Source organism: Lactuca serriola, chromosome 9 (genome assembly GCF_051521515.1).
Source record: "Lactuca serriola cultivar US96UC23 chromosome 9, Lser_US96UC23_V15, whole genome shotgun sequence".
Classification (NCBI taxonomy): domain Eukaryota; kingdom Viridiplantae; phylum Streptophyta; class Magnoliopsida; order Asterales; family Asteraceae; genus Lactuca; species Lactuca serriola.
Window position 1 is genome coordinate 103965804 of NC_136416.1, and position 134204 is coordinate 104100007.

Genomic DNA, 134204 nt, shown 5'->3' on the forward strand with positions numbered 1-134204 from the left:
GATGAATGAGAACTTTCGAGCATTGGAAAATTAAGACTAACTACTTGTTCACATGGATGTGTGAGTCAAGATAAGGACTAAGGGATCAAGTACATTTTCTTATGCACTTGTCAAAGTCCACCACAAAAGATGGATAAGACTATTCATCATGATTTACTAAGTTTTAGTAAATATGATTATACTTACAAGCTTAAGTATAATTCTGAAACATTGGAAGATTTTCAATGTATGACAGAACGAATAAGAAGAATCAAATTAGGCAGAAGGATAAAAGTTTCTCAAATATGAAAAGATGGGAGAGTACTTTAGTATCATGTTTTAAGATCATCTTAACGATTTTGAGACCTTATCACAATTCATCCTCTAAGTACATTCTGATAGTTAAGAAGAGGAGTTATGAATTGTTGAAGTGGTTAAATCAAGAAGATGATTCACACTTCATTCCAAAACAATTCATAAAGTTATACTCTAAGATTGTAACTTGAGTGACATGTCTTAAAGAAGGTTTAAAAACACTTGTCAAATGTAAGAGTAAAAGTTTTCTACTCTTGTACATTTGAAATTGGTAAGTTGTGATGTTTTGGATAAAACAAAGACCAACTAAGGCTAATTGTGTTAAGTGTTTGTCTTGATTAGAATCCACACACTATCTCTTGAATATTTGGCAAGAAAGTCTTATAGGTCAAGGAGACAGTGGGAGTCTAAAAGATCCTAAAAGGTTCAAGAAGTAATCAAGAACAAAAACCTCTATTTCATCACTAGCACAGAACTTGAGGTTTATAACCTATCATGTTGACATATTCTATGCCCATTCCAGTTAAAGTTGGCTTTGCATATGAGTTCTTAGAGTTCTCAATTGGTTGCAAAACAACTTTGAAGCAATGGAAGGCCCTTGAGCTGCCAGGTGGCAAGAAATTAAGATTGAGTTCAATCCATATGAGTTTGGATTTGTCATTATCCTTGTCCTGTGATTATGGTTTTGACAAATTCACATGGATAGGAACACTTACACCATAAAATCTAAGCGACATAAGGTTTCTCTTCGATTCATGAAAATGATGGTAAGGAAACTCTTTCACTAAGTAGATTTTAAGTAGATAGCAATTGTGATATTTGCAGTTCTCAAAGTCGTTAGTGGAGCGTGCGTGGTTAACCGGCACACTAACATTGACTTATGAGAAATGGCAAAAGGTCTAAACAATTTAGACTATGATTACGGCATCCCTTTTCATATTTCTGAAATTGTTTAGACACACTTGTGAGCTATCTAAGAGAGGTGTATGATTTTGATAAAGTCTTATCAAGGCAATCTAGTATCAGAAATCTGAACTTTGGTAAGAAAGTCAATAAAGTATTAATTTCTAGAAGTCCAGTTGATTTCTGGGTACATGTCAAAGCTAGTGGGAGCATAAGTGTTATGCTATTAATCATCATGTTAGTGGGAGCATGATAATTATGATAAAGGTTGCAAGTTAGCAATGTTAATTATAGAAAACAAAAAGGTTTCAATTGGGAAAAAGTTGTTTTGCTATAATTAAGGGAGAGGAAATTATACTTCATCTCAAATCTAAAAGCTTAGATTGAGGTTTTAATCGTATTTAGTCAAGAATATATATATATATATATATATATATATATATATATATATATATATGAATTTCATGTTGGAATGGCTCAACATAAGGAAATTCTATATATGGGTTCATTATTTGCGTTCTAAAATTCGATTATGATTACGGCATCCCTTTTCATAATCTGAATTATGAGAACTTGGCAAATAAAAATGGAAATATTATAGCAAAAGACTGGTTTAGTCTTTATGTGAGACATCATGGATCGTGTCCTATATGCTTCAGATATAGGATCGATTACATGTGCTATATTCATTCTTTCTAAACTTTTCCAAATTCCTGGGGCATTAAGAAGGGAAAAAGGTGTAGAAATTGATATGACTAAAATGATTAAGCAATTGTCGAGGAAAATCTAAGGTTTACCAAAGATTGGTTGCTCAAGGACAATTGGAAGTATAGTGATAATTCTGGAAGGACCATATTGACATAATCTATAAGGAGGCAACTCTTGTTCAGAAGTGATAGTCAAAATGGAATCTGGAGATGTTTCAAAGTTAGAAATTATTTATCTGTGTAAGATTAGATAACTTAATGCAAGAAGGATGTTTCCAAGGAGTTGATCTCCTTTGGAATAATCTGTAATAATTTTTTCCAAGTCTTTGTGAATTTGTGCATAATCATTACAAGAGGATCAATGCATATAAGTTTAGAATCTAACAGATTTCAGTAAATGGCATGAATTTGGAATTCTTGCATTTGCAGTAAGGATTTGGGACTGTGAAAGATGATCATTGGAGTTATGTTCAATTGATCTATTTCACAAAGTAAAGATCATAGACAAACATAATGTGCATACTTGGTGAGTGGCATGACTAGTGTTTAGAAAACATAGTGTACATGCTTGGAGCATGGGACAACTATTGTTTTAAATTCAAGAATAAAGTTGATAGCTGAAACAGTATACAATGAATAATGTGTAATCATATGGTGATAAATAAAAGGTGTTTTATATATATTCATAAGTTCTGAGACCATATTGGATTCAATTATTCTTGTGTTTCATTTTGCATGTTTTGACTTCCAGAATAAACTAGGTTATTCTTCCGGAATGACTAAGTTATTCAAACCATCCACAGTCGGTCATATGTTGGAAGTAGATATGAATTAAGACTGTCATGCGTTAGCTTGTAGAGGTCTAAGATGTTGGACAAAGGGCTACAACACTCATGAGTGCTCATAAGTTCTGAGTATTGGATTCAACCCGCGCTCATTGGAATCACTTCATGGATTTTATCACGAGTGATCATGAGACGATAATATCTTATATTCTTCAAACCTAGAGATATAAGTTGTTACTATGAGTTGGTTGTACATTGATTGCCCGAAAACGCATTCGGTAACTCAGTGTTATAAAACGTGCCTTTGTGTATGATTCAACAAGTAGTAGAACAAGCCATATGAGTCGAAGTTTATCCATTCCTTTTACCTTCAAGATAAAAGTGATATATGTGGGCCCCTCGATGACTTAATGATGACACATGTGAGTGCTTGGCCAAGCCAGGACTGATTTGATTTGTTCAATCAGTTAGTCGTCATGAATCGGAAATCGGGAAACAACAAATGGAAAGAGAGAATGATTATAATCCATGTCTCAGTCCATATGATATCTAGAATGGAGGAATATATGATCCCTTATCTAATGGACAAGTTCGTTGACAAGATCAGAGTTCGACAGCGGCTTTAATAGCTACGATTGCCAGTTAGGTTTTGAAGTCATACTCAATAATAGGTTTAGACTTATCCAAGTGGGAGAATGTTGGATTAATGTCTAAGTCCATAACTATATTTGGTATGTACTTGACCCGACCCGGCATGGTCCATTTGGGTTGCACTTCACCGACATAATTTATATGGATAGTCTTTTGAGAATAGTATATTTATGATTTATATTAATATATTATAAGTTCTAATATATTAATATGGAATCATATTATTTAATTAGTATTGATCAAGACTTAATTTAGAATTAATTAAGTGATCAAAATGAACTAATTAAATATGGACTCTTATATATATGGAATGGGCCAAGTTCATTTAGGTTGGGCTAAGCTTTCATGGATAGTCCATGGAGTGTTTAACCCATGGATCATATGAAATGAAAGGTCATGGGTTTAACCCTAGTTTCCATACTATATAAAGATGTCCATGGTTGGTGAAATTGGCACTAGTGTGGTGCACTAAGAAGGGCTAGCCGATTTCACTAGAGAGAACCAAGTATCAATATTCTTTAAAGTCTTCCAAGGTGTTTTTGGTGATTTGTGATTCCACTTGAGGCTTCCACACTATTGGGGCTAAGCTCTTAAAGCTTGAAGACATCAAGCTACATCAAAAGGTATGTCATCTAACTAGAACTTTGTAGTATAAGAACTTCATAATATTCTAGTTAGGATTAAAGCCTTGGAAAGTTCTTATTTGCATGTATAATAGAGAAAACATAGATCCAAGGTTTATAGGGTTGCATGTACACCATAGGAGTGTTAGAATGCTCAAAACCCAACAGTGGTATCAGAGCCTAGGCTTGTTTTCTTGTTATACTTGCAAAAGTAGCTGAAAAAACGAGTTTTGATGCTGTCTGCCCAGCAGACTCGCCGAGTCCATGAATCGACTCGCGGAGTCCAAGGAAAAATGCATCCAACTCGTCGAGTTGGTTCGTGCACTTGACGAGTTGGACCCCCAGTACCATGACAATAGTTAGTATCTCCATTAGTGAAAGTGTAACCATTACAATGTTAAACAATGAAATGAGTATTGGATCCTGAAGGTGCACACAACTTTATGAACGATATTAATAGCTATAAGTTGGTGAATGTATATATAATAATGTATAATAGAGGTGTGAAGAAAGAATTGGAAAAAACAATGTTCGGTGTCCAAAAATACGAAAATAAGAAAAATATGTAGGTAATTACCTACGTTTTTTCATTTTTTGGTTGTTTCCTGCTTCCCTCTATCTCGTTTCCTTGATTCACTTTCTCTCTTCTTCATTTTGCAGTCGATGAAGCTTACTTCTCTGGAAATTCCTTCTTTCCGCCGCCGCTGACAATGGTGTAAGTAGAGTTCACCCTTTATAGCTCCGGTCATCTTTCGTCGCCATCACCATATCCCTCTATCGCCATCACCGATTCATCGTCGCTATCATCTGCTTTCCATCGCCATCGTCATCACTGTTTCAAGTAAGTTTTTTTGGTTTAATTCCACATAGTTTTCGGTTTGGGATAGGATTCATTTTGACTTAGGCTTTGTTTTGATTTAGGGTTTATTTTAATTTTGGGTTCGATTTGATAATATAAATCAGCGTATCATCGATTTTCGGTTTTTTAAACTTTCTTCTTGATTATTGGTTGTAGAATGTGATTATGTTTGAGCAGGAGCTAAGCAATTGGTACAATAGAGTGAGGCTAGGATGTGATGAGGGTTTAAGTGTAACACCGTAAATTTTCAAACAAAAATTTTCATTTAAAAACCCAATTATCTCATTTCAAAACCACAAATTCCACAAACATCAAGTTATCAAATCACATGTTCCAAAACTGTTTATAACACGAATCCAGGATCCTCCAAAAACATATATCCAACTCAAGTGTGTGTACAATCAAGCCGGTGCCTTCCCATGATCCTGAGAGGTACTTGAAACACATAACACATAACACGGTAAGCACGAAGCTTAGTGATTTCCTCAAAATACGGCACACATAACATTAGCCACTCGAGGCTAACTCAATATGAACCTCCGATCAATGTGTCTCATAGGAGACTCTCCGGTCCCACAACTCAGTTGGACCCTCCGTTCCTAACTCAACAAGCTCATAATAACAATACTCAGCATAAATCACAAAGACATAATTTAGGATATATCAAAATACTCAATATAAGACATAAGACCCTCCGGTCAGACATAGATACCACTCATGGTAAGTATACTGAGAAGACTCACCTCGTAATCAAGTAAGTAATAATCTCACACAGGAATCTCAAACTAGCCTCCTCCTAACACATAAGATAATAATCTCTAATCAACACTTAAATCACGACTCGGAATAAACTAGGTAAATCTCTCTCTCTCTCTCTCTCTCTCAAACTCATGGAGTGGGTAAAAGACCATTTTACCCCTCCATGGTCCCCATACTCCCTGTCTTCACTAAACCCTAAAGTCAAAAAAAGTCAACACTCGAGTCAATTGTCTATATTGACCCGACTCGCTGAGTGCATCTATGTTACTCGTTGAGTCCCCCTTCTTCCTTCAGAACCTCGCGAAAACCCAACTCAACTCATCGAGTTGTCCTGTCAACTCGTCGAGTTACCCATGTCCAGACTCATCGGGGAAAACCCTAGCCGACTCGTCGAGTCATCTCGCTGACTCGGTGAGTCCCTTCAGTCTGAATTCTCATTCAGACGTTTCAAGGCAGATCTACTACTCCGCACTCTAGATCTAGGCTCCCAAGGCTCGAATGTCACATAAAGCTTCGATCATTAAGTTCATGCATGGCATATTTTGCTCCAAAATGCCAATGCAACTCTAACAAGGGTGTTTAAGTACAAATAATCTTATATGGCTGAATAAAGTTGGGACCTTTGGACTCGATGGACCTCACAAGGTCTAGATGTGAAGTCTAGACCTCCTGATAGACTCAATGCACTCAATTTCCTAATAAAAGGTGGTAAAAGCCCTAATCTTCCATAATCACGAGATCTAACCCATAAGATGAGAAAGGTGTAGGCTTTTTACCTTCCACAGAAGCTCTTAGTTGATATAACACTAGATCCAACAGTTCCTCCTGGTTCCTTGCTGGATAATCTCCTCTTCTCCTCAAAAGATTCACTAGAATACTCAAAGATTAGCTCTATAACTCTCTTAGCTCACTACACACGAGTAGGGTTTCACTCAGGGGTGTTGGGCAGTTGGTGAGGCGGAAATGAGGACATAAGTTCTCTTAAATAGGCCCCAGCCCTGGGTATTTAGGGTTTCACCTCACATCGCCTACTCGGCGAGTCAGCTCTCTAACTCGTCGATTCGGTCATTAAACCCACGTGACCAAATCAGACTCTACTCGACGAGTTAGGCTCATAACTCGTTGAATCACTCATGAAACCTTACATAATAAATAATTAAAAGAAATACCCGGGAGTCGGGATGTTACAATTCTCCTCCACTAGAATCAGACTTCGCCCTCGAAGTCAGGCTCTGGAAACAACTCTGGATATTGCTCGTGCATCTCGGACTCCGGCTCCAAAGAACACTCGGATCCCCTTCGATGCTGCCACTAGACCTGAACCAGGGGCACCTCTTTGTTTCTCAAAACCTTCACCTTCCAATCCAAAATCGCAATCGGTCTCTCGATATAATTTATGCTGGCATCCACCTGAATGTCCTCTAAGGGTACCAGTGCCATCTCATCGGCTACACACTTCCTCAACTGAGACATGTGGAAGGTGCTATGAATCTGGCTCAACTCTGTTGGTAGCTCTAACCGATAGGTCACTCTACCTACTATGGCAATCACTCTAACAGGACTAATGTATCGGGGCCCCAACTTGCCCCGTTTCCTGAATCGGATCACCCCTTTCCATGGGGATACCTTCAGGAGGACAAAATCTCCAACCTGGATCTCTAGCTCGGATAGTCGCCAATCCGCGTAACTCTTTGGCGACTCTGGGCTGTCAGTAACCTCTGTCTGACCTGCTGAATCTTCTCGGTCATCTTTAGCACTATCTCAGTGCCACCCATCACTCGCTGTCCTACCTCTCCCCAGCAAATGGGAGTCTGACACCTCCTCCCATATAGAAGCTCAAAGGGAGGCATACCAATACTCGAATGATGGTTGTTGTTGTAAGAAAACTCAACCAAGGGCAAATAAGTTTCCCAACTTCCCTTGAAGTCCATAACACATGCACGTAGCATGTCCTCAAGCTTTTGTATTGTCCGCTCGCTCTGCCCATCTGTCTGCGGATGGTACGCAGTACTGAAATGCAATCGGGTACCCAATTCCTCATGAAATTTCTTCCAGAACCTGGAAGTAAAGCGCACGTCTCGGTTTGACACTATCGAGGTTGGAACTCCATGCCGAGCTACCACCTCTCTCACATAAATCTCGGTCAGTCTCTTTGCGGAAGAGCTCTCACTGATAGCGAGGAAGTGAGCACTCTTCGTCCGTCGGTCCACAATCACCCAAATCACGTCAACTCCACGCGCAGTTCTCGGCAACTTGGTGATAAAGTCCATAGAAATTTGTTCCCACTTCCACTAAGGATCTCTAAAGGCTGCAAAGGACCATGTGGACGTTGGTGCTCTGCCTTAACCCGGCAATAGGTCAAGCACCTCTCTACAACCCATTCCACGTCCCTTTTCATACAGGGCCACCAATAATCTCTCTTTAGGTCCAAATACATCTTAGTGGCCCCTGGGTGGATCGAGAATCTCGATTTATGTGCTTCTTCCAACAATACACGTCGAGACCCACCTGTATAGGGAACCCAAATCCGCCCATGGAAATTCATAAGCCCACGACTTTCCATCACAAACTCAGAAACTTGCCTAATCACACGCTCTCTCTTGCGGTTCTCCGGTATCATAGCCTCCACCTGAGACTCTCGGATGGCATCTAAGACTGGAGTCATCACTGTCATCCTCATACACACATCTCGGATCAGAGCGCTCTCGGCTCTGCGACTCAAGGCATCGCCTACCACATTAGCCTTTCTTGGGTGATATAAGATCTAACAGTCATAGTCCTTTACTACATCCAACCATCTCCTCTATCTCATATTCAGTTTGGGCTGATCCATCAGGTACTTCAGGCTCTTATGGTCCATGTATATGGTACACCGGACACCATAAAGATAGTAGCACCAAATCTTGAAGGTAAACACCACCGCCCCAACTCCAAATCATGGGTGGGATACCTCGTTTCGTGAGGCTTCAGCAGCCTCGACGCATATGCTATCACGTGACTCCTCTACATCAACACTACACCCATCCCTGAAATAGACGCATCGCAATAGACCACGTAGTCCTCCACTCCCTTCGAAAGGGGTAACACCTGAGCTTCGCACAACCTCTGGTGAAGAGTCTCAAATGATGCATGTTGATCGGGTCCCCAAACAAAAGTAACACCCTTCTGAGTCAATATGGTGAGAGGGACTGCAATCTTGGAGAAATCCTAGATAAATCTCCGACAGTAACTAGCCAATCCCAGAAAGCTCCTGATCTTGGATGGGATCTCGGCACCTCCCATTGGATAATTGCCTTAATCTTGGCCAGATCGACCAATATCCTATTCTGATTAATGAGGTGTCCCTAGAACTGGACCTCTCGTAACCAGAAATCACACTTGGAGAATTTGGCATAAGCTTATCCGACCTCAAAACCCCAAGAACCTCTCGCAGATGCTCCTCATGTTGGTCTTTGGACCTCGAATAGACCAAGATTTCGTCGATTAACATGATCACTGACCGATCCAACATCGACCTACACACTCAGTTTATGAGATCCATGAATGTTGTCGGTGCATTGATGAGCCCGAAAGGCATCACCACAAACTCGTAATGCCCATAACGAGTTCTAAGGGTCGTCATCTGAATATCCTCCTTGCATACTCTTATCTAATGATATCCAGATCTCAAATCAATCTTGGAAAACCAAGATGCCCCCTTTAACTGATCGAATAAGTAATCGATCCTCGGAAGTGGATAACGGTTCTTGACCGTTAGCTTGTTCAACTCCTGGAAATCTATACACATCCGATGTGAACCATCCTTTTTCTTGACAAAAATGATCGGCGCTCCTCACGACAAGCTACTCGGTCTGATAAATCCCTTCCCTAGCAGCTCCTAGAGCTATAAGGATAACTCCTGCATCTCTGGTGGTGCAAGGCGATAAGGTTCCTTGGCAATATGCGTCGCGCCCAGAAGTAAATCAATCCGGAACTCCACCCGCCTCTCGGGAGATACACCTAGTTACTCCTTGGTGAATACATCTGGGAACTCGCACACTATCGGGACCTCGGAGATAGAACCCAGCCTCATTGAAACAGCTCGCGCATCCATCACGTACGCCAAGAAGCCCATACAACCCTGCTGTAAACTCTGCCTCGCCTTGGCAGCAGAGCAGAAGGATGACTCAGATCTGGTATCCTTGCCATACACTGTAAGCACTCCCCCACTGGGGTCTCGTATAGTCACCAACTAACGCTCGCAGACGATCACTGCTCCAAAACGACTCAATCAATCCATGCCCACGATGACACAGACATCACATATCACAATCGGTACCAGATCAATCGGAAACTCGAGACCAAAAATCTCCAGCACACATCCTCGAAATAGATCAGTAGCAAAAACCGCATGCTCGTTAGCTATAGAAACCCTCAGAGGTCGACTCAACGCCGCACGTCAAATACTGATGTGACGACTAACAACTAAAGACACAAAGGATCGACTCGCACCCGAGTCAAATAACACCAAAGCAGGTACAGAACTCACAAGAAATGTACCTAAATACAGCACAGAATAAGCACAATAAATCTCAAAATAAATAAATAAGGAAATACGTACTAGCCACGACATCAGGTGTTGCGCGGACCTCCTCTGCTGTCAGCTGAAAAGCTCTCTCACGAGCCCTCGGGACTTCGGCCTTCACCAGCATACTATCAATAGCACGTAAAGCAGCATGTGCAGATCCATGTGCTGATACCTAAAGAAGCTGTGGGCACTCAGCCTTTCGATGGTCGGTCTGGTTGTAGTGGAAGCAAACTGCAATCCCCTTGGTGCAATCCTTCGCCATATGCCCCTTTTTGCCACATTTGTTGCAAATCCCCGCTCGGCATGAACCCTTGTGACTCTTGTCGCACTTTACACAAGTGCGGGCCTTCTGGCCCCCAGTCCTCATATCAGTGGGCTTAGCCCGCTTTGCTGCTGGTTACAACTGCGCCGGCCTCCGGTCTCTCCCCTGAGACTCCTCCTCCTCCCTGGCCGGAGTCTCCAGCTCCATCTCCCTCCTCCTGGCATTTAACTGAAGCTTGGCAAATGTCCGATAAGATGATTTTTCCATGAACTCTCGAATATCCCTCCTCATAATTCTCAAATACCGGCTCATGCGTGCCTGCTCAGTCAATACATGCTCAGGGTAGAAGAATGCCCTATCGTGAAACATTCGTGTAATCTCAGTCATCGTCTATGTCTTCTGCTTGAGAGACAGAAACTCATGGGCCAACCGTTCCCTCTCCACCGTGGGAACATTCTCATCTCAGAACATCAAAGTAAACCTCTCCCAAGTCACTATAGTATGCTCTGCAGGAGTAAAACTGGCTGTCACAAACTTCCACCAGTCCTTCGCTCCCAAGTGAACTTGGTTCATTGAGAACCGAACCCTCAAATGCTCTGGGTAAGAGCATGTGTAAAAACATCCCTCAATATCATAGATCCACCTTATAGCAGCAATCGGATCCTGTGTCCCATAAACTCTGTTGGCTTCATGTTGTTGAACTCCCAATACAGCAACGAGTCACCTCCCTGTCGTCTGGCAGCAGCGACAGTTGCGGTGGCTGTAGCAGTAGCCGCCTCAATAACATCAGCATATCGCTCATCAAATGTCTCGATTAGGGTGGTCTTAATAGACCAAAACATCTCAGGAATCGCCTCTTGAATGGTTGCGGCCACCTCATCATGAATCATCTTACGAATCTCATCATCGCTAGTCCCACTGCTCTCGGGGTTGTGGCGTGTACCCACCATGATTTCTCTGAAACACAACACAAAAATCATCAGAGACTCGCTCGATCATACTCACACTCGACCACTCATCCTTAATTGTTCCTTAGCATCCTAAGGATTCTTACTTGGGTTACATACCGATCTGGTGCTTTTAGTAGTACGGGCCCAATACTATCTTCCAAACCTAACCTGTAGCCACCCCAAGTCCTCTTCCTAGGATTCTAATTAATAAGTACTCTATCTCTCACAAATATCAGACTACTCTCTCAGTAGGCTACTCGTATGATCATCTAAGTATCTCTTCTAGATTAACCCTCAACTCAGAATTCAGCACATACTCAGGGCAACTAACAGACAACACTGATCAATAACATCTCCTAGGCTAAGGCATCACAAATCAGGCAACTCTAGCCCTAGAATATGAAAAACCTATACTATTCTCTAGCATGCATTTCTAATATCTCATAAATATCTCATAACACAAATAAATAAGGGTATTTTAGGGAATCACCGTTTGGGCTCTACCTGATTGTACACACTACTCCAACTCGTTTTCTCTTAAAATCTTTTTAGAAAAATCATTTCTTTTGAAAAAAAGTTCTAAAATCCTCAGTTTGAGTCCAAACACACCTAGAGGTGCATCTGAATCCCTCAAACCAAGGCTTTGATACCAACTTGTAACACCATAAATTTTCAAACAAAAATTTTCATTTAAAAACCCAATTATCTCATTTCAAAACCACAAATTCCACAAACATCAAGTTATCAAAACAAATGTTCCAAAACTATTTATAACATGAATCTAGGATCCTCCAAAAACAGATCTCCAACTCAAGTGTGTGTACAATCAAGTCGGTGCCTTCCCGCGATCCTGAGAGGTACCTGAAACACATAACACATAACACAGTAAGCACGAAGCTTAGTAAGTTCCCCAAAATACCACACACATCACATTAGCCACTCGAGGCTAACTCAATACGACCCTTCGGTCAATGTGTCTCAGAGGATACCCTCCAGTCCCACAACTCGAGTGCACCTTCCGGCCCTAACTCAACAAGCTCATAATAATAATACTCAACATAAATCACAAAGACATAATGCAGGATATATCAAAATACTCAATATAAGACACAAGACCCTCCAGTCACACATAGATACCACTCATGGTAAGTAAACTGAGAAGACCCACCTCGTAATCAAGTAAGTAATAATCTCGCACACGAATCTCGAAGTAGCCTCCTCCTAACACATAAGATAATAATCTCTAATCAACACTTAAATCACGACTCGAAATAAACTAGGTAAATCTCTATCTCAAACTCATGGAGTGGGTAAAAGACCATTTTACCCCTCCACGGTCCCCATACTCACTTTCTTGACCAAACCCTAAACTCAACAATAGTCAACACACGAGGCAACTGTCTATGCTGACCCGACTCGCCGAGTACATCTATGTGACTCGTCGAGTCCCCTTTGTTCCTTCAAAACCTCGCGAAAACCCAGCTCAACTCGTCGAGTTGTCACGTCAACTCGTCTAGTTACCCATGTCCAGACTCATCGGGGAAAACCGTAGCTGACTCGTCGAGTCAGCTCGTTGACTTGGCGAGTCCCTTCAGTCTGAATTCTCATTTAGACGTTTCAAGGCAGATCTACTACTCCGCACTCTAGATCTAGGCTCCCAAGGCTCGAATGTCACGTAAAGCTTCGATCATTAAGTTCATGCATGGCATATTTTGCTCCAAAATGCCAATGCAACTCTAACAAGGGTGTTTAAGTACAAATACTCTTATATGGCTGAATAAAGCTGGGACCATTGGACTCTATGGACCTCACAAGCTCCAGATGTGAAGTCTAGACCTTCCGATAGACTCAATGCACTCAATGTCCGAATAAAAAGTGGTAAAAGCTCTAATCTTCCATAATCACAAGATCTAACCCATAAGATGAGAAAGGTGTAGGGTTTTTACCTTCCACAGAAGCTCTTGGTTGATATAGCACTAGATCCAACAGTTCCTCCTGGTTCCATGCTGGATAATCTCCTCTTCTCCTCAAAAGATTCACTAGAATACTCAAAGATTAGCTCTATAACTCTCTTAGCTCACTACACACGTTTAGTGTTTCACTCAGGGGTGTTGGGCAGCTGGTGAGGTGGAAATGAGGACATAAGTTCTCTTAAGTAGGCCCCAACCCCGGGGATTTAGGGTTTCACCTCACAGCGCCTACTCGGCGAGTCAGCTCTCTAACTCATCTAGTCGGTCATTAAACCAACGTGACCAAATCAGACTCTACTTGACGAGTTAGGATCATAACTCGTCGAGTCACTCATAAAACCCCAAATAATAAACAAATAAAAGAAATACCTAGGAGTTGGGATGTTAAGAGATCGAAAAATTGATGAACATCAATTGTTTTCAAACATACGTTATAATCAGTGTAAGAGTTCTATTTCTAAACAAACGATTGAAACCTTAATTCGGAAAAGTAGTTTCACACATCTGTGAAATTTTTAAAAGAAGCTTATTGTATGTACTTTGATTTAGTTCACTAGGCTGTAAGGTTAGCCTAATCTTCTTCATTAATTAATTACTCTCTTTTAATATTTTAATACATAATTTTTTTGTTTTAATTGTTGTCATTGGTTTGCTTCACAATGTTGACAATACAACTCGCCCCTCTTATGAATTGGCAATGACATGTACCATATGATGATGACCTCATCATGCATATCATTCACATGTTATAGAAAATAAAAATAATAATAGTTATAAAAAAAACCATCATCCACCAATAATAACATAAATTTTTTGTTAGTATGAATATAATGCGATATCAATTTTACAATAAAACGAGCGTAAAAGTTTTGCCTTTTTTTGGACATGCTTTCTTTGGGTGTTTCTAGAATATTTCAACAATAAAACCTTTTTTTGATATAATAAATGTAGTACGGTTAATTAATTAATTAATGTGGGATTTATATGTAAATTTATTCAAAAGTAAATCAAATACATCATCATGGATTAAACTGATAATAAACAAAAGTATGTTGTTATTATGGTTAAAAGTTAGGTAGTTTGTTAATAATATTGATTAAATCGATAATAAACAAAAGTACAATGCTATTATGGTTTAAAAGTTAGGTAGTTCGTTGAAAATATTTATTAAATTGATAATAAAAAATACATTGCTATTATGGTTTAAAAGTTAAATTGATATCACACAAAACTACAATTCAATTATGGATATAAAGTTAAGTGTATTGTTATAATTATAAAAAAAATGCATTGTTATAATAAACTAAATTACATTGCTATTATTGGTTAAGTATTGAATTGTGTTACCATTTTGTAGGTTGATAGGTTGCGTGCGCAAGTTTCTACCATGGAACAACAACAAGTGGAAATGTTTATGAGGATGATGAATATGTCTGGAAATCAACCCCGTGGTCCCCAATAATCCACCTAATGACAATTGATAAGTATTTTGATACAACTTGATTGTTTGTTTGTTTTGTTAGTGCTTAGTTTGTATGGTATTTGGAACAATGGAATGTGTCAAAGTTGCTACTCAGGACATTTTTTGGTGTATTTTGTATGGTATTTGCAACAATTGGAATTGAATATCATATTTGACGAAAAAAATGGAAACTTTTAATTTTTTTTTTTTGATAAAATGAAATCAGTGACGGAAAAACGATGAAAATTCTTCGCTAAATAGGTCCGTAGGTATTCTGTAGGAAAAATGTCAATTTTACTCAAACTTGAATTATGTCGTTAATTCGTAGGAAATCCATAGCTAAATAGTTATGTAGCTGTTATGTAGGAAAAACGTCAATTTTGGTCAAACTCAACTCACGCTGGTAATCTGTAAAACGCATAGGTAATCTATAAAAATTCTGTAGCCATGTCTTTCCATGGCTATTCTGTAGGAAAATAGTCAATTTTAGTCAAACTTCTCACCCGTCGGCAATCCTTAGGCATTCCGTAGAAATTATTTTCCATACCTAATCATTAGGTATTATACCTACGGAAAAGGTTGTAGCTAGTCTGTAGTGAATCCGTAGGTATAAATTTCCCACGGGAGTTTATGTTACAAACCATTTTCCGTAGCAAATTCGTAGGTGTCGTCATATACCAATAAAATACCTACGGATTGTGTCGTAGGTATTGCCCCATTTTTCAAGTAGTGAAATAAGTATACTTGCTCTAGAAAAAACAAGCAAGGGCAAAATAGTCTTTTATGATATTATTCATGTCGTAGTTAAGTGTTCCTTAGGATTGAATAGAGGGAAAGGAAGTCAGTTAGAGCATGGAGAAATATGTAATGTCTCTTCAAAGAGCTCCTCCTCTCGAATGTGGAAATCATTCAATCAAGTTCTAATCCAACCATTTTAACCCGTACTTCTTTTTTGTTTAATTTTTTCTTGTTGGTATCAGATTTTAATAGCAATGACCTTATTATTAGATATAGAAAATTAGAATGAACTTGATATAAAAAAAATTATATAGCAATAAACTTACTAGTTACAAAGAATAGAAAAAAAATTCAAATAACAGGCCTAAATATCAATGATCATATTGTCCATAACAATAAATTCAAATAGAATGCATAAATAGAAATGAACTTATTATCAAACAATGCCCATGTCTAATGTTAATGACAATGAACTTGATATCAATTACAAAAATATCAATGAACTTACTATAAAAAAATACCAATGAGCTTATTATCAAACAATCTACGTACGAAGTTAATAGCAATAAACTTCTTATCGGTTACAAAAAATATAAATAAATAAATAAATAGCAAAAACTTACCAATATAATTTCTTTCCATCCTTTTAGTCAATTAGTTTCTTCGGTGGTTCTGGTTCATGACTGACATCTATAAACATTTCGAGTTGTAACATGATTAGGGTAGATTCCACTTGTTTTAGCCAAAAATGGAAATTGAAAGACATGAGATCGGTCGGGAAGTGGGTAGCAGCAATTAGTTGAATGGTTGGAGTTTGAGTAACCATTGTTGAGTGTTTGAAGAGTGATTTTTAAAGCTTATTGTGAGTGGGAGGGATCGAGAAATGCTCAGAGGAGCCTTTATTGCTCTGAAACCATATAAAGGTATTCAAGAAGGTAATATGATTGTATTGTCCAATGAAACTTTAGAGGCTTTTATATATGTATTACAGATGATTAAGGAGCTATTACAAGAAAGTATTGGGAGTAATTTAACAGCTATTGACTATACAAATATAGACCACATTTTGTGACCTTGGATACATTTATAATAAGGTCTTTTGGTAAAAATTGAAGTAGCTTTTATGATATTACGTTATCTATATTCATATATTATGCTTTGCACTATCTTAACACTCACATGGTATACATGATAATGGAAAATCCAAGAAAATAGTTTTTAATCTGATAAAATCCATTTGGGTGTATGGCAAGCATACATTGGGTTGTATATATACAATTCTCAATGGATTGGACTTATTTAGTTATTTTTTAGTTCGGGATCATGATCTCTTATATATATATATATATATATATATATATATATATATATATATATATATATATATATAAACTGGCTATATTAAACTATTTGAAGGAGAGAATTTCTTTTAGGTTACATTCTTAATAAACATCTTGAAATAAATGCTATGTTTTAAATTTACTTGTAATTAAAAGAAAATTTATGAAATGTGAAACTGGCTCCTAAAACCGTTTTAGTTGTATTAAATGTATCACCTTGTTTAACTATTCACTGAACCTATATAGATAGATACCCATCTCCTGGAGTGATACACACAAATTCAATACAATCTATCTCTTTTACTTGAAAAAAAAATGGTTCAACCAAGAAGTCCATGCCAAATTCTCTTGATCACTATTCTCTGTACCGGTTAGTTTTTACATATGGATTCCTTGCCAAATAAATCCTTAGGTGTTTTTTCTTATTTTAATGGTTCACATTCCATCTATAAGTTTCTAAATCCTTTCTTATTGTTTTTTATGTGCATAATTTCATGCAAAAGTTTCCCTGTCCTCATGGCTCCCCAGTAAACTAACATTATTACTTCATTTCCAGTTTTTAATTACACTATTTTATTAAATTTATTATGTATATCAACATATCAATATAGTCCATATATGCATGACTATAGTAATTTGAAAGTATTTCTTTGGCCCTGGTTGCAGCACTGTGTTGGAGACCAATGATAAGCTCTACATTGGAGATCGCTAATGGGCCAATAGCTGTAGATATTAGCGAAATCACCGATCCAAAGGATTAATACTGTTGTAAAAGTTTTAAAAGCCCGCATTGTAATCCAGAAGTTTGTAACAATGATTGTACAAATAAAGGGTGGGTGGGTGGGATTTGCAAAATAGAGGGCACCTTAAAATGTCATTGTAGATGCTAAAGAATATTGGGATTTTCTTTTGATCAGATGTTGCATGCTGAAATAAATAATATAAGAGATCTTTTATTTATTTATTTCCTATTTATAGAGTAAAATTAAGGAGTAATTTAACGACTTTAAGTTACAATAATGTGTTATGGGTGTCTATTATGCTCTATCATCATCTGATTGAGTATGGTTTGTGCTAGCTTTAGCATCACATTTGTCACATTTCGTCGAAACTATAAGAGAAATTAACATTAATTATAGAAAATGTAAGCCAATTCCAAAGGTTAGGAAAAGAAAAAGGGAAACATCAACATATAAACAATATAAATTAAAACTTATAATCAAGGATGCCAAATATGTGGTCATAAAATAATGAAAACTTTAGATCAAATGAAAGTTGTATATTTTTTGATGTTTTACTATTCTACTCATTTGCTAAAAGCAAAATAGATCGAAAAAGAACTAGTAGCTCTAATCAAATAACACAAAACAAAGTGGAATAACTTTCCAATTTTATTGAGAAAATATAACTTAAAACTCAATATTGTTGTCTGCATAGTCCATGTCTCGGTATATATATATATATATATATATATATATATATATATATATCATACATACTTATAAAGCTAGCATTTTTTCTAGAATATCATGCATTTGAAACCCCTGTTTTTTAACTTTCTCAAACCACATTCATTTGAAACCCCTTTTTTTAACTAATGCAACTCAAAAGTTTTCTTAATTATGATTTAACACTCAAAAGTTTTATAACTTATATTATGTTTAATTAGCATTTAGTGAAAAGTTTACTACAAAAAGGTCAATCTTTTGTGTCTTATGTGTTATATAAAATCTTACATGTAAGAAGGATGTCATAACATCAATGTTTTGCTTGGAATATCTTTCAACCAAATCAAATGAAGCTTTTCTATTCTTTCTTTATATTCAGTTTCTCATTTAATCGTTATATGTGATTTGTATGTATTACTCAATCTTGAATGTGACTCTCCAAACATCAATGTTTTGCTTGGAATATCTTTTTGATTCTTCTTTTTCAAGAAAAATATTTTGATTGCAGGTTAGTGAAGAATTGTCATCAAGTTTCTATGGTTGAATGGTGTTAAATGAAGAAAGAAGATTCAGAAAACGGATATAGGTTTTTTCTCTTTTGAGCAAAGTTGATGAGTATTAGTTTTTTCTTTTGATTTAAATGTATGTTTATGTAACATCTTTATTTATATATTCAACCACCTACTGCTCTTATTTATTTGATGTAGTTTTTCTATTCTAATTATGTTTATTTTCTATTATTTTTTTGTTGGGTTATCCTATACAACATATTTAAAAGATAACATAATTTTTAACATTTGATATGTAATTTCCGATTTTGATTTCTGATATCTTTTTATCTATTAGAAATTAATTGTCATCGTACAATGAGTGAGATGGCAAACGGGCAACAAGTTGTGCCGCTAAGCCTTTTTGAATGGTAAAGCTAATTCTTTTAAAGACTACATCCGAAGATCTAGGGGATATAACATTACTATGCATGATTCGTTATACTCTTTTAAGAAGCTCTACCGCATCCGGTGCGAGGAAACCAAACGTATCAAATGCAAATGGTATGAACATGTGTTGATTTTCCAGGCACGATCTCTCATGTTTGGTGATAATAATAATAATTTATCCATATCACTACGACAAGAATTACATATGACATTTACGAAAATATATATATCATATGTGATTTGTTTAACATGTATATGCACCTATGTATGTTATAAATTTATAATTAAATATCTTTATGTTTAATAATTGAAGGGATTAAAATGATGCATCAAAACCAATTATTTAGACGAATATAATAATAATAATAATAATAATAATAATAATAATAATAATAATAATAATAATAATAAATACACATTTCCAAATGCAGCATTCATTTGAAACTCACACTACAACTCAAAAGTTTTCTAATTTATGTATATTTATTAGTTACAACTCAAGAGTTTTTAACTTGTTATTATTAATTAGTAATCACTAATAACTTTTTATTTTCCTTTCTTTTATAAGGTTGTAAAGTTTTGCTCATTAAAAACATTAATGTATTTGAAGAGATTTGTGATTTAAATATGAAGATTTAATATAAATGTTATAATAGATGTTTTAGTGTTTTTATGTTATTAAAAGTTATAGTGTTTATTTTTCATATTTTTTATTATTCGTTGTATATATATCTATTTTTATGTTTTTAAAAGTTGCAGTTCATATTTTTGTTCATACATTTTGTTACCCTTTATATTATCATTCATTTTATATATAATTTACACAATTTTAAACAGTTTATAAAATTATCAAATAGTTGTATATATCACAATGACTTAAAAATTAAACTATAATGTTTAATAAAACTAATATGATAACTATATGTTTGCTTTACTACTAACATTTTGTTTCAAAGTAGAAATATTAAATAATAATTTGGTAAAAGTTATTATTTTAACTATATAATTATATTCTCGCGCAATGCGCGGGGATTCGCCTAGTATGTGTGTGTGTGTGTGTGTGTGTATATATATATATATATATATATATTCCTAGACTACCAAGTTGTAGAATAATATTAGGAACCTTAAACCAACTTGCTTAAGCCCCAGGTTTACTTGGACTCCAAGTCCTACTTGACTTAGGATTCCAACAATTACCCCCGAATCTCTAAGTCCTTCTAGAGACTTCTTTAATCCCGATCAAGCTCTACATTTCCTTGAACTTGGTTCGAGCTGGCAATTTTGTAAGAATATTCGCTCTTTGTTCTTCACTGGGAATGTATTCCACCTCCACTTGGTTGTTTTCAACACAATTACGAATGAAGTGAAACATCATGTGAATGTGTTTACTCCTTCCATGAAAGACGAGATTCTTCGTTAGTTTGATAGAGGACTTGTTATCAACTCTAAGAACCATTTTCTCTTGCGCTTTATTCATGATTTCTACGAGCAAATTATGAAGCCATATTGCTTGACATGCGGTCACCGTGGCTGCCATGAACTCCGCCTTGCAAGATGATAAAGCAACGATATCTTTCTTTTGCGAATACCATGATATCAGAAATGACCCATAGTAGAAAATGTGACCGGTTGTGCTTCTTCCTTCATCTGGGTCAACATTATGACCACCATCACTATAACCAATAAGTCGTTACTTGACTCTGTGTCCCGTTGTTCCCCGTAAGTACCTTAGGATATGTTTGATTCCACCGCCATATGATTCTCTTGGACTTTTCATGTATCGGCTAAGAAGTCCAACCACATATGCCATATTGGGTCTTGTTTGTAATAGACATCTAAGGCATCCCACCACCTTTCGATATTTTGTTGGGTCGATTTCGGGTTCATCTTCGACCTTTAACAATTTATTTCCTGGTTCGATTGGAATGTGGGTCGGATTGCAATCATGTAAACCAACTTCTTTTAGAATGCGTTGAGCATATACTTCTTGGTTTATAGTAATCCCCAATTCCTCTTGCTTAACTTTAATGCCAAGGTAATAAGTCAATCTTCCAAGATCCGACATCTCAAAGTTCTTGGACATCTCTAATTTGAACCTCTTGATGATGCTCAAATTTGTACCTCTGACAAATAATTCATCAACATAAATTGCTAAAATTAGCAAGTTAGATCCTTCACTTTTCCGGTACACCGATGGTTCTTTCATGCACTTTTTAAATTTCATACTCTTCAAAATCCCATCAAGCTTTATGTTCCATGCTCGAGGTGCTTGTCTTACACCATAAAGTGCTTTCGTAAGGCGATATACTTTAGGCTCGTTGCCTTTCTTTATATAACATTCCGGTTGCGATACGTAAACAATTTATTTCGGTTCTCCATATAAGAATGTCATTTTAACATCTAAGCGGTGAAGCTCCCACCCATGAATAGCGGCTAAGGTTATAAGAAAATGAATGGTTTCAATTCGAGCTACCGGAGCAAATACTTCTTGAAAATCAATACCAGGTTTTTGTACGTAACCTTTAGCAACCAACCTTGCCTTGTATTTATTAATGGTGTCGTCTGCATTTTTCTTCAATTTGAACACCCACTTGAGTCCAACTGGCTTCACCCCCATAGGCTTGTTCACGAGAGTCCAAGTATTATTCTTGTTTATCGAATTAATTTCCGCATCCATGGCTTTGACCCATTCTGGTTCTTTCTTCGCTTCTTCAACCGATATCGGCTCGTCAGTGATTGTTAGAAGTTCTTCGAGATTATAAAGATCAACCTCATAATCTTGAAATCGTCTTGGAGGTACTCTTGTTCTCGAGGGCCTTTGGTTTGCAGCTTCTTGTTGAACATTATTATTAACCAGACTTGGTTGTTCATTATCTTGTACTTCCGCTTCGTATCTAATCTCATGATCCAATTCAATCGGTTCCATTGGGTCATTGTTTACATCATTTCCTTGGTTGTTGTTCGACTCGTCTTCTGGGTAGTCTCATGGTATTATGAATGAGCCCGGTTCTTCATTGTTGGTTCCTGCTTCTTTAATCCAATCCCACCGTTCGGTTTCATAAAAATAATGTCTCGAATCAAGATTATTTTTTGTGTTATCGGGTTAAATAACCGATAATCTTTCGTACCCAGTTCGGAACCAACATGCACTAGTGGTCTTGATCTTGCATCCAACTTTTTAGATTAACCGGTTCAACTTTTGCATGTGCTATACACCTAAATATACGAACATTTTCTAAATTCGGTTTTCTTTTTTACAACTTTTTGTAAGGAGTTGTATCACTAGTGTAAACACGATTGATTAGATTTGTAGAGTGATTTACCGCTTCTCCCTGTAAGTAGTTTGGAACATGCATTGCCTTCATTATACTTCATGTCATGTCCATAAGTGTTCGGTTTCTTCGTTCCACAATTCTGTTTTGTTGTGGAGAGTATGGGGCGGTAAGGTGGCGTTTGACTCTGTTTTGATCACAAAAAGAATTAAACTCGAGAGAAGTAAACTCACCTCCTCAATCACTTCTAAAAACTTTCAAAGGCTTTCTAATTTCATTCTCACTAAAGCTTTGAATTTTTTGAAGTGTATAAACGCCTCACTCTTTTCTTCATGAGATAAATCCACATAAATCGTGAAAAATCATCAATTAGTGTGAAAACATATCGATTTTGACCCTTGGTTGCCGGCGTGATCGGACCGCATAAATCACCATGAACTAATTCCAATGATTGTTTAGCTTTGTATGTTGTCATAGTCGAGAATGACTTTCTTGTTTGCTTTCCCACCAAGCAAGATTCATACAATTGATTCTCATGATCTAATTGGGGTAATCCTTTAACTATACCCTTCTTTGACATCTTTTTCATTGACTCAAAATTGATGTGCCCAATTTTTGCATGTCATCGCCACGTGTCTTCACTTAGTCTCGAATGAAGACAAATAGGAACTCCAATTTGTAATTTCATTTTATAAAGGCGTTTTGGAGTTCTTTGTACTTTCATTAATAAGCAATTATCGGCATCATGTATGGTCAAGTAGTTGTATTTCATTCGAATATCACACCCGACTTCGGTTGTTTGTCCGAGATTAATAATATTGTTCTTGAGATTCGGTATGTAGTAAATATTCGTCATAAGCCTTTGTTAACCCCTCTTGCCTTATATAAGTATAGCATCTTTTCCCTTTGTTTTTACACACGAATTATCTCCGAATTTAACCCTCCCGGTTATGCCTTCATCAAGTTCGGAGAAAAATGGCCGGTTTCCCGTCATGTGATTACTCGCCTCATTATCCAAATACCACACATCATTATCTTGTGAGTCGTATCGAGACGGTATCACTTTTTCTTTGTTTAAAAATACGATCTTGTGTAAATATAATGTCTCTTCGGTATCATCATATTCGGCAAAATTACTTTCTTGTAATTTTTTTAATACGGTCCAGACATTGAGACGTGAAGTGGCCCGGTTTATCACACTGATAAATAATTTTGGACCGGTCCTTCTTGTTTTTATTTTTATTTGGGTCATAATTGTTATTGGGCTGGTTATGGGACCGATTAGATTTGTTATTGGGTTTTTGTCCTTAGGCTGATTTGTTTTTGGTCAACCCGTGTGACCCATTCGCTTGATTTAACCCGGATGACCCATTCGATCCTCTCCACTTTCCCTTTGTTCCTGATGGCTTACCCCCACCAGACGATGAACCACCTCCTCCAGACGTCGATTTCACAAATAGCACCTTCGATTGATCATTCCCATCGACATCCTCTTCCCTTATTCTTTCCTCGTAAGCCTTTAATCGACCGACTACATCTTCGAATCCTATAGATTTCAAGTTAAGTACCTGTTCCAAAGAGGAGAATATGTGTATGAACTTCGATCGAGGCAAGGTTTTGAGAAACTTCTTTACTAAATTTGTTTCGTCAATGACCTCTCCTAAAGCGGTTGATTTTGAAGTAATCCCTGACAACTTTCCAGCATATGCATCAATTGAATCCGACTCTGACATCTTAAGTCGATCGAATTCAGCGATTAAGGTTTGCAACCTTGCTTCCTTGACCCGTCCAGCTCCAACGTGACGAGCTTTAATCGCATCCCAGAGTTCCTTTGAGGATTCAACATCTCCAATTTGAATGATTAGAGATTCTGGAATTTCCTGATATGTCAAACTAATTGCAAGGTAATCTTTTTCCTTATTGAAAACCCAAATGATCTTCGTGCTCTTAAGTTTGTTAAAGTTCAAGACAATGGAGTTCAATGTGATGTTCTTGATGTTCTTGAAGTTCATGATAAGAAGATTCAAGTTGATTCTCATGAAGATGAAAAAGTTTTTTGCTCAATTAGATTTCAAACCGATGATATTTCGTGTTCTTGTGATTCGTTTGAAGGAATGATTCCTTATCGGAAGCCGGTGGTCCAAGAAATTCACAAGTATCAAACTCCAAAAGATTTGATTCAAACTCACAAAATTGAAGTTGTGGAAAGTGAGTTTGTTCATGAAATCAAGTCTTTAAAATGCAAAAAGATGAGAAAGAAAAAGAAGAAGATTAAAAGGAAGAACAGGCGGGTTTATTCACAAAATTGTCAACTGTTGTTGTGAATCCGAAATCCATGAAGCAAATTTGGGTTCCAAAGCAACAATCTCCAAATGTTGCATTGAATTTGAAGTCAAAACCCAAAAGTGTTGGTGGTTCTTTTTAGACCTGGCAATTTCAGACACGAAGACACGAATCTGTGAGAGACACGATACGACACAAATACACGACACAAATATATCTTAAAAATTGAGATAAATCTTATTTCTCATCATGTAATCGTATCGTGTCAAATTTGTGGCTGACACGGTTTCATGACACGAATACACGAATTGTCAGGTCTAGTTCTTTTGAAAATATTCTTGGATCGTTGAAGAACACGAAGAATGAGTTGTACATCAAGCATAATGGGTGGTAAAATGTTCAAATTGTAGATTTTTTCTCGTCCAACAAAAGAACCAAGATCTTCTAAATTTTATTCGTTCGTTGAAAATGGAACTCAATTCGTCAAAAAAGTATCTCAAATTCTCAAATGGATTCCAAAACGTTCATGAATTCGATCCGTGCGTTTACGTTTTTCAATTTTGATCGTTTTGTTTCGTTGGATCTATTTTGTTCCAAACCCTATTGTCCAACATAATTTTTTTTCGATCAAGCCCAAAACTGAATCAAAATTCATTGTGATCCATTTTTTCTAAGCCCACAGATTTGATTTTGTTACTGTTCATGAATCTGAAGCCACCCAATTTCAAATGTTAAGTTCATGTCCAATTTATTTTGAGCCCAATCATCTATTCGAAACTGTTCATGGACCTGATTCATTATATTGTTTGTTCTCGTTGTTCGAAGTCTCGCTTTTTCCATTCTTCTTCAAAATTGTAGATGTGTCATTCTCATATCTTAAAATTGAAATTCAACCTGAATTTCGATTGATTTTTTGAAGACGAACGTGTTTGATTGTTTACTTGGAAATCGAACGTGTGATTGTTTGAAATCGAATGCATGAATTGAAGGAATCAGAATAGAATATTGATTGTAAAGAATATCGATCGATGTGAACTAATTTCGAAATCAAATTTGAGATTTTGTAGTCAAGAATTTTAGTGTATGATATCATAATCGAGTTCGATTGTTTGTAGTTATGTGATTTTGTTTTGGAAAGTCAATTGACGACGAATCGTTTTGGGTTTGGGGGGTCGATAGTCAAAGTCTGAGTCAATTGAAGTCATAATAGAGTTCGATTATTGAAGAATTGCTTGAAATCAAAATTTGATTGAAGATGTGTAGCATCAATTTCGACTGATGTTTGTTTGAGTTGAAAGTAATATTAAAGTCAAAGAATCAGATTTCGAAAGCAGATGACGACTGATGTTTGTCTTGGAGTTGAACGTCCTTACCTGGAGTCAAAATCGTGTTCCAATGGTCAATGAGGTCTGTTAATGTAAGATTTAGGTGCTATTTGTTTTTTTGAAGTCAAAATGTCTGCAGTCTGTGGACCACATCTGCAAGCCTCTGCGGCAGAAGAGGTGGACAAAATGTCTGCAGTCTGCAATAAGAAGACTGTTTGTTTTTAACGTTTGCGGGATGTTAAAATAAATTGATTTTTTAAACTTAATTTCATGTCATAAACATTAAAAATACATTTTTAACAAAAAAAAAAAAGAAAAAAAAACTGCACGGTGGCCCATTTTTTTTTTGGTTTAGGTTAAAATGAGGTCTGGAGACCTTTGAAGACAGTGGCCCATGTCTGCGCCAGGAAGACCTCGCGCAGACGTTTTCTGATCTGCGCACTTCCAAAAAACAAACAGCCCCTTAGACGCGATCGATGTTAAGAAATCATCAATGTTGGTATGTTGATTCTACAGTCGAATGGGCTTGATTTTTGAAAAGCGGAAGCTTGGAATCGATAGTCGAAGACTGAGTCGATTTTGATTTCGAATGGGTGATATTCGAGTACTGATTTTGGGTTCGCATATTGTGAATTTGATTTTGGTTGTTGATTTTGGGTCATTGATAATCGAATTGTAAGGATTTGTTGATGAATGGTTGAACTGTTGTTGTTGATGAATTTTGAATGTAAAACGAAGGCTGAGCGGTCAAAATCAAAAGCTTTTGTTGGGTCGTTTGATGAACAGATAGTCAATGCATTTGATTTCGATAGTTAGGGAACACACTCAAATGTTCATTCATTGCTTGAAGATGTATTCGACAGTCGAAGTTATGATTTTGATGTCGATGATTTTCGGAACCCTTGTAATAGGGAAGTGACGATTAAGAGATTGAATGGTGTTGTGGATTTCGTTACCTGGTTAACGAATTGGAGAAGAAACCATCCAAGTTTTGAAATTGGTCCTTAAACTTTAGAAAATTTGACAGTTTACACCCACATTCGACATAAGGATCTAATTTCGACAGTTTGAAGACAAGAGGCAGAATTTCGAAAGTAGTCCCTGAAGTTTCGAAAGTTTGGTAGCTTATACCCAACTTCGTAAATGGGGTTATAAAGCTGAGAATTGAAGAATGTTCATTTCTAATCCCTGCAGTTTTTGCGAATTTACACTTTCTACCCAGTTTCTCAAATGGGGGAGAATCGCATATTTGGTTGTTTTTGGCACAACGGGTCCCTGTAGAATTCAGAAAGTGACATTTTTTACCCGGATTTTGGAAAATCAAGCAAATTTGACCCAAAAAGTCAAAAAAAATTTCACAAATTGGAAATTTTTTGTGTTTTTTTTGTGATTGTTTTTCCGTGCAAGATTTTTGTTGATTCATTTTTGGTACACGCTAAAGGGGAGTATTGTAATGTTCATTCCTCGGGCGCTTCTCACCCTTAATGGGTTTTATAATCATTTTTTTATTATAAAAAGGGGGAGAATGATGGGTATTCGAAGCGAGTTTTCCGGGTATTCATTTGCGGATTTGAAGACCTGTGTTACTTCGAGGGGGGTTGTTCTTGATCGTGCTAGCTCATTAGAGATTGAACCCGGGACATCCAATCCTAACTTTGAGGGGGATAATGTTAGTTGCAAATTCACGCTTGGATGTATTTCTGCTTTACCCTTATTGATGTGTAAGTGAGTTGTCTTTCCTATAAATAGGAAGTGAGTGACACTCACATTTAGCAATGATCATTTTTGGAGTGTTAGAGTAAAGAGAAAATTTTTTACAAACCCATTTGTATATTCTTTCTAGATTTAGTATAAGCTTACAAAGAATTATTTACTCCTTGTGTTCTTGAGTTTGTATGATGATTCACTAGATCTTTTCTTATTCTGCACGTGCCATCATAATCAACACCACTACAATTGGTATCAGAGCGGGTCTTCGAAGATCAACACGATTTTTTGAAGAACGGTTCTCAATTTGGCTAAATTCGTCACAACTGGAGCATTTATGGTGAGTCTCTCTTTATGATCTCTCTTAATATTAATGATCCATGCGTTGCGTTCTTGATTTTAGAACATTTTCATTCATTGGATCAAGTTTTTTTACCCCAATTGTTATGATCCAATACATTTCTTTCAATTGATCGTGTCCAAAACCTAAAATTGTAATCATTTACTTTCATTAGATTGAATTCAAAAAGCCCAATCAAAAGTTTTAATCCATTTCATTCATTCAAATCCAAATGTATCGATTTGGTTACTGTTCATTGATTCGTGCCCAACTAATCACATTAAATTTGTTACTATTCATGATCCATTTTAGCGAGCCCAATGGTTTGTACAATCCATTGATTTCCAGCCGACACTTAATCCTTGATTAGATATCATTCCCCATACATATTTCAACCTGTACAAGATGTTCGCATCATTTTTTTATGATTTTTGTATTTCATCTCGTCGATTCTAACAATCGATTCTTATTGATTGATAATTTGAAACTGTGAATCGATTTCATATGATTGGTCTAAGATGAAATCGGTTTTATTCATGTCAAGACTTAGTAATCAGAAATTGATTCTTTGATCTTGTAAATCATGGTCAAGAACACTTGAAGGTGATGAAGAATAGTTGAAAAACACTTTTTGATCTGAAAATTGACATTAGATTCATCAATTTTATGTTTATTGATGTTAGACTTCGAAAAGTCAATTTCAGAAAAAGTCAAACTCGACTTCTATTGGTTGATTCGTTGAATTGGAAGTTGAAATTGTTTGATACAAGTTGAACATGGGATATGAATGTCGAAATCATGATTGATTTGGGGTTCAATTTTGAAAAGTGTTTGGAATTGAATTTTGATGTCGAACGGTCCAAGGCTTGAGAATGATGGGTTGAAATTTGTGGTCAACAGGAAGTTTTTGAGTAATTGATGTTGAAATCATTTTTGATTTGTATTGCTCAGCTTGATGTTGAACGAATCATGGCCAGTTCGTTGTTGAAAAAGTGAATTCACTTTTGGGGTCATAGTTGTCTTTTTGTTTGGTGGTCAAAACTGAGATCGATGACCTGATAACGAATGGAAATCAAAGGGGATAGCAAAGTTTTGGACTTGGAATGTTGGATTGGGAGGGTATCAATAACGAATGTTTGGAGTCGATTGCTCGGTTTACTTGGTTTCACAGTCGAACTTGATAATTTTGGGAATAAACTGAGAATAACGAAATCAGATATTCGTTTCTTGGATTTCGAAGATTCTATGAGTTGAGGGTTGGTGTTGGTTTGTTAACGAAATAGATTCAAAAGTATCAAAAATTTCGATGGTTGAGTGGAGTTGAGAATTGATGTCGCGAAGGTCGAGTATTGGCAAGCCGTCGACTGTTGAAAATTTGGGTTGGGGAAATAATGAATCGAAGGATTTGGTGATACCGAGACTAACGAAAGTTTGTAATTTTCGACATTTCAAGCAAAAAGTTTCGTTAAAATGGTGTTGTGGATTTCGTGATTGAAACTAACGAATGGGAAGGAAGAAAAACTATGTTGTCTCCGTAACGAATTGGGGAAGAAAGCATAAAAGTTTAGAAAATGGCCCTTGAAGTTTCGAATGTTTGTCAATATTTAATGCGTTTCGAAATCAGGAGGTAATTTCGAATGTTGGGGCAATTTTTCAAAAGTTTGATGAAATAAAGCAGAAATTTCGAATTTGGTCCCTATTGTTTCAAAAGTTTGACAGATTACACCCACTTTCGAAAGTTAAGATAATTTTCGACATTTTGGGAGAAAAGGCTGAAATTTTGAAAGCAGTCCCTGAAGTTTCAAAATTTTGGCAGACTACACCCAAATTCGAAAATGGGCTGATTTTTTTTTTTTTTTGAGAAATTGAAGATTATGCATTTCAAGCCCCTGCAGTTAACGCGAATTGACGCTTTCTACCGAGTTTCACAAATGGGGGAGAGTTTCGCATTTTTGGCTGTTTTGGGCGCACCGGGTCACTGCAGAATTTTGAAATTGACAATTTCTACCCATTTTTGAGAAATTTTGTCAAAGGCAGTCCGTGAATGAAGCTAAAAATTGAAGATTTTTTGGATTTTCCGGATTAAAATACAAAGTTTATGCTACATGTTAAGGGGGCGTTTTGGCAAGAAAAATTCCGAATAGAGCACGTTCTCTTTCCTTTTTTTGTTTTATAATCAAATTTCAATTATAAAAATGGGGAGAAATTTATATGGAAATTCAAAAGTTGAATTTTTCATATTACGTGGACTTGAAGACCGAAGTGACCTCGAGTTTTTGAAGTTTATGAAATGATTTGATTAGGGATTCAGAAATGATTTCAGTTGATGATGGGTTTGGAATTATTGAATGCATCTCTTAAACACCGACATCACCGTGTTCATCGTGTCTTCTTTAATTTCGCATGCCAAACCAATGCTCATAATTCACATCACATACGGTGTAACGCCTGTGTTTCTGGGCTCATCATTAATGTTGATATAATAGTCTAGGTTAACCTTTGTAAACCGTTTTGAAATAATAGAAGTGCATTATTTGAGTATTATGTGTTTTGTGCTTAATTGCGTGTCTTAATTTAATTAAGAATAAAAATAAGCATCAAAATTAAATGTTAGATAAAGCCAATATCTATGGATAATGTTGTAGTAGTTGAAATGAGGTTTCCAAATATATAAATAATGCCGAAATCCGAGTTATAAAGAAGAAGTTATGATCTGTCGAAGTATCGTGACAGAACCGGCACGACGATGAATGACGTAAAAAGTGAATTTACGTTAGAGCGATATTTAGCCCTAGTGATCTAAACGAATTTTTTAGAGTTCGTTAAACCGAGAGTGTGCATAAAAAGAACGCCCAAATCTGACTTCTTATGAGGAAGTTATGATTTTGCGAAGTTTCGACTTAGCGGTGTGCAGCCCGAATACTCGAATATGATATCGAGTGATTGTTAACCGAAACAATCTAAATGAGAATCGAAGATCTCATCAATAGTATTCCAACGCCAAAAAGACAGACGAAAACGGAGTTTAGATGAAGGAGTTATGAATTTCAAACAGAGTTTTCCTGTCCCGGCCTACTAAAAATAATATATAAGTAATATATTTATAATATATTAAAAATAAAGTCAAAATTAGCCAACGGAGTCTAAACGAGAGTTGTAGAGCATAATCTCACCTACGCGTCGATATAAAGAACGTAGAAAATGGAGTTCGTATTGGAAAGTTATGAATTTCTGAAGTTCGGGGCGCGAAACCCCAAAACTGTCAGATACCACGACGTGGCAAGTCTCCTGACACCTCCTGGAGTCCCCCAGACGCAACTTGCGATGACGCATGCAATGAAGACCAAGCCCACGATGTGGAAAAGGTGCCACGACGTGGCAAGGGCAAAATTTGCCCTATAAATAGATTTGAAGGGCCAACCGATTATGATTGCTCCATATCTTCTCTCTCACTCCCGATACTCTCTCTAAGCCCTATTTTAACCCCCCGATGCCCCGGTGTTCATCCCGAGACCCGAAGTGAGTCCCTAAGCCCGAAGATCCCGAGAAGAAGAGAGTTTCCGAGCCAAAGCTCTGCCTACGAGAAGCCCGGTGTGTGAAGATCTTCTAGTTTCACCGAAGAAGTACTACTCTTAGAGTCGTAGTGTTGTCCGATCATCTTCTGATCAAGTGAGTGTGTAGTTACTTTCTTCTAACGCATAATTCCGAAGTATTTTATACGAAATACATGTTATGTGTATATTTTGTTGTTATATGTGTGAATGTATATTCACTTTCTTCTATCTCATAGATATGATTTATTCTCTATGAAATACGTGTTACGTGTATGTGTCTCATTTGTTGTTTGAAATATGTATTGAATGAGAATGCTATACAGGTTTTAAACTATGTATAAACATATATATTTTTATCTACTAATATTTTGGGTAGAACATGGGTAGATAGTTGATGTGTGATAAACGCATAGTCATTTATGACGCCGAGATATTGTGCAAGAAGAAGATAGTCAAAGTAAACCTGCCTGGGAAAGAGTCATTTATGGTGTATGGAGATAAACGCAAAGTAAATTCTGGAATCATTTCATTGATGAAAGCCAGAAAGTGTTTGGCCAAAGGATGTACATCGTATCTAGCATTCGTGATCGATGCTAAGAAGGAGAAAAAGGAGATGCGAAGCATTCCTATCGTGTGTGATTATCCGTATCTAGCATTCGTGATCTAGTGCTCCCTTGGTCCCTTAAGCGAGTTAGGTTCTGGATCTGGACCCTTGGAGGTCCAGAGTGTCCCTTTGTCCAAGCTTTTTATGAATCCATGGAGGTTTTGGTTTGGGATCTTTGTGCTTGAGGTTAAAACACCATTTATGAATCATTAGGTGTGATATGAGCGCCAAGACATGAACTTTACGTGATAAATAAGCTTGGAAGGACTGGATCTATGAGTTAGTGGAACAGATCTAACCTCAGAAGGTCGTTTGGGGTTGTGCATGGAATGCACTCGCCGAGTCCATTGGCAGACTCGACGAGTTGGTGCGGGTTGTTCAGTGATTTCGAACCAGGGGTTGAGTAACCGAGTTGGGTGAGTGACTCGTTGAGTCGGAAGGGACTCAGAGGAATCGGGTCCCCGTAGAGACTCGGCGAGTCCACGCCAGACTCGGCGAGTTGGGTTGACCGTTGACCATTGACCAGAGTTGACCGGTGTTGACTTGATAGGGTTAGTCAACCCTAGTTGGGAAAGTGTTAATTAGAGATGTATTGTGTTATAGGATGACTATAGCTCGGGAGATCGAGCACTAGTGATTTCAGGGATTTACGAGTTACCGAGATATGCGAGGTGAGTCTTCTCACTATACTTTACCTTGAATAGGTAACCAGAGTTATAGAGTATTTGTATGCTATATATGTTATGTGTTGTACTGCATTATTTCTATGTGATTTATGCTGTGCATGTTTATAGAGTTAGAACCGGAAGGTTCACAGAGTTAGAACCAGAGGGTTCACAGAGTAGGGTCCACGGACCCACAGAGTTATAGCCTTGAGTGGCTAATATGTGCTATGTGTGGTATTTTGGGGAACTCACTAAGCTTTGTGCTTACAGTGTTTGGTGTTGTTTGTTTCAGGTACTAGTTAGGATCGCGGGAAGGCGCCGGCCTGATCAGTACACACACGGGATTTTTATGTTATGAGATCTTGGGATTTTATATGCTATGAATTTGAGTTTCAAACAATGATGTTTTTATGAAAATTGAACGAATTGTGTTTTGTATAAAATGCAAAAAATTGTTTTGAAATTTACGGTGTTACAATTGATGACCCGTTCGATCAACTACAAGGTTCGAGCTATTTCTCAAAGATCGATCTTAGGGCAGGATATCATCAGCTGAAAGTAAGAGAGCAGGATATAGAGAAGACTGCATTCAGAACATGATATGGATACTACGAGTTTTTGGTTATGTCGTTTGGACTAACCAATGCTCCAGCAACATTCATGGATTTAATGAACAGGGTTTGTAATCCGTTCCTAGATAAATCTGTGATAGTGCTCATAGATGACATTCTGATTTATTCGAAAAGTCAAGAGGAGCATGGCAGACACTTGCGAGAAGTGTTAGAAGTCTTAAAGAAGGAGAAGTTGTATGGTAAGTTCTCCAAATGTGATTTTTGGATTCGAGAAGTCTAATTCTTGGGTCACGTGGTCAACCAAGAAGGGATAATGGTTGATCCAACAAAAATTGAAGCTGTGATGAAGTGGGAACAACCGAAAAGTCCCATGGAGATCCGAAGCTTTTCGGGATTAACCGGATATTACCGAAGGTTTATCCAAGCCTTTTCTTCGATTACTAGCCCATTAACAGCTTTGACCCACAAAGGAGCTACTTATGCTTGGAGTGATAAGCATAAAGAAGCATTCGAGAAGCTAAAGAAGAAGCTATGTGAGGCACCAATTCTTTCTCTACCCGATGGAGTTGAAGACTTCGCTGTTTATAGCGATGCGTCTGGGGTTGGATTGAGTTGTGTTTTGACCCAAAGGGAAAAGATGATTGCATATGTGTCTCGACAATTGAAAGAGCATGAAAATAACTACCTGACTCGTGACTTGGAGTTGGCGGCGGTAGTTTTCGCTCTGAAGATATGGAGGCATTACCTCTATGGCACAAAGTGCAAACTTTTCACTGATCATAAGAGTCTCCAATATCCCTTTAATCAGAAGGAATTGAATATGAGGCAACGACGTTGACTAGAATTACTTAAGGACTACGACTGTGAGATACTTTACCACCCCGGTAAAGCTAATGTTGTTGCTGATGCTCTCAGTCGGAAAGTCAATATTGAAAGGAAAAGGCCAAGAGCGTTGAGAATTGAACTTGTCTCAACAATTGTGGAAAGTATAAAGAAAGCTCAAGAGGAAGCTTCTGAGAAGAATGACTGAAAGGAAGAACGTTTGGGCAAAACGTTGGTGTTCGGTGTAAACAGTCATGGACTGAAGGTGTTCCAAGATCGTATTTGGATACCTAAGACAGGAGGAGTCAGAGATCTTTTGATGGAAGAAGCTCACAAGACCATGTACTCGATTCATCCTGGTAGCACTAAAATGTATAGGGACCTGAAACCCTACTACTGGTTGCCCACGATGAAGCTTGATGTTGCAAAGTATGTGGCCAAGTGTGTGACTTGTGCGAGAGTCAAGACACAACATCAGAAACCGTACGGGAGTTTAGAACCTTTACATGTTCCTATGGGTAAATAGGAAGACATTGCTATGGATTTTGTCACTAAACTGCCCAGAACAAAAAGTGGTCACGACATGATTTGGGTGGTTGTTGATCGATTCACTAAGAGTGCGCATTTCATAGCAGCCAAGGAGAAATGGTCTATGGATAAGCTTGTGAATTCTTACGTGAAGGAAACTGTAAGGCTTCACGATGTCCCGTTAATGATTGTGTCAGATCGTGACAGCCGTTTCACCTCACGATTTTGGAAAAGTCTACAAGAGGAATTGGGTACCAAGTTGTGTTTAAGTACATCTTCCATCCACGGACTGATGGTCAAAGCGAACGAACAATACAAACACTTTAAGATATGCTGAGAGCATGTACCCTGGAATTCCAAGGTAATTGGGATGAACATTTACCTTTGGTAGAATTTTCCTACAATAATAGTTTCCACTCGAGCATAAAGATGGCACCTTATCAAGCTTTGTATGGACAGAAGTGTCGTACGCCGTCTTGTTGGCTTGAGGCTGAGGAAAAGCAGTTTATGGACCGGAGATAGTCCATCAAACTACTGAAAAGTTGAAAATCATTAGGGAGAGAATGTTAGCAGCTCAGGATCGTCAAAAGAGCTATGCTGACAACAAGCAAAGACCGATGACTTTTGAAGTTGGAGATTCGGTTTTGCTTAAAGTATCGCCGTGGAAGGGACTTATAAGATTTGGTAAAAGGGGAAAATTAAGTCCAAGGTTTATTGGACCGTTTAAAGCTCTTCAGAGGATTGGGAACCAAGCCTACAAGCTCGAATTACCCGAAGAACTGAATGGAATTCATAACACTTTTCATGTATGTTACTTGAGGAAATTCACGGGAGAAGTTCCCGACATGATTCCACTTTCGGAGTTGAGAATCGATGAGAACAAAAGGTTGATTGAAGAACCAGAGGCAATCCTTGACCGAAAGACTAAGAAGTTGTGACGCAAGATGGTCGAGTTAGTGCTTGTCCGATGGAAACACACGAATGGGCCAAATCTCACCTGGGAGACGGAGAGTGACATGATGAGTCGCTATCCGCATTTGTTTGTTGATGTGTGATTCCGGGGACAGAATCATTCTAAGGTGGAGAGAATTGTAACGCCTGTGTTTCTGGGCTCGTCATTAATGTTGATATAATATTCTAGGTTAACCTTTGTAACCCGTTTTGAAATAATAGAAGTGTATTATTTGAGTATTATGTGTTTTGTGCTTAATTGTGTGTCTTAATTTAATTAAGAATAAAAATAAGTGTCAAAATGAAAGGTTAGATAAAGCCGATATCTATGGATAATGTTGTAGTAGTTGAAATGAGGTTTCCGGATATATAAATAATGCCGAAATCCGAGTTATAACGAAGAAGTTATGATCTGTCGAAGTTTCGCGACAGAACCAGCACGACGCTAAATGACATAAAAAGTGAATTTACGTTAGAGCGATATTTAGCCCTAGTGATCTAAACAAATTTTGTAGAGTTCGTTAAACCGAGAGCGTGCATAAAAAGAACGCCCAAATCTGACTTCGTATGAGGAAGTTATGATTTTCCGAAGTTTCGACTTAGCGGTGTGCAGCCCGAATACTCGAATATGAGATCGAGTGATTGTTAACCGAAACAATCTAAATGAGAGTCGAAGATCTCATCAATAGTAGTCCAACGCCAAAAATACAGACGAAAACGGAGTTCAGATGAAGGACTTATGAATTTCGAACAGAGTTTTCCTGTCCCGGCCTACTAAAAATAATATATAAGTAATATATTTATAATATATTAAAAATAAAGTCAAAATTAGCCAACGGAGTCTAAATGAGAGTTGTAGAGCATAATCTCACCTACGTGTCGATATAAAGAACGTTGAAAACGGAGTTCGTATGCGAAAGTTATGAATTTCTGAAGTTCGGGGAGCGAAACCCCAAAACTGTCAGATACCACAACGTGGCAAGTCTCCTGACACCTCCTGGAGTCCCCCAGACGCAACTTGCGATGACGCATGCAGTGACGACCAAGCCCACGACGTGGAAAAGGTGCCACGACGTGGCAAGGGAAAAATTTGCCCTATAAATAGATTTGAAGGGCCAGCCGATTATGGTTGCTCCATATCTTCTCTCTCACTCCTGGTACTCTCTCTAAGCCCTATTTTAACCCCTCCACCCCCCCCCCCCCCCCGAGGCCCCGGTGTTCATCCCGAGACCCGAAGCGAGTCCCGAATCCCGAAGATCCCGAGAATAAAAGAGTTTTCGAGTCGAAGCTCTGCCTACGAGAAGCCCGGTGTGTGAAGATCTTCTAGTTTCACCGAAGAAGTACTACTCTTAGAGTCGTAGTATTGTCCGATCATCTTCTGATCAAGTGAGTGTGTAGTTACTTTCTTCTAATGCATAATTCTGAAGTATTATATACGAAATACATGTTATGTGTATATTTTGTTGTTATATGTGTGAATGTATATTCACTTTCTTCTATCTCATAGATATGATTTATTCTCTATGAAATGCGTGTTACGTGTATGTGTCTCATCTGTTGTTTGAAAATGTATTGAATGAGAATGCTATACAGGTTTTAAACTATGTATAAAAATATATTTTTTTATCTACTTATATGTTGGGTAGAACATGGGTAGGTAGTTGATGTGTGATAAACAAATAAGAGGCCTCGATGTTGTTGTTGTTGATCTAGTTATTCAGCGGAGTATGGATAATGACCACAGACTATTTCTAGACAGCCCTGTGGAACGCTAGCATATTCATAACCTATAGGTGTTGTGAACGATGTGTTCACCGATGTACTCTATCCCCCTCATGGTTGCCTTTAGGACATCTACTGTTGAGGAAACCCCATTGCAGTAATGTTCGTCCCGATGAAAATCCTAGATTAGGTCCCTTGAGATAGATGTTGTTTTAGGGACGTAAAGTGAGGATAACGGGAATGGGTAATCGGGTTATTGTTGGTTGGTGAAATTAAATATAATTATTTATTGTGGGTTGAAAACCCTATATGCTCACCAGGCTCCCAAGCCTGACCCACTTAGTTTTGTTGTATTACAGGTAGTGGCGCGAGGGCATAAGTTGGATGACTTATCAAGATCTTTTGATATTAGACCAGTTGTTATATGTAACTGTTGTATGGTCTATCTTTTGTTGTTTATGTTTTTGGTCTGTTTATCCGAACATGACATCTCGAATATTGTTATATAATGAAAATGCATCTCTTGATGAAATGCTTTGATAAACTTTATTTTATCATATTTTGTTTTGGGAACAAATTCCGCAACTCTTTTAAATCAATGGATTTACTCTGAAATTATTTTAAAAGCATAAATTAAAACGGTCTTTTCTGGCCGTGATTTTGGAGATGTCACATACGGTGTAATTGGTTGAATTGAGCATGGGACATTGAACTGAAGTGACTCTGATTTCCTTATCCCTCATTGGAGCACTTCCTGAAGACCCTTCATCTCCTGCCATGTCGACCACTATGTTCAACAGGTAAGTTTCCCTTTTTATTGAATTCAATGCAAAGCCCTGATACCAATTCTAATCAAATAACAGAAAACAAAGTGGAATAACTCTCCAATTTAATTGAGAAAATATAACTCAAAACTCAATATTGTTTTCTGCGTAGTCCATGTCTCGGTCTATATATATATATATATATATATATATATATATATATATATATATATATATATATTCCTAGACTACCAACTTGAAGAATAAGATTAGGAAACTTAAACCAACTTGCTTAACCCCACCCCTGTCTCTCTCTCTCTCTCTCCAGATCTTCTAGTTTCCATCTCTATGTTTCACTGTTGTTCCCAATAGCCACCCCTCAAAGCTCTCCATCTCCAATAATAATGAAGAAAAACCAGGAAACGATCTCAATGCCAACGATGACACTCACATTGTATCTCTTTTTTTCTGGCCATACTAACACAACGATCCGAACGAGCTATTGGGTTAAATCGCCTCCTCCATCTCTCTCTCTCTCTCTCTCTTTCTCTCTCTCTTTCTCTCTCTCTCTCTCTCTCTCTCTCTCTCTCTCTCTCTCTCTCTCTCCGACGAGCCTCGTCTTTATCTATCTTTCTCAGCCTTCGTCTATCTCCATATTTCTCCCTCGCACCTGAAGTCCAACGCAGACCAATGATTTGGCGAATTAGGGAAACCCCAATCGATTTGGCGGCGACGTTCTATAGAAGACGAAGGGCAGCGACGAGTTAGGTTTTTCAGATCCGACGAGTTAGAATTTCCAGACCAACGATTTAGGGCCGCTATCTTCCCCATAAAACCCTAGCTCCAAAATCTTCATCGGCAACCCGAGCCCCGATATGTTGAACGATGACCCTAGCTTTGATTTCAGGTTTGATAGCTTGATTTCATATGTGGTTTTGACCAATGATTTCAGGTACGATTATGCTTGTAGATACACTCCTAACATTCGATAGTTTTTAGCTCCATATGCTTGTCCGCATAACGTCTCCAAAGCACTCGCCATTCCTAACTGGATCGATCCCACATGAAAAGATTTAGAAGCAAAGAAACAAATAGAAAGTACTCAAATATTTCGAAAAAGGGTAAAAATCTTTGGGTGTTTAATTACCAAAAGGCCGAAGTCGAAGCCGACGATGACACTGGTGCCAATGGAGATGGCGGCGAGCTCACGATCGCCGAGATGGTCGACGAAGGCTTGGGTGATCATAAACATGGAGTAGGAGGCTATGCGGCTGAAAATGGCGGGGCCGACTATGTGCCATAGCTTTTTGGATTCAATCAAGAACCGGTGTCGGAATGAGAGATCGAGGTCTTGGTCTGGAGATTGTACCCTTTCATGTATCTGACAACGAAAGAGAGAAGCCTGGCTGCTTCCTTTGATCGATTTGGAGAGAGAGAGAGAGAGAGAGAGAGAGAGAGATGGAGAGGGACCCCTTCCATATTAAATATTATTTATTTATTTATTTAAAAAAAAGTAATTAAAAACCTCATAAATAGTCCCTATGTAGTGAAATGACAAAAATGCCCCTGACTTAACGGCTAAATGGTAACGGAGTTAGCCGGAAGGACCAAATGTTAAAAGTTTTGAAACCACAGGGACGATCCGTGAGGTTTTTTGAACTTAGAAACTAAACTTGATATTTTCAAAAACCACAAGGACCATTTTTGAAGTTTTGTCTAAATTGAACCCACCCCATTCACCAAACCCTTTCTCCCTTTCTTTCTTTTGCTATTAAAAAAAAAAGCCGCATCGCCGGCATCTTTAAGTTCCCATCATTCCTCTTCCCAACACCGGGGATCTTCTCAACTCCCCCTCCGGTGACCAACTGACAGATCAACTCTCCTACTCGTATTCACGGCTCCATCTACCGCAATCGCCACCTCTCTCTCTCTCTCACCGGCGATCTTCCGATCTCACCAGCCCCACCTCCTCCGCCTCTTGAAGATTATCTTATCAATGTAAAGTTTTTTGATCTTATTTCTTGCATCGAATTTATGGTTTTGAGTTATTAGGGATATGGATCCAATTAGTTAATATATCTATATAATGAAAATTCCATTCGTGTTTATGAAAAAAAAAAAGGTTTTATTATTTGAATGGTATTCCATTTGAATCTTGGAGTCCACTATTAATTTTTTGCACCCCAGTTATATTGCTCTTGAAATTCTTTTGATAGAAACTTCTTCATTATGCTTTCCTAATTTGGGTGCTTCCAGATCTGTTTAACTTTATTGGGTTCTTTCCCTAATTTTATTGGAAGTGGATATACAGATATTTTTTGAGGTCGAGTATAGAGTATTTACATAAGAGTACTTGTGGGTTCTTTTTGGTTGACCTTTTAAAACACAACTGTGTCCAAGACTCGTGTTTTATGCCATTTCAATGCAAATCTTGTGAATTACACCTGTCTTGTTTTCTTCTGTTTTATCATAAAGTTACACATGTTTCTTGAAGCATCTCTGCTAGCTTTATTGAAAATATCATTTGATTTCGATAAATATCAATGGGAAAGCAACTCTGGTAGCTTTATTAAAAATTTCAACGATACCTTTTTATTTTTGAGCTTCTCTTTTAAATTGCAAATTTCTTTGGAAGCTCATAGCTCTTGATATTTACTTCATTTCATTTCATCCAGGTGCTCTACTTATGGTCTATCTAAACAAATGCACCCATCAATGTCATCTTCATCGTTATCTTCTTTTTTGGCTCCGGTATTTTCTTGTGAATCGTGGAATCGTGATGTTTTTCTCAGTTTTAGAAGAAATGATACTCGCAAGACTTTTGTGGATCATTTCTACGCAGCTCTTGTACAACAAGGAATCTACACTTACGAGGATGAAAAGACATTTCCTTAAGGTGAACTGATCGGTCTATCCCTTATGAAGGCTATTCCGTGGAATCACCGATTGTCGTCATCGTATTCTCTAAAAACTATGTAGATTCATAGTGGTATCCGGATGAACTTGCATATATTATGAAGTGCAAGGATACAAGTGGGCAGATTGTTATCCCCATCTTTTAAATTGTCATCCCAATATTTTATGATGCGGATCTTATATACTAACGAAATCAAAAAGAAAATACAAAAGAAAATACAGAGAAACATTTGTCAAACATGAGTTAGAGAACAAAAACAAAGTTGAAACTTGGAGAAAAGCACTTGTGGATGCAAGTAACCTCTCTGCATGAGAACTCAAGTATGTGCCAACGAGTGATTTTCTTCTTGTTTTTGCACTTTTATGCTTAGGATTGTGTGTTTTACAAAATATATATATATATATATATATATATATATATATATATATATATATATATATATATTGTGAACACTTTATTTTATAAAACATGAAACAAATTACCTCCATTTGTCAATGTGAGCATATGTTTATTATCCTTGTATATCCAATATGTAGGCATGGATCAAAGTGCATCAAAGAAATTGATATAATTTCAACTTACAACCGTAAATTAACACCCGAGTGGAATAGAAGCTCGCAACAACATTTGAAATAAAAGTTATTAATGGTGTACGTATGATTGATGGTTGATGTATTTTCATATAGTGAAATATCTAGCAAGTTTGGGTGTTGCTGCATTGTTGAAGGAATTTTAGACGACTCAAGCATGTATCATTTAGAAAAGTTGTAAGAAAAAAAAGCCTTTAAACATTTCGAAACGAAAATAAATGAAAGTAAACAGAGTTAAAGCAGGATGATGCTTAATAATTAATAGGTTTCACTACATAATTGAATTGTGTTGCTTGTTCTTAATGATGTGGATCATATTAAACATCACATAATTGGTTTGATGAATGAAGCCGAATAATAACCAAAACTAGAGATAATCATTTCTTAAATGCTTACAAAGTAGACGTGATATACACTATTAATTAGTTTATTAGATGAGGAGGCTATTGAGCTCTTTTGCAAGGGAATTATTAGTTGCTTTCAAAAATATGTTGTTTCTTAATGCAGGTGAACTCCCATCAGCATTTAAAAATACATTCTATGGATGCCACAAAGGAACTTGACATAATTGAAGCAATAATAATATGTTGCAACATGCAATAGGGATGATCCATCACAATGTTTTCCTCAAATTGTTGCAACATAACTTTGTTGTATTACATAACTTTGTTATATTGCAAACATGAAGACCCTTTGTTGTATTACATAACTTTGGGAGGGTTATTTAGTCATTCTTGTTGTTTATCTAAAAAGTGGATGATGAATTGTCGACCTGATTTAGAAAGTATATTATAAGTAGTTATATGAATGGAAGTACATGTGTATGCCACTCTAGTTATTGGTGTCTTGAACTACTTGGTTGTAGTTTTATATAACTAGCTTTAGGATTAAAACCATAACATGTATTGTATAAATGATTTTTCGTGTTCTCTTAACATGATTTTGGATTTTTTTTGTTGGAAAAGGTTATGTTGACTAGAACAAATTTGATGCATCATGTATGAACCATACACTTCACTTCACATGTGTGCATCATTAGATATAGAAAAACCAATTACCAAGTTAGTTTGTCATAATCAGCTTTTGGTGTAAAGTTGCAAACTGGATTTTGGAAACAGGCTTTTCCAAACTCGGTATTTTTTGAATTGTTTTAAAAAATCATACAAAATATTAATTTTCGACAACTATTTAACCTTCATGAAATACTTATTTGTAGTATATTTGATTATGAATACAGACAAGAAAAATAGGTCATGAAATACAAATATAGAAAAATATCAATCATTTATTTTGCTTTTACAAAGATACTATATTTATTGTCGCCTATTTGTTTTGTTTACTAGATGAATATTCGCACATGAATATAGTTAAATAGTCAAAATTATAACAAATATATTTCGTTAAAAATGAGTCATTGTCATTAACTTTGAAATAATTTTTTTTCTAAACTAAATTGAAATGTTGTTGTAAAACATTATCATTATTTTGAATAATGTGATAACATAGACAACTTAATGTTTAAACATTATAGTAATTAATGATCAAAGATGACGATGAATAATAAAATCTATGTATTTTTTACCTTATAATATAATTCTACAAGGCGACCTTTGCGTTGCGCGAATATATAATTATTTAATTAAAATAATAAATTTTAACAAATTATGATTTAATATTTATATATAAAAAACAATATCATTAGCAAAACAAAACCTTTAGTTAACTATTGGTTTTATTAACAGTTATTAACTGTCATATTTTTATATCATTGGTTATTTCTACTATCAATTGATACTTTTATAGATCATTTTAAGTTTTGTGAACTGTATATCAAATGTATGTTGATTTCTATATATAACAAATAAAAAATTAGTATGAAAAAATATATATTACAATTTTTGATGATTTTTTAAACCATTTTAAGTTGTGTAAATTGTATATAAAACATATGTTGATTTCTTTATATAATGAATAACAAATAGTATAAAAATAATATAATGTTTAATAATATAAAAATACTACATCTATTATCACATTTATATCAAACACACATTATTTAACATTTATAAATCATACAAAAAGAATATATAGAAATCAACATACGTTGATATATATATATATATATATATATATATATATATATATATATATATATATATATATAAACACTATTATCCCAAAAAAAAATCATGTTACAATAACCATTTATGCGGTTGTCACACCCCGACCGACAACGAAAAACAACAGGGTTGCGACGTTATACAATTGGATTACATTCAACCACATATATCGAATACTTAATATATTTGAATCAATATTTTACAAACCTTTAAGTTTTGGAATTGAAATTACATCTTCATAATTTAAACACACAATGGTAAACAAGTCAAGTTTATTCCCAAAAGAAAGGAACTATAATTTCCTTAGAACCGATGTCCTACCTCAAGCTTCTTAGTTACTTGAGAATACACATTTTTAAAATACGTTAACAAAAATTGTTGGTAAGTTCCACAAGTTTTGACTCCGTGAGTTTTATAAAAAGAAATCTTTATAAAACGTGGAATGTTTAACAAAATAAGTTGTGCAAAACATGGTCAACAATATTACCGATATGCTTCGTGTGAGACCCGATACTTGAAATCCGATACGAGTATCCATGTTAAAATACTTAAGATAAAAGTAAATGTTAACATATTTTTGTGAAGCAAAATATTAGGTGCTTATATAAATAAACATTACTAATCAGTTTAACAATCTACAAATAATATTTATACTACATACAACTTCATCCTAGTTTGTATTAATATTTTTGTATCTGGGATCTTGTAATAATTCCCAGTTGTTTGTGTTCGAAAACTTTTGGTTGTAACGCTTATAATGTGAAACTACGAAAGTTTTAATAGGATAACAATCGTATGTGTCCCCATACGAGTTTAAACAGCACGTCGGCTGTAAGTGCCTTTACATGAGTTTAAACAGCACGTCGGATAAGTGTCCATAACAAATGTTTAGACAATACTCTGATTGTAAGTGACCATATCAATGTTTAGACAATACTCCGACTTTAAGTGAACATACAATGTTTAGACAATACTCTTGTACGTGACCATAACAAATGTTTATATAGCACCCCGACTGTGAGCGACAAAAACCAACATGTTTCAAATCATTTTATGCCATAAGGCTTTCAACATGATCATATTAGAAACACTTGTTATCATTAACACTTTTGGGATCCTAAAGTGTGTGAATTAAACAATATCATAAGTTGTGTTTTTCTTATCTACTACAAATCTTTGTGTATATATTTGAGAGACCAAATAGTAAGGTTAATCAAAAGGGCAATTTTGTCCATGTTTTTAGAAAAATGATAGAAAAATCATCGTAAGTCGGAATTAGGATCCGTAAACTCTTAGAGCTTATAAAATGAGTTTACTTTGTCCATAATTTTTACCTTAACCTTAAGTGGTTCCTAACCAAAATGTTCATTTTTACAGACTGGTCTGAAAATGTTCTGAAATGATAGTCAGTTTTGTAAAAATTGTCATAAATTGTAGAAAAATCATATGAACGTGTGCGAGTAGTACGTGAAAAGGTATACACCTGAAATATTTGAATATTGTACAGTTTTGAAATCCATAAGGTTTAAGAAGGGAAAAAGTCCTTAAACAGACCACAACTTTTCTATAAAAAACTGAAATTTAAGCTTAGATATGTTTACTGATATAACTTGTATTTTAGTTAACTAAGCATTTAAATCATTCAACTAGAATTTGTTTAGTGTGTATTCTCCCCTAAAACTTGGAAAACATAGGGGGCCGAGAAAACTCACTTTTTGTTACGTAAAGTTATTCGATTTGAGAACGGTTCGTGCGGTTTCCGGTTCCACTTAAGTGCGCGATTTGAGTATTCTTTTGCATGTCTTAACACATAAAGACATATATTTACTTCTAAGTTAGACTTTTATAATGTCTTAAATCACCTAAAATCAGTGAACTTTATGATAAAAGAAAGAATAGAAATAAGAATATACCTAGCTTTTACTTGGATCAAAAGTATGTTGCCAAAAGGGTGTGGAAAACACAAGCTTTTTAAGAGATGAAAGGCAACTTTCTCTGGGGTTTTAAGTGTTTGAAAGTAGCTACATATGGTCTACTTTGGATCTCGAAAATGGGCAGTAAGATGGAAGATATTTGGGTGTTGGTTTGATGCTCGAAAACAGCCACTGTTTTGGCTATGTTGCTGTTATGAAATTTTCTCAGTAAGAAGGTAAGAATGGTGTAGTTTAGCCGCTATTTTGAGTCCATAATTTAGAGTAGTATAACAACTCACTTCCAAGGGTATTTGGTGGTGAAAATATCAAGCAAAAGGAAGGTGTAGATGGGTGAAATGGTGGCTGAAACACCAAGGGACAACAAACCCTTTAAGGTTCACGGTTTTGAAGAGTTGGAAGGAAGTTTGTGTGGCTGAAAATGGGATGAAGATTGAGAGTTTTCCCTGGAGTATTGGCTAGAGAATGAAAGAAGAATGAGAGAGAAAGAGAGAGAGAGAGAGAGAGAGAGATTTGTAGGGAAAGAAAGAAGAAGATAAGATGAAATCAATTAGGCCAGATTGTGATGGGATGGGAAAATGATGAGATATGATCTTGTCTAGCCATTTGGTTAGTTAGTTACTTAGAGATAGGATTTAGTTAACTAACTAGTTACTAGTTAGGTGATCTAGTTTTGGAGAGGGAAAAGGTGATTCTCGAAAATCATAAGAAGAATTAAGTACTCTTAGCAAAATGACTTTAAGTGATTAAACACTTACTAGTTAACTTGGCTGTAACACCCAAAGTTTGGAAAGCCAAGAAAAGAAAGAAAACCCCAATTTTAAGGGGAGACTCGGCGAGTCCAAGGAAGGACTCCGCGAGTCCGAGCGGGATCCGGGTTGAGGTGTAAGCGACCAACTCGGCGAGTCGGCCAAGGTGACTCGGCGAGTCTGGTCTGAGCAAGGAAAACCCTAAATCCGGGACTTGGAGCTTATTTAAACGTCTCATTCTCTCCCCTAGGGTTCCTTTACTGCTTCTCTACCACAAAACACAAAACCCTAGCCGCCATAATCGTTTTGGAGCAAGATTTACCCTTAGTGAAGCTTTTGAAGCTTGGAGAAGGAAGAAAGGCCTTGGAGGTACAAGAAGGGACTGTAGATCCGGGATTGAGAAGACATTTCAGACCAATTGGAGGTAATAAGTTGTTGCCTGGACTCCCTTTTGCATCTAGATCTATTCTTATGTGTGAGTTTTGGTCATTTTGGTATGATATGTAACCATTTCAAGTTAGAGGTCCAGATCTGAGGTTGCTACCTCAGATCCATGTTTGTTTTGGTCTAGAATCCCCTAAAGTATCAGCCCTTGGTATGTTGAAGATGTATGTTTGCCATAAACCCTAGTTTAATGTGTTTTGAGCCTAGATCTCTTAATCTACACGTAAAGTTTGCCACTTTACATAGGGGATAGGCCTTAGAAGTATGGATCTATAAGTTGGAAGCCCTGTTTGGCTCGAAAAGTCAGTGCATGGATTAAGGACTGAATAGACTCGGCGAGTCCTTCGAGTGGACTCGGCAAGTAGCTTGAAGATGAGGAGGAACTCGACGAGTGGGATGAACCGCTCGTCGAGTCGGATGAAGTTAGGCATGAACTCGGCGAGTCGGAAGAACAACTCGACGAGTTGGTTGAAGATTGTCTTGGACTCGGCGAGTCTATTCTTGGACTCGGCGAGTCAGGTCGTGAAACCCCAAACCCTTCGAGTTCAAACTCGAATCAGTGAGTCGGGTGGAGACTCAGCGAGTTGGACAGGTCAGGACTCGGGAATAGTTGACTCGGCGAGTCAAGTCGCGAATAGAAAGACCTTGAGCATTTGAACTCGGCGAGTTATTAGGTGGACTCGGCGAGTAGGGTTGACCTGGAAGGTTGACTTTGACCAGGATTTTGACCTTGACTAGAATTGACCTAGTTGACCTTTGGAGGTTAGTTGGACTAAGTGTTATGTGGTCATGGGTAGCCCGAGGAGCTAGTGGAGCAGCAGTTCGGAGTCAGAGGTCAAGTAGCAGTCAGAAGGATTAGCAGCATCAGTTCAGTAGACTCAGGTGAGTTTCCTTTCAGTAGGAACGGGTCTACGGCCACAATGTCGGCCCGTTTAATTAGCAGTAGTCACGGACTTTGGTCTGATGCAGTAGCTAGAGTGCTTGATGTCTTTGTGATTCAAGCATATTTGTGTTATGTGTTCCGGACTCTGTTCCGATGCAGTATGCAGTATATGTGATTATAATAGTTGTTATGTTTTATGCTATGCCATGATCAGCCAGTTCCGGACTTCGGTCCGATGCAGTCAGTTTCGGACTTCGGTCCGATGCAGTTAGTTCCAGACTCTGGTCCGATGCAGGGGACAAGGTCCCAGTCAGTTCCGGACTTCGGTCTGATGCAGCTAGTTCCAGACTTCGGTCTGATGCAGTGGGCAAGGCGCAGTATGTGCTTTATATATGTATTGTATGGTATGTGGTAGTTTGGGGGAGCTCACTAAGCTTCGTGCTTACAGTTTCAGTTTTGGTTTCAGGTACTCAGTTTCTAAAGGAGGAGCTCGGGAAGATTGCAGTGCACACACCGTGTTCAGTTAGCTTGGGAATGTTTGACTCTGATAATGATATTATGTTAAATTAATACTCGAGAAATTATGTTATGACTTATGATACAGTTTTTATAAATATGATTTTAGTAATGTTTTTAAAGAAATTTTTGGGTCGTATTTTTGGGTCGTTACAAGTTGGTATCAGAGCCTTGGTTTGAGGGATTCGGGCGCACTCCCGAGTGTGTCTGAACTCAAACTAAGGAAGTAGTATAAAGTTTTCAAGAGGAAAAACCATGCTTACAAAAGAATTTTGAGAAAAGAAAACAATTTTAGAAAAAGTATAAAGAAAAGAGTTTTAGAAAAAGCAAAAAGAGTTTTTGGAAGAGAAAAGGGTGTGGTGCATGCAATCAGCCGAGCTCAAGTAAGTACTTCCAAATTACCCATACAAGTTATTTGTTCAGTTTCAGTTTCAGTAGAACAACATGCTAGTATAAGACTAAGGATCTAGGGATGATGCCTTATGTGCCTGTTATTTGTGCTTTTGAGCTGCATAGTAGTGCTGAGTAGACAGTAATAGGATAACCTGTTTAGGTTATGCCTAATTTATGAGTTCGTGTTGCATGCTAGTTCAGATTCCTGCTATGTGGATATGATTGCTTGAGTATGTTATGGTTAGATTTTCCCATGTTCGAATGTTGCTTGCTTTGTGCATTGTGGGATTATGAGTGGTGGGAGTTAGCCATTAGGTGGATACGACAAGTCACATGCGATCAGGGTTGAATAATCTCAGAGTGCTGGATTTGGTCCTATTGCGCAGCTCTCGTTTGAGTCCAACCGTTGTGGGGACGAGTCTTTTACTTGAAGGATTATCTGAGCCTTGTCACATGTGATGGTATCCAGGTGATGGCTAATTGGCATCACAAGGAGACCTTCAGCAGCTGAGGACTGTTTTGAGTGGAGTCAGAGATTTCCCTAGGGCAAGCCTAGGATAAGAGTAGCAGAGATCAGTGGCAGTAGAGTGACTTGGTGGAGTTGAGGTAACTCTTGAGGAAAGTACGGATAGATGTGGAAGGTAGTATGGGCCCGTACTACTGAAAGCAGAGGATCCGTACTCGATTCAGGAGGGGCCAAGGCAAAAACCAGGAAACTAGTAGAGTGTGTGAGAGATCCCTCAGCAGTAGTGTATAAATTGATCAAGAATTGTTATATTTTCAGCATGGTGACATTGCGCGAGCTATCAGTTAGCAGTTCAGGCGTTGAGGAGGGATCTGGCTCGGGCTTTAGAGCCGGGCAGCTTGATGATCAGATGAGGGATTTCATTTACGCAGAGATCACGCGCAACATCATTGATCAGACTCCAGTGATTTTCGGTTCGGTTAGAGAGGCCATTGTGGAGCTCATGGATAGTCATCTTGAGGCCTTTAAGGCCGGGATAGTTTCAGGACAGATTGGGGCTCGTCTTGGTCCCAATTCTTATGGAGAGCAGGGATCCAACAGGAGAGGAGATCCCATTTCTAGTTTTTCCATCAGGGGACAGGAGTGAGTGGGGCATCCTGTCTCCAAGAGAGACCTTTGCATGATTGGATAGTTGAGGAGGTTACGTGAGCCATTCGCGAGGATTTGCCCGACATGGTTGTGAGGATCATTGATAGATTGATAGCGAGGCTCCAGGATCAGACAGCTGTTGTTCGGTCGACGGGCATTGCCGATGGGGTAACGCAGGAGCAAGAGTCGGGCAGGGAGTCGGAAAGGAAGAGGAAAATGGATGAGACTCAGATAGCCATGGGTTCGGGTAAGAGGCTCAAGGGTTCGGATTTGAGGACGAGGAACTATCAGAGCCGCAGTCGATGCGGGAAGTGTGGAAGGACGCACATGGGTGTGTGCAGGCGTAGAAGTGGTGGCGATGCTGGATGTTTCAAGTGCGGACAGATTGGTCATTTCAGCAGAGACTGTGTTGTTACCATCGCCCAGGGACTTGATCCGTTATGTTTTCATTGCAGTTAGAGGGGCCACAAGAAGGCCCACTGCCCGAGTTTGTATACAGCAGGGCAGGTGCCAGCTCCTCCCCTTGGGACTTCGAGTGCCGCAAACGGTCGTCAAGGCCGGGCAAGGGCGCCTACGGATCGGAGCCGAGTTTTCCGATAGATTTCAGCAGGGATTCGAGCAGCGCTGGGTGTTGGAGGTATGTACCTTTTACCTTCCCGTCAATTATTATTCAAGATGTTATTGTTATGTTGCTGCAGCGATATTTATAAACGTATGTATTGGGGTATCATATTACCTGCTTGTGACTGAGTGATATGCCATCTGCATACCTTGGAATTAGAATGGTGAATTGGATGTCGTTCCCTCTAGATCAGGTTACTTCAGATGCGGTGTTTGTAGCATGTGTGTGTAAGATTCAGTAAAGTCTTACTGCCTGCGGAAGGCGTTAGTCGGATAATGATCAGTTATATTTTCAGTAGTGATAATCCAGAGTTTTTAAGTGGAGTAGCTAGCGGTCAGTAAGGAAGTGGGTTGAGGATGTGCACTCCAAACACAGGTTCTCAGGATGTAGTCCCTAAAGCAAATACAATTAAGGATCGAAGGGTGCTCATTCAGATAGCAAGAAGGGTGAGGATCTGGTGAGAGTTAGTTGGAGCACTGGCAAGGGTAAACGTCGGCGGACAGCATATCACCCTTTTAATGGAAGGAAGGTTGGAAATCCTTTTGACCAGTGAGCAATAAGGAGCTAGCCAAATCCAAGTGGGGGAGAACCCTCCGAGTACACAAGGATAAGAGCCACGTAGACCCAGAATAAGTGCACGGCCTCTGAGAAGAAATGATGGTAGCACAGTGATTGATGGATTGAGAAGTTCAGAATTGGAAGTTTGAGGACCTTTCTAGCGGTTAGTTCATGAAATCGAGATGGTTAGAATTTGGTTGGGAATCCAGGATTGGAGGACCACCGTAGGGCTCAAGTGAGTCGGAATGAGGATCCTGAGAACGGTTAGCAAGAGATGCCTTCGTATTAGTAGCCAGTGGCAGAGATAACATGCAGGATTGAGTAGATTCAGGAGTTGGGAGTTTGGAAACTTCCCAACAATAGCTTCTTGTATCCGGATTAGTAGACGGTTGGTTTGGGAACCAAGCTAAAGAGTTCCTCGACGAAACGCTAAGTATATCAAGGATATAAGATGTCGAGGATGATGCAGTATTCAAATACTGAGGGCTGGTTTTGAGAAATCAGGATGAGGAATCACTAGCGGGACTAAGGATAGTCAGGATGTCTTCGAAATAGTAGTAGAGTGATGTAAGTCTGCGGGGGTAGCCGTAGCATTCACTAGCAGTCAGATAGTAGTAGAGTGATGTAAGTCTGCGGGGGTAGCCGTAGCATTCATTAGCAGTCAGATAGTAGTAGAGTGTTATAAGTCTGCGGGGGTAGCCGTAGCATTCACTAGCAGTCAGATAGTAGTAGTAGTAGTGATTGTAAGTCTGCAGGGGTAGCCGTAGCATTCACTAGCAGCCAGATAGTATTAGAGAGTTGTAAGTCCGCGAGCGTAGCCGCAGCCTTTGTCAGATTGGTAGGCAGGATGAGCGTGTTGTTGGACGCGGGAAAGCAGTAATTCCCACCCGTTCGGGTGCAACAGTGAGGATATGGGAATCCACGGGTTAGATTTCGGATTTCCCAAATGGTTTAGTTATGGCTAAGTCAGCAAATTGGCTAAAGATCGTCACATCAGTTATGAGATCAGAGTAGCAGTAGACCGTTGGGGTTCGGATACGTTAAGGGCTACCGTTAGTCTGGGGGCCATAATGTTATTAGTCGTGGAATTGTTGACGTCAGGAGGTGACGTAAGGACCTGATCGGTGGATCGGGAGGTTGTTAGAGCCACAGTGACAGGATAACTAGTGGAAACTAGTTCCAGAGAAAGATTTCGTTCAGAAGTCATGGGAGCGACTAAGTAAGGAGTCCTTTGACTCCACAGTTGAGTTGGAACTCAGTGTTTCAGGCAGTTCAGTGTTTCAGGCAGTTTAGTGTTCCAGGCGGTTCAGTGTTTCAGTTAGTTCCAGTATTTTAGGCAGTATTAATTTTGCGTCGGACTGCAAGTTCAGCCTTATTAGTTGGACCTGGGTGGTCTCAGTTCATCCGGAAGCCAGATTTGGAATAGCAGAAGTTTCAGTCAGTTGTTCGTGGGGTGCTCGACACCAAATGGTAGTAGAAAGAATGCCCAGTGGATAATGGCGACGATGACCTGTACTGGGAGTAGCAGGAGTAATAGATTTGGTGGAGACAGGGTCTTTACATTGAAGGAAGAGGTAGGTAGTTATGGAGCATCGCCTTGGGAAGACAAGGAAATCGTGCAAGGAAAGAAGGGGTGAACCCCTTCGGGGTCAGTGTAGTGTTGGAGAGTATCAGAAAGATTGTTGGTTGAGTGAGTTGCATTTCCAGGATGTTCAGGGTCAGGATGGACCCGAGATTATTATCTGTAAGGATTGGCAGCTGGTGCTAGAATGAGCGGTGGGGTATTGGAGGCAAATCGCAGTCGGTGGATCGTAGCAAACTTCGAGGACGAAGTTTAGTTTAAGTAGGGGAGAGTTGTAACACCCAAAGTTTGGAAAGCCAAGAAAAGAAAGAAAACCCCAATTTTAAGGGGAGACTCGGCGAGTCCAAGGAAGGACTCCGCGAGTCCGAGCGGGATCCGGGTTGAGGTGTAAGCGACCAACTCGGCGAGTCGGCCAAGGTGACTCGGCGAGTCTGGTCTGAGCAAGGAAAACCCTAAATCCGGGACTTGGAGCTTATTTAAACGTCTCATTCTCTCCCCTAGGGTTCCTTTACTGCTTCTCTACCACAAAACACTAAACCCTAGCCGCCATAATCGTTTTGGAGCAAGATTTACCCTTAGTGAAGCTTTTGAAGCTTGGAGAAGGAAGAAAGGCCTTGGAGGTGCAAGAAGGGACTGTAGATCTGGGATTGAGAAGACATTTCAGACCAATTGGAGGTAATAAGCTGTTGCCTGGACTCCCTTTTGCATCTAGATCTATTCTTATGTGTGAGTTTTGGTCATTTTGGTATGATATGTAACCATTTCAAGTTAGAGGTCCAGATCTGAGGTTGCTACCTCAGATCCATGTTTGTTTTGGTCTAGAATCCCCTAAAGTATCAGTCCTTGGTATGTTGAAGATGTATGTTTGCCATAAACCCTAGTTTAATGTGTTTTGAGCCTAGATCTCTTAATCTACACGTAAAGTTTGCCACTTTACATAGGGGATAGGCCTTAGAAGTATGGATCTATAAGTTGGAAGCCCTGTTTGGCTCGAAAAGTCAGTGCATGGATTAAGGACTGAATAGACTCGGCGAGTCCTTCGAGTGGACTCGGCGAGTAGCTTGAAGATGAGGAGGAACTCGACGAGTGGGATGAACCGCTCGTCGAGTCGGATGAAGTTAGGCATGAACTCGGAGAGTCGGAAGAACAACTCGACGAGTTGGTTGAAGATTGTCTTGGACTCGGCGAGTCTATTCTTGGACTCGGCGAGTCAGGTCGTGAAACCCCAAACCCTGTGAGTTCAAACTCGAATCAGTGAGTCGGGTGGAGACTCAGCGAGTTGGACAGGTCAGGACTCGGGAATAGTTGACTCGGCGAGTCAAGTCGCGAATAGAAAGACCTTGAGCATTTGAACTCGGCGAGTTATTAGGTGGACTCGGCGAGTAGGGTTGACCTGGAAGGTTGACTTTGACCAGGATTTTGACCTTGACTAGAATTGACCTAGTTGACCTTTGGAGGTCAGTTGGACTAAGTGTTATGTGGTCATGGGTAGCCCGAGGAGCTAGTGGAGCAGCAGTTCGGAGTCAGAGGTCGAGTAGCAGTCAGAAGGATTAGCAACATCAGTTCAGCAGACTCAGGTGAGTTTCCTTTCAGTAGGAACGGGTCTACGGCCACAATGCCAGCCCGTTTAATTAGCAGTAGTCCCGGACTTTGGTCTGATGCAGTAGCTAGAGTGCTTGATGTCTTTGTGATTCAAGCATATTTGTGTTATGTGTTCCAGACTCTGTTCCGATGCAGTATGCAGTATATGTGATTATAATAGTTGTTATGTTTTATGCTATGCCATGATCAGCCAGTTCCGGACTTCAGTCCGATGCAGTCAGTTCCGGACTTCGGTCGGATGCAGTTAGTTCCGGACTCTGGTCCGATGCAGGGGACAAGGTCCCAGTCAGTTCCGGACTTCGGTCCAATGTAGCTAGTTCCAGACTTCGGTCTGATGCAGTGGGCAAGGCGCAGTATGTGCTTTATATATGTATTGTATGGTATGTGGTAGTTTGGGGGAGCTCACTAAGCTTCGTGCTTACAGTTTCAGTTTTGGTTTCAGGTACTCAGTTTCCAAAGGAGGAGCTCGGGAAGATTGCAGTGCACACACCGTGTTCAGTTAGCCTGGGAATGTTTGACTCTGATAATGATATTATGTTAAATTAATACTCGAGAAATTATGTTATGACTTATGATACAGTTTTTATAAATATGATTTTAGTAATGTTTTTAAAGAAATTTTTGGGTCGTTACATTGGCACTTCTCTCAACCATTTCTCTTATCTTAGTTGATTTTGACACAATATTCCTTACATGAAATCCCTTTAAGTCATGACCCATAACTCGTTATCCACTAGAGAATAATACATATGTACAAATACATGTGTATTTTTGGTATAAAATAACAATGTAGTTTTTGTGTATTTGAACTTAAATGTTTATATTTTATTCTTTTTATTCAAAACACTTAGATACATTCTAATTATGCCTTATAATAATTCATTTTATATTTTTATTAATTAAATATAAAATTTATTGACCTAGGTTTAATTTTGTGACATTTAACGGATTAACAATGTCGTTAAACAGGTTTCGTCACTTTGGTTTGTATATTTGTCAAATTTCGATCCTTCAAAACTATTAAGCACAAGTTTTATATAGAATTTAACTTACTCATCAACTGGATACATGTTGATACGATAATTAAATTTGTTGCGTTCAAATGATGTTATACGCTAATTTTCACAAATTGAGTGGCTGTAGACAAGTATGTGGTCAAAAAAGACCAAAAGATATTGTCGTCAAACGGTGTGGAAAAGATCATCCATTGTAGCTTGAAAGGTTGATGGTTTGTTTGAAAGGCCAAATGACATTATGAGAAATTTATAGTGTTCGTCCACTGTATAGAATGCGGTCTTGTGGGTGTCGTTTGTGGCCACTCAAATTTGGTGATAGCCAGAGCGAAGATCGATTTTTTAGAAATACGGAGGCACCATGAAGCTCGTCAAGTAATTCGTCAACAATAGGTATGGGAAATTGGTATTTGATTGTGAAGCCATACGCTTGGTTGAGTGAGGTGGGGTGGTGGAGGGACAACTCGTTTTGGATATTCGAACAGAGACCTAATAGAAAACAATTGGGGAGTGCTTCATTATCAAGGCCATTCACAAAGTTGCTTAATTTCTCAATTTCGGTTTGGTAAGTGGTGATTGTGGTGATTTGGTGAAGTTTAAAGAGGGTTGCCTAATAATTCTTGTAAGTAGAAGGGCCGAATCGGAGCTCTAAAGCTCTTGAAAAATTGTCCCATGTGCTAAGCAATTTGTTGGTAGCAAGATGTTTATACCAACATAAAGCATCTTTAGTGAAGTAGAAGACTCATAGAGCCAATCGTCGGACAAGTGAGATTGCATAATATTCAAAGTAATTGTTGGCCTAGTCCAAAGGTTTAGTGCCATCAAAATCGGGGAAGGAAATTTTGGGTGGTCGGGGGTGGTTATCAGTGGTAAAAGGTTTGGATTCGGTTTTGAAAAAATTGTAGGAAAATTATGGTTTTGATTTGGGTTTGGTGAAGTTGGCGATGAGATTATTGATATGTACATATTGTGCAGTGAGTTGTTTCATGATGATATCCCGCTAGGCGTGGGATGTGGTTTGTGTAGAGAGTATCGATATTTGTAGCGGAGGAAGTGATGTGTTTGGTGACATTTTCTACTAGAGCTGCCATAGAAGCTTCAATGGAGGGGGGATCGGTTTGTGGGGTTGTGTGTGAGGACCACATGGGGGAAAGTAAGTATGGTTTGGAAGGCATGATTGAGAAAGAATGAATGAAGCACCAAATGGTAAAGGCCAATCAGAGGAGATCAATCTCCCAAGTAGTTTGGAGAAGAAGATATGTAAATTGATATAATTTTTTGTACGTTTAATTCCACCAAAGAGATTACAATTTAGAGAAGCACTAGCTTTTCTTATTGACTCTTGTCTTAGAAGGTGTGAACCAAGAACAAGTCTACTAATGCAAAATGGAAAACATGCTTTGACTTCAATCTTGATAATAGGCTGGTAGCTTCCTATTCCTAGTGGGCCGATTGTATGGGCTGCCTTCTTGTGGGCTGGTTGTAGTGGGCTCCGGGTCTGTATCACCTTATGGTTGGATTAGTAACACGTATTTATTAGAAGTCCTGAAAAAGGAGAAGCTATATGCAAAGTTCTCCAAGTGTGAATTTTGGATTCAAGAAGTCCAATTTTTAGGTCATGTGGTTAACCAAGAAGGGATAATGGTCGACCCAGCAAAGATTGAAGCTGTAATGAAGTGGGAACAACCAAAAAGTCCTACGGAGATTCGAAGCTTTTTAGGATTAGCTGGATATTACCGAAGGTTTATCCAAGGCTTTTCTTCGATTGCTACTCCATTAACAGCTTTGACCCACAAAGGAGCCACTTATTCTTGGAATGAGAAGCATAAGGAAGCCTTTGAGAAGTTGAAGAAGAGATTGTGTGAAGCACCGATTCTTTCATTGCCCGAAGGAGTTGATGACTTTGCAGTTTATAGCGATGCATCCGGAGTTGGGTTAGGTTGTGTTCTGACCCAAAGGGATAAAGTGATCGCGTATGCATCGAGGCAATTGAAGGAGCATGAAAAGAACTACCCCACTCACGATTTGGAGTTGGCAGCGGTAGTATTTGCCTCGAAGATATGGAGGCATTATCTTTATGGCACCAAGTGTAAACTTTTCACTGATCATAAGAGTCTCCAATATCTCTTTAATCAGAAGGAATTGAACATGAGGCAACGACGTTGGCTAGAGTTACTCAAGGACTACGACTGTGAGATACTTTACCACCCTGGTAAAGCAAATGTTGTTGCCGATGCTCTCAGTCGGAAGGTAAACCTTGAAAAGAAAAGGCCAAGAGCATTGAGAATTGAAGTTGTCTCGACAATTGTGGAAAGTATAAAGAAAGCTCAAGAGGAAGCTTTAGAGAAAAATGACCGAAAGGAAGAACGTTTAGGCAAAACGTTAGTGTTCGGTACAAACAACCAAGGGTTGAAGGTATTTCAAGATAGAATTTGGGTACCTAAGACGGGCGGAATAAGAGATCTTCTGATGGAAGAAGCTCACAAGACCATGTACTCAATTCATCCTGGCAGTACGAAAATGTATAGGGATCTAAAACCCTATTATTGGTGGCCGACGATGAAGCTCGATGTTGCTAAGTATGTGGCCGAGTGTGTAACTTGTGCTAGGGTTAAGGCACAACATCAGAAACCATATGGGAGTTTAGAACCTTTACCCGTACCCATGGGTAAATGGGAAGACGTCACCATGGATTTTGTAACTAAACTGCCCAGAACAAGGAACGGTCACGACATGATTTGGGTGGTCGTTGATCGCTTCACTAAGAGTGCGCATTTCATAGCGGCCAAAGAGAAATGGTCTATGGATAAACTTGCGAATTCTTACGTGAAGGAAATTGTGAGGCTTCACGGTGTTCCGTTAACGATTGTGTCCGATCGTGACAGCCGTTTTACCTCAAGGTTTTGGAGGAGTCTACAAGAGGAATTGGGTACCAAGTTGTGTTTGAGTACAGCTTACCATCCGCAAACCGATGGTCAGAGCGAGCGAACGATTCAAACATTGGAGGATATGCTGAGAGCATGTACCCTAGAATTCCAAGGTAACTGGGATGAACACTTACCTTTAGTAGAATTCTCCTATAATAATAGTTTCCACTCAAGCATTAAGATGGCACCTTATCACGCTTTGTATGGGGAGAAGTGTCGAACGCCATCATGTTGGCTGGAAGCTGGGGAAAAGCAGTTTATGGGACCTGAAATAGTCCATGAGACTGCTGAAAAGTTGAAAGTGATAAGGGAAAGGATGTTAGCTGCTCAAGATCGACAAAAGAGTTATGCTGACAAGAAAAGACGACCGATATCCTTCGATGTTGGAGATTCGGTTTTACTTAAAGTCTCGCCGTGGAAGGGACTTATAAGATTTGGGAAACGAGGGAAGTTGAGTCCAAGGTTTATTGGACCATTTAAAGTTCTTCAGAGGATCGGGAATCAAGCTTACAAGCTAGAGTTACCGGAAGAACTAGAGGGTATTCATAACACCTTTCATGTGTGTTATTTGAGAAAATTCACAGGAGATGTGCCCGACATAATTCCGATTTCTGAGTTAAGGTTGGATGAAAACAAGAGGTTGATCGAAGAACCTGAGGCAATCGTTGACCGTAAGACTATGAAGTTACGACGCAAGATGGTCGATTTAGTGCTTGTGCGCTGGAAACATACGAATGGACCAAATCTCACTTGGGAAACGGAGAGTGACATGATGAGTCGCTACCCGCAGTTGTTTGGTGATATGTGATTCCGGGGACGGAATCATCCTAAGAGGGAGAGAATTGTAACACTCGTGTTTCTAGCCTAGGCATTTATATTGAGTTGATAGTCTAGGTTAACCGATGTAACTCATTTTGAAGAAATGAAAAGGAGTTATGTGAATATTATGTGAATTATGTGTTTTATGCTTAAGTATTAGGGTTTAATTAATTAAGAATAAAAATAAGCATCAAAATTAAAGTGTGAGATAAGCCCGATATCTTTACATAAAGTTGTAGTGGTCGAAACAAGGATTTCGGGGATATAAAGAATACCAAAATCCGAGTTATAACGAAGAAGTTATGACCTGTCGAAGTTTCGCGACAAAACCGGCACGGTGCTGAATGTCGTAAAAAGTGAGTTTTTGATAAACTAATTTTTAGCCTTAGTAATCTAAACGAAAGTTGTAGTATTCGTTAAACCGAGAAGTTCGATAAAAAGAACGCCCAAATCTGACTTCGTATGAGGAAGTTATGATTTTTCGAAGTTTCAGCGTAGCAGTAGACAGCTAAAAACTCGAATTTTAGATCGAGCGATTTTTAGCCGACACAACCTAAATGAGAATTGAAGGTCTCGTCATTAGGAGCACAACGGTAAAAAGTCTGACGAAAACAGACGTCGGATGAAGAAGTTATGAATTTTTAACGGATTTCCTGTCCCGGTCTGTTAAAAATAATAATATAAAAATTAAAGTCAAAATTAGCCGACGAAATCTAAACGGAAGTTGTAGATCGTAATTTTAGCTACGCGTGCATATAAAGAACGTCAAAAACGGAGCTCGTATGCGAAAGTTATGGATTTTAGAAGTTTTGGCACGAAAACCGAGAAATTTCGCATAGTCACAATTGCCACGTCACCCTCGCTTAGAAAGTGACATGTGTCCTGCTGAGTCACCTGACTGCTGAGTCATTAGGCTGCTGAGTCATGTGAGCCACGTGTCCTCTTCTGATTCGACCGAGGAGGAGGCCCAATCCGAAGCAGCCAGCTCCCCAGCCGAAGCTTCGCCCAGCTGCCGCGTGTGTCCGAGCCTCGCATAGCCTAGCTCCGAGCCTCGCAGGTGCTCCAGCAAGCCGCGGTCCACTTAGAAGCCGACAGCGAGCCCTCGCATGTGCGAGCCAGGTGCGAGCCATGCGAGCCATGTGCGAGACCTCCCTGCGAAGCCTCTTAGCCGTCGGATCAGGAGACTTCTCAGCCGTTGGATCAAACTTCGGACCCTATAAATAGAAGGGTACCTGCGAGGGTTTCCGGTTACTTTTGGAATTTAGCCATTTTTAGCCCCTCTCTCCATATTTTCTTCATCTTAACATCCCGCAAAGCCCCGGTATCAATTGTAAAGCCCGGAATACCCCACGAAGTGCCCGAGAAGCCCGAAAAATTTATCTTTTCGGTTTCGAAGTCCGACTTTTGCAGAGCCCGGTTTCTCAATAAAACTCCCGGTTTTATTAGAAACGATCGTTTTAGGAAACGAATTGCTGCCCGATTTTCACCAAAATAAGTGAGTGTGTAGTTACTTTCAATTTACACATAGATATGAAGTATTTACCTTGAAATACGTGTTATGTGTAAATATGCTAATTGTTTATTCGAGGTGACTGTTGAATTGATGTTTTATACAAGTTTTAAACTGTATATGCTTTTTATCTACAAAATATGTTGGGTAGAACATGGGTAGATGAAATAGTTGATGTGAGTTAAAATGGTGAGAGGCCTCGATGTCGATGTTGTGTTGTTGTTGTAGCCATCTAGCGAAGTATAGATGACGACCACGGACTTTCTAGATAGTCCAGTGGAACACTAGCAGGTTCGCAACTTGTAGGTGTTGATGAATTAAATGTTCATTGGCGTACTTCATCCCCCTCATGGTTGCCTTAAGGACATGTATGGCTGAGGAAACTCCTTAGCAGTAGTGTCCATCCCGATGATAATCCTTAGGCTAGGTCCCCTGTGATAGGTGTTTAGGGACGTAAAGTGAGGACAACGGGAATGGGTAATCAGGGTTATTGTTGATTGGTGAACTTAATAAGTATATTATTATTGTGGGTTGAAAACCCTATATGCTCACCAGGCTCCCAAGCCTGACCCACTCAGTTTTATGATTACAGGTAGTGGACCCCGAGCATAGTCGGAGGACAACGAGAGATTTTTGGATTATAGGCCAGTAGTTGTAAATAACTGTTGAAAGGCTTATAATGTCTTGTTTATGCTTTTGGATCTGTATCGGAACATGACATCCCGAGGTTTTGATATATATATGGAAAACATATACCTTCTTAATGAAGGGTTTTGATAAACTTTTATCATATTTTGTTTGGGGACCAATTCCGCAACATCTTTTAAAAAGATTTCTCTGATTTTATTTTAAAAAGCATAAATTAAATCGGTCTTTTCTGGCCGAGAAATATGGGGATGTCACAGTTGGTATCCGTGTGAACGTAAGGTTGAAAATGCTAATTAGCTTTAGTTTAATACTCTATAGACCTAAAGATGGTCATAGCCCACTTTGAGTTGCCGCTAATCGACCTTTGGAGGGTTTGAGAGGATATCTAAATATAATGAATATATTCATATTAATTATCTATCGAAATATGTTTTTTTTTTTTTTTTTTTTTTTTTTGTTTCATGTTTAATTTGAATTGTCAACTAAATTAAAATGTTATTTTATCCTATTTATTGACCCAATAATTCGCTAGATTGTCTATCAGAGAAAGACTCAGGATTTCCAAATCTTGGAAAGGCAACCAACAGCCGTTCCTTTTTCCATCAGTGGGTCCCCCAAATGACTTGATAATAATTAATAGATAAAAATATCGGCTTTTGTTATTGGAAAATAAATGGTAATTGTTTAAGGTTTCTAATTTTTGTTATAAATAACTTATTTAAATATGCATAATCACAAATTCAAGACAACTAGGATTAAAATATCGAATATCATTATCAAAAGAAATGAAAGGAAAAGAAATTAAAATATCCAAGAGGTAAAGTAGAAGTCAAAATACCCAACACTTGTAAGCTCCTGCCTCCATGTGTTTGTCTCCTCCTCCATTCTTGGCGGAATCTTCAAGATTTCTTGATAGTGAGACACAGAAGAACCCTTTTTTCTTCACAATCTTATCTCTTTGTGTGATCAAGAAATAATATCTGCTTCATCTAAGGAAACTAGAAAGAGAGAGAGTAAATGGGCATTCTAAATGACGATGCAGTTTTGATTAAAGAAGCAGAAAAAGCAGGAGACAAAACTCTAATCACTGTAAATTGTCCAGACAAAACAGGTCTTGGCTGTGATTTGTGTCGAATCATTCTCCTCTTTGGCCTCAGTATCGCTAAAGGAGGTATATCTTTTTACCCTTTATATCGCATTTCTTTTTACCCTTTATATCGCATTTCGAATAAACTTTACTTTATTTTTAGGCATATATTCATATTTCTGTGATCTTGGTTGTCAATTAAAGTGAAAAAAAATCCCGTTATTAACTTTATTATTTATTAATTAGAGCTTTTGTCGGTCTTTCATGTTCGATCTCAAATCTATATTTTGATAATTATTTTATAATATAAATAAAATCTTTTTTTTTTTTTTTGATAGATGCATCAACAGATGGGAAATGGTGTTATTTGGTTTTCTGGGTGGTGGGAAAGCCGACAACCAGGTGGTATTTATTAAGAGAGAGGCTACGTGAAGTATGTCCACCGTGCACCCTGCCAATGGCGGAGATCTACTACTTCCGGCCGGAGTTTCAGCAGCCGAAGCCACCAAAAGTTTTCCTTTTGAAGTTCTGGTGTACCTTTGATCGGAAAGGCCTCTTACATGGTATAATTTCCCTCTTTCATCATAACGAAAATTGTAGAATGTAAATAATGAATATGTGGTTATTTAGATAAATATTATTTTGACTAGAACTAATAATCTTTATTTACTCCATAATTTTACAAAGATAGATACACCTATAGATAGCCATGCAACCAAATGGCTTAACCTTTCTAACCATTGCAACTCTTCATAAATAAGTGACACATTCTTCAAGAATGATTGTTAAATTATTAACTAACCAAACTACAAGAATTAACTCTCGTAACTACCAACCCATAATAACACAATAACTACCTTTTGAAATTACCAAACTAACCTTATGTCTTGCTTACGTTTCAACATGTGTTGTGTACTTAAAAAAAACCGTGTCGTTTACAGAATGTCACTCAAAGTGCTTACAATGGCATATGAGTTTTAAAGTGTTTCGTATTCTTTAAAGGGCTAAATGCAAAACATAATAATGTATTTTCATTGATTTGTTTATGTCAGCGCCTTACTTTCATTTCTTGTTATTATAGCATTGCACTTTGAAAAATATACCCAATTATAGCAATGTCATTTGAATATTCTTTAAAGAGTGATACAAGATTCCTTTCCAACTTTTGAGGTTGTTTTCACATTCAATAGAATTTACAAAGATATGGTCAAGATTGTGTGCAATTTTTTTAATACAACTAGGTTCCTTAAAAAGCTGGAGAAATATAGCTTACTTTGACTAAGAAGATTAATTGTTTATGTGGGAGTCGGCATTATCTTGAATATATTATCAATAGCATGACAAAATTGTTTCAATATATTATATGTGTCGAAAGGGACTTGAAACTATTGACCCGACAATAACCATTTTATGGCATCTTTAATTCTTTATCCACCAACTATCAAAAACAGGTAACCTAAAAAATTGTATTCTTAATTTCGTCATTCTTTTAAAAAAATGAATAACAAGTCTCTTACAATAAATTTCTCTAATCTGACTTAGCAATGACTCTGTTGATATTATATATTTTAATCTCATTGAATTTTTTTTTCTTAATTTCTTTTATAGATGTAACAAAGGTCCTTTGTGAGCTAGAGCTTTCGGTTAAGAGAGTAAAAGTATTTACAGCGCCAGATGGGACAGTAATGGACCTTCTTTTTGTCACAGATACAAGGTACATCTGTCATTTTGACCTCAAAAGTCAAAGTATATATATGGACACGAGTTTTTTACATTACAATAAAAATGTTACGTATTTGGTTTATCTTTTACTTAATGACCTTTGTTATCCTCAATGAGTAGGGAACTTCTTCATACAAAAAAGCGACAAGAGGAAACAAAGAGTCAATTGAACGCAATGTTAGGAGATAACATAATAAGTTTTGAGATCGAATTGGCTGGTCATGAAGTCACAGCTAACCCTCAAGGATCAGCATTTCTTCCACCTGCAATCACAGATGACATGGATAATGCACTCATCTCTAAACGTGTATCCGTAAAATTCGACAACGAGCTTAGTCCTTCGCACACTCTCATGCAAATACTTTGCCAAGATCATAAAGGCTTGATCTATGACATCATGCGTACCTTAAAAGACTACAACATTCAGGTACTAATTTATGCCAGACTGGTTGTCGTGTACCTGATTTACATCTCACATGATGCCTTTGTAGGCAGACCTGGCAATCTGTGTCTGCGTGTTGTGTATACGTGTCAATTGTCATACACGAATTTACATGACATGAATTTGGCAAAAACAAACACGACATGAATTGTAAAACGTGTCTTGGGTATAAAACACGAACACGACACGTAATTAATCTGTGTGACACAACACAAATAGACACGTTTTTAACCGTGTTACATGAAAACACAGATAAACACAAATTTAATTCGTGTCTATACGTGTTTATATGTGTCGCGTGTCAACACGAATTAAATTTGTGTCTATACGTGTTTAAACATGTTTAAACAGATAAATTTGTGTTCGACACGCATAAGACACGAAACATGAATTTTAAAATTCGTGTCGACACGAATAGACATGAAACACGAATTTTCTAAAACCCATACATGGAAAACTCGTGTTGTGTATCAAATTGTCAGGTCTACTCACAGGGTGGTGTGGGCCAGCTGAAGGGTTGTTGGAAGAATAATCTTTTTTGAACAAATATTTTATGAAATGAATTGATGATTTTTTATAATGTGATAGGTTTCATATGGGCGATTTTCGGCGAAAGCGAAAGATTATGAAGTGGACTTGTTTATAATGCAAGGAGATGGAAAGAAGATAATGGACCCCGAGAAGCAAAAGGTGATTTGTTCGCGTCTTAGAATGGAACTTGTTCGCCCTCTTCGAGTGGAAGTGATGAGTCGTGGTCCGGATACCGAGTTGTTGGTGGCTAACCCGGTCGAGTTAGCCGGAAAAGGGCGGCCACTTGTGTTTTATGACATCACACTTGCAATAACAAGTCTCAGTATACGAATCTTCTCGGTAGGTACAAAAGACGAAAATGCCCTTGTCATCCTCAAAAATAGTCTTGTGTTAACAACTGATTTTATTTCTTCATAGGTTGAGATTGCAAGGCACAGAATTCATGATCGAGAATGGGAAGTCTATAGGGTACTTCTAGATGAAGGTGACGTGGCTTTGGTGCCAAGGAGCACGATCAAAGAGTGTGTTGTCAAAAACTTGATGGGATGGGAATGATAGTGGAAATAGAATCGTTGTACATTAGAAATTTGTCATGAATCCAAGGGTATTATTAGTATAATAGATAAGTTGTATATATAGTACAAGTTAGCAATGCAATCGAGTGTAGAATATAAATATGTAAGGGGGTATGAGTCATGACCCCGATCGTATATACACAGTATACCATCCTGTACAATGTGCAGCTTAATGTGTACATATTTTGGCTTATAAATCATCTTAATGTGGTTGGTTGCTTTTGCTTTGTGTTTTAGTGAGAATTAGTCGATAAATCAAATTACATTGATGCAATTTTGCAAATAGGGTTATAATAGATTAGGCCCAATTTTATGAAACGTGTGAAAATTGATTAGGACGCTTTGTCTTGAATTTCTTGGTTAAATTCCTTCCTGTAATTGAATATGAATAGTCATTCATCTTTTCCGATTGTCATAAACCTTCTGCTAGATTTTGAACGTAACTATTTAGCTTAGGAATTAGGTTAAATTGAACCTTCTTCTTCTTCTTCTTCTTCTTCTTCTTCTTCTTCATGTTTAATAATCACACCATAGCTTGTCGTGCATCCATGGAAAACCTAACTCATCATTTTTTTTACGTAGGTGTGGAATACTAACAGTTAGAAATTGAGTATGTTGATGCTGATACTTTGGAGAAGCTTGAAAAACAAGGGGTTGATTGTCAACCTAAAGCTTCTACCATTCGCATTATCCAGGTATTTATTTGTTAAATATTTCCATTATTGGTAAATAAAGTTGCCCTTATAAATAATGTTTAATAATGTTGGATTATGGTTACACAATTATGATAGTGATAGTTTTCTGTCACAGGATAAGTTTCTTCAAAAAGTTCATTTTTCTAGACATGGAATTCCGCTTCCAAAGTTCGTACAGGTTTTGGATTATTAAAGACTATTTTATTAATCTTTATCTGAAAAGAAAAAAGATAATTTATATTTTTTAGTGGGATAGATAGAAGATGAAGAAAGTGCTAATTAAAAAAGCAGGTGAACAATTTGGTTATCCTCTAATGGTAAAAAGTAGAAGGTTGGCTTATGATGGAAGGGGTAATGCTGTTGCTAAAAGTGAACAAGTGTTAACTTCTGCTATAAATGGTACCTTTTTATATTTTTATAATCTTTTTGGTGTTATAATAAGATTTAGCCTTGAAAAAATTCTAATATATTTTTATCATATGTCACATTGTTAAGTCTCCTGCTAATGGGTCATGGAAGATTATGAAAGTTGGAATTGATATTGCTTCAAAGGTTGTTGCTTCATTGGAAGGTGCTGGTGTGTTTGCATTTGAGTTGTTTCTAACAGAAGATGACCAGGTTATTAATTCTTTATTCTTTTTTTTTCATTTTTATTTTTAGGTAAAATTATTGAAAATGCTAAATTATAATGTAATGTTTGAATGAATACAGATTTTATTAAATGAAGTTGCTCCTAGACCTCATAAGAGTGGACACCATACAATTGAATCTTGTTACACTTCACAATATGAGCAACATTTGAGGGCAGTTGTTGGTCTTCCTTTTGGTGATCCATCAATGAAGGCGCCAGCTGGCATCATGTATAACATTTTAGGTGAAGATGAGGTATAAGTTTTATTAAATTTTTCAATAGATGAATATTAATTTTAGAAAAGTGTATTTAATATTGTATAGGGAGAAGGAGGGGTGGGGGGTGGGGGGGGGCATCTGTTCATTGGTATGATAAACCAGGTAGGTATTTATTTTATTTAATATAAATTATAATCAGCCACTTACTAAATATTACATTTTTGGTCCCTGAGTGCAGCTGAATTTTTCTTTTTTTTTTTTCGTTATTTGAGGTTTTGGGTCTCTGTTCCAAGTAAAATGACTATATTGTTGGGATCAAAATTGCAAATATCAGCTATAATCAGGGACCAAAAGTGTTACAAGAACCTCGAATTTTGGGACCAAAACTGCAAAAATCTGCTATACTTGGGGACTAGAAATGTAATTTACTTTGTATATTATTAATCATAGAATAATTAAGATTTTTGGTCTCTGAGTATAGCTGATTTATACGATTTTGGTTCTCATTTGAGATTCTTGTAAATTATTGGTCCTTGTTCAAAAGCAAAATGACTAAATTTTGGACCCAAAAATCGTCATTTTCTTAGAATAAGGACTAAAAAATGTTACAAAACCCTCAAACAAGGACTAAAATTGCAAATAGTTTCAGGTATGTAATTTACTCTTTGTGATTATTATAGATATGCGAAAGCAAAGGAAGATGGGACACATAACGGTTGTGGGCCCATGAATGGGAATTGTGGAAGAACGGTTGAAATCATTTGTAATGTTGACCGATGTGAATGGGACAAAACGTATAGCGAAAAATGTGGAATTTTGTGTATGTAAAAAGACGTAAATACCCTCTCTCCTTATAATGTTTGATGCGGTGGCTCCACGTGTCGGAATCATAATGGGTTCTGATTCAGATCTTCCGGTGATGAAAGAAGCTGCCAAAGTTTTGAATGATTTTGATGTGTAGATGCCAAGAGGAGTTCCTATTGCAATCAACAATGCCAACAAAGTAAAATTTTGACGTGGGCATAATTGTCATTTTACAAAATGGCACAATTCCAACTAGACGCAAGAGATGCTGTATTGGAAAAAACCCAGAAGCTAGAAAAACTGAGTTGGGAAGATTACTTGAAAGCTTGAGCTATTTTCCTACTATAATAGATTTCAAAATTTTAAATTTAGGAATAATTTAACCTATTAACCTCAATCCATAAGGTGGTCATATGGGGGTTATTTTGGTCATTAAATTTGCACTCCATGTCCAATGTATGGTTGATTAATTTTGTTTGTGTTATTCCTTTTTAGGGCAAGTTGTAGGAAATAGCAACACACTTTACTTTTTTTTTTCTTTTTTTTTTTTTTTTTTTTTTTTAAATCAAACTAGGAAATATACTTATAATTTCTTACTCAAAATAGCAGTGTAGTTGTATTTCTTTATCAATAATAAAAAATATGTGATATTTTAAGTATTATGCCAATATTGAAATTGGAATCTAAGTATGTAAGCACATTACTATTTCGAAGAAAAAGTTTATTGCTTATATTGTTATTGTTAACTTAAATTAAGTGTTTAAGTTAATTAATTTGGTTAGTATTGAGCACTGATAAATAGCTATTTTGATTGTCTTGTGTAATTAAGAAATCTATTTTATAAACTGTTTAATATTGAAAAAAATAAAAAATTATTGGTAATTTACGTCCTTTTTTTTTAAGTGAAAAGTTAAATTAATGACAAAAATAAATAGAACTTGAGGGGTATAATAAATTTTCTCATTTATGTACTTTATAAAAGTGTTCATAAATTGGGATAATGTATACCAAGGTTATTCAAGTATACAAAAAGCGGTATCAGTTCGCGAAATAATAACAAAAATTTGAAAGTAATGTACAAATTATAATTTGGTTTGTAATAATGAAATAAAATCTCAAATCATTTTTCATATTATATGTATTTATGAGTTATAGTTTTAAGTTTAACATTATGTGATACGAAAAACACTAGGAACTTAATACTATAAAATCATAGCTCTAGTTTTAGCCTAAAAATGATGGATTTGTTTGATAAAACAGAATCGTTTAGTACTCGATAATTTCAACGTCTTCATGGTTAACAAAATGTAAGGTTTCTAAACAATTTACAGACTTTAGATTCGAGACTCTGTCAAACTGTCAAACACTCAAATGTGATCCATAAGTTGAGATTTTTACAACACCGAGTAAAACTAAACAAAAGAGAGAAAAAAGTTACAAACTTTTCTTGACGATATCCTTTGTAATCATTTGTAAGGTTTAATAAAAAAAGGTCAATATATTATAAGACCCGATCCAATTCCAGTTAGTTTAGTGATTTAACATGCTGATCAAGCATTAATAATTAACGTTTATGAGAACATCTTAAATGATTGTTGCAGAGAAAGTTATAGTAGACTCAAATACGAACACGCGAATATAACGATCGTTAAAATTTAAGATCATATGTAGAAGTTACGACGTTCAGAACACAAGACCTAAGTCAAACCATAAGACCTAAACAACCAACAAGTCGAGGCTGCGGTGGCCATAAATAACAACAACCTTGAACACCTTGTTAATTATTGTCCCACATAGGATGATGTGAGAAAAATCTAAAGAAACCGGTTATAAGTATCGAATGTGTACAAAACAACAAAGACTTATTTTACAACAAAAAAATTATTAAGGACTAAATGTGCACAAAAATATTAAGAACAAATATGTACAAAATAGGAAATATATTATCCTATTCAGTCAATTTTTCTGGCTTACCTGATGTAACCGGTCATTATGACTAAATGTGTCCAGTTTAACAAGTTGAATGGGTAAATGTGGACGAAAAAAAACTTAATGAACAAATATGTACAAATTAAAAAATATATTACCCTATAAAGTCATTATCCATTCTAAAAAAAACACAAAAATAGGGGCATTTTTGTAGTTTCCTACGTACTTAACAAATGATAATTGGGGGAGTTAGAGGGTGTTTGACATAGCTTTTAAAGTCACTTTTAGTTTTTCTCTTTTTTTAAAAGTCAGAAAGATGTTTGGTAAAATGAAAATGACTTTTGTAATCAACTTTTTCAATAGAGAAAATCTTGTCTTTTTAAAAAGTCACGTAAACGTGATTTTTCCAACTTTTCAACCACTTAAAACATTAAATTACCTTTATACCTCCAATTTTTGACTTTTTTTCCCCTCAAAAGCCAATCCAAACACATTTTAAAAAACAATTTTCGTAAAAAGTTCTTTTACAAAAGGACTTTTGCCCCACAAAAGCTAAGCCAAACACATCCTTAGTCTTAGGGACCATACATAAGGCTTTTTGAAAACTAGAAAGACGAGCTATGAGAAAAAATTCAAAAACGGACTAAAACTGCAAATGAATGTAAACCAAGAACCAAAAGTGTAATTTACTCTTTTACAAAATAAAGTCACGTACCTTCTTTTTACTGAATTTGAGATTAACTCTATTCCAAAATATGAGGGGGCGTTAGGTGCAATCTTCAACGAGGGAAAAGTAAGTGAGAGAAGAGTGGAAGCAAGAAAACAAAGAGATGTGTGGTGAGCAATTCTTCCCTAAACACGTGGATGGCTTCAACTGTCGTATATTGCTTGCTCTCTGTTTCGTAGTCTTCAATGGAAGAGGAAGATACCTTCGAATCTTCTCGTTTTCATTTCTGATCCTCTTTCGATTCAACTCTCTCCTTCAATACCATTCAAATATCAGATACCTATCTCTCTATGTACATATATACACGCAAACTTGATTGTTTGTAGAAAAAGAAAGAGAGAAATAAAGAAAACGATGAGCGCTTTGAATTCCCATTTCGTGCTTGTTGATCTCAACACGTCATGGCAATCAATTAACCAAATTCCAGCATCAACTTTTGCTTACCTTCAAACCTCCAAAATCCCAAGTTCCTTCTCAGCGGCATTTCGTCGAACACGTGGTGGTACTGGTAGGATCTCCTCCACGAGGTCATCATCGGTGCCACCCATTCGATCGCCGGAAGTACGCAAACCGAGAGATCGGTCATCTCTTGGAAATGGGTTTTTATCCCCTTCCTCGAATCCAACTTCGACATCTCAATCCCAAGTCGGATCGGAGCTCGATCTGTTTCTTGAATTGGTGCCCTTAAGGATGAGGAATAAGCTGTTTGAACATTCGGAGATTGGGAATATGATCGAGGTTGTGATGGATTTGGGTAGACAACCCCTTGCTAGATTCCCATCAGGAGATTGGGTTATCTCCGATGAGCCTGTCAATCTTGAAGATCTACGTCATGCAATTTCAAAGGTTAATTAACTAAATTACAAAAAGAACTCTTATTTAGTTATGCACACACTTAAGATAATTGATTTGAAGTTTAAAATAAACAAGTTAACTTTTTTTTTGTCCTATATAGAAAGATAACCAACTAAGATCCTATTGTATTATTAAATTAAGGTTGTTAATATATATTTTATATATCTTGTTTCTTTCCTTATAATAGATTGGTGAATTTTCGGATGACAACCGATCTGGCATTGATCATTCTTTACACCGAATAAGTGCAATTCGCAACCGCAAAAGGCAAATAATCGGTCTCACGTGTCGTGTGGGTCGAGCCGTTTCCGGTAGTGCAGAAATTATTCGCGATTTGATTGAAGGAGGCGGTTCCATTTTGGTTATAGGACCTCCCGGGGTTGGCAAAACAACCCTAATCAGGTATACCCTGTGTTCTCAGTCTCAGCAGCTGCAGTGTGAGAGTTTCAGTTCCAATGTGGATATATACTTTATGTCAGCCACCCAGTGGGCCACTGTCTACCTGATTTACATCTCATATGATACGCTTTGGGCAGTGTGGGCCAGGTAAAGGGTGTTGTTATTTAATTAAATATTATCTTATTTGATTTTATGTATGTAGAGAAATTGCTAGAATGTTGGCGGATGAGCGAAAGAAACGTGTGGTGATAATAGATACTTCAAATGAGATTGGAGGAGATGGTGATGTTCCTCATTCGGGTATAGGGCGTGCAAGAAGGATGCAAGTTCCAAATGTTAATATGCAACACAATGTGTGTGTTTTTCTTTTTTCTTTTTTGTTAAACTTCATCTTTTGATTTACTTTTAATTAATTAATGTGTAGGTAATTTGATTGATGCAACAATATTGTTGAATGTTTGAATAGGTGATGATTGAAGCAGTTGAAAATCACATGCCTCAAACTATTATAATTGATGAGATTGGAACAGAGCTTGAGGCTATGGCAGCAAGTACAATTGCTCAAAGAGGAGTTCAGCTTGTTGCAACTGCACATGGAGTAACGATAGAAAGCATAATCAAAAACCCTTCTCTTCAAATCCTTGTTGGTGACATTGAGGTCTTTTTATATTTTACTTCCTTCATATATTTAGTGTTTCTGATTCACTTAATTCAAAAAGAATATCTTAAATTTACAAATTTGACCTCGTAGAGTGTGACTCTTGGTGATGATGAAGCAAGGAAACGGAAAGTGCAAAAGACTATACTCGAGAGGAAAGGGCCTCCAACATTTTCATGTGCTGTTGAAATGATCTCTAGAACAGAGTGTTGTGTTCATCATCGATTGGATGCCACTGTAGATGCCATACTTGCAGGTGCTTTATACCTCTTCAATCTTTTATGTCTAACAATCCAAAGGAAAAATAGAACTTTGAGATTTGATCATACGATGTCGTTATTGAAAACAGGTAGACCTCCTTTGTATGAAATCCGTCGTATGGCGGATGAATCTGAAAGATCTAAAGATGTCTCCGATCTCCCTAAAGAAGCAACAATGGTGGAGATATCATACAAGGAAGATGTATTAGATGCGGAAGACGAACATCTTTCACCTGATTTTGAAAAATCGAGGCGCTATGAAGATAAAAAGATACGTAAACAGGAAAATTCACGTATTTCAACGCCAAAATTGAACAAATCAGATAACACCGATCGTGTTTTTGAAGACATTAAGGATGACGTCGAGTCTGATGGGGAAGAACAAGATCGTGCTTCCAATATCAGAAAACTTAACAGTAAACCACAAAGCAGGACAAAAACAAAGACCCCGGTTTATGTTTATACGTATAAGGTAACCTATTTTGCGTTTAATTTGTAGAGGAACTAATATGATATATGATTATTTTTGCTTAAAAGGTTTTATTTTTGAATGTGCCCTAGATATTGGAAGCTGACTTACAACAAGTAGCAATGGTAATGGGGCTTACAGAAGAGATTGATGTAACTGATGATATAAGTAATGCGGATGCTATTTTAGCATCAAGTTATGAAATGAAGGAGAATCCATGGATACGCAGTGTAGCAAAATTTCACCAGTTACCCGTGTTTGTTATCAAGGTGTTTATTTTGTTATGATTTTGGTTTGAGTACAAATAGAATATATATGGATTATTTAATTGTGTTATTTAGTAAAGTTTTGTTGAATCACAGTCAACTACCATGGCTCAAATGGTGAAAGCAATTCGAATGATTCTCGGGAGGGATTTATTTGGTGCAAAACTGAAACAACTGAAAAAAAACTCGGTGGATATTGAAATTGAAGATGATGTTCCAAGAAGAAAACCATCATTAGAGGAGATTGATGCCTTAGAGGTATTTTTGTTCCATTGTTATGCAATTTTTTAAGGCAATTTAATCCTTTGTTATGTTAGTATTGATAATATATATTGATTGTATTGATTATAGGAAGTTCGACTTGCTATAGAGTATATTGTGATTCCAAGTGGAGAACCTGTAGAGCTTCTACCTCGATGCTCAGAGATAATAGCTCAACAACTTGAGCTTGTAAAAAGTTATCAATTGGCTGTAGAAAACTCGGGCACTGACCTCAATCCAAGGCTGCAGATTCTTCCACAAAAGTTAAACAAGAAATCAGGGAAAAACTCCAAAACTAGTGCAGGCTTCATTGCACCTACGGGTGGTGTTGCGGGTACAAGTGTTGCTAGGCTGCCACTTTTGCCTGAATAGTGCATGCAACAAAATAGTGTCTCTAATTATATGACTTGTTTCACCAAATCATGTATAGTCATTTAAATTATGACTAAGTGTGGTGGTGGGGCCAGCTTAGGGGTTGTTGACACTTAAATTGTTTGTGTGGCTCGTAATTGGCCCCGTGTTTGTATATTATTGTTAATGTATACGATTATGATGTTGATTTGTTATTATAAATGTACAAAATTTACACATTATCTAATGCCTCTTTTTTCGACATATGGTTTTTTAGGGTTACGTTGTGCTTTATGACTTTCCACTCCACCAACAATAAATGTACAAGATTTACACATTACCTAATGCCTCTCGACATATGGTTTTTTAGGGTTACGTTATGCTTTATGACTTTCCGCTCCACCAACAAAGTCGTAAAACCATGTATTGATAGATATTACAACTGTTTGAATCAAGAGATATTAACAAAACTAATCCCTATAACGAGCTAATTAACAAAAATAACCTTTTTATTTCGGAATTTGGAAAATAATAATTTTCTCCGAATGTCGCATTGCGGACTAGTGATGTCCGTTCCGGAGGTGGTGGTGGTTGGTGAGATGGGACGTAAAATTATTCTAGAATCTGACATCGTAGATTCCAGAGTAAAGTCCAAAATGGACAGGTACTCTAGAGTGATGTTCCGAAGTTACTTGTAATCGGGTTTTAGAGTACATCGTAACATGTGTAATTCTAAGCGATATAATGCTAGATATGTCTATTTACTATCATTGCCCTTCACTACAAACATAACTTGACATCGTATATTCCATTCCAGAGTATAGTCCAGAATGTACTCAAGAGTGATGTTTTGAAGTTACATGTAATCGGTTTTTTAGAGTACTTGTTGAATGAAGGGCAATGATAGTAAATAGACATATTTTGCATTATATTGCTCAGAATTACACATGTTACGATGTAGATTTTAGCAATGACATCAACTTTTTTGGGTTGGTTAAGTTGATTCTTTAAAGTCTAGGTTACATACTAATCATTTTCCTTTGTCTTTCTAATGCCCTAGATAAAATTTAGTTGTTCGTCAGGTATTTTCTTAATATTGTAACTAGTATGCGTCCTAACACATTGAAATTGTTACTTGTTAACCATGTTCAGAAAAATAGTGTTAATTGATTCGCCGGAGAAAATCATTGTGTGACAACGGTTTTTTTTCGGAAGTAATCAAATATGTAATTTATTTCCTGTGACACTGAATCAACTTCCTTGTTACGATGGATTGTAATCGAGGGTGATCTTATATATAATGCTAAGGATGTTGATGATGGTCCAACATCTGACAGTGATGAATCCGCAATTGATCTGGAAAAATTGATGATGCAAACTTACTTCCACACAGATAACTGATTCCAGTAATTTTCAGAAATTGTTGATGTAGCACCTGGTTCTTAGTATGTATTTTTATTTAAGTGTTTTGCATTTTTGGCCTGGGAATCGGCGAGATGAAGGACCAACTTGTCGAGTAGGAGCGGGTTTGGACACGGGATTTAAGTATTGGACTCGTCGAGTCGGGTCCCAGACTCGACGAGTAGGCTCTGACTGGACAAAAACCCTAATCTGAGGGTTTGCACCCTATTTAATCATCTCTTTCAGCCACCACTCGTCCCTATTGCTCCCAGAAACCCTCCATAGCAAACCCTAAGTGTTTTGGTGCAAGATCTAAGGCTTTTGTGGTGATTTTGGTAGTTTTGTTCACAAAGAAGAAGGAAGAGCATAGAAGGATCAAGAGGAGACTGAAGGATTCGAGTTTGGTACATCATTTTCAGTCTTTGAAAGGTATAAAGTCTATACCTTGCTTGTTCAATTGTTTGATCCCTTTTCGGGGAAAGATTTAGGGCTTTTTAAGCCATATGAGGTGGCCAACCATGATTGCAAACATGGTCGGGGGTCAAGACCTCGGATCTAAGTCTTGGGAGGAGTCACAAGGCAGATTTGGGTTGTTTTTGCACTCAAGGAAGGTCCCATGCAACATAAGAGCCATTTTAGAGCCTTTTAGGCTCAAAAGTCCCATGTATGCACGTAAAGTTCGTAACTTTACGTGCTAGATCGAGCTTAGGGGCTTGGATCTATCATTTGGTCAAAGGTTGTACATCAGAAATCGAGGAAATAGGACGTGGACGTTATCGACTCGGCGAGTCCGTTCTTGGGACTCGACGAGTCCAAGGCATAAATTCCCATATCTGTTGAGGGTCAAAAGAACTCAGTTGGGTGTTAGAAGGGTTGTAGAAGGTCCGAAGGAGTGACCCAACGTATTGGACTTAGCCTTAGACCTAGAGTTCATGGGACTCGACGAGTGCTAGAACAGACTCGGCGAGTCCAAGGCAATCTCCCAACACATGAAGACGAACTCGACGAGTTGTTCATACAACTCAGCGAGTCAAGGACAAGACTTGTTCATCAGATGAAGGTGAACTCGACGAGTTGTTCATACAACTCGGCGAGTCGGATGAAGGTTTATTTGATGTTCATATAGAGGAGGAACTCGTCGAGTCGTTTCCAAACTCGACGAGTAGAGTCGTAGATACGGAGGGTAAAGGGTTAGGGACTCGACCAGTTGACGGCCCAACTCGGCGAGTCGGGTCAACTGGAAGTTGACTTTGACTTGGACTTGGTTAGGGGCAAAATAGTCATTTTACCCCAAGAGTAGATACCAGTTTTTTGACTGGGTGTTTGTGGAAATTATAGTCGAAGGATTTCTGGAGCAGGAGCAACAGTAGCAGACAGAGGTTTCCCGCACAGATTATCAGCAGCTACTCGTACGAGGTGAGTTACCTTCCAGTAGAGGTGGGTCTAAGGCACCAATGTCGGCCCACCAGTAGGAGTTGTATATTAGATGATTGTCTTTGTGATATTCATCTAGGTTTGCTACTACCTAATATGTTATGAGCTAGTATGATATGATATTAGATGCTAGTAGCAGTAGGGGAGATAGTCCCCAAGGTTACCGGTCGATAGGGCCAAAAGGGGGTGGTCATACCCAGTCATACTAGATAGAATATGGTTATGTGTTACATGTTATGTGGTAGTAGTAGAGGGGTGAAATAGTCCCCAGCATCCGGCCGAGAGGACCGAAGGGGGGCCAGCACCCAGGTATGCTAGGCAGTATCCGGTCGAGAGGACCGCTAGGGAGGCCAGCACCCAAATATGTTGGGCAGTATCCGGTCGAGAGGACCGAAGGGGAGGCCATCACCCAGGTATGCTAGGCAGCATCCGGTCAAGAGGACTGAAGGGGTAGGTCGGGCACCTTGATATGCCTGACAATATGTGTATGTTATGTGATTGTATGGTATGCGGTACGATGGGGGAACTCACTAAGCTTCATGCTTACAGTTTACAGTTTTGGTTTCAGGTACCTCTTCAGCGAAGGTGAAGGAGCTGGCGCGGTAGTGGCACATCATACACACACTCATTGTTTTTCGCACTATGGATATTCTGGGATTGTACTCTGACGTGTTACTATTTTTATGACTTGGGTTTTTAGATATGATACATTGTTTTATGAGATGATGTGATTTCACACACTACTAGAAAAACAGCCTTTTACGACGCGCAAACCACGACACTCACTAATTTAGGTTACACAAACGAGAGTGACATTAAAAAAGTGTCATCTCTTCAGAAAATTTAAGGATTTAGGTCACACATTATTGCGTGCCCTTAAATTAGTGTCATAAGAAAAAAAAAAAACACGGAGGGCGTTGTATCTTAAATGGGCGTCCTCTATAGGTGTCACTTTATAATTTTTATGAACGTGCGTACCTTAGTTACAAGCAGGAAAAGAAAAGCCAAAAAATTAGAAAAGCCCGCTACCCTTTTTGCCCTAAGCGTTTTGACGCATCTTTCATTCTCCTCTCACTGTTGTGCGCGCAACTTCTCAATCATAGATCCAAGGTTACGATTTCATCTCCATCTCTCGACTTCATCATCTCAATCAAGAAAAAAGGCTTCTAATTTCCATTCATCTGCTTCATCTCTGCTGTGATTTCACCTGCTTCATCTCAGTAGTTTCTCCATTTATCTCTTCTATTTCAGCTTTTCTCAAATTAGGGCTTGCTATTACCAGTCGTAATCTTCCTGATCATCTTCAACTTCTTGTTTAACAGTTTTCATCAATGGCGGATTACCAAATTCGTTGCTATTCGATTCACAATCATCTTTGACCATTTGACTACCCGACCCATTTTTGGAGTCTTCAGAATGGCTACACGTTGTAATGGAGTTGCAACTTGAAGCACCATTAGGAACCACCATTGATTCAGAATAATACTCGCTCATGGTTCGATAGTTTGGCAGATTGAGACGGGCACAAGGACCATACATGACTTGGGCAACTTCATCAGCTAGGGCAGCTTCAACTGCTGACCCGAAAGTTCCAAGCCATAATCGACTAACTCTATTGGGTTCTCGAATCTCAGCTACCCATTTACCCCATGTTCGTTGTTTTACAACTCGAGTTCTCAGGTCCTCCTTTACCTTTCATGCAACCTTTCTTTGATCCTTTTGCAGGAACTTTACGTGTTGGTTTAGCTTTTTCATCTAATTTATCGATCTTCTTGTTGTATTCCTTCCATTTCGCTAGAGTTCTACTACCCATTTTGGGCCTTCGTGTCTAGTTCGTGATGTTTAGGAATTTGGACTTATTCCATTGAGGGTAGCAATTTGGGGGCCATTAATCCTTCTTGATTTGGAAAAAGACAAGTTTGATGAACATGATGATGTGGGAATAGAGTGGCTTGGTAGCACTTTTGATATACTAAGTACAAATGGTGTTGATACTTCACTAAGTTATCTTTGTAGACGTGAATACACCATCGAATGTAATTGGAAGGTTTGTGTTTTCAAATCTTTCTAATTTTTGAATTCTATCTTAAATTCAACCTCATGGAGTGGTGTGTTTGTAGGTTTTTTTGTGACAATTACTTGGATGGAGGGTATCATGTACCTTTTGCACATAAAGATCTTGCATTAGGTCTTAAGCTAGATTCCTATTCCACCACAGTATGTATGTTTCACTTGACACACATTTTAATTAAAATGTTTGAGTATTAGTTAAATATATATCTCTAAATCTTGTGAATTGTAGGTATATGAGAAAGTAAGCATCTAGAGATGTGATGGAGATGAAGTGAAGGGTGAGGAAGACTTTGATAGACTTGGATCAAAATCTCTATATGCTTTCATTTATCCAAACTTCATGGTGAATAGGCAAGTTTATTGACTTTATCTTGTTTCTTTTTTTTCAACCATGGATGCTCTTTTTTTAACCTCTTTTTGTGTTCAGGTATGGGCCTTGGATGGACACAAATCTGGTTCTTCCATTGGGACCCAGGGGATGCAAAGTGATTTTTGATTATTTCCTTGATGCATCTCTTAAGGTAAATTTGAAATCAAACTGTTTCTCACATAGATAGGGTATATAATAGCTTCTATTGTGTAGGATGATGAAGCTTTTGTAACAGGGAGTTTAAAAGATAGTGAACAAGTTCAGGTACGTAGATATTGTATGTACCTTTTGGTCATCATTTAGGTATCGGATGACTAGAGTTTTTTTTATATGATTGTAGATGGAAGATGTCACGCTCTGTGAATCAGTCCAAAAAGGTTTGGAATCACCAGCTTATGGTAGTGGTAGATACGTGCCTATGGTAGAGAAGGCGCATCATTTTCACTGCCTCTTACACCAAGATCTCATCAACTGATATTATGCATTTTAAAAAAAATCTTTAATCTTATAATTTTGATTCACATTCTGTTATGGCATGTAGTTTCTATATTAGTTGTGATATATCAACTATGTGGATCGAATTAAGTAGTTCAAAAGCCTATGTTTTTTAGTGCAATATGAATAAATGAACAAGTGGAAAATTTTATATATACAAGAATCATCCCAATATGTACAAAAGTGCATCCAATTACAAAATGGCAAAAACATCAAACACCGAACATGAACCTGAAAAAAAAAACTCTACAAAGCTTCAAATTCTAAATACATACTACGGGGTCATTGAATACAGTTGTAGCCTCCGCCTCCCTCAGTATGTCCGAGTATATAACATTGCAGGAGAAGCAAGATTCACAACCTTCTCCTCCTCTAACATCTAAAACATGCAGACAATTCACCCCCGACTGGTGTCCAAATTCGCCCCGTATCAAAGTCCGGATACATGTTGCTGATTGTGACATCCCCAAAATCACGGCCAGAAAAGACCAATTTAATTTATGCTTTTAAAATAATTTCAGAGTAATCCTTTGATTAAAAGAGTTGCGAAATTTGTTCCTAAAACAAAATATGATAAAATAAGATTTACCAAAGCATTTCTTAAAGAAATGTATTTTCATTACATAATAAAACTCGGGATGTCATGTTCCGATAAACAGACCAAAAGCATAAACATTACAAAATAGACCTTACAACAGTTATATATAACAACAGGTCTATAATCCAAAAATAATCTTGACAAGTCATCCAACTTATGCTCTGGCGCCACTACCTGTAATACAAAGAAAACTGAGTGGGTCAGGTTTGGGAGCCTGGTGAGCATATAGGGTTTTCAACCCACAATAAATAATTATATTAATTCATCAACCAACAAAAACCCAATTACCCATTCCCGTTATCCTCACTTTACGTCCCTAAACACTTTTCTCAAGGGACCTAATCTAAGAATATTTCATCGGGCGACAATGATGGGTTTTGGTCCTAAGAACATCCTATGTGCTCATACAAACCCTAATGCTTGGATCTAGGTTTCTCTATTGTACATGCAAGTTATCCAAGACTATAAACCCTAATTCTAGCATTCAAGTAATCATATTAACATGAGAATAGGTTTAAGACGTTACCTTGATTGTTATGTAGCAATAACAATCCCAAATCTCCTTGTATTGACTTTAGAAAGCTTAGAGTCACAATTGTCACTCCTCTAATGGTTCACAAACACCATAAGCAAGAGGATGAAGAGGAGAGAGGATGGAGGCTACGCAAAAACGTCTACAAACCCTAGAGGAGTCTTAGCCCCGTTTTTGGTCCTTAAGGGGTCTATTTATAGTGAGGCTATTAGAGTTATCTAACAAGGAAACCCTAATTTGGATGCTTAAGCCCTAAGCAACCCATGGACCCTTTCCTTAAGGCCTTGGATGATTTCATATGGGCTTCCCCCATAGAATTCGTCCACCTTTTAATAAATTGCAATCCATGGCCCAAATTGCAATTATCTTATAAATACAATTCCAGTCCCTTAATTTTAATTAATCTCTTTTAGTCACAAAACTAATTACCAATTAATTATTGACTAATATTAATTAAACAATATGATTTCTCCTTTAATATATTATTCTCATAATATATTAATAAATCATATTTAATCCTTTCTCTTCATAATTCATCCTATCAAGTTGCTTTGGTGAAGGCAACCCAAAAGGACCATGCACCATCGGGTCAAGTACATACCAAAATAGTTTTGGAATTAGACACTAATCCAACAGACAACACATGCTTCGGGGGTTTCCCAACAATAACGCCTACAACTGGTGAGCCTGCTAGCGTTCCACACGACTGTCTAGATCCTGATCTACAATCGTAGCTTTCCAAAGCCGCTGTCAACTCTGATCCTATCATATACGCGTGTCCTTAGATAAGGGATCATATATTCCTCCATTCTAGATATCATATGAGATATGATTTCAAATCATTCTCTTTGTACTATATCTCGATTCTCGATTTATGACGACTGACTAATTGAACAAATAAAATTAGCCCTAACCCAGCCGAGCATTTACGTTTGTCATCACTAAATCATCGAGGGGCCCAAAGATATCGCTTTTATCCTACTTTGGATAAAAGGAACGGATAAACTTTGATACAATGCTTGCTTGCACTCACTCACAGAATCACACACAACAATATGTTTTATAACACCAAGTTACTAGTGCGTTTACATATTATCAATGTGCAACCGATTTGCAAGATACAACTCACACATCTCGGTTTCAAGAATATAAGATGTTATCGTCTCACCAAATCACTCGTGATACAATTCATGGAATGATCCAAGTGAGCGTGGGTTTAATCCAATGCTTAAATTCATATTCATAAGCACTCATGAACGTTGCAGCAAACATTTGCTTATGTCTAATAATCTTTTAGACAATCCACACACCAATTCACGACAGTCTTCATTCATATCTACTTCCAACATATGAACGACTGTGGCCCGTTCGAATAATTTGACTGTTCTTAACCAATTAAATTATTCAGGAAGTCAAAACATGCAAAGTGAAACACAAACATAATACTAATCCCATATGGCCTCAACCCTTTGAGCATAAATAAAACACCTTTTATTTATCACTATATCGATTACTCATTATTTGTTGTTTCGGTTAATCAACTTCTTACTTGAATTACAACACTTGTCCCATGCTCCTAGCATGCACACAATGTTTACCTATGGTTCTTACTTTGTAAAATAGATCACATTGAACACATTTCCAACCATACTCATTTCACAACTCCAAATCCTTTTTCATAGTGAGAAAATATCACATTCTTGTTACTTATAAAATATGCTAGATTCTAACATTCTATGCAATGATCCTTTCGTAATGTCACTGCACCAAAGCCACAAAGACTATTGCCAATGATATTACAAAGTCCTCTATCAGACATTGTTACAAGACAATTCCTTATATATGATGTCTCTCACTCAAAGTACATTCCTTTGAACATCCTTTTGCATAAAAGTTTCTAATCTAGACATAGATTTTCAATATTCAATTCCCAATATTGACACGCTTCCATATTTTCCATATGACAACTCATTCTTAATAGAATCTTATCTATTCGTAATGATGTCGATATGGTCCATCTAATATGGAAACATTTCCATAATTTCCATACGACAACTCATTCTTAATAGAATCTTTTTCTATTCATAATGATGTCGATATGGTCCATCCAATACCATGCTTCCAACTACTCACAAGCGACCAATCCTCGTCAAACTTTGGATTGTCCTTTGATAGTTGTTTAATTATTTTAGTCAAAACCAATTCTAGTCCCTTTTCCCTCTAGATGCGCTCGACATTTGGAAAATTTTAGAATGGTCAAACATTAAAGCATTTGCAATCGATCCTATACCCAAAGCGTATAGGATACGACGCATAATGTTTTATTAGCTATGTTCTCAAAATTCGAATTATGAAGAGGAATGCCGTAATCATAATCGAAATAATAAGAACACACTATGTACCTTTGACTAAATTTATTAACATTTCTCAACCTAATCCTTTAGATTTGAAATGAAGCATAATATTCTCTCCCTTAATTATAGCAAAACAACTTTACAACCCTTACGACTTTGCAAGGTATAACTCTTGTTTTCTATAATTAATATTGCCAACTTGCAATACTTTCCATAATAATCATACAATCATAACTTTTATGCTCCCACTATCATGATGATTACTATAAAACATAACACTTATGCTCCCACTAGCTTCGACATGTATTCATAAACATCTTAACTTTCAGAAAAACAATACCTATTGAATTTCTTAAGTCCATGTTTCTAATACTTAATGCTTTGATAATCTTTTATCAAGGTTTCTTGAACTTATACACCTTTGCCTTAGATAGTTCATATGCGTGTCTAAACAATTAAGACTAATTGACAAACCTCACAATTCAAATTATGGAAAGGGATACCGTAACCATAATCGAATTCGAGAATGCAATTTTACAATCACTATCTTCTTAAAATCTTTCTTAGTGAAAGCATTTCCTCACAATCATTTTCATGAAGGAGGAAATCTTATGACACTTAGATTTAAACGGTGTATTTGTTCCTATCCATGTGAATTTGTCAAAACCAAAGTTTACGACAAATTCAAACTCATATGGATCGAACTTTCTTAATCTTGATTTCTTGCCTTATGGTAGCACAGCTGCCCACCATGTCTTCCAAGTAGTTAAGCAGCTCACCCTTTCCTATCAATGTACCTTTCATTGATTAAGGTGCCTTGCCTTTTATGCGTTCAAAATGAGAACTCATAGGACTCACATGCATAATTAACTCAATTGGAACGGCACATAAACAAAATAATGTCAACACGATATGTTGTAAACCTCAACTCGTGTGCTAGTGATGATTGATAAGGTTTATTTGATTTGTTCTTGAAACCTTTCAAGACCATTAAGACTCCCACTGACTCCTTGACAGATAAGATTCTCTTGTCAAAACATTTCTTGACAAACAAATATTCAAGAGTTAGTGTAGCTTTTATCAAAACTCTTCATAAATTGGTCCTAGTTGGTCTTTGTCTTATCCAAGACATCACAACTTTCCACATTTGATGAATGTTACAAACCATCTTAATACTTTTCACTCAATGTCACAATCTTAACCTTAAGACTTGTTGGAACGAAGTATGATTGACTTCTTGATTTAACCATTTCTTCAATCCTTGATTCCTCTTCTTAGACATACAATTGTACCAAGACTCTCTTAGAGGATTAATTGAGATATGGTTCTTAATCATTAAGACCCATCATAAAGCATAAAAGCTACTCTCCGTTCTTCTTAGAATGGAGAAACTTTTATCTTTCTGCCTACTTGATTCTTCTTATTCGTTCTGCTATTGATTTAAACCATTTCAATCAATTCATAATTACACTTAATCTTGTAAGTATAATCATATTTACTAAACCTTTAGTAAATCATGACGAATATCATTGTTACTCTTATGGTGGACTTGATTAACACGCAACTTTGTGTGCTCGATCTCCTAGTCCTTCACTTGACACTTTGTCAATGAATTAGTATAATTTCCAAATATGAAATTTCTCATTCATCGTGCAACCAAGTTGCATGATTCCAAGTTTCTGTCGAATTGAAACTTGGGCGATGAGAAACTCTCCCTATTTGGTAAATTCTCGACTTTCCATAAATAACATAATAAGAACCAAATCCATTATTGTTAATAATAGAAACATTTTAACATCAATTTTTCATACACGCCATTGTAAGGATAATATAAATAATATAAAAATCAAAATTTATTTTATTGCGGAAAAAATTGTCCTTACAATGCAACTCATTGAAAAACTTATGCTAATACATCTTTCTTAGCAATCTAATTCTAACTCTAAGTAGTAGCTCAAGAATCTAATCTTCGAGAAATGTGATCGAAATCCATTCCTTCACGGTTAGATTCTGCTCACTTCTTCCCTTAAGCTTCCTTTCTTTTCTTCGATCCTACAAAACATCAATTGTAATCTTATCACATTATGTATTAAGAATTTAGAATAGAAGCTTAAAAGAGTTAGTTAATGGATTTTACCTATATTAGAGCCATACATTTCGACTCTCCCATCTCTTAGATCTCTTAGGTAAATGGGGCAGCTTCGTCTCCAATGCCCTTTCTCTTGGCAATAAAAGCAAATTGACTCTTTTGGAACATGGCATGGAACTTGTTTAGACATTGCCTTTCTCTTATGATCAAACCTTTCGATCATAGCATGTCTTTTGTTGCCATCGTCTATATCCATAGAGGTCTTGAAGGCAGATTCACCAATCAACTCTGCTTTTCTATTGCGCCAAATCATTGCTGATTCAGCAGCAATAAGCATATATGTGAGATCTATGAGGGCCACATCGCGGTTCATCATATAGTACTCTCTTACGAACTCACTATATGAGTTAGGAAGTGACTGAAGAACCCAATCAACAGCCATTTCCTCACAAACAACGGATCCCAACATTCTTAACCTATCAATGTGTGACTTCATCCCTAGGACGTGTGCACACACCGGCTTTCCTTCTTTATGTTTACTTGCCAAAAGGGCTTGAGTGATCTTGAACTTTTCAAGCCTTCGAACTTGTGGGTTAGGGAGAATAATTGGAGAAGGAGGAGGAAGTGAAGTATGATCTCTTGTTCCTCGATCGAATCGTGGAATATCATCTTCATGTGGAATGCTTGTTCCACGGGATTTGAGAAGACCATAGTTGTCGAACTTTGACATCTACAAAACGGGAGAAAACGAATTCAAGTTAGTTTATTGATTGAGTCCTTAGTAAATCACCCAAATGAGATACTAAGGCTAGGACCCAACACAATATTCTACAACTCGGGAGAGGGATGCCGTAACCCTAATTGCAGAACATTTGAAGGTAAGTGAATGACGATTCACTAATTTCCACCACGAAAAAAATTTAAGTTTTAAATCTATGAAAACTCCTAGATCCTTTGAGATTCATTGAACATTTCAATGACATGTTTAAATCTCGATATGCCCCTCTAGTTTGTGACTGGGATGCCGAGGATCACAAAGCGGGTGTGAATAACCATGCAAACTTACATGGTGCCCTCACATGTTACAGTCACCTATTCGATGTGCCGGTAAACCACACACGCTCCACCGAAATATGACAAACATTGAGTCACCCTTTGCTACCTTTGCTTAGAACCATTTAGTGTGCCGGTAAACCACACACGCTCCACTAACGTCTTCGCAAGGGCACAAAGTGTAATTTCATGGAATTGCATCAATTCATTTTTGCCTAAGTAACTAAGATTGGGAATTTGAAAAACATTTAGTTACTTTAGTAATTCATTATACTTATAATGGAAGGTTTCGTCCTATCCTACCCGTTCGGCTAACGACCCTCCACTAGTCAAGAGTGCGGTGGGTAAGAGTGGATACCCATTCAATCGCCATTTTATAGGCAATTTCCTTAAACACCCCTTATAGACCAGCTTCGTGAATGAGGCCTACTAACGGTAAGACTGACTTTTACTCATACATATATATATAATGTTAGACTTTTAATGTTATATATAGTATAGTGTATATTTTACACTTTTAAAATACTAGGTGGTCAAATTTAATAATTATACCTTTAATTCAATTAAATTGTAAACCAAAACTTTTATGGATTTATTAAACCTCTTTTAATTATACACCTTAATTAATTAATAAAACCATAAGGGTCTGATTTGAACTTTTTCAAAACAATACTAGGGTTTTAGAATTTAACATTCCTAATTAAACTTTTAATCAACTTTTAAATTCCAAAACTTGAGGGCAAGTTTTGAAACATTTCAAAACATTAGGGTTTAGAATTTAAATATACATCAAAATTAAACAATTAATCAAAATTTAAATTCCAAAACTTGAGGGCAAGTTTTGAAACCTTTTTTTTCAAAACATTAGGGTTTCAACTATTTAAATTTCAAAACAACAAAACTTTTGAGGTCAAATTTAAACTATAAAACCTAAAGGGGACAATGTGAAACTTTTCATAACACAAGGATCAAATAACAAATAATCTTAATTAACAATTAATCACATAATTATCCATATTTGATTTATTTAATGATTTCTTGCAAAACAATTTACCAATTTAATCAAAATAATTAATCAATTATCACATGAGGAAACAAATATTTTATTAATAGATAAATATCTTCAATTAGATCAAGAATATAGTCAAATATATCATAAAATCGGATTTATATTGATCTAATATGATAAGGCAACTATCCTTAAGCAAAAACAGCAAGAAATCCTGGTTTTCCCTCTCACTGACCAACCGACTCGTCGAGTCAGGCATGGACTCGTCGAGCTCAGCATGAACTCGGCGAGTTCATCTAAAAAACTCGGCGAGTTCAGCCCCCAGAAACACAAAAATCGATTTTTTTTTCAATATACAAAGCATCAACACAATAGAAACCAATCTAGGCTCTGATACCACTGATGGGTTTTGGTCCTAAGAACATCCTATGTGCTCATACAAACCCTAATGCTTGGATCTAGGTTTCTCTATTGTACATGCAAGTTATCCAAGACTATAAACCCTAATTCTAGCATTCAAGTAATCATATTAACATGAGAATAGGTTTAAGATGTTACCTTGATTGTTATGTAGCAATAACAATTCCAAATCTCCTTGTATTGACTTTAGAAAGCTTAGAGTCACAATTGTCACTCCTCTAATGGTTCACAAACACCATAAGCAAGAGGATGAAGAGGAGAGAGGATGGAGGCTGCCCAAAAACGTCTACAAACCCTAGAGGAGTCTTAGCCCCGTTTTTGGTCCTTAAGGGGTCTATTTATAGTGAGGCTATTAGAGTTATCTAACAAGGAAACCCTAATTTGGATGCTTAAGCCCTAAGCAACCCATGGAGCCCTTTCCTTAAGGCCTTGGATGATTTCATATGGGCTTCCCCCATATAATTCGTCCACCTTATAATAAAAGGCAATCCATGGCCCAAATTGCAATTATCTTATAATTACAATTCCAGTCCCTTAAGTTTAATTAATCTCTTTTAGTCACAAAACTAATTACCAATTAATTATTGACTAGTATTAATTAAACAATATGATTTCTCCTTTAATATATTATTCTCATAATATATTAATAAATCATATTTAATCCTTTCTCTTCATAATTCATCCTATCAAGTTGCTTTGGTGAAGGCAACCCAAAAGGACCATGCACCATCAGGTCAAGTACATACCAAAATAGTTATGGACTTAGACACTAATCCAACAGACAACACATGCTTCGGGGGTTTCCCAACAATAACGCCTACATGTGGTGAGCCTGCTAGCGTTCCACATGACTGTCTAGAAAAGTCTGTGGTCGTCATCTAAACTCCGCTAGATGTCTGAATCAAAAACAACAACATCGAGACCTCTCTTCATTTTAACACTCATCAACTATCTACCCATGCTTTACCCAACACTTTTGTAGATAAAAATACATATACAGTTTAAAATTTGTATAAAACATTTATTCAACACTTATTTCAAATAAACAAATAATGTATAAACACATAACACGTATTTCAAAAAAAATACTTCATATTTATGTGTTAGAGGAAAGTAACCACACACTCACACGTATAAACAACAATATATATATATATATATATATATATATACACACACACACATAGCACATATTTTATAAAATACTTTATATCTATGTGTAAGATGAAAGTGACTATACACTCACTTGATCAGAAGATGATCGGACAACACTACGGCTTGTAAAAGTAGTATTCTTCGGTAGATCTGGAGGATCTTCACAAAAATCGGCTTCTTGCGGGTAGGGCTTCAGCTCGGGAATCTCACTTATTAGGATCCTCGGAGCTTCAGAGCTTGCTTCGGGGCTCGGGAATGATACCGGGGCTTCGGGATATTTCTTGCACGCAAAACGATGCAAAAATGAGAGAGAAAGAAGAGTTTGAACAAAATAAATCGGCAGCCCTCGACATCTATTTATAGGGTGCTGAAACCTCGATTACGCTGGGCGTAAATCCAGGTACGTTGGGCGTACTAAGCCTTACGCTGGGCGTACGCTTCGGATAAGCTTTGGTATGCGTGCCACGATCTTCAAACATTCATAACTTTCGCATACGAGCTCCGTTTTCGACGTTCTTTATATCCACACGTAGGTGAGATTATGCTCTACAACTTTCATTTAGACTCCGTCGGCTAAATTTGACTTCATTTTTATTATATTATTTTTAGTAGGCCGGGATAGGAAAACTCCGTTATAAATTCATAACTTCTTCACCCGACGTCCGTTTTCGTCTGTCTTTTTACTGTTGCACTACCATTTACGAGATCTTTGATTCTCGTTTAGATTGTTTCGGCTAAAAACCGCTCGATCTCAAAACGAGTATTCGGGCTGCATACTGCTAAGTCGAAACTTCGGAAAAATCATAACTTCCTCATGCGAAATCAGATTTGGACGATATTTTATGCACGCTCTCAGTTTAACGAACTCTAAAACATTCGTTTAGATCACTAAGGCTAAATATCACTTTATTTCAAATTCACATTTTACGTCATTCAGCGTCGTGCCGGTTTTGTCGCGAAACTTCAACATGTCATAACTTCTTCGTTATAACTCGGATTTCGGCGTTCTTTATATCTCCATAATCCTTTTTTCGACCACTACATCTTTATGTAAAGATATCGGGCTTATCTCACACTTAAATTTTGACGCTTATTTTATTCTTAATTCATTAAATTATAATAATTAAGAAAATAAACACATAATTCACATAATACTCAAATATTTCATCATTAATACTTCAAAAAGAGTTACAAGGGTTAACCTAGACTATTACATCAATGATAATGCCTAGCCTGGAAACGCGGGCGTTACACTGATGCATCTAGCTTTGTTCAGCCGGGAAGCATGATTGACAGGTATATTTACTTGTCTACATATAAAGGATTTAAAGTCTAATGTTTACTAAGTTTGTTAGATATTGTTTGTTATACTGTAGAGAAGAATTACAAAGAGGAAATCCAACACTATTAATGTTCTTTATACCTTCTTTTCTACAGGGGCGAATTTGACTTAAACAATTTTAAAGATGGTAAAGCAGCAAAAAAGGAACAACTCCTGAAAAGGGCTCAAGCTGAATCTGAAGGAAAGTCAGTTGAAGCCAAGAAGCCGATAGTTGTCACATATGGTCTTAATCATATCACTTATCTTATCGAGCAGGCTTTTCATTTCCACCATTTAAATATACAATCTTTATAATCTTTCTGAAACAAAAAGCTTATGTTACTTATTTTCACTACTTATTAATGATTTATTTATTTATAAAAACATATAACTTTTTTTAATAAATAAATAAACCATAATTTTATTCAGGTTGTTGTAAGGATGCTAAAAGAGGAAGGAATCCGATCTTTCTACAAAGGACTTGTACCTTCTCTCATTAGAATAGCCCCTTATGTTGAAGCAACTTTTGCGTGTTTGACTTGTGAGCTTCCTATTATATAATTGGATTATTTTGTGTAGGTATTATTACTTGTGATGGTGTTGCTGGATTATATAGAGGTTTTGTGCCAAATGCATTAAAAACGTTACCAAACAGCAGGTTTAATTTTAACTTTTTGTGCCCTTAAAATTTAAATACTTGTCTATTTCCTTCTTTTTTTTATTAAGTTTTGTCTAGATATTAGAAGAAAAAAAGATATGAAGGGAAAAAAGCTGAGGGTGGTGGGATAATGGGGTCAAAATCACAGGCTAAAACCAAAGCAAAAGAGAGGGTTCTTGCTAAGGAGGCTGCTCAGAGATTGGCATAAATACCCTTCATTATCTTGGAAGCTTTGTGTTTAACACCTCTTAAGTTATATGTTTTCAAAGGTGAGATACATGAGTTTGATTTTGTTATGCACTTATTTTTTTATGCTCTTAGTTTTGGTTCTTATAATGATAGGATATAAAGGAAGTATCTGACACATTAGTGAGAAGATGATAAGAACAACACGGTTTGTATTGATAATGCAATGCTCTCTGTTTTCATCTTATTATACATTTATATGTTTATAGTTGGTATACTGATTTATATTTCTTATGTTTTTATTGATTGTGGTAGCTTACATTAGCACATCCATCAAAACTTAAAAGGTGGAGTAAAATTACTTCTCAATAAGGAAAACAAACAGAGAGTTGATGAGTACATATATACTAAGATGATGTAGGAAACTGGTGGTCAACAATCTATGTAAGTTTCTTGATTTGTAACATCTTGTATTCAAGAAATAGCAGTGTACTTTCCATAAAAAAATTATAAATTATATTCTTTGAAAAATCTGCTAGATTGGTAGGTTTAAAAGTAGAATGTCCTAATAAGAATTAATTTTAAAAGTAGAATGAAAATGACAAGTGATTTTGTGTTGTGTTTACAGGGTTGATGAAAGCGAATAGCTCTGGAGTTAGAAGAGGAAAAGAAAGCTCAAGCTGAAAGAGATAAGATGCTGTAAATGCAAGTGTTGCATTATTCATTTCAATTGTTTGTATAAAACACATAGTAGATTAGATGAATGCAAATTCATATATTGTAAGAAATAGAATTGTATGACATTAAATTTTATGCAATGGATTGTATTTTTTGTATATGGTATTTTATTTATATTATGAAACATTAAATGCAAATTTAATTTAAAATCTAATAAATATATAAATATTTTTTTAAGCATTTAAATTTACGATACGCAAAAATGTGTGTCATCTTCATTTATGACATGGCCTTTCTTGACAGGGGTTTTAATGATACGCATTGCATGTCGTAAATGCGCGTCGTCTATAGACGATGCACAAAAGCGTGTCATCTCTCGTTATGACAGCGCCTTTCTTGATGCGCATTTGCGCGTCGTCTGAGCGTTTTACGACACGCATTGCGCGTCGTAAAAGGCTGTTTTTCTAGTAGTGATAGTATTTTCTTAAGAATATTTTTATGAGTCAGTTAATTAAATGAAATTTTTGGACTTGAAAATTGGGTCGTTATAGTTGATGATGAAATTGAATTTGATGAAGAGGAAATTGATCCCTGGAAAGCCAGTAAGGATAATTACACATTATTTTTTCTGATTATGAAGAAACAAAACTACTTTGTTAGAGTCAAGCCCAGTGATTTGATGAGCCAAAGTGTTATCAACCCGCTACAATTTAGTGAAGATGTTGGCATCAATGCATATCTATGCTAACTGCCTTAGTGTGAAGGTTTGAAGAGTTGCATTGTCACTAAGGAAACTTATGCATCAAGTATATGACCCTTGAAGCTTTGTGATAAGGACCGTATCTATTTGAAGTGAAGATGGAGTTTATGTTCCTTTAAGATTTTTAATAAGGACCATATCTATTTCAAGTGAAGATAAGAGTTTCCATGTTTACAGAAGACTCCCTAATCTTTAGGGATTGCATTGACGACCATACCTAGTATTTATGTAATCCTAGATTTTTAATTATCAAGACTTTTATAATCATTTTAAGAATAGATTTCTAAATGAAACTTATTCTTGAGAGTATGTTTTAATCAGAATTTGTTTATGATTAATTCTCATGTGTATGAAACTGTTTCATTGATAAAAGAATCATTTTCTAGTAGTCCTTCATGTTCTTTATATATTATAGGTTATTGGTTGTGTAGTTAAGGAACAAAAACCAGTATCAAGCAATTTACCTTAAATTGATCTACGTTTGCAATCGTCCATGGATTTTTCTTCATCAAACTCCAACAACTTTCAATCAAACTCCATCAACACGTGTCTATAATTCAACGATAAGAACTTCACCACGTGGTTAAGATAAAAACACATGGTTCTAGAAACTATGGACTATCATATACTTGAAATCATCATTAAAGGGCCATATATTCCGATGAGCAAGATTACAGAAGAATGAGTTCCATCTATAACTATCAAATCTCATATGAACTCATGGACTTAAGATGAAAAGAGAAAGGTGAATCTGTATGTAAATACAATAGCAACAATCTCTAATGCTTTGTTATACGATGTGTATCATATGGTTGAAAATTGCAACTTAACCAAAGAGACGATCATGCATGAGGTGGTTTATGATGGATCTGAAGAAGTTAAGGTTAATCAATAAAATAGCCTTAATCGGAGGTATGAATATTTTTGCATTTTATAAGAACGGATATTTAACTCATACATTTAACATATTTAATTGCTTGGTGATTGATATGAGAAAATTCAATATCAAGAAAACTAAATATATTCTAGTATTAAAAGTTTTTTGATTCACTTGGTGAAAGATGGGAACATCATGTTGATGTTCTCAAGAACAACGAGTATTCAAACCACTGATCTCCAAAGTATGTTCAGAAATCTAAGGACTTATAACATCTGAATCCCGAGGTACTTTATATTTTGAAAATTTTGGCATTTTATAGGATCGCCACGACGTGGTGGGGAGGCACCACGACGTGAAAAGTCAAGGTCATCTCGCGTACTTCATTTAAGCCGCCACGACATGGCAGTATACGCCATGACGTGGAAGTTGGCAAATGTGAAACCCTATTTTTCGGGTTTTGCTCTTTATTTAATGGAATTAGGAGGTTAGGGTTTGCTCACTTACAGCCTCCATTAGCTCCCATCAGACTTTTAAAACCCTAAATATCTCTCTCTCTCTCTCTCTCTATATATATATATATATATATATATATATATATATATATATTATTTTAAGCCTTTTTTGGTGTTCTTGAAGCCTTGGAAGGAAGAAAGAAGAAGAAGCGAGCTAAGATTTAGGAAGCTAGTCCTCATCCTTTGTGTTAGCAATCTTTTGGACCTTTGTAAGTGTCCAAGACTCAATTTTTATCAAAATAGATTGCTAGATCTTATGTTTTGTCCCTTAATCTTCATGTTTTGTGAGTTGGAATGACGTGATCTCATAAAGCTTGCAACTTTATGAATCTATGGGACTTTTGGGTTTGATTATTTGTTTGGATTTGGTTTCTTGATGGGGTTTGAGCCATGCATGAGATTTCCTTAGAAAAAACCCTTATTTTGACTCATTATGTCTTCAAGACATGCATTGGACATGCATGTCTATAAAGCACCAGCTTTTATGTTGGGTTAAGTGTTAGAATCTGTTATGGAGTAAATGAGATATGAACTATTTGTGATAAGTGATTAATGGGGAAAGTCATGCCATATTTAGCTCCTTTTGAATCTAGGGTTTGAGGTATTGACCTTGTGGATGGTCTTATTGGGTAAAGTTGGAAACTTTATCCTTCTAGACTTTGTTTCAGACCAGATCTAAAATTTGGAGCCTTTGGGATCGAAGAAAACAACTTAATTCACTAAGCTGTTGAAAACCCAATGCCCACGGCGTGGCTCAGGTTGCCAAGACGTGGCGGTGGGGAAAATCGCGATTGGATGTTACTAGAGGGCTATGACGTGGCCATATGTGGCCACGACGTGGCGACTAACTAAAGTCAACATTGACCATTGATTATGACTATTGACCTTTGACTTGAGTTGATTTTTGGATAAACACTTATTTTAAAGGAAGATCTCAAGGTTTATTTGGTTTGACTGATTAGGTGGTGCATAGCAACGGTACTCTGTCAGTGAGAGTAGTATCAATAGAGCATTTTCTATGAGGTTAGTCTTCTCATCACACTAATGGGTCGAAGGCACCAATGTCGATCCACTGATTTGTATATGTAGGATATATGTGACTATGTGAATCTTACTAATATGATTGTTTGATATATGCATGGAGCCAATCTGGGCTTAGAGCTCGGGGTTGATACAGACTCGACACAACAACATGCTATTTATGTGTATGATGTATGTGGTATTTTGGGGAAGCTCACTAAGCTTTGGGCTTAAAATTATGTTTATGGTTTTAGAGACTTCCAGTATGAAAGAGAAAAACCTGAGCATGATGCCACAACATTCTTGAGTAAATTACACGAATGGTCCCTATGATTTAGAGTAATTTGCGTGTTTGGTCCATAACTTATTTTTTTAACTCGGAAGGTCCCTACTGTTTGTTTTTGTTACACGTTTGGTCCCTATCATACCTAAAAAAATTATTTTTCCCTTGATTTTTAAAATATATAAATAAACAAACCCCAACACCAACCCCCTCATCTTACCTTACCCATCCCACTATTTTTTCCTATTTAAATAATAGTCTTTTTAGGTACGACAGGGGCCAATCGCGTAACAAAAATAAACAGTAGGGACCAAGCGCATAACAAAAACAAACAATAGGGACTTTCCGAGTTAAAAAAATAAGTTAGGGACCAAACACGCAAATTACCCCAAACCATAGGGACCATTCGTGTAATTTACTTAACATTCTTCCCCCCATGTTTTCGTAATTATGATTTCTTTTACTTTGAAGTTTTGGATAGTTTGTATCACGGATGTTTTCGTGATATATGATGTATGAGAATGAATTTGAAAATGAAAATTTTGTCATTGTTTTTAGGACGTAACGGGAGTTATGAGCAATTAAAATCTTAAAGGTGAGAAAACATTATAGACACCAAGGAGGGTCAAAAATCTTATTTTGTTGCTTTTTTGTCAAGGAACAAGAAACCATTGATGAACCATTAAATAAAGAAGAAGCCTAATTTGAAATAGACGATAAAGGATTTCAAAATTCTCCGAGTTAGCTTCCCATGTTGCCCTAATTATAAAGCATTACAATAGCTTCAAGAATTCCACAAAATTTAGGTATGGACAAAAAAGGTTTGAAACCGACACATAGATTATTGAAGCTGATGCAACTCCTCAAGCTAATAAGAAAACAATCATCTTCAACTGAAAAAAGCTTCAAGTGTAGAGAACCATGGCACTTTCCTAAAGATTATAAAACTAGAAGAACTTACAAGAAGGAAGATTCATATGAGGCTAAATACAAAAGACTTCTTGCATCTTTGAAAAGGCACATAGGGTCAAAGGGTATCTAGTTGAAGAAGAAAACTTGGAAGATGAGAATACTGATAACTGCACCTGATGATGATATTGATAACTGTACCTGTATGTATAGGTCAATAATAGAATCGTCTCCCATGATCGAACGATGTCCATGAGGTGCCTACCATAACAAAAATTCCATAGTAGATCATCATCTTCTTTGTCGTGGGTTTGAAATAACGGTTAGGGTGGAAAAGACGACAATTAATAGTTGAAATGAAAATATCTGACTGGAAAATTGGTCCGTCAACTAGAAAAGACGAAAATACCCTCATGTGAGGGGCACATACTAAAGAAAACAAATAACATTTTTAACATATATTATAATTAGAGATTAAATCTACAATTAAACTCTTAAATACGAGACATTTGTGTAATTTAAAACTCTTTTGAACCTCTATAAAAAACGGTTCACACTTGATGGACCATTTTTGTAGTTTTTTATTATCTAAAAGCAAACAAAGTTAACAACAACACAATAAACAACATAAAGAATAAAATATTTTTAATAAATCAAAATCAAGAAATTTATAAATAATTAAAAGCTATCAAAAATATCTTGAATTTGTTCATATATATGAATAACAAATCTATGATTGATTAAAAAAAATCTTTAACAATAAAAAGATTTTCCAAAAAACAGAAAAAATATTAGTAAATTACTCTTTATTTATATACCAAATTGAAATGGCAAATACTAATTTTGACATTTTATTGGTGAAACAAGATTCTAAAATCCCATATAAATCATGATATTTCTGGGTTTTTATCTAGATTAGGTTTAATAAGCCCGTGTTCATCCCAGATTTCAGACAAGAAGGAAGATCGTAGGAAACAATACCAATCATGAGATCATACTTTTGCTTCCTTGTCAATTCTTGATTCCTTATAAAGCGGACGGATTTTCTTCCAACTTTCTGCTCTAAAAGACTTCAAACGACCCAAAATTTGTACCAAAGTTCAGATGATTTGCTACTAAAAAAGCCAAGTGAGATTATCCGAGCTCAATGATGGTGGATTGGTGGTGTGAAGACCTAATTTTACAGTCTGCAGACGCTTTCAGTTTCCCGATCTCTCGCTCTCTGGATCTCAATCAACAAGGTACGATCTATCAATGTTTGTAATTTCATGTTCTGTTCTTTCTATGAAACAACGCAGATTCTTCAACGACTTACACTTCTCCTCTTTTGTTTGCTCGGAAATGTATTAGGTTTAAGTTGCTGATGGAATGCTCTCTATGGATATATCTGTATCTGTATATGTAGAACCGTAGAAGTAGAGTAACACAAATTAAGGAAAAAAGCTACGAAACTTTCGATTTTGGGGATTAGGTTTTGGATATATCATCACTATGTTTAAGATTATTAAAGGGAAGAAGAAAGGTTCGAAACAAGAAGCCATTGAACCACCTCCAGGACCTAACCCTTCATCTGATGTAACTGTAAACCACGCTTCTCGTTCAGCTATGGTCATCGACCAACAGCCTATCGTCAGGCCACCGCTAACCACCCTTTCCACATCTCCACCACAACCTGGCGTCGTTGAAATCTTACCTATGTTGAAAGATGTCCCTGTAGCAGATCGACATGTTCTGTTTCTCAAAAAGCTTCAGATCTGTTCATACATTTTCGATTTCACAGACACATTGAAGAACACTATGGAGAAGGAGATCAAAAAGCAGAACCTTTTAGAGCTCGTGGAGTTAGTCCAATCAGGTTCAAGCAAGATGAATGAAATCATGCAAGGTGAGATGATCAAGATGATATCTTTAAACATCTTCAGGTGTTTACCTCCTCAAGCACACGAAAACACAGGAACTGAAAACCTCGACCCTGAAGAAGATGACATGTTCTTAGATCCCTCATGGCCACATCTACAAGTTGTCTATGAATTGCTTCTGAGATACGTTGTGTCATCTGATACAGACACTAAAGTAGCAAAAAGATATCTGAATCATTCATTCGTATTAAACTTACTTGATTTGTTTGATACAGAAGATCCAAGAGAACGTGAGTATTTGAAAACTATACTTCATAGGGTATATGGGAAATTCATGGTGCATCGACCTTTTATAAGGAAAGCAATAAATAATATCTTTTATAGGTTTATATTTGAAACAGAAAGGCATCCAGGAATTAGTGAATTGTTGGAGATTCTTGGAAGTATAATAAATGGTTTTGCTGTTCCTATGAAGGAAGAACATAAGTTGTTTCTTTCAAGGGCTCTTATTCCACTTCATAAGCCGAAATCTGTTAATTTATATCATCAACAGTTATCATACTGTGTAACACAGTTTGTTGAAAAGGATTATAAGTTGGCTGATATTGTTATTAAAGGGTTATTGAAGTATTGGCCTGTTACTAATTGTGGAAAAGAAATTTTGTTTCTTGGAGAATTGGAAGAAGTTTTGGATGCTACTCAACCTGTTGAATTTCAACGTGTTATGCTTCCTTTGTTTAGAAGAATTGGAAGATGCATTAATAGCACTCATTTTCAGGTTTGTGTTCATCTTTTCTATTACACCTTTAAAATTCAGTTAATGCCTCTGTTTCTTGATTGAAGCAATAGTTTAATTTGAGTTAACTCAACTAATTATGAACATAATGAAAATTAAGATGGTATATTCTTTAGGTTTAATAGTGTCTGATGTTAAATTTTAAAAGTTGGAATAAACATAATGAAAATTTTATTTTTATGTATCTTTCTTATGGTGTCATCTATGTTAAATTTGCTAGTAATTATATTTATTATCATGATGTTTTTAAGAAGGATTATTGCATAATTCTGTTTGTTTTGGTTTTCGTGTAGGAATTGAACGGATTTTCATATGAATTTTTTAAATTATATGAACATACAGTATATACTTTTAAGGGTTTTATGCAGAAAAGTCCAATTATTTTGATAAAGTCTTAATTTTTTTTTGAACATAAAAGTCCTGATTATTTAATTTTACATGATAATCTGTCATTTCTTGTTAAAATAAAAATAAATACTTTTTCGTTAATTTGGGGAAAATATTAAATAATCAAGACTTTTTTGTTAAAAAATAAAAATAAAAAAACTTTATCAAAATTTTTCCAAAATAAAGAGACTTTTCTGCATAAAACCCATACTTATAACTTAATGTGATAACTAATTAATTTTAGAGTAAATTACACGATTAGTCCCTATGGTTTGGGGATTTACATGTTTGGTCCCTAATTTATTTTTTTAACTCGAAAGGTCCATACAATTTGTTTTTGTTACGCGATTGGTCCCTGTCTTACCTAAAAAGACTATTTTCCCCTTGCTTTTTTAATTTATTTAAATAAGGTGGGGTAGGTAAGTTAAGGTAAGGTGAGGTTGGGGGTGTGTTTATTTAAATAAATTAAAAAATCAAGGGCAAAATAGTCTTTTTAGGTAAGTCAGGGATCAAACGCGCAACAAAAACAAACAGTAAGGACCTTCCGAATTAAAAAAATTAGATAGGGACCAAACGTGCGAAATACCCCAAACTATAGGGACCATTTGTGTAATTTTAATCTTAATTTTATATCTACAAAATTGAAAGTTCACACATAATAAAAGCTCAACAACACCCAAATAAGATTATTATAATATGAAATATACTTTATAGTTAATTTTTGAAAATAACATTGTCATTGATAAAGTTTTCAAAAAAATCATGAATAAAAATGTATTTCATTTCATTCCATATTGGAATGTTAAAAAATAAAAACCACCCTCTCTCGCTTAGGAAAGACAATTAACAAAATGGAAGGAATGGAATGGCCGATTCCATTCCGTTGTGTGATGAGTTCTGATTCCATTCCGACTTATTTTGTAGGTAGCGGAACGCGCCCTTTTTTTATGGAACAACGAACGCGTAGTGACATTAATCGCACAAAATCGACACATGATTTTGCCCATAATATTTGAATCGTTAGAGAAGAACATACAAGGTCATTGGAATCAGTCAATCAATGAGTTGACCACAAATGTCAGAAGAATGTTCATTGAAATGGACCCCGACCTCTTTGAAGAATGTCAAACTCGCTACATGGATAAAGAAGCCATGGTCAACGAAAAAGTCAAACAACGTGAGTTGACTTGGAAGAAACTCGAGTCAATCGCCTCATAATTTTCATGTATTTTTTTTTTTAAATTTTTTTATCGTTGTTTTTCTCTTTAGTGTGCTTACCGGTTCTTAAATTCATAATATACTTTAATAACGGAATTTTAAAGATATTAAAATTAATTTTGCATTATTTTAATTTGGTTTATTTAGCGTGTGACGTGTGTTATGCGCTTTTTTAGGGCAAATTGTCGTTTATTTTTACCCATACTTTATTTGTTATATATTGTTATTATCTTTAAAGAAATGTAAATATATTGCTATTAATAGTAAGAAACTATAAGTATGTTATTACTCTATACAAATTATATAAATGATTTTTAATTAGTAATTACGTATTGATATTATTGGTTACAAAAGTAAGTTACATAGTTATTATGGGTAAAAAATACAAGTACATTGCTAATACATGTAACAAATAAAATACATTGCATATATTGGTAAAATGAGTAAAGTAAGTTTCTATTCTTTGAGTAATTCCATTATTTTTTGGAATTATTTTGAATTTAGAGATACAATCATCAAAATTGATTTGGGGTGTTATTTATAATGATAGCGATTGATTACCTTCAAAATCTGTAAAAAGATGTCAACAAAAAAAGTGATGTGGCTTTTGTTTTGACAAGGCATACAACTGTGCCCCAAACACTCGACAAGGCATGTGGATTTTTTTTTTTTAAATCTCTCACTTTGTTCTTTATCTACCAACTTTGTTATCCAAAATTGTTCAATCATGGATTATTAGTATGTTTTCATGGGATTTGACATTTCAATGTAAAGTTGAAAATAAAGTTTTAATAATCTATAATTTAAAACTGAAGATAGTTAAATTAATCGGGGGATAATGTAAGAGAAACTACGAAAAATTGTTATAAGTTACAAATATGATGACTTGTAAGTGTAGATTATTACACCCCATGTACACGATTCATCATTTTTTTTGTAGATCAAACATCCTTAAAGTGATTTTTTTTTTCGGCAAATGGTCTTTGAAACCCTAATTTCAGCATGCCATTTTAAGCCTTTCAAGATCCAAAGTGCTTTTTGATTTTACTGTTACCACAATGTTAATGGGGAAAACTGTGTTTCATATGGTATTGATTCAATAGATAAATTATGTTAGTGGTCCTGTTGATGGTATTCCAAACATAATATTGACCACAAAGCAGCTTGAAGTTTCTTGTATGGCGATATGGAGATGGTTGCTAATGTCACAATAGGGTGAATAACTATTTCACCTGTTCAAAAAACACCAATGAATTAAAGAATTGTTATTAGAAGGTAAGCAACTATTACTTTTGTTAAAAAAAACATAGTTATCTTCGATATCATGTTTTACCGGTTGATTGGTCATGGGTATGACCACATGGTTGTTACAATACTCATGTGAAATGATTTTATGTTCTAAATTATTACCATAAACTCTCACACACCTAACTACTTCCATGTAGACATATTATCATGCAATCTTGTATTAATACCCCTTCTTTGAGATGACCTTGACCCGAAGGATCAAATGTGGGATGGGGCTACCTTCTCGTTGGATCAACCACTCTATATGAGCATGATTATGCCTTTTTAATATAACTATGTCCAACAAAGTAGCATGTTCACTCATAGAAGTATGGAGGTGAAAGCAAGGAAGGGAAATGGAAGATGTTAAAGGGCCATTGTGTTTTTTTAGTAGGGAAACATAAATATGGGATGAATACAAGCAATTAAAGGAAGTTGGAGTGTGTATCAACTTTTCCGACCTTAGTTATGATATGATAGAGACCATAATACTTAGTTACAAGCTTTTGATTGATCCCAAATCCTGCTACGTAGTGCCTATAGAGCCGAAGCTTAAGATAAACCCATTCACCTATCGAAAATGCTCATTCTAACAAATGTTTTTCCTCAAACTGCTTCATTCTATTTTGGGTCTTTGATAAGTTGTGCTTCAACACAAAACTGATGTTTTTTTTTTTGACTTGTTAAACTTTATCTACTACATCAACTTTTCTTTCCCCGGGTAAGAAAGGTAATTGAAGAGGAGGTGGTATCCATAAATGTAACAACCCGAAATTTCATATCACTTATTATAATCCAATTTGATCAACCAAAAGTCGTTTCCAATTTCGTTTCCGATTTCACCATTTTAATTAAGTCATTAACTTGTACGTATCTAAAATGACTTAATGGGTATCTTAATACATTTAGAAATCATTTTAACACCCCACTTTAGTAATCGGAATATTTCTAGAATTTACCATATCGGGTTACGGCAACCTAACCGGGTATGACCAAAAGCCTCGCCTAACGCCGGTATCGGGTAGAATTCCACCGTGTCCAAAACTTAGACACTATATAAAGTGTTTTAAAACTCCATTTGAAGCCTTTGGCCATTTTCTCATAAAACTCTCCCAACCTCTCTCCTCATCCATAATCAAAGGTCCAAAAACAAAGATTTAAGGCTTTAAATCAAAGAGGTATCATCCCTAACTTGTTATCCAACCTCTTTAGCCTTCAAATTTATGTTTAAATTAAGTTTTGGGACCAAGAACATGAGTTTACGGCCAAGGATCAAGCTTGGGCCGTAAACTCCTCAAAATGGGGTTTTTAAGCCAAATTTACCCTTCCAAATCATAGTTGGGACTTAGATATGACCTTGAGGCTTGCAAATCTAGACTTGGAACATCTAAAACATGAATTATTTGGGACAAAAGAGAGTTTACGGCCAAGGCTCCTTCTTGGGCCGTAAACTCCTTTAAAAGGGGGATTTAGTGCCTTTAAACATGTCCAAATGCCTTGAAACTCAACCAATGGCCTTGTGGTAAATCCTAGAACCATCTAAAAATGGTTTGGAGACCTTAAACACATCCAATACCCTACATAAGTGAGTTTACGGCCATAGAAACTCTCCTGGGCCGTAAACTCCTATAAGTGTGTCAAATGATGCCTTAAACCACCCCAAAGGCTTGGATAAATTCCTAGAATCACATGTGATTGTTCTTAGCATCAAAAACTAATCTTTTCTTAACCATAATAGAGTTTACGGCCAGAGGGTATATGTCTGGGCCGTAAACTCATATAAAGTTGTCAAATGAAGCCACAAGTTGATACCAAGCCTTAGAAAATTAGTTAGAATCACATGTGATTATCCTTTGTAGCTTAAATCAAAATTTCTTGGCCATGGGTGAGTTTACGGCCGTAAACTCTAAGGTTGTGGCCGTAAACTCCCTTCCAAGTGGTATTAACTCATGTAATCCATTCCAAGGCATTTTAGAAATCCATTCCAGCAATCCCCATGTCCAATCAAGCCATTAAACACCCAAATTCACACCAACATGAGTTTACGGCCGTAAACTCATGTATGGGTGTTTTTTGTGGTTGTAAACTCATTTAAATGTTTACTCTTGGAGAGTAAACTCAAGTCCCAAGTCCCTAGTGCCAATACATGTCCGTAGATGTCACCCGGGTCACTCCAAACGCTCGTTTTGAGGTGTTTAATCTCATCGGAGTGTAATGTTCTATTTGATTAGTGAATGTATCCCTAATTAAATATATATGGACATTATTTTATTTTACATAGGGACATTTCAAGTGAACAATCCCCGAACCAACGTCTAGTATCCAAAACAGACGCAATTCCGAGTCCGGTGAGTTCATACCCCTACCCAATTTCACTGTTTTCAGGGGGGGAACACAAGCAAAGTACAAGGGTTTTCTTGTACTCAAAACTTATTTTTATGTGTGTGTTTCACATTTCATATGCTTTGATACTGATATACACAACTGATAACCAGTAGAACGTGCAGATCACATAAACATTTATTTGTGAAATGGGTTTTATAAACTGTTATATTTTATATATTTCACAAATGGTTTTTCCACATTTTTATCAGTTAAAAGCATGACATTAGAATACATGAACAATATAATTTATACACTGTATTTTCCTCGGTAACATTCCACATAGATACGCGAATGGAGGATTATCATATTATTACTAGTAAGTTTGTTATTCCTGTATGATTGGAGACACGTCCTCGGTGAACACTCCACAGAGATACGCGAGTGGAGGACTACACCCGTAACCAGAATCTCTGGGATTTAGAGAGCGTGACTTGAGTGTATAGATCTATACGGGGCTGACTACTCCACACCTGGCTGCTAGCTACAGCCGAACCGAAATGGTTCAAGGGTGAAGAAAGTCATAAGTATGTGGACTACTTATTGCCACAGGTTTAGTCCATCATATGGTTATGGAACTCGCAATTAGGATAACAGAGATTTACTTATAGTAATAATGAACCACTTATTACATTTTACAGATAAACAGGTTTTGGTTTACATCTTTTACATCTTTTACATAAGGTAACCAACATTCAGGAAAGTATGGGACTTTCCTGGGGGGAAAAACAGTGAACATAACACGAATACATCTTTTACAATGATAACCAACATTCAGGAAGGTATGGGATCTTCCTGGGAAACCTTGTACATAACCAGGTATAACAGAATACATCTTTCACATCGAAAACTAACATACAGGAAAGCATGGGGCATTCCTGGGTAATATATACATAACCAGAAAAGTGTAACAATCTGAATAACATTACATCTTTTACAATAACTGACATTCAGGAAAGTATGGGACTTTCCTGGGAATACACTGGTACGTAAACAAAATAGTTTAACGAATTGGGTAACCAAACTATACTTTACTTTTGTGAAACAACAACCAACTTTTAAGAAAATGTGGGATTTTCTTGGTGTATAACCTTTTCAGAAACAGAAAGGAAACATGTACATTTTCACAAAACGAAACTACTTATGAACTCACCAGCGTTATGCTGATTTTCAAACCGCTTGTGTTCTCAGGTCAGCGATAGTACAGGTACCCGAAGACTTACTCAATCCAGGACGGTGTGCGTGCAAAGCTCGTTCGTTTTGTTTATATATATACTATGTATCACATCTGTATAAAATGTGTCTTTTGGAACAAATTGTAAAACTTTTAATATGTAATGTAATGTTTGTTTCACTTTACTTACTATGTACATTGGATTTGATACTCAACGTGAAGTCAACCCCGAGAATGTTTTCCGCCTTCGGTTTTCGGGGTGTGACAGATTGGTATCAGAGCCCTTGTTTATAGTGAATAAAGTATACCAAACCTTACATGGTATAAAACTATAAACACTAAAGGGCCTAAGTACTCTGAAATAAAAGTATCTTCAGACTATAAGTATTTTCAAAAGTATATAAGTATACCGAATCGTCGAGATCCGTAACTATAGGTAGAACCAAACATAAGTAATTGGGTGTTGTGTACTACGGTTAAACCTGGGCAGTTATGTAGTCGTGTCTAGGGTCAATATAGCCTGGCCAACTATATTCACTCGAGACACGGCCAACATGTGCTTGGGAGTGACTGTGGTATGCGGCATGCCTAAAACTTACCCTAATATCCCAAACATCGAACCATTGTCATAATCAATTCATGAAATACTATGGGAGTATTTCTCGATCCCAATCCCCTGTAGAAATCCTTATTCGAGTAGCTATCTTTGATTATTCTTAGCAATAAATTATCTGTTTCGATAACTCTTTCCTGTTTTATCGCTTAATCGGAATAAATATCTGTCATATCTCTCGATTCAATTCAGAGGACTTATCATCCTCTCTTTCTTGATCATTATTAGATCAAGATGCCTCCCAGAAAGAGACCCGGCTCAAACCCTCTGCCACCACCTCCTCCTGAAATTGATCCTGTGTTATTTCAGACAGCTGTTACCGCCGCGGTGGCAGCTGCCATGTCCCAATTGAACACCGGTGGTTCCGATGGTTCAGGAGGTGGTACTCAAGATCAAGAAGGCAATCAGGGACATCGAAGTTCCTATAAGGACTTCATGAATGCAAAACCAACATACTTTGATGGCACTGGAGGTGTCATTTCCTTATCCCGATGGTTCGAGAAAATTGAATCCATTTTCGAAATCTGTGCCTGTGCTGAGTCCGATAAGGTCAAATTTGCAGCCTGTACCTTCAATAATAAAGCCTTGACTTGGTGGAATAGCTGAGTCAAATCCTTAACCCTACCCGTAGCCAATGCCATGGGCTGGAACGCCATGAAAGAACTCCTCCTTGCCGAATACTGTCCCCGTGGTGAAATGCAGAAGCTAGAGCACGAGCTCTGGAACCTGAAGATGAAAGGTTCCGATATTGCCGCATACACTTCCCGATTCGATGATCTTGCCCTTCTCTATCCTGGTTTAGTCACTCCTGAAAGCAAAAAGATCGAGAGGTTTATTTGGGGGTTAACCAATCCAACAAAGGGTCACGTCTTAGCTGCTCGCCCAGACACATATGATAGTGCTAAGACTTTAGCCCAGGCCATAATTGACCACAGTGATGGTGTCGAGGAAGCCACCACTGCCCCTGAGTCGGCTAAAAGCAGTGGAGAGAAAAGAAAATTCTGGAAGAAGAAGAAGGGTCAATCTTCTCAAGGGTCCTCCAAAAGACAGCAAACAGTAGCAGTCCATGCTGCTACTACTCCTGTTGCAGCTATTTCTGTTGCAGGATCCACAGCTCCAACTCCTACCAACCGGTATGTTGGTAATATCCCTCTCTGTGAAAAGTGCAAGTATCACCACAACCCTGGTCCCTGTCGAGAACTATCATGTACCAACTGTGGTAAGAAGGGGCATACGGTCCGATTCTGCAAAGCTCCGGCTCAATCGGCCAATCAATCCTCTGGAACAGGCGTCGGTCAAGCCTGTTACAACTGTGGTGAAGCTGGGCATTTTAAAAGAAACTGCCCCAAAAAGTCTACTGTTGATAACACCGGAAGGGTCCTCGCTATGGGACGGGAGGAAGCGGTTGCTGATCCATTGTTGTCTCGGGTACGTTCCTTCTCGACAACTCATATGCTAATATTCTTTTCGATTCGGGTGCTAAGAGAAGCTTTATTAGTCATGCATTCAAACATAACCTAAAACATAATTCCCAACCTTTAACTGAAATATTTACCGTCGAGATGGAAAACGGAGAGAAGGAAAGTGATAGTGAGGTGTTCGTAGGTTGTACCCTTACTCTAAATGACCATTCGTTTCCTATCGATCTTATGCCGGTATCCATAAAGAGCTTTGATGTCATCATTGGCATGGATTGGTTGAGTCCCAATCATGCAGATATCCTTTGTTTCGAAAAAGCCATCCGCCTCAACCTTCCTTCGGGTCAAACTCTAGTAATCTATGGTGATAAACTCAGTTCCAACCTTCGTATCATTTCCTGCATCAAAGCTCAGAAACTCCTGTGAAAGGAGTGTATTGCATTCTTGGCCCATGTAATCTATGAGAAACAGAAAGTTAAAGACCTCGCGAGCATCCCCGAAGTCTGTAACTTTCCTGATGTGTTTCCCGAAGAGCTTCCAGGAATCCCTCCCGAGCGTCAGGTCGAGTTTCGTATTGACCTAATTCCTGGAGCTACTCCCGTAGCGAAGTCTCCGTATCGCTTAGATCCAGCAGAGATGCAGGAGTTATCCAGTCAACTCAACGAGTTGCTTAGTAAAGGATTCATTAGACCGAGTTCCTTGCCCTGGGGAGCTCCGATTCTATTTGTCAAGAAGAAAGATGGATCCTTTCGTATGTGCATCGATTATCGTGAACTGAACAAGTTGACTGTCAAAAATCGATATCCTCTTCCGCGAATAGATGACCTCTTCGATCAACTTCAGGGAGCCAGTTACTTCTCCAAGATAGACCTTCGATCAGGGTACCATCAGCTACGAGTTCATGAAGGTGATGTGTCCAAAATAGCTTTCAGGACTCGATATGGACACTACGAGTTTGTAGTGATGCCCTTTGGTCTAACCAATGAACCGGCAGTGTTCATGGACTTGATGAACCGGGTGTGTCATCCTTATCTGGATAAGTTTGTCATTGTGTTCATTGATGACATACTCGTCTATTCCCGAAGCGAAGAAGACCACAAACAACACTTGAGGTTAGTGTTGGAGACTTTGCGATCGGAGAAGTTGTACGCGAAATTTTCCAAATGCGAGTTCTGGATTCGGAAGGTAACCTTCCTCGGTCATGTGGTAAGCGAGGAGGGTATTCACGTAGATCCTTCCAAGATAAAGGCGATAGAGAATTGGTCAGCACCGAAGACATCCACAGAAATCCGGCAATTTTTGGGTCTCGCTGGCTATTATCGAAGATTCATCCAAAACTTTTCCAATATCGCCAAACCTTTAACCACTCTAACACAGAAAGGTGTACCCTTTTGTTGGGGTGATAAACAAGAAACCGCATTTCAGACACTGAAGAGAGCCTTGTGCAGCGTGCCTGTTCTGTCCCTACCCGAAGGGACAGAGGACTTTGTTGTCTACTGTGATGCGTCTAATCAAGGCCTAGGATGTGTGCTTATGCAAAGAGGAAAAGTAATTGCCTATGCTTCTAGACAATTGAAAGCACACGAGGTCAACTATACCACACATGACTTGGAACTAGGAGCCGTAGTCTTTGCATTGAAGATTTGGAGACATTATCTCTACGGAACTAAGTGCACGATCTTCATTGATCACAAGAGCCTGCAGCATATCTTTGATTAGAAAGACTTAAACATGAGGCAACGGCGATGGGTAGAATTACTCAGTGATTATGAGTGTGAAATCCGCTACCATCCCGGCAAGGCCAATGTGGTAGCAGATGCCCTTAGCCGAAAGGAGAATGCAGGCCGCAAGGTGAAGAACCAGACGATGACCATCCATTCCAATTTACCCATGCAAATCCGAGAAGCTCAGTTAGAAGCTCTCAAACCCGAGAACATATCGACCGAAGCTTTGAGAGGAATGGAAAAGAAACTTGAGATCGGAGGTGACAGAGTCCATTGTTTCATGGATCGGATCTGGATCCCCAAGTTCGGAGGATTCAGGGAGATAGGCATGGAGGAAGCACACAGAACCAGATACTCTGTTCACCCGGGCTCTGACAAGATGTACTTAGATCTCAAGAAACAATATTGGTGGCCAACCATGAAGGCTGAGATAGCTACGTTTGTGGGCAAGTGTCTGACTTGCACCAAGGTAAAAGTTGAGCACCAGAAACCCTCAGGTCTGCTCCAGCAACCTGAGATACCTGAATGGAAATGGGAGATGATCACCATGGATTTCATCACCAAACTACCCAAGTGCTCGAGTGGGTATGATACCATTTGGGTGATTGTCGATCGTTTGACAAAGTCAGCTCACTTCGTTCCAATCAAGGAATCATACAAGATGGAAAGACTCGCGCGGATTTATATCCAGGAGATAGTCCGACTGCACGGTGTACCTGTATCCATTATCTCTGATCGAGATAGCAGGTTTACCTCACAATTTTGGCAGTCTCTTCAGAAAGCTCTTGGAACCAAATTAGATATGAGCACGGCGTATCATCCTCAAACAGATGGACAGAGTGAGAGAACAATCTAAACTCTAGAAGACATGCTTAGGTCATGTGTCATTGACTTTGGAAATTCGTGGGACACACATCTACCTTTGATCGAATTCTCGTACAACAACAGTTACCACACCAGCATTAGGGCTGCTCCGTTCGAAGCCCTATACGGTCGTAAGTGCAAATCCCCTCTGTGCTGGGCCGAGGTGGGAGATACACAGTTAGCCAGGAGTCGAGTCCCCGACAGTGCTCTCACTGGTCCTGAAATCATCCACGAAACAACCGAAAAGATCATTCAAATCCGTAACCGACTTAAAGCCTCACGAGATCGCCAAAAGAGTTACGTTGATAACCGTCGGAAACCACTAGAATTCCAGGTTGGAGACCGTGTCCTGTTAAAAGTCTCGCCCTGGAAAGGCACTGTACGCTTTGGTAAACATGGAAAACTTAATCCAAGGTACATTGGACCCTTCGAGATCCTCTCCAGGATCGGTCCAGTTGCCTATAAACTTCGTTTGCCTCACGAACTTAGTAACATTCATCCTGTCTTCCATGTTTCAAATCTCAAAAAGTTCCTATCTGATGAAACCTTAGCGATTCCCATAGACGAGATCGAGATCCAAGAAAACCTCAACTTTGTGGAGGAACCGATCGAAATCATGGATCGAGAAGTCAAACGTACAAAGCTAAGTCGCATCCCGTTAGTGAAGGTTCGCTGGAATGCCAAGCGGGGACCGGAATTCACTTGGGAATGGGAAGATTCAATGAAAGAGAAGTATCCACAACTCTTTCCAAATCCATGATTTGTATCTTGTCTTAAATTTCGGGACGAAATTTCCTCTAACGGGGGGATAATGTAACAACCCAAAATTTCATAACACTTATTATAATCCAATTTGATCAACCAAAAGTCGTTTCCAATTTCGTTTCCGATTTCACCATTTTAATTAAGTCATTAACTTGTACGTATTTAAAATGACTTAATGGGTATCTTAATACATTTAGAAATCATTTTAACACCCCACTTTAGTAATCGGAATATTTCTAGAATTTACCATATCGGGTTACGGCAACCTAACCGGGTATGACCAAAAGCCTCGCCTAACGCCGATATCGGGTAGAATTCCACCGTGTCCAAAACTTAGACACTATATAAAGTGTTTTAAAACTCCATTTGAAGCCTTTGGCCATTTTCTCATAAAACTCTCCCAACCTCTCTCCTCATCCATAATCAAAGGTCCAAAAACAAAGATTTAAGGCTTCAAATCAAAGAGGTATCATCCCTAACTTGTTATCCAACCTCTTTAGCCTTCAAATTTATGTTTAAATTAAGTTTTGGGACCAAGAACATTAGTTTACGGCCAAGGATCAAGCTTGGGACGTAAACTCCGCATCTAAAACATGTCCAAATGCCTTGAAACTCAACCAATGGCCTTGTGGTAAATCCTAGAACCATCTAAAAATGGTTTGGAGACCTTAAACACATCCAATACGCTACATAAGTGAGCTTACGGACATAGAAACTCTCCTGGGCCGTAAACTCCTATAAGTGTGTCAAATGATGCCTTAAACCACCCCAAAGGCTTGGATAAATTCGTAGAATCACATGTGATTGTTCTTAGCATCAAAAACTAATCTTTTCTTAACCATAATAGAGTTACGGCCAGAGGGTATATGTCTGGGCCGTAAACTCATAAAAAGTTGTCAAATGAAGCCACAAGTTGATACCAAGCCTTAGAAAATTAGTTAGAATCACATGTGATTATCCTTTGTAGCTTAAATCAAAATTTCTTGGCCATGGGTGAGTTTACGGCCGTAAACTCCAAGGTTGTGGCCATAAACTCCCTTCCAAGTGGTATTAACTCATGTAATCCATTCCAAGTTATTTTAGAAATCCATTCCAGCAATCCCCATGTCCAATCAAGCCATTAAACACCCAAATTCACACCAACATGAGTTTACGGCCGTAAACTCATGTATGGGTGTGTTTTGTGGTTGTAAACTCATTTAAATGTTTACTCTTGGAGATTAAACTCAAGTCCCAAGTCCCTAGTGCCAATACATGTCCGTAGATGTCACCCGGGTCACTCCAAACGCTCGTTTTGAGGTGTTTAATCTCGTCGGAGTGTAATGTTCTATTTGATTAGTGAATGTATCCCTAATTAAATATATATGGACATTATTTTATTTTACATAGGGACATTTCAAGTGAACAATCCCCGAACCAACGTCTAGTATCCAAAACAGACGCAATTCCGAGTCCGGTGAGTTCATACCCCTACCCAATTTCACTGTTTTTCACTGTTTTCAGGGGGGAACACAAACAAAGTACAAGGGTTTTCTTGTACTCAAAACTTATTTTTATGTGTGTGTTTCACATTTCATATGCTTTGATACTGATATACATAACTGATAACCAGTAGAACGTGCAGATCACATAAACATTTATTTGTGAAATGGGTTTTATAAACTGTTATGTTTTATATATTTCACAAATGGTTTTTCCACATTTTTATCAGTTAAAAGCATGACATTAGAATACATGAACAATATAATTTGTACACTGTATTTTCCTCGGTAACATTCCACATAGATACGCGAATGGAGGATTATCATATTATTACTAGTAAGTTTGTTATTCCTGTATGATTGGAGACACGTCCTCGGTGAACACTCCACAGAGATACGCGAGTGGAGGACTACACCTGTAACAAGAATCTCTGGGATTTAGAGAGCGTGACTTGAGTGTATAGATCTATACGGGGCTGACTACTCCACACCTGGCTGCTAGCTACAGCCGAACCGAAATGGTTCAAGGGTGACGAAAGTCATAAGTATGTGGACTACTTATTGCCACATGTTTAGTCCATCGTATGGTTATGGAACTCGCAATTAGGATAACAGAGATTTACTTATAGTAATAATGAACCACTTATTACATTTTACAGATAAACATGTTTTGGTTTACATCTTTTACATAAGGTAACCAACATTCAGGAAAGTATGGGACTTTCCTGGGGGGAAAAACAATGAACATAACACGAATACATCTTTTACAATGATAACCAACATTCAGGAAGGTATGGGATCTTCCTGGGAAACCTTGTACATAACCAGGTATAACAGAATACATCTTTCACATCGAAAACTAACATACAGGAAAGCATGGGGCAGTCCTGGGTAATATATACATAACCAGAAAAGTGTAACAATCTGAATAACATTACATCTTTTACAATAACTGACATTCAGGAAAGTATGGGACTTTCCTGGGAATACACTGGTACATAAACAGAATAGTTTAACGAATTGGGTAACCAAACTATACTTTACTTTTGTGAAACAACAACCAACTTTTAAGAAAATGTGGGATTTTCTTGGTGTATAACCTTTTCAGAAACAGAAAGGAAACATGTACATTTTCACAAAACGAAACTACTTATGAACTCACCAGCGTTATGCTGATTTTCAAACCGCTTGTGTTCTCAGGTCAGCAGTACAGGTACCCGAAGACTTACTCAATCCAGGATGGTGTGCGTGCAAAGCTCGTTCGTTTTGTTTATATCTATACTATGTATCACATCTGTATAAACGGTGTCTTTTGAAACAAATTGTAAAACTTTTAATATGTAATGTAATGTTTGTTTCACTTTACTTACTATGTACATTGGATTTGATACTCAACGTGAAGTCAACCCCGAGAATGTTTTCCGCCTTCGGTTTTCGGGGTGTGACAATAAACAATCTCATAAAAAGTGGTTTTGGCAGTTGTGTGATATTTAGTATTATACCATCCACAAGGGGTTACCATTTTATATCATTATATGGGTATGAAAAAAATATACCTCTAATATAGCTTTCTAAGCATCTATTGATAATTTCATATTAACCAGCTGATTGAGGATGGTTATTATTTTAAAGGATTTTGATCATTGCCATGTATTCCTAGTATTAGAGGTGGAAATTCTCTATAATGATAAGGGAAAGTTGGGTGTGTAAAAGCATGTTCCTTACACTAGTGTATAAAGTAGAGAAATCGGTTATTTGTGAGTTTGTACCCCCAAATACAGACATTGGATATATATATATATATATATAGAGAGAGAGAGATAATACATTATCATTTCTCTTATCTATAATATATTATCATTTCATTCTTAACTATTAACTATTATTCATATTCTACATTTGCAAATCATCCATGGGATTCTAAAATTGGTATCATAGTTGTGCTTATTTTTCTATAATGAATAATCCTCATTGACTATTTATCTTGAAGATTTTCAAGTTCTATAAAAAAAGATCCTCATATTTGCATCTGAATTCTTTTGATGAGATTTTACTGATTTTTGGGTTGATTTAAACCAAAAATAAGATTATGTTGCTTATGTTCATCAACTCTTACTGTTCGTCAACTCAAACTGCTATTCATATGAGCACATCAAGATTTTTTTTATCTTCCTGAAGAAGAAAAAGAAGATGATGCCTTTATTTTAGGTTAATTTTATCATTTGTAGTCCATACATGTATATTGTTAAGAATCAAGTGCCACTTTTCAAGAAATAAAAAGTGATCTGATGCCACTTTCCAAGTTTTGATACCACTTGCAATCGAATAAACGAGAAAGCGTGTTGAAAACAGAAAACCATAAAAGACACCATATTTAATGTTTCTAAATATGCTCTATGAGGGCATATCATGCTCAATGGGGGAATCGTTCGTAAGTACATTCACTAGTAATGCATCCTTAGACCTCCTTAAACATCATAACACATCATCACAATAATAAAGTGAGAACCATCCAGCCAAGGGGCACCTTGAACCACAGGGGAAACATCATGAAAAATAAGGGCACATCATGCCCCTCAGTGACACATCCTGCTCCTTATGGGCACATCATCATTCAAGAATCACATCAACAACACATCATGAGCACATCGAGACTAGTAACAATATGAAATACTTCAAACCGTGCCCATAGTTCATTTGGAAATGCCTAAGGTGTACTTGGTGACCTTAGGGGCACATCCTATTATCCAAGGGCATTATATGCTAAGACTCCTCCATGATGCTCCATAATGCTTCCAAATGCTCCAACTTTGATTTCTAAATGCTCAAGTCACATTTTAGCAATCCCCAACTGACTTGGGTATTATCCAAGCTACAGAAATCGAAAACTTACTCTCTCTTGATACTTTTCCCTAAGGGAATTAACACATGTAGAATTTTAACCAAGTCCAATAAAAGATTGAAGTTATCTATAGGAAACGACCTAATCAACATGTATGGTAAATTCTCCTTGGTATCAATCATTTTGAATGAAAAAACTATCACATAACACAATATGGTTCTACACCTTTAAACCAAGGCTTTGAACGAGACCATAAACTATTGATCTTCTTTTCATCGCATCACCTCTATGATCCGAGTCTATAGATCCAACCAAGTCTCTATGTCATGTGTTAGCACCATACAACAAACAAACATTAGGCATCCCCATCATGTATCACATTGTCCATTTGAATGCTTCCTAATGAGATTTTATCGAATTACACCAAATCTCCAAAGGTATACTAACAAGTTTGGATCAATCAAAATAGAATGACTGCAAAACTTTCTCAATGTAGTGAGAAATGTATAATTGTACTGCTCTCTTTCCTTATAAATCTCCATCACTGATATCTTATTTTCAACTTCCATGTCCCTTTTCACAAACTCATTCTTCATAAGCGCCTTCAAGTCATCATTCTTAGCATCAACATCATAAGACTCTTATTCTCTAGGTTGTTCATAGGATTCCTCATGTTTATGTTGTTCCTTGCCACCTTGTTTGTAACGTCCCAAAACTCATAACCATTTTTTATTTTTATAGTAAATAAACCATCAACCAAACATGTTTGTCAAACGATAAAATATTTAGAGTAAACCAAGTAACATCCCAAAAGTACATCAAAGTCAATAAGCGGTACAATCATGGTGTGTGCTATGCGATCATCCCGAGCTCTTCCCCTTCGATTCGGAAGTACCTGAAACATAAACTAAAAACCGGAAGCACAAAGCTTAGTGAGTTTCCCAAAATACCACATACCATACACACGATGGGCCTTGCCCTACAATCATCGGGCCTCGCCCGGAACAGATCTGTCAGTAACATGTGATGGGCCCTGCCCAACATATTCATTAGCACTCGCCTGGCATCAGGCCCCGCCCTGTATTCATACAAACACATATAATCTATGCAAGAGTAACATAATCCAATGGGCCGACATTGTTGTCTTTGACCTGCTAAACGCTGCAAGGAGAATCACCTCAGTCTGCTGTCAGTCAAATAGATCATTGAGCTACCGAACCGGAGAATCCCATGCTAACCAGTTAAATAAAACCCCAATCAAGAATTGGACCATAAAACATAACTGGGAATCTAGTTCATTTATCCAACACGCAAAGTAAAAGACCATTTTACCCTTCCCTCACATGGCCTAATAACCGAGGCCCAAACTTAGTGGCACTAAGGTAGCGTTTGGTAGGCGGGACTGGACGGGACATCACAGAATAATGTCTTTTGAACTGTTGTTTGGCATACATGGAACTGGGACAAAATCAGTTATTGACCAAGTCAACTGGAACTAAATCACTCCAATTTAGTCCCATCAAAAATGGTAGGACACAGGAGAACAGAAAAAAGAGGACTAACATACCCTTCTCTCTGGTAACAATTGTTCAATATCCTCCTTTCATCATCCCTGTAAAACTCCGATTACCTCCACCCCTCACAAAACACTGCACCGAATTTTCTCAAAGTGATGTTTCGTGACCAACACCTTGATTCGAACATTACAATCATTTAAAAAAACCATAGATACTCAGATGCAAAGCCTGTAATGATTTGAAAATATTTAATTTTCGTCTTCTTTAATTTTCGCCTGACATCATTTAGCACCGCCTTCACCATCGGAGATCTAGCTGAAAAGAGGTTGAGACCATCGGGTGGGTGCTTTGCACCAGAGATGTAAGTCTAGCCAAAAAGATTTATAAGTTATTGATGACATGCTCTATGCAACCACTTTCACGACTTAACCATTGTAGATCTTGCCAGAGATGACGTAAGACTTCCATTTGGGTGGATTTTCACTGGAGATGAAGTAAGACTTTCATATGAGCTTCTTTTTGCTAGAGATGGACGCATGGTAGAAAAATCTTAGAAAATCATTGATGACATGCTATCAATTGAAATTACACATAAAATAAACTATTGTTCTTGAGAAGGTAGGCCCCTACATCTTGAAGCAATACAAATGTTGATGGCAGTCTTGGTTTCTATATGTCCACGTGCCAAACGGTACCTAAAAGCCTAATAATGGCTTAATTCCTAAAGGACACCTAAATCCCAATATGGTCCCAAATTCAAAGGCCCAAAGCCTAACAATGACCCAAAGTTAGGGAGGCTAGTGGCCCAACAAAGCCCAAAACCCCAATAGTCAAAATATGGACCAAACCACAAAAGCCCATGACCGGGCCTAATACGCTACGCGTACTAGAAGTACGCCTGACATACTGGGTGGCTTGCCTGATCGGGGACTCGAATGCATATGCTTGCATACACACCCATTAAGCACTTAATGCTTACAACCAGACACCCAAACTTCAGATCCAAGCCTTGAGGAACGTCTTAATCCATAAAGTTACTAACTTGGAGCCTTTGCATGGCTCAAAAGAACTCAAACCCTAGATTTAGCATCCTACTTTCACCAAATGGTCATAAACACATGCATGGTTGATACTCAACCATCAAGATGTTAAATTTATGGACTAGGGACCTCAGAAACATCAAGAGAAGCAAGTCCTAACTTCTGGAGTGGAAGAATCCCACTAGATCTCATTCATGGGACTTAAAAGTGAACAAAATTGCATAATAACTAGATCTAAGCATACAATTAGAAAGTTCCAAGCTTTATGCCTTAATGAAGCTGGAAATGATGAGTAGAATCTGGATCTACAAGCTCTCCCTTGATCAAAGCTCCTTATTTAAGTATATTCTTCCTTAAGGTTCACTAACACACATTAAAACACACACAAAGAGGTCAAATATTCTTTAGATGGGTTAGGGTTTCGAAATGAGGCTCAAAGGGTAATGGAGACTGGGAAATGAGAGAATCATGGGTCATATTGTTGCTTAAATAGGGTCTAAACCCTAAAAATTAAGGTTTGTCCCTGGACAAAGTACGCCTGCTATACTCACTCCCCTCTAAAAATTTCAATGTACACCCATTGGGACCAAATTTTCAAATTAATTTAATATCAAGGGTCAAAAATGTGAAATACCTTGAAACTGTGTGTTACAATTCTTCCCCACTTGAATTAGATTTCGTCCTCGAAGTCTGCTACCGCAAGTAACTCTGGGTAATCCCTCATCTCATCCTCAGGATCCCACGTCCATTCAGAACCCTTTCGGTGCTGCCACTGCACCTTCACTAGATCCACTACCTTGTGTTATAGAGTCTTTGTTCTCCTGTGAAGGATCACCATCGGTCTCTCTATATAATTTAAGTGATCATCCACTTAAATGTCCTCCAATGAAACCACTACGGAATCATCAACCAAACATTTCCGCAGATGAAAGACATGAAAACTGTTATGAATCTGACTGAGCTCCTCTTCAAGATCCAAACGATATCCCACCTTGCCCAACCGGGCTAAAACCCTGAAAGGACCAATATACTTGGGGGCCTAGCTTGCCCCGCTTCCTGAATCGAATGACACATTTCCAAGGTGACACCTTCAGGAGTACCATGTCTCCAACCTGAAACTCCAAGTCTGATCGGCATTTGTCTGCATAAACCTTCTGTCGACTATGTGTTGTCTAAAGTCTATCGCAAACCTGCTAAATCAATCCCATCATCTTGAGTACCACCTCGGTACTCCCCATGAACTGCTGACCGACCTGACCCCAACATATCGGGGTCCTGCACTTTCTCCCATAGAGCGTCTTAAAAGGAGGTCAATTAATGTTGGCGTGGTAACTGTTGTTATACAAAAATTCCGCCAAAGGAAGATACGTATCCCAACTACCGCCAAAATCCAGTACACATGCTTGCAGCATGTTCTCTAATGTATGGATAGTGCGCTCACTCTGACCATCAATCTGTGGGTGGAAAGTCGTGCTGAAGTATAGACGAGTACCCAACTCCTAATGGAACCTCTTCCAGAACCTGGAAGTAAACCGAACATCACTATCACAGAAACCGACAGCCTATGCCGTGCCGCCACCTCCCAAATGTAGATATTGGTTAGTTTCTCCACCGAAATACTCTCCTGGATCGGAATGAAATGCGTGCTCTTGGTCTATCGATCCACAATGACCCATATCAAATCCACTCTGTGCGCCATTCAAGGCAATTTGGTGATAAAATCCATCGTAATCTCTTCTCATTTCCACACGGGAATACCCAACGCCTCTATTTTCCATGGGGTCGCTGATGCCCGGACTTGGCTTTCCTAGCACCTATCCACATACCAGGCCATATCCCGCTTCATGCATGGCCACCGGTAGTCAAGTTGGAGATCTCTATACATTTTTATTGCTCCAGGATGAATAGAGAATCTCGACTTGTGCGCCTCTTCCATAAAAAACTGACGCGCACCACCTCATTATAGAACCCCTACCCTCCAATGAAGGGTCAATAACCCCCGGCGATAAAAATCAAAGGAAGCCACCTGACCCACTATACGCTCACCTTTCTGGTGCTCTTCCTTCATAGCCTTAACCCGAGCCACTTGAATATGCTCTAAGAGTGTGCTAATCACTGTCATCCTCAAACACACATCCCTGATCAGAGAAGTGACCGTCTTATGGATGACAGCATGGGCCACCACGTTGGCCTTCCCTGAGTGATAAAGGACATTACAATCATAATCGTTCACCATATCTAACTATCTACACTATCTCATATTCGGATTCGAATGATCCATCAAATACCTTAGGCTCTTGTGATCCGTGTAGATAGTATAGCAGACCCCGTAGAGGTAATCTTGCTAAATCTTGAGGGCGAACACCATAGCTCCCAACTCCAAATTATGTGTAGGGTAATTCACCTCATGAGGCTTCAGTTGCCTCGAAGCGTAAGCAATCACATGACCCACTACATCAAAACTGCACCCAAACTCATGATCGATGCATCACAATATACCACAAAGTCTTCAACACCCTCTGAAGCCGCACATAATATTTGTCTTAGAGTCTTAAAAGTTGCATGATGCTCAGGCCCCCAACGAAAAGTGACAGTCTTCTTCGTCAATCTGGTTAAAGGAACCGCTATCTGAGAGAAATCCTGAATGAGTCTATGATAGTAACCTACCAATCCAAGGAAACTTCGAATCTCAGATGGAGACCTTGGAACCTCCCACCTCACCACCACCTCAATGTTGGCCAGATCGACCAGAATGCGATTCTGGTTGGCAAGGTGTCCCAAAAAATGCACCTCGTGCAACCAAAACTCACACTTGGAGAACTTCACATATAATCCCTCCACCCTCAAAGTCTACAATACCTCTTTTAGACTCTCCTCATGCTACACCATGGTCTTGGAGTAGACAAAGATATCATCAATAAAGACAATCACAAACCAATCCAACTCCCCTGGGGCCCCTACGAATCGATTGCTGAGAGCGAGCGACACAAAAGATCGGGTGGCCCCCAAATCAAACACTACCAAAGCCGATATAACGTTCACTAAGAACGATCTTGTCACCACATTTGGAGCTGCTCGGGCCTCCTCTACTTTCAACTGAAAGGCCCTCCTCTTTGCCACAGGTGTCACACCCCCAAATCAGAACAACGGAAACATTCAGGGGTGGAGGACTTCATGTCAAGTATCACAACAATGCATAATAGTAATCAAAGTACAACAACAACCATTGTATTACAAAGTTATAAGTTTTACAATTGTGTTCAAAATATAATGTATATGAACTCAAAAGTACAAGTTTAAAAGACACGAGTTTATAAATCTCCGTCTTCTCAAAAAGTTGTGGCTGTACCTGCATCACTGTTTCCCTGAGAATACAAGTAGATTTTTGGAAAAGTGTCAACAATTAAGTTAGTGAGTTCATGAGTATGTTTGTAACTGAAATCTGTTTTCTTGTGTATTGATAAAGTGAACATGATTTTCCCAGGAAATCCTATATTTTCTGCTATGTTATGCTGTAAGCGATGTATAATAATTTTTGTAACAACAACTTGTAAAATGTAGTTTAGTTCTCATAAAACCATGAAAAGTATGTTTTCTCTGAACTAAAATAGTATAACATGTTTATACTTGTAAGATATTGTATTATAGTTTTATAATTTAATAAAACTATGTGAAGCGTCACTTATTCATACAATAATCATTATATTCAATATCAAGTTGTGAGTTATCATAACCATGCTTGATGAATTAGGATCGCCTAAAACACGATGTTCTTCAGGCGTCGAAATATGATACGGCAATTGTCATCCCAGACCTGCCGGCCTAGCTGTTGCATGCAGCTTAGATGCGGGATTGTCAGTCCCGTATAGATCTATACACAATTGTCACGCTCTCACACAAGGAGACTCTGGTTATAATTTTTAGGACTTTTGTTTTATACTTAAATAAGTACTTGAAGCATGTCTCACAAGTGTTATTGATGATTACATGTAGAATAAAAAATTACTTTGTAATAATTATACTTGAAAGTAAGTTTCATAAACTATATAAAATATAATTTTATATGTTTGTTTCTTAGTAAAGTATTCTGTTTGTTTTCTAATAATGTTCTCTGCTTGTTTTCCATCATGTATTCTATTTGTATTCTGTTATGTACTATGTTGATTTTTCCTGTTATGTATTTTGAAACTTGAAAACAAATGAATGAGTCCTCTAAACTATACCTATTATAGTTTAGCTGTTTGTTTTACTGAAGGAATCTGTAATACTATTATTCCATGAAATTCTCTGTTTGTACCCATGTATTATCAAATAGTTTGTAAACCATTTTATATTTATATGAATGTAATGTTTATATAATTGTGATTAATTAGACCTTTGATTAAATAACTTTACCCCAAGCCCACAACCAAACAAGGAACAGGAAATGGCGTTAAATTACATATTCTGAATCTTTTGAATCCAAATTATATAATTTACACATATATAAATATGTAAATTTATCAATTATAACAATTTAAAAGTACTAAAAACATTTGAAAACTTTTATGATATCGACACAATTTTATTGTGTTTCACTTGTATTTCCCCCCCTAAAAACTATAAAAACTATGTAAACACGGGGGTATGAACTCACTTGATAGATGGTGATTCGGGCAGAGTTTCGTTTCCTAAAAGAGAGTTTTCTTGACGTAACTTGAGAGTTTTTGATGAAAAGCCGGCTTCACTCGGGCATAGTTTCAGCTTAAAATTGAGATCTTCGGGACTTTGGGGTTTGCGTCAGATGGTAAGGAGGTACCCGGGACTTCGGAGGGTTTAGAAAGGCTTGAGGGAGTGTTTGAGTGGAGAGAGGATTTGAAAATTCCAAACAAAACTAGGAGACCTCGCATCCTATTTATAGGAGGGTTCTGGCCTTGTTACGCTGGGCGTACTACTAAAAACCACAGTATGCTGGGCGTACGCCTTGTACGCGGGGCGTACTAGTTTGAGCCTTATCTGATCTTCGGACTTGGTGAACCTACGAGGCACACGTCGAGGCTAGTCCCATTACGCTGGGTGTAAACTTTTCGTACGCTGGTCGTAGTAGCCACCTGGCTTTGGACGTGTCGCTTTGGGCGATATGTGTGTCGCTTGCAAAGAAAGAGGCTACATGGACAATCCAAAACCTTACTTCTGAGTATGTTGGGCGTACTCAATTATGCTGGGCGTACTCGCATTTCTTCAACTTCAAAAATTCGTAACTTTCACATACGAGCTCCGTTTTTGACGTTCTTTATATCCACGCATAGGTGAGATCATGCTCTACCACTTTCGTTTAGGTTCCGTTGGCTAAATTTGAATTTATTTTTAAAGTTATATTTTTAACAGGCCGGGACAGGAAAAGTCTGTTAAAAATTCATAACTTCTTCATTCGACGTCCGTTTTTGTCTGTCTTTTTACCGTTGGATATCTTTTGATAAGATCTCAAATTCTCGTTTAGATTGTTTTAGCCAAATGTTAATCAAACTAAATTTCGAGTTTCGGGCTGTGTACTACTATGTCGAAACTTAGAAAAATCATAACTTTTTCATACAAAGTCAGATTTAGACGTTCTTTTTATGGTCACTCTCGGTTTAACGTATACTATAACTTTCATTTAGTTGGTTAAGGCTAAAAATTATTTTATTGAAAATTTACTTTTTACGTTAAACAGTGTTTTGTCGGTTTTATCATGGATTTTTGATAGGTCATAACTTTTTCGTAATAACTCTGTGTTCTATATATTTTTGGAATCCTTGACACGATTTCTACCACTATAGTCATCCCAAACAAGTTTATTTAACCTTTCATTTTTGAGGGTCGGTATGTAAACGCACATAGTATACAAAATTTCTCTTAATTATTAATATATACTTGTTACATAAAGTCGAAATAACAGGTTGTTACAACAACCGCCTCTCCCTGGCCTTGACGGTCGTCGGGAATCCTCAACGTCGCAAGAGCGGGTGTTGCCACCTGCCTTACTACTACTAAACTAGTGCACTAGGACCGCTTGTGTCCCCTCTAATTGCACTGAAAGCAAATCAGGCCTTATACTATCGTGGTCGTGGTAGTAACTGTGCAATCTCTTCTCATATATCCAGTTTGGCCACACTTAAAGTAGCCTGAACTCCCTGCCTTGCACATCCCCTCATGTAACTTACCACATTTGCCACAATGGCTGTGGCCCTGCTGGCTCATAGGTCTGTAATCTGACACCTTGGGCTTTTTGCCCGCACTCCCTGACTGAACCCCTCTGGTTTCTTCTTCCTCTCCATATCTAAATCCAACTCTCTCTCTCTCTCTCTCTCTCTCTCTCTCTCTTTCTCTCTCTCTCTCTCTCTCTCTCTCTCTCCCTAGCAATCATATCTTCCAGCGTCTTGCAGTTGGATCAGCTCACAAACTGGCGGATATCACTCCGCAACATCTCATGATATTGAGCCTTCTTCATCTTCTCGTCCGCCACATACTGCGGAATGAGAAGGGCCCTCTCCCTGAACATAGCGGTGATATCTGTCACCGTCTCAGTCGTCTGCTGGAGATCCTGGAACTACCTAGCAAGCTGTTGCACCTCTTTCATAGGTGTAAACTCAGCTCTGAACCTAGCCAAGAAATCGCTCCAGGTCATAGTGTCAAGGGCAACATTACCCATAATGTGCCCAACCTCCACCCACCAGTTGCGTGCTCTGTCCTTCAGAAGACAGGACGCAAGTCAGACCTTGTTCCACTCGGGACATCTGCTGGTGAGGAATATGTTGGCGACATTAGCCAACCATATGGTGCTCGTAATGGGGTCCCGAGCCCCATGGTAATAGGGAGCTCCACAAGATCTGAACTCCCTGAATATCAGTTTGCATGACCCCATCGTGGCCGGCACCTCGGTGCGGAAAGCACTCAGTCTCTCATCCAAAATCTCCAAAATACCCTCCTTGATCGTGCTGAAGATCACAAAAGTATGATCCAGAATACTGCGCGTGATCTCAGTTGAGATGAACTCCCTCATCTGGTCATCTAGCTGCCCGGCTCCAGAACTTAAGCCTGATCCCTCTTCGGTGTCGGAACTGCCGACTGGTCTAGTGCGTAATACCACCATTTTGAAAAACACATCATAAAAAACATCTGAATACTCATCATATCTCGAGGGATCACATATGCTACAATTTCCCTGGATTCATCTCAACCTTCCTTGATTCGAGTACGGATCCTCTGCTTTCAGTAGTACGGACCCATACTGTTGGATTAGTGTCTAAGCTCGTAACTATATTTGGTATGTACTTGACCGGGTTGTGCATGGTCCTTTTGGGTTGCCTTCACCAAAGCAACTTGATAGGATGATTTATGAAGTGAAAGATTAATTATGATTTACTAATATATTATATGTATAATATATTAAAGGAGAAATCATATTGTTTAATTAATATTAGTCAAGAATTGATTGAGAATTAGTTTTGTGACCAAAAGACATTAATTAAATAAAGGGGACTAGAACTGTCAATTGTGTGATAGTTGAATATTGGGCTAATGGACTCCATAGAAGTTGGAGTGGACGAAATCCATGGGGAAACCCATGAGAAATTGTCCAAGGCTTCTAAGGAGGGAGTCAATGGGCTGCTTAGAGCCTAAGCAATCAGATTAGGGTTTCCCAGTTCAAAACCCTAATAGCCTCACAATATAAGGAACCCCTAAGGCCCCAAAAACATGGTGAACTGATCCCCAAGGGTTCTTGGCTGGTTTTTGGTGCTCCTTCCCTTCTCTTCAAAGTCATTCTCTTGCTCTTGGTGTTTGTGACCATTAGAGGTGTTACACATGTGATACTAAGCTTCTTGAAGATCAAAGAACTCTTGTAACCATTGTAAGGTAAGATCTAAACCCTAATTCATATGTTAATTCGTTTATTGTATGCTAGATCTTGGGTTTATGAGCTTTGGATGATTATTGCATGTTCATTAGACAAACTAGATCCAAAAGCTTTAGGGTTTGCATGTACACCATATGATTGATGTAGTGCTCAAAACCCAACAGTGGTATTAGAGTCTAGGCTGTTTGTTTGATGTATTTGATGTTTTACATGATTATTCAAAGCTGGAAATCGAAAAATCTCGGATCTGGAGGCTGGACTCGCCGAGTTCACTGGCAACTCGATGAGTCCAAGGTTGGCTCGACGAGTCGGAGTATTAGATGTCGGATTTTTCCGGTTTTTGACTTGTTTTGCTATGTGATAATTACCAAAAACGTTTTCTATTAATAAAATCCGAATTTATCAATATTTTGTGATTATCCTTACCAAAATAGAATATAATTGTCAAAAATAAGATAATTACTTGTTTTATAAGATAAATATTAATTATTTGTAATTTTGTTTTGAATTATCTTGTTAGAAATTGAATTAGGTCAAATTTAGATAATTACCAATTATTTGATTAATATAATTATTTGTAATTTGATCTAGATAGTTTTGAAAAGTTTCAAAACTTGCCCTCAAGTTTTGGAATTAAAATTTTTTTGATTAAATGTTTAATTTTGAAATATTTAAATTCTAAACCCTAATATTTTGAAATAGTTCAAAACTTGCCCTCAAGTTTTGGAATTTAAAATTTTGATTAAGAGTTTAAATTTTGAAATATTAAATTCTAAAACCCTAAGTTTTGATAAGTTCAAATTACACCCTTATGGTTTTATTAAATTAATTAAGTGTATAATTAAAAGAAAGTTAATAAATTCATAGTGATATGGTTTACATTTAATAAAATTAAAAGTATAATTTTATTAAATTAGACCACCTAGTATTTTAAAAGTGTAAAATACACGCTTATACTATATGTAAAGTTAAAAGTCTAATATTATATATGTATGATTAAAAATGCTAGTTTTACCGTTAGTAAGCCTCATTCACGAAACTGATCTATAAGGGGGGTATAATGTTATGACCTATAAAGTGGCCGTTTAATGGGTGTCCACTCTCACCCACTGCTTCCTTGATTGGTGGAGGTTCGTTAGCCGAACGGATAGGATAGGGAAAACCATTTCCATTAAAAGTATAATGAATTATAAAGTAACTAAATATTTTTACAAAATTCCCAATCTTAGTTACTTTAGGCAAAAGTGAAATTGATGCAATTTCATGAAATTACACTTTGTATCCTTGCTAAGACGTTAGTAAAGCGCGTGTGGTTAACCGGCACACTAAATGGGCTCTAAGCAAAGGTGGCAAATGGTGACTCGATGTTTGTCATAGATCGATGGAGCGTGTGTGCATAACCGACACGTCGATTAGGTGTCTGCAACATTGGGGGCACCATGTATATTTGCATGGTTATTCACACCCTATTTTGTGATCCTCGGCATCCCAGTCACAAAACGAGGGGCATATCGAGATTTAAACATGCCATTGAAAAGTTCAATGAATCTCAAAAGATCTAGGATTTTTCAATACATTTAAAACTTAATCTCTTTTTTGTTTTTCATGGTGGAAAATTAGTGAATCGTCATTCACTTACCTTCAAATATTCTGTGACCGGATTACGGCATCCCTCTTCCATGTTGTAGACTATTGTGTTGGGTCCTAGCCTTAATATCTCATTTGGGTGTTTTATTATGGACTCAATCAACTGACTTGAATTTTCTCCCATTTTGTAGATGTCTGATTCTAACTATGGTCTTCCCAAATCCCTTGGAACAAGTTTTCCACATGAAGATGATATTCCACGATTCGATCGAGGAACAAGAGATCATGTTTCACTTCCTCCACCTCCTCTTATTATTCTCCCTGACCCACAAGTTCAAAGGTTTGAAAATTTCAAGCTCACTCAAGCCCTTTTGGCAAGTAAACACGAAGAAGGAAAGTCGGTGTATGCACATGTCTTAGTGATGAAGCTGCACATTGACAGGTTAAGAATGTTGGGAGTCGTTGTTTGTGAGAAGCTGGCTGTTGACTGGGTTCTTCAATCGCTTCCTGACTCATATAGTGAGCTCGTAAAAGAGTACTATATGATAAACCACGACGTGACCCTCATCGATCTCACCTATTTGCTTGCTGCTGCTGAATCAACATTGATTTGGCACACTAGAGAAGCAAAGTTGATTGGTAGATCTGCCTTCCAAACCTCCATGGACATAGGCAATGGCAACGAAAGGCATGCCATGGTCGAAAAGTTTGATGCTATGAGAAAGGCAATGTCTGAATGTAGTTCCGTGTGCTATTCCAAAAGAGTCAATATGCTTTTATTGCCAAGATAAGGGGCATCGGAGATGAAGCTGCCCTATCTACCTGAGAGATCTAAGAGATGGGAGAGTATAGACGTATGGCTCTACTTCAGGTAAAATCCATTAACTAATTCTATAAGTTCCTATTTTTGATTCTAAATACATGAAGTGATAAGATTACATTTGGTGTGTTGTAGGATTGAAGAAAAGAGAGGAAGCTTAAAGGAAGAAGTGAGCTGAGTCTGATCGCGAAGAAATGGATTTTGATGGCATGATTCGATGATCTGATTTTTTTGGAACTGCTACTTTTAGAGTTATGATAGATTGCTTAGGAATATGTAATGTTTTCATTTGAATTGCATTGTAAAGATAAGTTTTTCCACACCTTTTATAAATAAAACAAATTTTGTTTTTGTCTTATTTATTTATTTCCTTGCAATGACATGTATGAAAAATTGACGTTTGTGTATTTCTAGGTTTAGCAATGTTGAAATGAATCTGATTCTTAGTTATGTTATTTGTGGTAATGTTGAGAATTTAACAAATAAGGAAAGATTCTTATCACCCGAGTTTCAATTGGACAGAAACTTGGAATCATACAACTTGTATTATATGATGAATGAGAACCTTCATATTTGGAAATTAAGACTAATTCCTTGACAAAGAGTCAAGTGAAGGACTAGGAGAACTGGTACACAATGTTGTGCACTAGTCAAGTCCACCACAAAGAACAATAAGATTATTCGTCATGATTTACTAAAAGTCTAGTAAATATGGTTATGCTTACAAGCTTAAGTGTGATTCTGAATCATTGAAAAGTTTCAATGTGTGGCAGAACGAATAAGAAGAATCAATTAGGTAGAAAGATAAAAGTTTCTCCAAAATAAGAAGGGAGAGTACTTTTGTATCGTATTTTATGATCACTTTGTTGATTATAAACCCATATCACAATTAATCCTCTAAGGACATCTTAGTGCACTAGTATGGCTAAGAAGAGGAAACAGAAATTGTTGAAATGGTTACATCAAATAGATGGGTCATACTTCGTTCCAAAATCAAGTCTTAGAGTCATACTCCAAGATTGTGAATTGAGTGACACATCTTAAGAAGTTCTAACGCACTTATCAAATGTGAAGTAGAAAAATTGTCTTTCTTACTCTTGCACGTTTGAAATTGTTAAATTGTGATGTCTTAGATATGACAAAGAGCAACTAATACCATATGTGTGTAGTGTTTATCTTGATAAGAATCTGCACTAACTCTTGAATATTTGTTTGTCAAGAAATGTTTTCTTGGCAAGAGAATCTTATATGTCAAGAGGTCAGTGGGAGTCTAAATGATCTTGAAATTTTTCAAGAACTAATCAAGAGTAAACCTATTATTAAACACTAGCACACGACTTGAGGTTTGTAACCTATCGTGTTGACATATTCTTGTTTAGACACACATGTGAGTTATCTAAGGAAAGGTGTATAAGTTTGAGATGCTCAAATTAAGACTTATCAAAGCATATCATATTAGGAAAATGAACTTTGAAAGTCAATAAGTATTGTTTTCTAAGAAGTTTAGCTGATTTCTGAATACGTGTCAAAGCTAGTGGGAGCATAAATGCTATGCTGGAATGGATATAATCATCATGTAAGTGGGAGCATGATTATTATTTTAAGTGTTGCTGTAACACCCATAAAATTCGAGAAAATTTAAAACTTTTTAAATCATTTGAAACCATTCAATTATTACGGTTTGTTTTCAAAATAGTTTGTACATTAGAGTTCCCAGAAATCATAATCGTCAATCGAGGAAGTGTACGGTCACGCCTTCGCCTACCCGCAACCATCCACTGAACCTGAAACAATAAACTGAAACTGTAAGACCGAAAGCTTAGTGAGATACCCCTAAAATACCAATACACATACAGTCCACAACAATATCAACAATATCATAACATAACAAACTGAATAGCATGCAATGGGTCCACAACTTTACAGACTGGATTACCCCTGACCTTGGGCCCACAATGTGAGTCTGGATTGCCTTCCGGGCCCACAACTCATATCTGGATCGCCACCGAGCCCACAATACAAGTATGGCATGCCCTACCCGACCCTTAGCTCGTATCTGGAATGCTCCCGAGTCCTCTGTATGAGTCTGACATGCCTTGTCCGACCCTCAACTCATATCTGGAATACTCTAGGGTTTGTTGGCTACCACACGAAGTAGTACAACCTCAATCCATCCCACATAACATGTCGACATATAAGATAACTAATGCACATACATATAATCATACAATATCACATGTAATCCTACAGATCTACTCAACTAGCATATCAACTGGCATACATCACTAACTCAAACCCAACAACATATCAATAACTACTAGGGTATCAAATCCTATGGGCCGGCCTTGGTGCGTTAGACCCCTTAGTATAGTGAGGATAACTTACCTTGCAATGCTGGACTGAACCACGAGATCACGCTCCCGAAACACTGCCCCAAACTCCAACACTTAGAACCATCAATGATCCAATTCATAAATATCTGCGTACCCATTATCCTCAAAAGTCAAAATGGTTAACCCTTGGTCAAAGTCAAAGTCAATTATCAAGGTCAACAGTCCATGTTGACCTCAACTCCTCGAGTACCCTCAGCTACTCGCCGAGTTCCTGGCATAACTTGCCAACTCGACGAGTCATTATGCCACTCGTCGAGCCCAAGGCAATCTTCATCAGACTCGCCGAGTTGTTCATCCAACCCGTCGAGTTCATGACCATCTACATATGACTCGCATAGTCTACCATGCGATTTCTCGAGTCCCTTCAGTCCTTTATCCATACAGATGCTTTTAAGCCATGCTAAGGCTCCATACTGCAGATCCAAGTTCCCAAGGCATGCGTATCACGTAAACTTGCAAACTTTATGTGCATGCAAGGCTCTAATGACTCAAAATGCCAAAACCAAGCTTGAAATGGGGTTTTACACTTAAAGAGGGGTTCATGCTTTTCAATGCTGATAGCTTTATGGACTTACAAATCAAAGAGAGTTCAGATCTGAAGTTACAACTTTAGATCTGAGATCATACCCAAGAATAACTTCATAACCAAGCCAAGAAGTCCTAACTTCATCCAAAGAGATCTAGAAAGGAATGAGGCTAAGATCAAGAATTGATACCTCAAATGAAGCTAGCCGAGATAGACTTGTTGAATCAAAAAAGTGATCCTCTTAAACATCAGCTACCGCAGCCTCAAAGCATCTGCAGTCAAGCAGTCTCTTCAACAGTATTCATCCGAAGTCTTCAGTACCGCAGTCTCCATTTAGTTTACTTTGTCTTTATTGTAAAACACTCTAATGTCCAGTATGCCTTGCATCGCTACTCTTAGAGTTGTAAACTTGTTTTCTTTATGAGTCTCTATAAATAGAACTCATTTCTCGTGTAATCAGTATGAAGAGAATCTCTCATCTAATTCTAATACATATCTCAAAAGTTCTCATCTTACTTACTCAATCTTCTTACTCTCATAATCAATCACCATCTCTCTTCGGAGCAAGTCACTTGTGACTTAATCACTAAGTTTGATATCACTTACTAACTTGGTTTGAATGTATTCCTCGTTATGAATCAGCTTAAGTGTATACTTGAAATAACAATTGTTGTCATTTACATTCCTTTACTTTTCCGCAACTAACTCACTAACCTCTAACTCTTAACATTATTGTTGAGCTAACAGATCCTTCGAGATTAACTATTCCGCTATATACTTGTTCTAATGTTTGTTCAAGTGTGTCTCAAAGTTTTTCTCTCAACAATTGGTATCAGAGCCATAATGGTTGCTTTTTGAAAATCGGAACTCTGATTTTTCGAAGAGCTTTCTATACCACTGAAGCTCATTTCTAAAACACAAAAAAAATCTTCAAAAATGGCACAATCGTTATCACTGAATGTCTCCAACAATGTTGGTGGTTCTAATCGAGCCCCAATACTGGTTGCGAATGAATATCATCACTGGTCACAAAGGATGGAAAGATATCTCAGAAGACTTGGTAGAGGTGTTTGGCGATCTATAGAAGGACCACATGTCCCAGTCCTTACACCAGTCCAAACTGATGGAGCCACAGCAAGGCTAGGAGGAGGTCAACCAGCTTTGAACCGTCCCACCAAAGATGATCTCGAGAAGATGGAAAATGATTCTATTGCCTTTTATGAAATCTCTTGTGGAGTTGCTCCTGACAACTTCGACATTATCATAACCTGCAAATCAAAAAAAGTGATTTGTGAGGTTCTCAAAAACCTATATGAAGGTTTAGAGCAAGCTCAAGACAAGAAGCTCACGACGGCACTCAATGAGTTCAACAACTTCAAAGCTCACACCGGTGAAAATTTGGAAGACTCCTTTAAGAGATTCAACTTGATTGTCACAAAACTATCCAATGCAAGCACCATCCGTAGCAATCATGAAACAAATCTACAGTTCCTTAATGGCTTGGGAAGACATTGGACAACAACCAAAATGATTGTTCAAGGAGATAGGAAAATTCACTCTTTGTCTCTCTATAAGCTTTATGGAGAATTGCAAGCTCAAGAGTCCATTGTACTCAAGGACTATTCAGATTTCGGAGGTCCACTTGCTCTTGTAGCACAATCACCTCACACTCAAACATATCCCACCTCGTATGACTCACCACCGCAGTCATATGAAGCTGACTCTGAATATGACAATGAAGAAGAGTTTCAGAATGCCATCGCCCTTATCAGTCAAAAATTCAATCGCTTACCACCTTCATTTCGTAAAAACCAACAGTACAACCGACCACCTTTTAACCGCAACTTTCAAAACAATCACTTTCGTTCCACTAATAATTCTCTCCCTCCACCGCATCCTCAGCAAACATGGTCTAAAGACGTACCACCGCAGTCTCAATCAACTGACTCCGGTACTTCTTTAGAAGACAAAAGTGACATTGTTATATGTCACAAGTGCAACAAAGAAAACCATTTTGCCAAGGATTGCAACGTAAACGTAGTGAAAGACAGAGCTTTCTATCTCAGAATGGCTCAAGAACTGGAGGACAAAGAAAAGGGAAAAGCCTACGTTGCTCAAGTGAAAAGGAATCATCAAGTGTGGTCATCAGGAGATGAAGATGAAGACGATCACATTAAAGGAAAAGGCAAGATATGTATGGTAGCAACTGCTGATGAAGATGGATCAACCAAGCTAAAGAAGAACCATTGCTATATGGCGAAAGATGGAACTCTCAGCATTGTGGAACATGTAAAACTTATGATTCAAACTTTAAATTATAACATGCATGACTGTCAACCTTTCATAGACACACTCAATGACACATGTGTTGCCATCCTTACAGACTACAATAAAGACTTAGATGAGAAGAACATCACATCGCAGGAGATGTTCCATGTTAGAGGAAGTTTGGACAATAAGAGACTCAAAATGGCAATGTTAGAGAAAGACTTGATGCTAGAAGGAGATGCTAGAATGTTAAGTGAAACACAACTAGAGATAGCTTTAAATCAAAGAGATTTAGCACAGAGTGAAATTGTACGCTTAAATCTTTTAATTGAAAAGCTTTTTAATGAAAGTGAAGCTATTGAGAATCTAGTTAATAGTGGGAATGTTGATAACACTTTCAATTGGGGTTGGTCCAATGGGTACCCAACCGTAACGGACTCCTCACCTCGGTTCACACCGGAACGTCCCTACGTCCCTCCAGACCACAACTTTTTGTTCCCAGTCAATGACAAAACATTTCCTGGGATATCCAAGCTCACTTTGGTAAACTCCATGATCTGAGTAACAACTGTGTTATCGAGGAAATTCTCCCTGAATTTTCTAATCATGTTGATAACATAATTCATTCTGATTCTCAGACATCATCTGTAGTTGATGAGGAAATTGTTGTAGAAAGTCTTGAAGTCACACTGGACTTCCTATCTCTGCAGTCTGACCGCAGTGTTCCTAACCGCAGTCATGAACTGTAATCTGTCCCATTACCTAGTATCAAATGTCCCACTAAAGTGTCCACCAAGACTTACTCTGCGGTTGTTCAAAGCACTACACCGCAGACCATAGTCAAAAGTTCTGTGACTATTGAACCAATTAATCATGAATTATCAATCGAAAATTTTGAATTTGGTCAATGTTCTCAAAGTCTTGACTTCTCCAGTTTGGATGAATCAAGTCCCTGTTTTTCAAAATATCCAAAAGATTTAAGGAAACCGCA

The 134204-nt window shown here is 37.4% G+C and overlaps 5 protein-coding genes, 1 long non-coding RNA gene and 2 pseudogenes across 8 annotated transcripts; 7 read left to right on the forward strand and 1 right to left on the reverse strand.

Moving 5' to 3' along the window:
- Positions 1-40144: 40144 nt before the first annotated feature.
- Positions 40145-42724, forward strand: LOC145076842 (uncharacterized). Of its 2 annotated transcripts, none has more exons than XR_013692821.1 (3): positions 40145-40366; positions 41044-41605; positions 42383-42724. It is a non-coding gene; the product is annotated as an uncharacterized LOC145076842 (long non-coding RNA). The 2 variants fall into 2 exon arrangements; XR_013692820.1 differs by lacking the exon at positions 42383-42724 and adding an exon at positions 41822-42356.
- A 19395-nt stretch (positions 42725-62119) lies between these two features.
- On the forward strand, positions 62120-65883 carry LOC145072946 (ACT domain-containing protein ACR10-like). Of its 2 annotated transcripts, none has more exons than XM_079019461.1 (6): positions 62120-62477; positions 62732-62956; positions 64002-64107; positions 64236-64542; positions 65146-65431; positions 65506-65638. In XM_079019461.1, exons 1-6 carry the CDS (start codon positions 62324-62326, stop codon positions 65508-65510), a joined length of 1083 nt encoding a protein of 360 aa, XP_078875587.1. In that variant the 5' UTR covers positions 62120-62323; the 3' UTR covers positions 65511-65638. The 2 variants fall into 2 exon arrangements, with proteins under 2 accessions (XP_078875587.1, XP_078875586.1); XM_079019460.1 differs by having other exon boundaries at positions 62123-62477; positions 65146-65427; positions 65506-65883.
- An 89-nt stretch (positions 65884-65972) lies between these two features.
- On the forward strand, positions 65973-68670 carry LOC145072947 (phosphoribosylaminoimidazole carboxylase, chloroplastic-like). Its single transcript, XM_079019462.1, has 5 exons — positions 65973-66358; positions 66474-66757; positions 66854-66976; positions 67070-67243; positions 67888-68670. The coding sequence occupies exons 2-5, from the start codon at positions 66755-66757 to the stop codon at positions 67918-67920; spliced, it is 333 nt and encodes a 110-aa protein (XP_078875588.1). The 5' UTR covers positions 65973-66358; positions 66474-66754; the 3' UTR covers positions 67921-68670.
- Positions 68671-70793: 2123 nt separating this feature from the next.
- On the forward strand, positions 70794-74428 carry SPD1 (P-loop containing nucleoside triphosphate hydrolases superfamily protein). Its single transcript, XM_079018539.1, has 9 exons — positions 70794-71513; positions 71710-71924; positions 72124-72274; positions 72388-72579; positions 72673-72835; positions 72929-73311; positions 73401-73577; positions 73671-73832; positions 73926-74428. Exons 1-9 carry the CDS (start codon positions 71022-71024, stop codon positions 74205-74207), a joined length of 2217 nt encoding a protein of 738 aa, XP_078874665.1. The 5' UTR covers positions 70794-71021; the 3' UTR covers positions 74208-74428.
- Positions 74429-78296: 3868 nt separating this feature from the next.
- On the reverse strand, positions 78297-78854 carry LOC145076002 (putative dehydration-responsive element-binding protein 2H pseudogene; annotated as a pseudogene).
- A 16-nt stretch (positions 78855-78870) lies between these two features.
- On the forward strand, positions 78871-79939 carry LOC145076004 (choline monooxygenase, chloroplastic-like; annotated as a pseudogene).
- Positions 79940-90454: 10515 nt separating this feature from the next.
- Positions 90455-91356, forward strand: LOC145076005 (large ribosomal subunit protein eL8y-like). Its single transcript, XM_079022038.1, has 5 exons — positions 90455-90465; positions 90607-90766; positions 90920-91022; positions 91070-91148; positions 91245-91356. The coding sequence occupies exons 1-5, from the start codon at positions 90455-90457 to the stop codon at positions 91354-91356; spliced, it is 465 nt and encodes a 154-aa protein (XP_078878164.1).
- Positions 91357-97209: 5853 nt separating this feature from the next.
- LOC145072543 (serine/threonine protein phosphatase 2A 57 kDa regulatory subunit B' beta isoform-like) lies at positions 97210-100769 on the forward strand. The gene is made up of 3 exons (XM_079018991.1): positions 97210-97617; positions 97727-99013; positions 100343-100769. The coding sequence occupies exons 2-3, from the start codon at positions 97868-97870 to the stop codon at positions 100634-100636; spliced, it is 1440 nt and encodes a 479-aa protein (XP_078875117.1). The 5' UTR covers positions 97210-97617; positions 97727-97867; the 3' UTR covers positions 100637-100769.
- Positions 100770-134204: the final 33435 nt, after the last annotated feature.

Coding starts and splice junctions, on each gene's coding strand:
- LOC145072946 (XM_079019460.1), top strand. CDS start 62,324: ATGGGCATTCTAAATGACGATGCAGTTTTGATTAAAGAAGCAGAAAAA. Junction 62,478..62,731: donor CCTCAGTATCGCTAAAGGAG/GTATATCTTTTT, acceptor TTTTTTTGATAG/ATGCATCAACAGATGGGAAA. Junction 64,108..64,235: donor CTTTTTGTCACAGATACAAG/GTACATCTGTCA, acceptor CTCAATGAGTAG/GGAACTTCTTCATACAAAAA.
- LOC145072947 (XM_079019462.1), top strand. Junction 66,977..67,069: donor TTCTAACAGAAGATGACCAG/GTTATTAATTCT, acceptor GAATGAATACAG/ATTTTATTAAATGAAGTTGC. Junction 67,244..67,887: donor ACATTTTAGGTGAAGATGAG/GTATAAGTTTTA, acceptor TGATTATTATAG/ATATGCGAAAGCAAAGGAAG.
- SPD1 (XM_079018539.1), top strand. CDS start 71,022: ATGAGCGCTTTGAATTCCCATTTCGTGCTTGTTGATCTCAACACGTCA. Junction 71,925..72,123: donor GGCAAAACAACCCTAATCAG/GTATACCCTGTG, acceptor TTATGTATGTAG/AGAAATTGCTAGAATGTTGG. Junction 73,578..73,670: donor TACCCGTGTTTGTTATCAAG/GTGTTTATTTTG, acceptor GTTGAATCACAG/TCAACTACCATGGCTCAAAT.
- LOC145076005 (XM_079022038.1), top strand. Junction 91,023..91,069: donor TGTTGAAGCAACTTTTGCGT/GTTTGACTTGTG, acceptor TATTTTGTGTAG/GTATTATTACTTGTGATGGT. Junction 91,149..91,244: donor AAAACGTTACCAAACAGCAG/GTTTAATTTTAA, acceptor GAAGAAAAAAAG/ATATGAAGGGAAAAAAGCTG.
- LOC145072543 (XM_079018991.1), top strand. CDS start 97,868: ATGTTTAAGATTATTAAAGGGAAGAAGAAAGGTTCGAAACAAGAAGCC. Junction 99,014..100,342: donor TTAATAGCACTCATTTTCAG/GTTTGTGTTCAT, acceptor CTTATTTTGTAG/GTAGCGGAACGCGCCCTTTT.